General features: G+C 53.6%; 5 protein-coding genes across 18 annotated transcripts; 2 read left to right on the top strand and 3 right to left on the bottom strand.

Moving 5' to 3' along the window:
* The first annotated feature begins 10,239 nt into the window (after positions 1 to 10,239).
* On the top strand, positions 10,240 to 71,688 carry MED15 (mediator complex subunit 15). Of its 5 annotated transcripts, none has more exons than XM_060028531.1 (17): positions 10,240 to 10,389; positions 35,264 to 35,351; positions 50,235 to 50,286; positions 51,845 to 51,874; positions 53,293 to 53,505; positions 59,338 to 59,552; positions 60,650 to 60,988; positions 62,056 to 62,184; positions 67,231 to 67,367; positions 67,445 to 67,572; positions 67,674 to 67,808; positions 67,887 to 67,950; positions 68,782 to 68,848; positions 69,293 to 69,453; positions 69,536 to 69,702; positions 70,108 to 70,206; positions 70,728 to 71,688. In XM_060028531.1, exons 1-17 carry the CDS (start codon positions 10,322 to 10,324, stop codon positions 70,769 to 70,771), a joined length of 2,136 nt encoding a protein of 711 aa, XP_059884514.1. In that variant the 5' UTR covers positions 10,240 to 10,321; the 3' UTR covers positions 70,772 to 71,688. The 5 variants fall into 5 exon arrangements, with proteins under 5 accessions (XP_059884514.1, XP_059884512.1, XP_059884516.1 ...); XM_060028529.1 differs by having other exon boundaries at positions 70,708 to 71,688; XM_060028533.1 differs by lacking the exon at positions 53,293 to 53,505 and having other exon boundaries at positions 70,708 to 71,688.
* An 847-nt stretch (positions 71,689 to 72,535) lies between these two features.
* Positions 72,536 to 77,110, bottom strand: CCDC74B (coiled-coil domain containing 74B). Its single transcript, XM_060029476.1, is given in 8 exon segments — positions 72,536 to 72,674; positions 72,773 to 72,844; positions 72,922 to 73,001; positions 73,075 to 73,261; positions 74,084 to 74,246; positions 75,130 to 75,189; positions 76,165 to 76,209; positions 76,822 to 77,110. Coding segments are annotated over 8 exon segments (999 nt in total). The 5' UTR covers positions 77,075 to 77,110.
* Positions 77,111 to 83,984: 6,874 nt separating this feature from the next.
* Positions 83,985 to 104,777, bottom strand: SMPD4 (sphingomyelin phosphodiesterase 4). Of its 8 annotated transcripts, XR_009521709.1 has the most exons (22): positions 104,632 to 104,667; positions 101,656 to 101,876; positions 101,448 to 101,531; positions 99,705 to 99,791; positions 98,281 to 98,423; positions 98,074 to 98,149; positions 97,432 to 97,540; positions 97,276 to 97,328; positions 96,657 to 96,808; positions 94,757 to 94,889; positions 92,828 to 92,899; positions 90,183 to 90,269; positions 88,383 to 88,528; positions 87,821 to 87,911; positions 87,326 to 87,426; positions 86,790 to 86,953; positions 86,293 to 86,498; positions 85,839 to 86,072; positions 85,580 to 85,711; positions 85,360 to 85,488; positions 84,290 to 85,278; positions 83,985 to 84,202 (listed from the first exon to the last, which is right to left on the bottom strand). XR_009521709.1 is itself a non-coding variant. In XM_060028518.1 (21 exons), the coding sequence occupies exons 2-21, from the start codon at positions 101,779 to 101,781 to the stop codon at positions 84,949 to 84,951; spliced, it is 2,655 nt and encodes an 884-aa protein (XP_059884501.1). In that variant the 5' UTR covers positions 101,782 to 101,876; positions 104,632 to 104,667; the 3' UTR covers positions 83,985 to 84,948. The 8 variants fall into 8 exon arrangements, 7 of the variants coding, with proteins under 7 accessions (XP_059884501.1, XP_059884503.1, XP_059884504.1 ...); XM_060028518.1 differs by having other exon boundaries at positions 83,985 to 85,278; XM_060028520.1 differs by lacking the exon at positions 101,656 to 101,876 and having other exon boundaries at positions 83,985 to 85,278; positions 104,632 to 104,777.
* A 111-nt stretch (positions 104,778 to 104,888) lies between these two features.
* Positions 104,889 to 111,383, top strand: LOC132436081 (mitotic-spindle organizing protein 2). Of its 3 annotated transcripts, XM_060028528.1 has the most exons (4): positions 104,902 to 105,370; positions 105,472 to 105,620; positions 106,477 to 106,656; positions 111,022 to 111,269. In XM_060028528.1, exons 1-4 carry the CDS (start codon positions 105,207 to 105,209, stop codon positions 111,177 to 111,179), a joined length of 651 nt encoding a protein of 216 aa, XP_059884511.1. In that variant the 5' UTR covers positions 104,902 to 105,206; the 3' UTR covers positions 111,180 to 111,269. The 3 variants fall into 3 exon arrangements, with proteins under 3 accessions (XP_059884509.1, XP_059884511.1, XP_059884510.1); XM_060028527.1 differs by lacking the exon at positions 106,477 to 106,656 and having other exon boundaries at positions 104,934 to 105,370; XM_060028526.1 differs by lacking the exons at positions 105,472 to 105,620; positions 106,477 to 106,656 and having other exon boundaries at positions 104,889 to 105,370; positions 111,022 to 111,383.
* Positions 111,384 to 112,003: 620 nt separating this feature from the next.
* LOC132436079 (tubulin alpha-3 chain) lies at positions 112,004 to 115,760 on the bottom strand. Its single transcript, XM_060028525.1, has 4 exons — positions 115,538 to 115,760; positions 114,854 to 115,002; positions 113,878 to 114,558; positions 112,004 to 112,338 (listed from the first exon to the last, which is right to left on the bottom strand). Exons 1-4 carry the CDS (start codon positions 115,656 to 115,658, stop codon positions 112,042 to 112,044), a joined length of 1,248 nt encoding a protein of 415 aa, XP_059884508.1. The 5' UTR covers positions 115,659 to 115,760; the 3' UTR covers positions 112,004 to 112,041.
* Between the last annotated feature and the right edge of the window lie 5,452 nt (positions 115,761 to 121,212).

The raw sequence follows: 121,212 nt of genomic DNA, 5'->3' as shown, positions 1-121,212 counted from the left end.
CTTGGGGAGGGAGGCAGGTTCCCTAGTACTGGGGAGTGATGGGTGAAGAGGGGTGAGCCCAAGACATGGCGGTGGACAGTGGGGCTATCCTTGTCACAAGGAGCCTGGAGCAGGAGCAGGTTTAGGGAAAGAAAGACCCACCATGGCCCCAGGACAGTAAGGAGGCTGCAGATGTCCAGCTGAGGGCCTTTCTGGGGGAGTCATGCACTTCTGGAGGTGATACAGCAAGTCAGAACAGGTGTGGGGAAAAGGAGGGTGGGCTGAGTGCAGAGCACAGTGGTGTTCTGGGGCACCCAAAGGGGACAGGGGAGGAGTCATCTCAAAGGCCCAATGGGGCCAGGGGTAGGGGAGGCCTTTCCTCGGGGTGGCAGAAGCCAGCCTGCAGTGACTGAGGTGTGAAAGGAGGTGAGGACAGGAAGACAGGCTTCAGAGGCCCAACCTCTTAGAGGACAGATGGGACAACAGTGTGAGGGGAGAGACTGAAGGAGGACACCTCCAGGGTAGGAGAGAGGAGCTGGCAGGTGGGGAGCATGAGGATGAGTGAGGGGAAGAGGTCAGGAGCAAGGGGAGCCACTGGCCAGGACTCAGGGGAGACGACATGCCCCAGTTTTCTCTAAGCTGGAGGGACCATCATCTCAAAATCCACCTGGATCAAGTCTGTGGTTCCCCTACAGTAACGTTCACAAGGAGAGGAGTGGCAAGGTGGGGGAGGCCTCAGAAGTGGGGTGTCCTGCCAGGGATGTGTTTGCTTCCTAGCAAATCCTCCATTCCCTGAGGGTACAAGCTTTATCTGCTCCTTCATGTCTGTATTCCTGCACTGCACAGAGAACAGGGCTGGCCTGGTGCTCAGTAGGTGCTAAGTAAATACAAGTTGAGGGAATTGGAGTAGAGAGAAATCAGAAGCAGAGAGACTGGTTAAAGGGCTGATATAGGGACTTCCCTGGTGGCACAGTGGTTGAGAATCCGCCTGCCAATGCAGGGGACACGGGTTCAGTCCCTGGTCCAGGAAGATCCCACATGCCACAGAGCAACTAAGACCGTGCGCCACAACAACTGAGCCTGTGCTCTAGAGCCCGTGAGCCACAACTACTGAAGCCCGCACGCCTAGAGCCCGTGCTCCGCAACAAGAGAAGCCACCCCAGTGAGAAGCCCACCCACCGCAACAAAGAGTAGCCCCCACTCACCGCAACTTGAGATAGCCCAGGCACAGAAATGAAGACCCAATGCAGCCAAAAATAAATAAATAAATAATAAATTTATTTTTTTAAAAAAATTAAAAAAAAAAAAGAGTAGCCCCGCTCACTGCAACTAGAGAAAGCCTGGGTGCAGCAACAAAGACCCAACACAGCCAAAAATAAATTAATTAATTAATTTTAAAAAAAGTGGAACACTGTTGTTTAAAATAAATAAATAAATTTATTTTTAAAAATAAAAGGGCTGGTATAGATAAAGGAAGATTTGAAGTCTCAACACAACAGAAACATCTTAAAGGAAAGACCAATGCATTTGCCTGCACAACAGTTTGATCACAGCCATCCTAAACAAACAAAAAACAATTGAGGAAATTGGCAGCAAGTGGCAAATGGTATATAAAAAGTTCATACAGGGAACTCCCTGGCGGTCCAGTGGTTAGGACTTGGCGCTTTCACTGCCAGGGCCAGGGTTCAGTCCCTGGTTGTGGAACTAAGATCCTACAAGCTGCGTGGTGCAGCCAAAAAATAAAAGTTTTTTTTCATACAAAACAATAAACGATATTGATTCCATTAATTAAATGGAAATGAACATGAACAGTTAACACTCAAAACAGGACAAAAACAGGGACTTCCCTGGTGGTCCAGTGGTTAAGATTCGACACTTCCAATTCGGGGGTCACGGGCTCAGTTCCTGGTTGGGCAACTAAGATCCCACATGCTGTGTGGCACTGCCAAAAAATAAAAATAAAAGGAGGGACAAATACATAACTTAATACCTGAGAGAATCATGAGTATCAGTGAAAGTAAAAAAATGCAAATGACAACATATATCAATGAATGTATTTGCAACATAACCTACAAAAGATTATTATTCAAAATGTATAAGGGATTTTTTTTAATAAAAAACTTTTAAAAATCAATAATTAGAAAGGCAACCAACCAGAAAAATGGTAAAGGATCTTTACTGCAAACTCACAGAAGAGGAAGTCCCAGAGGGTGTAAACAAAGGAAATAGAGTTCAATCACATTAATACTCAGGAAATGCAAATGCTACACCACATTTTCCTACACTGTTAAAGAAAATATTATTCTGACTTTTGTTAAAACCGTAAGAAAGACTATTCAGGAAGACTATTGCAATCAGGGGTTGTCAGTAGGGGAGAGCTCAGGCTCAGCTCTGGATACAGCAAAGATAGCTGGGGATGTAAAGCAAAGGAGCAGGCTGAGGGGGTCGTTGGATGTAAACTTACTAACATGAGGGACTTCCCTGGCGGTCCAGTGGTTAAGACTCCGCGCTTCCACTGCAGGGGGCACAGGTTCGATCCGTGGTCCGGAAACTAAGATCCCGCATGCCGTGTGGTGGGGAGCCCCCCAAAAATTATTAACTTGAGACATCAAGGGTGGGGGATTCTTACTACACTGGCCCAATGGGGTTATCCAGAGTGGGGGACGAGGAACTTGATCAGATTTCAGGGGTGGGGGGGATTCTCCCTGAACTGATTGGGCAGAATGGTTTGCCTAGGCTGGGCTAGGCAGGCCAAGAACGGGACAGGTGCCACAGCGGAGGCCTAGTCAAGAGCACTCAAAGGAGCTGACTAAAGTTTGCTCAAGGAGAGTCTTTGTCAACATCAACATGGCGAAATATAAAGTAGGGGGAGATGAAGCAGCAGTTGGTGAGGGTGGGAAAGTACATACATTGCTGATGGAAATGTAAGTTAGAACAGCCAATTTGGAGCTTAGTAGTGGTTTAAAAACATGCCTGCAGGGCTTCCCTGGTGGCGCAGTGGTTGAGAGTCCGCCTGCCGATGATGCAGGGGACATGGGTTCGTGCCCCGGTCCGGGAAGATCCCACATGCCGCGGAGCGGCTGGGCGCATGAGCCATGGCCGCTGAGCCTGCGTGTCCGGAGCCTGTGCTCCACAACGGGAGAAGCCACAACAGTGAGAGGCCCACGTACCTCAAAAAAAAAAAAAAAAAAAAAAGATGCGTGCAAAATCTTTGACTCTCCTCCCTCCAAAAGGTAAAACCCAATCTTCCTTCCTCCCCTTGAATGCAGGCTGGACTTAGTGACTGGTTCTAAGGGACAGAATGAGACAGAAGGAAACGTGTGTGACTATAAAAGGCATTGCACCTGTGTCTTGCTCTGTCTGCGGGCCATGAGCCACCATGTCATGAAGACACTCAAGCAGCCCTGAGGAGAGGCCTGCATGGACCCGAGACCTCTGTCAAAATCAGCACCACCTTGCCAGCTAGGAGCAAGCTGCCTTGGGAGCAGATCCTCCACCCCAGCCAGGCCGTCAGAGGACTGTGGTCCTTGGAAGGAGTCCAACATCTGCCTGGAACCTCAAGAGAGACTGAGCCAGCACCCCGCTCAACCTCTCCTGAATTCCCCACAGAAAGGGTGGAAGATAATGAATGTTTATTATTGTTGTTTTTAGCTACTTGGCTGTGGTGTAATTTCTTATGCAGCCGCACTAGATAACTGATACCTAGAACAATTGGTAGTAGCTATTAACATTTAAATAAATGTACAGTGGCTCTCTGCAAGCCAACAATGCCACTTCTGGGTATCTACATTGGAGAAATACTCCAGATGGAAGTGAGACAGCGTAGTGGAGGATACCCACTGTGGCATATCTTCAATTGTGTAAAAGCAGAACCAAAGTGGATGTGAGACAGTAGGGAAGGGGGCAGGGCACAACCTTTAAAAGAATGACACAGCCATCGAGGATATAAACTGGTTAGAACCAACTAGGTCCAAAACAGTGGAAAGTGTGTCTTCCAGTGAACCTTGAGCCTCATTATATGCTCAATATAATACATTAGCTAACTGATACAGCCACCAGGGCCAGGACAGCTCCCAGGCCGACCATAAAAGGCCAAAAAGTGGGCAGTGGTCTAATTCCTGGAAATCCCCGCCCCTTCCCCCAAAGAATTGAAATAATCCTCCTGCTTAGCCTTTGAAATTACCCAGCCCTAAAAACTAACCACTCCCACAGCCCAGAGCCACTCTCACTTTCTGAGAGGGACGCATTCTGTCTATGGAATGTATACCTCTCTAAATAAACTCGCTTTCACTTTACTGTGGCTCACTCCTGAATTCTTTCCTTCACGAAGCCAAGCATCCTCACTTGGCGGCCAGTCCCAGGGACTTGCCCGATTCCTGGGACATGACCATCCTCTCACACCCCCTTCTCCTGCAACATCTGTCCATAAATAAACCGGGCTGCATCGGTCCTGTGGGATGACCTGCAGCAGGTAATCTAGGGGCTGTGATGTACCAATGACTCTTTTTTTTTTTTTTTTTTGGCCATGCAGCACAGCTTGTGAGATCTTAGTTCCCTGACCAGGGACCAGGGATCGAACCCTTGCCCCTGCAGTGGAAGAATGGAGCCTTAACCATTGGACCACCAGGGAAGTCTGGCGCCACCCCCCGCCCCGCCCCCAAGTCTTTTTTTTGGAAGCTCAGGTTCTTTATGTCTTATCACAGAAAGAATTCAGTGAGAGACAAAAAGTGATAGGTAAGAAGTGGATTTATTTAGAGCGATACACACTCCACAGGCAGAGTGTGGGCCATCTCAGAAGGTGAAAGGCCCTGAAATATGGGGTGGTTAGTTTTATTTTTTAATAAATTTATTTACCTTATTTTTGGCTGTGTTGGGGCTTTCTCTAGCTGTGGGGCTTCTCTAGCGGGGGCTACTCTTCGTTGCAGTGCGCGGGCTTCTCACTGTGGTGGCTTCTCATTGCGGAGCATGCACGGGCTCTAGGTGCGCGGACTTCAGTAGTTGTGGCATGTGGGCTCAGTAGTTGTCTCTAGGTGCGCGGACTTCAGTAGTTGTGGCATGTGGGCTCAGTAGTTGTGGCTCACAGGCTCTAGAGCACAGACTCAGTAGTTGTGGCACACGGGCTTAGTTGCTCCGCAACATGTGGGATCTTCCAGGACCAGGGCTTGAACCCGTGTCCCCTGCATTGGCAGGTGGATTCTCAACCACTGTGCCACCAGGGAAGCCCCTGGGTGGTTAGTTTTTATGGGCTGGGTAACTTCATAGACTAAGGAGTGGGAGGATTATACCAGCTATCTTGAAGAAGGGGCGGAGATTTCCAGGAAGTGGGCAACAGCCCACTTTGTGGCCTTTGAAGGTCCGCCTCAGAACTGTCAAGGTGCCTCTGGGTATGTCATTTAGATGCTAATGTATTACAATGAGAGTATAATTCGGCTCAAGGTCCACTGGAAGTCAAATCGTCCACCATCTTGGGCCTTGTTGGTTCCAACCAGTTTTTGTCCTGTCCTCAATGGCTATGTCATCCCCCCCACCCCTCCCACCCCCCCCGGACGCGCAGGCTCAGCGGTCATGGCTTACGGGCCCAGCTGCTCCACAGCATGCGGAATCCTGCTGGACCGGGGCACGAATCCACGTCCCCTGCATTGGCAGGCAGACTTTCAACCACTGCACCACCAGGGAAGCCCCCTATGTCATTCTTTTAAAGGCTGTGCCCTGCCCCCTTCCCTCCTATTTCAGATTGGCATATGATCTTTTTTCTTCTTTTTAATTTATTTATTTTATTTGTTTATTTTTGGCTGCTTTGGGTCTTCGTTGCTGCGCGTGGGCTTTCTCTAGTTGCAGTGAGCGGGGGCTACTCTTTGTTGCGGTGCGCGGGCTTCTCCTCGGGCTCCAGGTGCCCGGGCTTCAGCAGTTGTGGCTCGTGGGCTGTAGAGCACAGGCTCAGTAGCTGTGGCGCACAGGCTTAGTTGCTCCATGGCATGCGGGATCTTCCCGGACCAGGGTTCGAACCTGTGTCCCCTGCATTGACAGGTGGATTCTTAACAACTGTGCCACCAGGGAAGCCCTTGGCATATGATCTTGCAGTTAAAATTGTGTGTATTTTACACCCATTACAGTTGTCTGTATATAGATTTGCCCATGATGTAGTTCTATACTCTAAATTATAATTAAAATTCTGGTTAATAAAGAGTTGTTAATACTTGAGACAATGCTTCTGCTATGATGTAGGTTTAAATACAGGATCCAGATGGCATCCAGCTCATGACTTGTTTTATTTTTTAAACTAACGGTGGGGTAGGGGGGAAATTTACCTAAATATGAACATTGGCTGCTTCAGTGATGGGATTTATAATGTTTGGTTCTTTCTAAAGTTTCTACTGTGTGTTGCTTTTAGAAGCAATAACTGCCCCCCAACACCACACTCATAAATGATTGCAGGCTCCAGGCCAAACACAGAAGAGGGGTTACATCTAGCAGGTGCTGGGATGATAGTGAAACAGGAGGGAAGCGGGCAGGGCACAACCTTTAAAAAAAAAATGACATAGCCATTGAGGACAGGACAAAAACTGGTTAGAACCGATGAGGTCTAAGATGGTGGAAGATTCACTTCCAGGATCTTGAGCCTCATTATACGCTCATTGTAATACATTAGCATCTAAATGACACACCCACAGGCGCCATGACTGTTCCGAGGCTGACCATAAAAAGCCAACTTCCTGGAAACCTCTGCTCCTTCTTCAAGATAGTTGAAATAATCCTCCTACTCATTAGCCTTTGAAATTACCCAGCCCATAAAAGCTAACCACCGCATATTTTGGGGCTGCCCTCACCTTTTGAGATGGACCACATTCTGCCTATGGAATGTGTATCTCTCTAAATAAATCCACTTCTCACCTATCACTTTGCCTCTTGCTGAATTCCTTCTGCACTGAGACATAAGGAACCTGAGCTTTGATAAATCCTGAGACCAGGTGTGCGGTATCAATTAAAAGACAGTGGGTTTGAGTCCCAATCTGAGTTTTGGCTGGGTTCAAATCCCATCCAAGGTGTGCGGTTTCAAGAGGGGCAGGTCAGCACCTTCCAGGGACTGAGCACTAAATGAGGAGGGGTATCAGAGGGGTCCCTATGTGAGGCTGGAAGGAGAGAGCCAGAGCCTCTGAGAGGGTGTGCAAGGCTCTCTAGGGGGACTATTCCTCCACCTGCGAAGCTTCCAGCTCCTGCTTCCTGCAGGGCCCAGGATGGTGTCCACCAAATGTGTGGCCAGTGACAGGGTCCAGCTATGGCAAGGTAGCCTCAGGAACCAGCAGAACAGAGATTTAGCCCAGCCAGGAGCCCACCCCAAGTGGTGTGGGATACAGTCACACCTCTGGCCAGCTTCAGCTTCCTCCATCATTTCCTCCCCAGGGTCTAAACCATGCAGGTCCATTTCAGGATCGACCTTCTTGTGGCCTCCCTCTTTCCCCAAGGCCAAGAGGTCTGTAGCTGTCTCTACCTCTCTTTCCCTAGGGATGGTGATCCCTAGTCACCATCCAAACTCTAACCAAGGTATCACCACCTCTGGGTCCCAGAGGAAGGGATGAGTAGAAATAGAAGACTGGAGCAAACACCAAAGGGGGTAGCACTTAAGTTTATCCCGATGACAAATTCTTGACAACATTCTGGACCTGTTTGTCTCAGGGCCCAACAGTAAGGACAGGAAGGAATCACTGGATTGGAGACATACAATATCCATAGCCAATATTTAATTCATGAACCATTTAGTTTATTGCACACAATTAGCACACGACACAGGTTAGTTGAAGTAGGGAAAAGAGGGTCACAAACCACTCTGAGGAGAAGTCAGGAAGGAGGTGTCTCTGCACAAGCAGGGTCTCCAGTCCAGCAATGGGTCTCTGGATAAGCAGAGTGGGAAGTAGCTCTCTGGCAGCCTCCATCTGGAACACTCTGAGTTACTCAGCTTGGTGGTCTCTTTTTAAGGAGCAACAGTTATGCCCAGGGGAGGGGATCTCGCCTTTATCAGTTGCTCCTTCTGTTCCAGTGACATACGTTGCCCAACAGCTTTCTTATCTAAAGTAACACTCTCAGTTTATCACAGACACTCCCAGTTCTTTAGTGATGTTTCAAAACAACTAATATGGAAATTCACATTGGCCACTGTGACTCCATTTTGAACTACTAAACTTAGCTTAACATACCTTAAATCCTATAGGTTTCATACACGATGAGTAGGAATCATAACATAAAAGAAATCACATCCTAACAGGGCCTCTGTCTGTCAGTCTGTCTGTGAATCTATGTGCCATGCTCTCTCCACCTTCCTAGAACCAGAGTGCAGGGACTTCCCTGGTGGCGCAGTGGATAAGACTCCGTGCTCCCAATGCAGGGGACCCGGGTTCGATCCCTGGTCAGGGAACTAGGTCCCACATGCATGCTGCAACTAGGAGTTCGCATGTTACAAATGAAGAGCCCTGGAGCCACAACAAAGGAGCCTGCCTGCCACAACTAAGACCCCGCGCAACCAAAAAAAAAAAAAAAAAAGAAAGAAAGAAAAAGAACCAGCATGCAGAATAGGGAGAGATGTCCTGGGGTCCCCATTAACATAACAAGCTCACTTGAGTTGGATGTGATGTCCATCCTCTTCTTCCAAAAGCCCCAAGGGCCTAAGGATTTGACAGTGAGGACTGGCTTTGCCGATGGAGTTATAAGACCAAAGTTTTCCATAAATTGGTAAATGGAATCTGCAGGGTTGAGGATTTAAATAACAAAATGCATCTGAAGTCCAAATACAATATAGGACACACCGCAGTTACACCTTTCCAGTGATTCACAGAGAAACATTTATAGGTCAACTTAAAAAAGTTCATGACAGTGGAAGAATGTTCATGACAGTGGTGATGGTTGCACAACCTTATGAATATGTGAATATAGCAAAAAACACTGAATTGTACATTTTAAAAGGGTGAATTATATGGTATGTGCATTAGATCTCAGTTTTTTTAAATGTGCAAGAGGGATAGAGACAAGGTGATGAACCATTCTGGTCAGCCTGGGGGTCGTCAAGACATGGACTTTCGGAGCTAAACCCAGGATAGTCCTGGGCAAACCAGGACAAGTTGATTACCCTAGGGACAGATTTTTTTTTTTTTTTGGTGGCCACGTGGCTTGTGGGATTCTAGTTCCCCGACCAGGGATCGAACCCAGGCCCTGGCAGTGAAAGCACGTAGTCCCAACCACTGGATAGCCAGGGAATTCCCAGGACAGAATTTTTAAAAATTATTTTAGAAAGAATGAGAGCAAAAAAGTTTGAAGCTGTGAACAGCTCTCCTATCAATGCAAAACCTGAAACCTGAGGGCAAGACGGGCCCCTTTGGGGAACCTGCTCACTCCCTCCTCTCCCAATCCCTCCCCCCCACCCCCTACTCCTGCCTGGGGCTCAGGGACACGGGGTGGACACAGCCCCTCCTGGGCCAGGCACTTATTAGGCGTCAGTAGGTGCCAGTTCACTTTCTGTGAGGCCCATCTTGGTGACTGTCTATTTACCACTTGGGGACCTAAGTTGGGCTTAGGATTTTTGTCACCTGTCTTCCCTCCGCAGGGCCACAGAAAGGCCGCATAGGTTCAGTCTGGCAGAACTTTTATCCTCCTAAAAGTATCCTCAGGCTTCAACCCCTGTCCATTCCCGCCTGCCTCCAACTCCCCTGCCTCCTCCACTCAGCAAGTTTGTGCGCTGTCAGCGAGCATCTGGAAGGTGTTCTCCTGTTGGGCCAAACAGGAAAGCCTGTGTCTAAAAATTAACAGTGTGGTTTGGGTTCCTCACATCTCCAACCCCTACAAAATATAGCCATTGGTGGGATATGAGATTCCAAAAGTCTAACGGAGAGAAGCATCGTCTGGTCCCTCCTGGGATGCGGCGCTGGAAGGCAGCCTCAGGGAAGTAGGGCCCGGATCGTGCGGGCACAGCAGGGGCACAGCAGGTGTCTGATAAATCTCTGATAATCTCTCCACGGCATCCGCTCAGGTAGCGGGTGGCCGCGCGCGGTCTCCCCGAGGGGTGTGGATCCCCTGGACTTGCAGGGCCAGCCCACAGTAGGGCCACAGGCTAGGCACTCGACGAGGTGCAGCTGCCGTCAGCCTCGGGCGGCTGGGAGCGCGGTGCGGGTGGGGCTCCCGGGCGCCCGCGGACTCCATTTCCCACAGGCCCCCGCTCGCGCCCCAGTTCCCACAATCCCCGTTCCGCTTCCGGCGCGGCCAAGACGCAGCCGACGGCTTCCGGGTTTGGGCCTGGCGCTGCGGTTGAGGCGGCGGCTGCCGAGCGGGGCGCAGGCGGTGGGAGCGGGGCACCGGCATGGACGTTTCGGGGCAGGAGACCGACTGGCGGAGCGCCGCCTTCCGGCAGAAGCTGGTCAGCCAAATGTGAGTAGGGGCCGAGGCGGCGGCGGCGCGACCCCCGGCCTTCCCCTCAGCCTTCCCCTCCTCATCCTTCCTCTCAGCCCTCCTCGCGGAGGGGGAGGCGCGGCCGGACCGGGGGATTCCGGGCGCCGGATCGCGGGGTACCGGGGCGTGGCCCTCCCCTCTGTCCCCTCCGCTCTCGGCCGCCGCGGTCGCGGGTTAGCGTTCCTGGGCCGAACTCTGCCAGCCGGCGAGCCCCGGCTTCTGAGTCATCGTCCTGAGCTTTCTCATTCGTCATTTGTGTGCTTGGGAGGCAACCTTTCCCCAGCTCTGCGTCCCACTGCGGACGGAGGAGGCCGGGGCCGCCAGTGGCGGCTTCTGCAGGTCTGGGCGCTTTGCGATTCCTCCTCGGAGAAAGCGCCTCGGGGCGAGGGCGGAGGGGGTGGGCAGAAGGGGCGGTGGGGGCGAGAATCTACGGGTGACCCCCCTCCCCCCCGTGGACTTCGCCGGAGGGTGGCAGGAAGAGGCTGTCAGGAAGCGACCTTCGGTCGGGAGTGGGAGTGAAGAGCTGGGGTTGGTGCCTCCTCTTCAGTCTCAGCTGCTGAGACCATCGATGCAGGGGCTGCCGGGCGCCCTGGGCTTCGCGCGCGGAGCTTCCGCTCCTCCGCACCGGCTGCTTGTTGGGTTTACTGTCTTCTACCGGGCTTGCCGGACCGGCGGGCTGTGCTGGCGGGGATCAGCCCCTGACCTTGGGGGAGGCGCCGCCGCCGCCAAGGCGCAGTTACAGGGCAGGCTTTCTCCTACTGGAATTGATGGTTTGCTTGAGCAGTTGGGGAGTAGGCGGCGAATAAACTGAGTCCCAGAATGATAAGTAGGAGTGTGAAGGGCCATCACTGCAAGCTGAGGAGTGGGGAGCGTGAGTGCCCACCGCGTGGAGGACCTCGTGCTAGGCTGAGTTCTGGGGTTTGAGGAGATGATCGTGCAAGGAGGGCCAGCGGGGGCTGACCCGTTAGCTGTGGGAGTGCTGTGCTGGGGAGATGAGCCTCTATTTGTCATGGGGCCTGCTTTGAGGTGGTGAGATGCCAGAGTTGGGAAGATCCCCTGAGTCCCCGAAGATGGATCAAGAACAGAGGAGAGAGACCAGTGAGGCCCATTATGAGAGTTTTGAGCTGTTGGGGTCTGGGGACCTGTCGTTTTTCATGCCTGTATTCCCCCTGCTAGAGCACTGTGTGTCACATCGCTCCGTAAAATGGTTGTGGAATGACCTAGTCAGGCAAGAGATTCTAAAGGCCTGCATTAGGCAGTGGTAGAAACTGAAAGAAGATGATTCCAGAGAAAGCAGAGAGCGAGCGCAGATGGTCCTTGATGACTAACTGGATGGAGGGGGTGGGGTGCAGCAGTGTGCAAGGAAGGAAGTGGGGCGGAAGGCAGGGAAGCTCTCAGTCCAGGGCAGGCAGTGGGGACTGGAGAGCTAGGCTCCGGGCCCTGCGGTGGAATTGTCTGGGGACAGATGTGCCGATATTGCAGAATCAGTGAATGTTGGAGTTACCAATCGATGAAATCTTGAGGATTGACCTACTTAAGGGCTCTTGTAAGAAAGGCCCCCAGGGCAGAGAGTCCTCTTTGAGGGAGCCCGGAATTTAAGGACGGGAAGAATGAGTTGCCGCCAAAGGAAATGGGGCAGGTGGGGGAGTGTCAGAGGGCTGCGGGGGCCATTGAAGAGGACCAACTGAGTACTTCTTGATTCAGCTTCCTTCTGCTTCTAGAGAAACTGGGTTCTTTTTTTTTTTTTTTTTTTGCCAGATTGCTGCTATTACTCTTCTGTTGCTGCCAACAAACTGTGTTGCTTAAAAACAACACAGGTGTATTATCTGACAGGTTCTGTAGATCAGAGGTCTAAGTGGGCTCAGCTGAATCTTCTCCTCGGGCTCTTACAGGGCCGAAATCAAGATATTGGCAGGTGCATTTCTTCCTGGAGGCTCTGGGGTAGAATTTGCTTTCAAGCTAATTCAGGTTGTTGGCTAAGTTCAGTTCCATGGCGTTGGAAGACTGAGGCGAAATCGTTCCTAACTGGCTGTTAACCTTTCCAAGGTCAGTCTTTGTTCCCAGAGGCTGCCTTCATTCTCTGTCACACTTCCTATGTGGCCCCCTCCAGCAAGGGTGGGCTCTTCTGCCCCATTTCTCTGCCTTCAACCAGAGAAAATAATTCTCTACTAAAGGCTCAGATTAGATTGAGCCCACCTGGATAATCCAGGATGATGTCCCTACTTTCAAGTCTATAACCTTAATTACATCTGGAAAGGCTCTTCTGCATCTACTGTTGGCGTGTTCCCGGGGTTAAGGCCTGGGCACTTTAGGGAGCCCTTCCGCCTGCCGCCACTGGGATGAGGAGTTTCAGAGGCTTTCTGCCTGACATCATGTGGGTGTTCTCAGTTCTCAGATTTGTCTCTTTTCTCTCCAGGTTTCACTTTGAAAGCCGTGATTCTTGGTGCCTTGATTTATTGTGTTCACAGCATTAAAAAAGAAGGTCAGGATGCCTGACATGTTAATTCTGACTTTCTCCAGTGTTTATGCTGTTGTTTAAAGTTGGCCGACTTGGGAAATTTTTTTTTTTTTGGCCGCACCACACGGCATGTGGGGGATCTTAGTTCCCAGACCAGGGATCAAACCCGTGCCCCCCTGCATTGGAAGCACGGAGTCTTAACCACTGGACTTCCAGGGACATCCCTTGGGAAATGTTTTGAACCGAGGTAATTTACAGTTGAATGAGGGAAGCCAAGCGAAGACCTGGGAAGTTTCAGTGGGAGGGGGCTCCCTGTCCTCACCTCACTCTTGAGTAGCTCCTGAGAGAATAGGCTGAATAAACGGCTCCTGGCTTCCACTGAGGAAAAGCAGTTTGGAGTTGGGGCTGGTTAGGAGGGCCCTTGAAGGGACTCTAGTGCAGCCTCTTCTTAGCCCTGCACTGCCTCTGCCTCCTCCGGGCCTCCCCGGACTTCTGCCTCCACTCACTCATCACTGCCCTGCTGACAACCCATCAGTGACTGTCCTCAGAGTCCGAACAGAGCTCCAGATGTCCCCCCCACCCCCACCCCAGCCTGGCCTAGCCACCTGCTCTCATACCCCCACCCCGTTCCACCCTCTCTGGTCTTTCAGCTTCTTGAGCATTCCAAATTCTTTCTTTCTTCTCTCCCTTTAAACAATTTGTTATCGAGTATTTAAGATATTCCACAATGGGTAGACTGCCCCTCACTGTATTCATGACTAGTTCCTTTTCCTCATTGACATGTCTGCTTAAATATTAAATACTCAAGATCTTTTTCTGCCCACCCTGCCTAAAGTGGGTCACCCCCTGATATCTTGTATCTCAGCCCCTTTGAGTTTCCTGTAAGACTCCAATCCTATGAAGCATGGCACCTGGCGTATAAACCACTTGCTGAAGAGTGCAAGAGTAGATATTTTCCTGGGTGTTGTGTGTGCCACCTTCTCAATGACAGTGGCCTTCATTACCTGCGCCAGCAGCCATTGTGAAGCTTGGGAACACCCACTTTCTCCATGTGTGAGCTGAGTGACCTTGCATACGTCACCTTTCTGGGTCATCTCCCTCATCCATGCAAAGGCAGGAGTCCAGTCTGTCTCACAGGGGTGGTGGGAGGGAAAAGGAAGAGACCTCCACTCGCGCTCTAGCAGAGGGCTCGGGACTCAGTGATGCGTCCCCTGATGCCCCCTCCCCAGGCCCTGGCAGGAGAAGGAGCCTTGGGGAGTGAAGGTGGAACCTTTGAGTCTGGTTAGGGGATTGATGACACGGGAGCCTCTGGGGAGGGTAGTTGTGAAACTCTTGGTGGGTTCAGATGGGCTTTTTGTGGAACATCCACTTTCCCTGCAGGACCACAAGAGCAGCCCCCCTTAGAGCCCCCGAGCTGGTCATTGTGGGCCTTGGGCCTGCCTCCTGGGTTGTTGGGTTAGTGTTGAGCACGCGTGTCTGGTCTGTCAGCTCCTGGAGAACAAGTGTGTGTGAGAAGTGAGCAGCGCCTCGTATGCCATGGGGTTGGTGAACGGTGAATACATAAAAGGACCACCTTGATCATCTCTTCCCATCTTAGTCTTGAGACTTTTGTACCTCCCACCCCTCAGTACAGCAGATTGCATCTTAAGGCGTGGAGTAAATGTCTGCTGGGCTGAACAGATTGCAAGGGGAGGACACAGTTGGGGAGGGCAGCCCTGATCAGGGTTCCAGTCAGGGGCCACGAAGGGCTGAGGGAGTGTGGAGCAGAGTGAGGGCGGACCGGTCAGCTGCCTCTTCTGCCAAGGACCCCTAGGGAGGTGTGAGCTCCAGGTCAGGAACCTAGGAGGTGTGGAAATTTCAGCCTAGACCAGAAGGAGAAAGTCGAGTGCTATTTAGCCAGAAACAAAATAAAACAAAGCAAAAAAGCAGAAGAGAACAGACAACGAAACAGCAACTTCCAAGGGTCTGGAGAGGTCTTCAGAAGGACAGGGAGTGTCCTGAAACTTGCATGTCCGGATCCTGCCTGTGGCTTGTGGTCCCTCCCACGGGCAGAAGCCACTGAGTCTTGGCCGACCCTTTTCTGTGGCTTAGCCCACGCAGGCCTCCGAACAGCCCTGTGCCTCCCTGGTGTGACTCTGGCCCTTGTTCTCCAGCAGGGAAGCTGCTGAGCCCACCGCTTTCTTCATAGCCCAGTTGTCATCCACGTGACTGGGCTGATGTCCGTGTACAGCCCAGCTCCAGAATGTCTGTGCCCTGAGGCCAGGGGCCCTGTCTGGTCACCACAAGTCCCAGCGAAGACACTAGAAAGTGATTGGTGAGACACTGACTTCAGAGTCCTGACCCTTGTCTCTACTGCCCCAGGCCAGGAGTGACAGTGACATGAGGGGATGGGAGCCCTCCGTCATCCAGGGTTTTCTCAACAGCAGCGACAACAGCAGCTGAAACGTGGGGAGTGTGCTGTGCATCCTGCTGCAGGAGTTGTTGTGTTGGCTCACCCACCGTCTCTGTGCTGGCCCTGAGAGTGGGCGGGTGCACTTGTTACTCCCGTGTAGGGTGAGGAAACTGAGGCATGGATGCGTGTCACAGAGGAGTGCTTGCTGAACCGTAGCAGGACTGGCGAGGCAAACCACTTTTTCACCTGAAAGAGTGGTCACGCCTCTTTTGGGGAAGCGGGGAGATGGCCCTGGAAGTTAACCCAAGCCATGTGCACTGAGAGAGCCCATTGGAGGAGCTGCTGCCGGTAGGCATCCTGTTGGCAGTTCTAGCAACTCCCCATGGGTCACTGGGCCCCAAAGGGTGGCAGGCCCCTCTGCTGCAGTTGGCACAACACTGCTGGCACAGCACCGCAAGCCCCAGCTGATCTTTGGCCTCTGCACAGGCTGCAGCCAGTCCCCAGCCACACCAGCGTCCTTTCATAGGTGACCCTACCCCCCTACCAGCTGCATCCCTTACGTCCATTCCTGGTCAGAAGTCTTCCAGCTGTTACTGCCATTCCTGACCTGGTGGCTATGGCTGGTCCAGGACCCATGGTGGGCATTCTGGGGTGGGAAGGACCGTGACCACGTGATTATCTTCCTGCCCTGGTCATGAAGGGCAAGGGGTACCTGCCCCTGAAAAGCATTCCTCAGGGCAGTGATATTGGTTATGTACCTAGAGGGTTGATTTCTAAAGGAATTCTACTGGATTTTAAAAAATTCAATATGGATCATAGGACCGAGTAGTTTAAAGACCCCATGCCTGTGCGTTCACCACTCAGCTTCAAGTTGTCAACTCTTGCTTCATGGACTCCATCCTCTTTCTCCAGTCACTTTGATGCCCAGAATGTGTGCATGGCAGCCTGTGGATTCAGCTCTGAGCCAGGATCCCTCCTCCAGGGTCTGCACCTGCCTGCTGCCCTCACCGTGCCAGGCTGCCCCAGATCCTCACAGGAGCCCCGTTCTTGACCTGGTCGCCCTGCCTCCTGCTTGTTCCCCTGCCTGAGAGACCTGTCCTTCCCGTGGCTGAGCATTTGCAGTCCTATCCCACTCGCCCTCCCAGGACACCCAGCCACCCACCATGCCCCTCTCTTTACCCATGCTCTGTTACCGGTTTCCATCTGAATTGTTTGAACACTTGTTTCCCCCAGTCTGAACCCCTCGTGGCAGGGACACTACAAGAGTTTCTGAATCAGAGTTGATTCCTGCCTCTCCAAGAGTGACGGTGAGCCAACCTGATGGGCCTTCACCTCAGAGTTGGAGAAAGTCATAGCACTGCGCATGCAGGGATGCTGGCAAACTGGCATCCTCAGGAGCCGTGGAACATGGGGTACAGGCTGAGTTCGTTAAATAGACATCTTTGGCTGGTTATCTGAGTGATTTTAATTTTCTTTGTAATTTTTAGTATATATATGTATGTGTGTCGCTTGTTAACAGTAAACGTGTATTTCTTTCATAATCAGAAATCTTTTGAAGGAGAGGTAGACCCTGTCTACAGATGAGGAGGCGGTGAGCCGTGGTCACAGGCAGCTGCCATAAGGTGGGAAGTCGCCATGTGCTTTGTGTCACGGTGGGTGTCCTCCGTCGCCTGGGCCAGGTGCCAGCACAGCCGTTCTTTCCACCCCTGCTAAGAAGCATTCTGCTTTCCATCTGAAATTACCTTTCCAGCTGACCCTCCCTCTGTGCTGGTGGGAGAGCCCCAGCCAGACACTCCTGCTGCACGTCAGGCCCTCTGGCTGCAGACACGGCTGGCTTGCCCTCTGTCGTTCTTTCTCTGCCCTGTCAGAGGTCTGGTCTTGGCCTCATTCCCTCCTCATGACCCTGATGGCTCAGCCCACAGTGGTCCCTAATTCCTCTTGAGTTTGTAGAGCCCTTGTTGGATGCATCCTGGCATGAACTGAACAGATGAACTCTTTTTTGCTCTTTTTACACTCATTATTATTTTTTTGCCTTGCCAACAGTATTATAAATTTGTTGAGTGCAGGACCTGGTCGTACACTTCTGCATCCCAGTGAGCTCCTAGCATGGTGCCTTGTCTTAGGTGAGGGATGCAGGGTAATTGCAGGGAGCGTTGTGGAAAGCAGTGCTGAGCCTTTTTTTTTTTTGATTGAGACATTCATGTAAAGACAGGGGAGTTCAGGGTGTTACTAGATGGTTCTGTTTAACAGATAAGCGAATGAGTACCTGATCCCGGAGACAGAGGAGGATGCGTTAGGAGCCCAGGCATAATTATCTCGAAACCACAACCCCGTGAGGGAGGGATGTTCCCCTCCACTTTAATAAGGTATCTCTTGGGACTTCTCTGGCGGTCCAGTGGTTATGACTCTGAGCTTTCCCTGCTGAGGGCACAGGTTCAATCCTTGGTCTGGGAACTAAGATCCCTCAAGCTGCAGTGGCCAAAAAAAAAATATAAGGAGTCTCTTGCTAACCTAGGCGGGGCCTGTTAGTAACCGTTCCTGATTGAATGAGTTAAGTATCCAAGGAGGAGTAACTTATTTGGGACAGTGAGTCCTTGGAGGAGACATTTGACCTTACTTTGAGCTTTTTTTTCCGAGACCGTTTTTTCAGACATACAGAGTTGCAGGGACAGAGCAGAGCGCTCTGGCGTGCTCTCCCTCCATTCACCGGTTCTCTCACATGGCTCTGTGCTCAGGCTTGGCGAGTAGCAGCTGGGTGCTGTCTGGCTTCCTCCCCTGGACATGGTTTCCTCCAGCTCTGCCTGGGACTCAGGCGGTAGGGTGGGGGCGGGTAGGGACCAGGGCTGAGGTGTGGCCTGGCTGCAGGTCAGCCTTTGTGCCCAGCCACTTGGCATCCAGTCCGGGAGAGGGGTGGCAAGGCGGGGAGGGGCAGAAGGCCCTGCGTGGGGACTTCTGCTCTCTGAAGCCTGTGCACCCCTTGCTCCTTCCAGTGCAGGCTCCTGGGGGTGTGGGGGCAGTGCTTGTTGTTTCAGAAATGGCTCATTCCCATCCCCGCTGTCTCCTGTTCTCTCCCTCTTTCCAACTTCCTTTCCATCCTCATCAGAGATGCTGTGTGAGGAAGTGATCTGGCTGCTGGGTGTGGGCTGGAGCCCCTGATATAAAGTGGAGAGAATGCCAGCTTTGCCCTGCGAGGCCCTTTTGGGCCACCGCAGGCCCTTCACACCCATCGGGTTGCCGTGAGTCATGCCAGGGAGGATTCAGGCCTGAGACTGTGCAGCGGGAAATCCCTGCCAGGGGTTCAGTGTTGGAATTCAGACCCCAGACCATTGGAGTCCAAACCTGAGGGTGGGGCTGGGGCAGGTCCTGGGGCCAGGCTCAAGGGCCCTCACCAGGCTCCCATAGTGTTTCTTTGTATTGAAGTAAAGCCCACCCATGCAGTGAGCGGCCCGAGGACACGTGTCACCGTGAAAATGCCCACCAGCTGCCCAGACTACATCCTGAACAGGCCCAGCACCCTGTGCTTCAGCCGGTGCAGCCCCTGCCCCACTCTCCTGACTTCCGGGCCATGGAGACGTTTGTTCCAGAATTTCCTGTCACTGGAATCCCAAGCTCTGCAACCCTGGGTCTGGACTCTTCCGTTCAGAGTGACGTGTGTGACGTTTGTCCTCGTAGGCAGCAGGTTCTTATTTATGCCGATATTCCACTGCATGACCACGCCCCCCACCCCCACCCCCGGTACTGTCCTGTTGTGTGTTTGACAGACATTGGGGTTAGTTCCAGTTGTTGGCTGTGTGAAGACTGCACCAGGGCCGCTTTGGGTCCTGTCTCCTGTGAGTACAGTACTCGCTCTCTGGGCTCTGACCCCAGGGCTAGGTGCAGGGGTGGCCTTCAGCTTCAGCACCGTCTGGAAAATGATTTTCCCAGGTGATACCAGTTGACATTCCCACCAGCCACGTGGGGAGGTTGCCCTTGTTAGACATCTTTGCCAACACCCAATGTTGTCAAGGAAGCTGCCTTCATAACAATCACTTTGTTAATTGTTAATGCGCACTCAGATTGACCCACCAGGTGCAGAGACAGTAGGAATGGAAGGGATGGCTTAGGAGGGACAGATCTGTCAGGAAGGAAGCTGCAGAATTGGTGACGGTGTGAGGGAGGCGAGCCCTGATCCTGTGCTAATTTCTGAGAGGTGAGTGCAATGTGACGAAGTGCAGGGTGTGTGGAGTGTCAACCCTCTGGAGGAGAGAAGTCCAGCTGCCTGTGGGAGAAGCAGGGAGCAGACCTGGAAGAGCGTCAGCTGCAGGAGTGCCTCGCTGGGGCCCCAAGGGGCATGTGGGTGGAGCGGAGGGAGAGGATGTGGGTGCAGGGAAGCCAGTCCCGGCAGCGCCAGCACGTCTCCACCTCCTGTTTCAGTCAGTGTGTTCCGGGCTGGTGGGTGCGGTACTTCATTCTCTTCAGATAATGTTGCAGATGATTTCAAAACAGGAGGGTATTTTCTGTGATCTCTCTGCTCAGAGATGGCTGTTGCTGACATTTTGATCTCTTTCCTCCAGTCCTGTTTCTTTGGGCATATGACTTGATGTGTATGTATTTTAAATATGCCAACACACACACAGACCCATGTTTCTTAAGTGGAATTAGACTCTGAGTTCAGGTTTGAGTGGTGGCTTTCTCACCGCCAAGGTTCATCCCCTGGGGGGACTCTGGCTGGGACTTGTGTGCCCATGGCCCAGGTTCACATGAGACTGGACACAGCAAGTCTTCTGGCGGATAGGACTCTTCCACATAGTCTGGCTCTGTCTGGGTGGGGAGGGACTGGACCAACCTCTGGTTATGGGAACAGGTTTTGTGAGACTTATCAGTTCCCACTTTCTGAGGCCCAAGCTCTCTAGGCCGAGGGAGACTCGGAGTGCATGGTTGCTCCCCGTGTGATGGCCCAGAGGGCCCCACTGCAGGGCACTCTTGGGAGTGAGCCTCCTTCAGGCATCTCTGCACAGTCATCCTGTGTGCTTGAGATAACTCTTTTATTTCCTATCTTGTTAAAAGTTCTGTTATGGACTTTTCCTTCACAGAAGTAGGGATAATGGAAGTATGGTCTCCTAGCTACTTGGAGAGTTAGCATCATATGGCCAGTGTTTCACCCATCCCTTTCCACCCCGTCCTGCACTGTCTTCAGTCACTTCCCAGATACCGTATGATTTTCACTGCTGGGACTCGAGTGCAGACCTCTGGAAGATAGGGCTTTCCTCCCCCGAAATATTTTACAAAGTCACGTGAGATAAGCATTTTAATAAGCTCTTGGGTTGGTAGAGTCTGTCCTTAACCACGTGGTTGCCCAGTGGTGAGTGGGACACGCTCAGGGCTGGAACCTGGGGAGCCACAGTGGTCCAAGGCCTGGAGCCCAGAGGCCACTGCCTGGATGGATCAAGAGGTCTTTCCAGCATCCTGGTTCTGTTGTGGTCAAACCCGCAGAATGGAGAAAATGATGAAACTTGTGTAGCTTCTGTAGCTCAAATAATGACATATGCTTTAAGAGCAGCGGTAGCATCTTTAGGTGTTGTTCTTTCATTGATCTAATTTGTCGAGGGTTGAGAAATCTTGCAAGCAGAAATTGGGGAGCTTAAACCGATAAGAAAGTGAAGAGAAAGAGAACAGGAAGGGCTCATAGTCTGGGATGTAGTTTGGCAAACAGGCTTCCAGCTGCAGTGAGGTGAAGCAGGCTCCCTGAGTTAAGGACAGGTAGTTTGCTCTGGTTGCAGTTGGTGACTAAACCATCTGTGTCTCATCATTTCCTCACTCCGAGCTGAAGCCACCTGGGTGCTGGGGCAGGCTCGAGAGAAGACCCCCTGTCGGCTGTCTGAGCCCCGGGGAAGCTGCGTGTCCCGTGGGGGGCGGTGTGCGATGGCCCCTCTTGGGTCGGTGCCTCTGACCACACTCTGGCCAAGGGGTCCTGGGAGAACTGCAGAATGCTGGGGCAGGTGGGTGGGGGCACTGCTGATGGAGCGGAGCTTCCTGTCTCTGCGTGGACTGAGTTGGGAAGGCATAGAAAGGCGAAGGAGGCCTTTCTTCATAGCTGGCGTTCCTTGAATATTTCTTTATGGCAGAGTCAGTGGCACACTCTTTAGGTGCATTTTGTCATTTGATTTTTTTTTTAATTTATTTATTTTAATTTTATTTTTTTGGCTGTGTTGGGTCTTCATTGCTGTACGCAGGCTTTCTCTAGGGGCTACTTTTCTTTGAGGTGCGTGGGCTTCTCATTGCAGTGGCTTCTCTTGTTGCGGAGCATGGGCTTTAGGTGCGCAGGCTTCAGTAGCTGTGGCTTGCGGGCTTAGTTGCTCCGTGGCATGTGGGATCTTCCCAGACCAGGGCTCGAACCCGTGTCCCCTGCATTGGCAGGCAGATTCTTAACTACTGCGCCACCAGGGAAGTCCCTGTCATTTGATTTTTATCAAACTAATATTTGTGCATAAATTTTAAAAGTCAAGGACTGATAACAACTTACAGGAGAGTGCGGTGGTCCCGACTCACTGTGTCCTCCCCTTGACTCGGGGCTTTCTTTTCTGGCCGGGGCTTTCTTTTCTGGCCAGCGTCCGTGGTTCTAAGTCACATGCACGCATGGGTCATCACGGTGATGAGTTTCTGATTATCTGTTGACTTTCTCTGGGAACGCAGCTGTTATCTCTGCCTCTCCCTTGTCCACCAGTGTTTCAGCTTCTGGGTAAATGGGTAATGAGCGCTAGTGTTTAGGGCCACATGGACAGACGTTCACAGCCGAACACAGTGGCAGACTGTGATGGTTTTCACTCCCTGGGAAAAACGTGCCTTCTTAGAAATGTGCCTAGAGTTCTGTGTGCCTGAGGCTGAGTCTTCCTTTGTCTTCAGTCACCTCTCAGTGCAGTTATCACAAGCTTGGTACTGCTGGGCTGTCTGTCCTTCTGCACCTCCCTTCTGGAGGCCTCAAGGGTGAGGCCCTCTCAGGGCTTGTCTCCTGCAGGGCTCCAGTGTTGGAGTTCTTGCTTCCTGTATCCTGGGTTTTCTTCTTTTTGGTTCACTGCCTTGTTCTACCAGCTTCCAGGAAAGGGGCTCCAGGGAGGCCATGTCAGTTTGGATGCATGTGGACTTCTAGGGCGGAGGTGCTTCCTCAAGGATTGAGAAGCCTCTCCTGCTGCTTTCTTGCCTCCAGGGCTGGCCTGTTGCTTCTCCTCTCAGGTGAGCTTTAGGGCGACTTGCCTTACTCCCAAAACTCACTGGCAGTGCTTCAGGGGAAGTCCCTTCAGTCATTTCCCAGGGAGTCCCGTTTCCTCCATGCCCTGTATTCACTCTCCCCCCATGTCTTTAAAGCTGGCCCTTTGACCCTCTTTTTTTTTTTTTTTTGAATTTTATTTAATTTATTTTTTTATACGGCAGGTTCTTATTAGTTATCCATTTTATACGTATTAGCGTATATATGTCAATCCCAATCTCCCAATTCATCACACCACCACCACCACCCCCGCCACTTTCCCCCCTTGGTATCCATACGTTTGTTCTCTACATCTGTGTCTCTATTTCTGCCCTGTAAACCGGTTCATCTGTACCATTTTTCCAGGTTCCACGTATATGCATTAATATACGATATTTGTTTTTCTCTTTCTGACTTACTTCACTCTGTATGACAGTCTCTAGATCCATCCACGTCTCTACAAATGACCCAGTTTCGTTCCTTTTTATGGCTAATATTCCATTGTATATAAGTACCACATCTTTTTTATACATTCGTCTGTTGATGGGCATTTAGGTTGCTTCCATGACCTGGCTATTGTAAATAGTGCTGCAATGAACATTGGGGTGCATGTGTCTTTTTGAATTATGGTTTTCTCTGGGTATATGCCCAGTAGTGGGATTGCTGGGTCATATGGTAGTTCTATTTTTAGTTTTTTAAGGAACCTCCATACTGTTCTCCATAGTGGCTGTATCAACTTACATTCCCACCAACAGTGCAAGAGGTTTCCCTTTTCTCCACATCCTCTCCAGCATTTGTTGTTTGTAGATATTCTGATGATGCCCATTCTAACTGGTGTGAGGTGATCCCTCATTGTAGTTTTGATTTGCATTTCTCTAATAATTAGTGATTTTGAGCAGGTTTTCATGTGCTTCTTGGCCATCTGTATGTCTTTGGAGAAATGTCTGTTTAGGTCTTCTGCCCATTTTTTGATTGGGTTGTTTGTTTTTTTAATATTGAGCTGCATGAGCTGTTTATATATTTTAGAGATTAATCCGTTGTCCGTTGGTTCATTTGCAAATATTTTCTCCCATTCTGAGGGTTGTCTTTTCGTCTTGTTTATGTTTTCCTTTGCTGTGTAAAAGCTTTTAAGTTTCAGCAGGTCCCATTTGTTTATTTTTGTTTTTATTTCCATTACTCTAGGAGGTGGATCAAAAAAGGTCTTGCTGTGATTTATGTCAAAGGGTGTGCTTCCTATGTTTTCCTCTAAGAGTTTTATAGTGTCCGGTCTTACATTTAGGTCTTTAATCCATTTTGAGTTTATTTTTGTGTATGGTGTTAGGGCGTGTTCTAATTTCATTCTTTTACATGTAGCTCTCCAGTTTTCCCAGCACCACTTATTGAAGAGAATGTCTTTTCCCCATTGTATATCCTTGCCTCCTTTGTCATAGATTAGTTGACCATAGGTGCGTGGGTTTATCTCTGGGCTTTCTATCCTGTTCTATTGATCTATATTTCTGTTTCTGTGCCAGTACCATATTGTCTTGATTACTGTAGCTTTGTAGTATAGTCTGAAGTCAGGGAGTCTGATTCCTTCAGCTCCATTTTTTTTCCCTCAAGACTGCTTTGGATATTCGGGGTCTTTTGTGTCTCCATACAAATTTTAAGATTTTTTTGTTCTAGTTCTGTAAAAAAAATGCCATTGGTAATTTGATAGGGATAGGGATTGCATTGAATCTGTAGATTGCTTTGGGTAGTATAGTCAATATTGATTCTTCCAATCCAAGAACATGGTATATCTCTCCATCTGTTTGTATCATCCTTAATTTCATCAGTGTCTTATAGTTTTCTGCATACAGGTCTTTTGTCTCCTTAGGTAGGTTTATTCCTAGGTATTTTATTCTTTTTGTTGCAGTGGTAAATGGGAGTGTTTTCTTAATTTCTCCTTCAGATTTTTCATCGTTAGTGTATAGGAATGCAAGAGATTTCTGTGCATTAATTTTGTATCCTGCAGCTTTACCAAATTCATTGATTAGCTCTAGTAGTTTTCTGGTGGCATCTTTAGGATTCTATATAGTATCATGTCATCTGCAAAGAGTGACAGTTTTACTTCTTTTCCAATTTGTATTCCTTTTATTTCTTTTTCTTCTCTGATTGCTGTGGCTAGGACTTCCAAAACTATGTTGAATAATAGTGGTGAGAGTGGATGTCCTTGTCTTATTCCTGATCTTAGAGGAAATGCTTTCAGTTTTTCACCATTGAGAATGACGTTTGCTGTGGGTTTGTCATATATGGCCTTTATTATGTTGAGGTAGGTTCCCTTTATGCCCACTTTCTGGAGAGTTTTTTTTTTTTTTTTTTTTTTTTTTTTGGCGTTACGTGAGCCTCTCACTGTTGTGGCCTCTCCCGTTGCAGAGCACAGGCTCTGGACATGCAGGCTCAGCAGCCATGGCTCACGGGCCTAGCCGCTCCGCGGCATGTGGGATCTTCCCAGACCGGGCCCGAACCCATGTCTGCTGCATCAGCAGGTGGAGTCTCAACCACTGCGCCACCAGGGAAGCCCATTCTGGAGAGTTTTTATCATAAATCGGGGGTTGAATTTTGTCAAGAGCTTCTTCTGCATCTATTGAGATGATCATATGGTTTTTATTCTTCAGTTTGTTAATATGGTGTATCACATTGATTGATTTGCATATATTGAAGAATCCTTGCATCCCTGGGATGAATCCCACTTGATCATGGTGTCTGATCTTTTTAATGTGTTGTTGGACTCTGTTTGCTAGTCTTTTGTTGAGGATTTTTGCATTTATAGTCATCAGTGATATTGGTTGGTAATTTTCTTTATTTGTAGGATCTTTATCTGGTTTGGGTATTAAGGTGATGGTGACCTCATAGAATGAGTTTGGGAGTGTTCCTTCCTCTGCAATTTTTTGGAAGAGTTTGAGAAGGATGGGTGTTAGCTCTTCTCTAAATGTTTGATAGAATTCACCTGTGAAGCCATATGGTCCTGGACTTCTGTTTGTTGGAAGATTTTTAATCACAGTTTCAATTTCATTACTTGTGATTGGTCTGCTCATATTTTCTGTTTCTTCCTGGTTCAGTCTTGGAAGGTTATACCTTTCTAAGAATTTGTCCATTTCTTCCAGGTTGCCCGTTTTATTGGCATAGAGTTGCTTGTAGTCTCTTAGGATGCTTTGTATTTCTGCAGTGTCTGTTGTAACTCCTCCTTTTTCATTTCTAATTTTATTGATTTGAGTCCTCTCCCTCTTTCTCTTGATGAGTCTAGCTAATGGTTTATCAATTTTGTTTATCTTCTCAAAGAACCAGCTTTTAGTTTTATTGATCTTTGCTATTGTTTTCTTTGTTTCTATTTCATTTATTTCTGCTTTGATCTTTATGATTTCTTTCCTTCTACTAACTTTGGGTTTTGTTTGTTCTTCTTTCTCTAGTTCCTTTAGGTTAAGGTTAGATTGTTTGTTTGAGATTTTTCTTGTTTCTTGAGGTAGGCTTGTATTGCTATAAACTTCCCTTTTAGAACTGCTTTTGCTGCATCCCATAGGTTTCGGATCATTGTGTTTTCATTGTAATTTGTCTCTAGGTATTTATTTATTTCCTCTTTGATTTCTTCAGTGATCTCTTGGTTATTTAGTAACGTATTGTTTAACCTCCATATGTTTGTATTTTTTACATTTTCTTCCCTGTAATTGATTTCTAATCTCATAATGTTGTGGTTGGAAAAGATGCTTGATATTTCAATTTTCTTAAATTTACCGAGGCTTGATTTGTGGCCCAAGATGTGACCTATCCTGGAGAATGTTCCATGTGCACTTGAGAAGAAAGTATAATCTGCTGTTTTTGGATGGTATGTCCTATAAATATCAATTAAATCTATCTGGCCTATTGTGTCATTTAAAGCTTGTGTTTCCTTATTAATTTTCTGTATGGATGATCTGTCCATTGGTGTAAGTGAGGTGTTAAGAGGCCCCCACTATTATTGTGTTACTGTCGATTTCCTCTTTTATAGCTGTTAGTAGTTGCCTTATGTATTGAGGTGCTCCTGTGTTGGGTGCATATATATTTATAATTGTTATATCTTCTTCTTGGATTGATCCCTTGATCATTATGTAGTGTCCTTCCTTGTCTCTTATAACATTCTTTATTTTAAAGTCTGTTTTATCTGATATGAGTATTGCTACTCCAGCTTTCTTTTGATTTCCATTTGCATGGAATATCTTTTTCCATCCCCTCACTTTCAGTCTGTATCTGTCCCTAGGTCTGACGTGGTTCTCTTGTAGACAGCATATATATGGGTCTTGTTTTTGTGTCCATTCAGTGAACCTGTATCTTTTGATTGGAGCATTTAATCCATTCACATTTAAAGTAATTATTGATATATGTTCCTATTACCATTTTCTTAATTGTTATGGGTTTGTTTTTGTAGGTCCTTTTCTTCTCTTGTGTTTCCAACTTAGAGAAGTTTCTTTAGCATTTGTTGTAGAGCTGGTTTGGTGGTACTGAATTCTCTTAGCTTTTGCTTGTCTGTAAAGCTTTTGATTTCTCCATCGAATCTGAATGAGATCCTTGCCAGGTAGAGTAATCTTGGTTGTAGTTTCTTCCCTTTCATCACTTTAAATATATCATGCCACTCCCTTCTGGCTTGTAGAGTTTCTGCTGAGAAATTAGCTGTTAACCTTATGGGAGTTCCCTTGTATGTTATTTTTTGTTTTTCCCTTGTTGCTTTCAATAATTTTTCTTTGTCTTTAATTTTTGTCAGTTTGATTACTGTGTGTCTCGGCATGTTTTTCCTTGGATTTATCCTGCCTAGGACTCTGTGTACTTCCTGGACTTGGGTGGCTATTTCCTTTCCCATGTTAGGGAAGCTTTCAACTATAATCTCTTCAAATATTTTCTCAGGTCCTTTCTCTTTCTTTTCTCCTTCTGGGACCCCCTATATTGTGAATGTTGTTGTGTTTACTGTTTTCCCAGAGGTCTCTTAAGCTGTCTTCATTTCTTTTCATTCTTTTTTCTTTATTCTGTTCTGTGGCAGTGAATTCCACCATTCTGTCTTCCAGGTCACTTGTCTGTTCTTCTGCGTCAGTTATTCTGCTATTGATTCCTTCTAGTGTATTTTTGATTTCAGTTATTGTATTGTTCATCTCTGTTTGTTTGTTCTTTAATTCTTCTAGGTGTTCTTTAATTCTTCTAGGTCTCTGTTAAACATTTCTTGTATCTTCTTGATCTTTGCCTCCATTCTTTTTCTGAGGTCCTGGATCATCTTCACTATCATTACTCTGAATTCTTTTTCTGGAAGGTTGCCTATCTCCATTTAGTTGTTTTTCTGGGGTTTTATCTTGTTCCTTCATCTGGTACATAGCGCTCTGCCTTTTCATCTTGTCTATCTTTCTGTGAATGTGGTTTTTGTTGCACAGGCTGCAGGATTGTAGTTCTTCTTGCCTCTGCTGTCTGCCTTCTGGTGGATGAGGCTATCTAAGAGGCTTGTGCAAGTTTCTTGATGGGAGGGACTGGTGGTGAGTAGAGTTGGGTGTTGCTCTGGTGGGCAGAGCTCAGTAAAACTTTAATCCGCTTGTCTGCTGATGGGTGGGGCTGGTTTCCCTCCCTGTTGGTTGTTTGGCCTGAGGCGACCCAACACTGGAGCCTACCCAGCTCTCTGGTGGGACCAGTGGTGGGCTCTGGGAGGGCTCACGCCAAGGAGCACTTCCCAGAACTTCTGCTGCCAGTGTCCTTGTCCTCACAGTGAGCCACAGCCATCCCCCGCCTCTGCAGGAGACCCTCCAACACTAGCAGGTAGGTCTGGTTCAGTCTCCTATGGCGTCACTGCTCCTTCCCCTGGGTCCTGATGCGCACACTACTTTGTGTGTGTCCTCCAAGAGTGGAGTCTCTGTTTCCCCCAGTCCTGTTGAAGTCCTGCAATCAAATCCTGCTAGCCTTCAAAGTCTGATTCTCTAGGAATTCCTCCTCCCGTTGCCGGACCCCCAGGTTGGGAAGCCTGATGTGGGGCTCAGAACCTTCACTCCAGTGGGTGGGCTTTTGTGATATAAGTGTTCTCCAGTTTGTGAGTTACCCACCCAACAGTCATGGGATTTGATTTTATTGTGATTGCGCCCCTACTACCATCTCATTGTGGCTTCTCCTTTGTCTTTGGATGTGTGGTATCTTTTTTGGTGAGTTGCAGTGTCTTCCTGTCGATGATCGTTCAGCAGTTAGTTGTGATTCTGGTGCTCTTGCAAGAGGGAGTGAGCGCAAGTCCTTCTACTCCACCATCTTGAACCAATCTCCTACCTTCTTTTTATTTTATCTTTTATCTCCTGTTTTCCATCTCTTTGTCTTCTAGCTCTGCTCTGTGGGAGATTTCTTCAATTTTATCTCTGACCCTTTGCTGCTAACATCTAATAGGCTTTTATTTGTAAGAACTTTTTTGTTGTTGTTGTAATCTGACTTTTCTGGTTTTATAGCATCTTGTTCTTGTTAAATGGATGCTATGTCTTATCTACTTGGATATTGAGATAGTTTCTGTTTTCTTCCTGCTGAGTTTCTTGCAGGGTCTTTATCTGCCATGTTAGGTGTCTGGGAGCCCTTGGTTGGCTGCTCACTCTCATATCGGGGCACTGTGAAGGCAACTGGAAATTAGACACTCAGATTCAGTCCCCCTTTCCAACCTGGAGGTTCATATCTCATTTAATTTTATTTTTAAAATGAAATTATTGCAGGGAGCGTATTTGGATTATGACTTAAGCTAGCACCTCACCCATCATGTGTCTTCTGCAGATGGGTTTCCTCTTTTTGGAGAGCCAGACCTTACATTGGAACCTGTACTTTTTTTTTTATTAATTAATTTATTTTTGTGTTAAGTCTTCGTTGCTACATGCGGGCTTTCTCTAGTTGTGGCGAGTGGGGACTATTCTTCGTTGTAGTGCGTGGGCTTCTCATTGCGGTGGCTTCTCTTGTTGCGGAGTACGGGCTCTAGGCACGTGGGCTTCAGTAGTTGTGGCACGCGGGCTTAGTAGTTGTAGCTCGCGGGCTCTAGAGCACAGCCTCAGTAGTTATGGCACATGGGCTTCATTGCTCTGCGGCATGTGGGATCTTCCTGGATCTTCCTGGCGGATTCTTAACCACTGCGCCACCAGGGAAGTCCTGGAACCTGTATTCTTTTATTGTGACTGATCCTTTATCATCCTCCTCTCCAAATAAATTCCTGATTTTAAAAAAATTTGGTGCCTCAGAGTATAATATTTTGGGGGACCAACCAAAGGAAATATAGGTCCTTTCTCACTTGAAAATATGAAACCCATAGATGTAGTGAGAATTTGTCAGAGTTGTGTTTCCCTCTCAGGGCCATTGTGGTGATTTGTTTTCCTCTGGTCTGTCTTCCCCTCCTATCTCGTCTGGAGGCAGGCTCCCAGGATTCCTTGGTGCTGGGCAGGTACAGAAGCTTTGGGCTGGCCACATCTGTGGAATGCATGGGCCCAACTGGCATTTAGGGAGGGTGGGACAGTTTTCTCTCTTGTGCTGACCTGAGCTGTGCTTTACCAAACAAACATCACCTAGGGCTGTGCCACAAGTGTGGGGGGGGAGCTCAGACACACAGGCCCTGGCTGAGAGTGGGGTGGGGGCTGCCCTCAGCACCCCTCCTCAGATGTCAGGGCAGGGCTTGAGGTGCTGAGGTTCAGATACCTTTTTCTTATCTCTCTGGTTGGTGGCTGATAAAAATGTGTGAGGAATCTGTTTTCCATCTGGTAAAATCTTTTCCCCTTTTTGGCGTTTACTTTGGGCGATGTGCTTAGGAAAGCCTTCCTCCTCCTGATGCTGGGTATGTAACTGTCCTCCTGTTGTCTTCCAGTACTTTTGTGGTTTGGGATCTTACACTGGTTGAAGGGTTGCACACACCAGCTGCAGGCTCCTGTCCCAGTTTGGTGAACAGACTGCACACACAGGCGGTACTTCACCAGGAAGCTTCTCCTCGAGGGTGGAGCAGGGCTGGCAAAAACTTACATCCATGAGAGGTCAGTTGGTCGACGGGTGTCATGGTTTTCAAATCAGGGGAAGATGCCTCTGGGCAGAATGAAAGTCTTTGGGTGGGTGGAGGGCATCCCGTCTGCCTGAGGCCAGGAGTTTAGACACTGGCACAGAGCCAAGGAACTTGGGCTCCCAGGAACTCAGCTTCTGTTGGACCGGGGAGGCAGCATTGAGGAGGGTGGGGTAAGGAGAGAAGGGAACATAGGTGGGAGAGTCAGGCGAGACTGTTCTCTGACTGATTTCCTTAACACCCTGGTGCTTCCCGTGCCAGTGTGCCTGATGATGTTACTGCTGTAATCCTCAGGACAACCCCGTGAGGTGGCATTGTCACTGTCCTCCCTCTGTAGGAGAGGACACACAGGCACCTCAAGGTGGCGCCTCCCTCGGGGATCACTGGCAGGGGGGGTGTGGTGGGCAGTGAGGGCAGACGGAAGCCTGAGTGCACGTCAAGCTTACGTCCAGGCGCACCTGCCCAGGGACACACAGTGGGCTGGGTGTTTGCCTTTCCTCTGCAGATTCCAGTGTCGGGGATGAGGACTGGACTCCAGTCGACAAATTGAGTTTCCCACTTTGGAGACAGGGCGGAGGTGAGGAGGAGCAGGTGTGCTGAGGCTGGACCTGTCCTAGCGCCCTTCATCCTAGCCTCAGTCCCTTCTGAGCATCCTTTATGGAGAGGATGTGCCTGGGGGTGGAGTGCCTCCAGGACCCAGAGCTGGCCAGTGGTCAGGGTGGAACTTGATCCCCGGTCTGTGTGTTCTGTACAAGTGATCGGAGCCCAGGCCCTCCCTTCTCTGCTTCCTGCCAGGTCCATCTGCCCAGCACAGGCCTTTCCCCAAGCCCCCTGGCCTCTACCACTGGGACGTGCCTGTGCCAGGCTTGGTGTCCCCTGAGCCTGTCACAGCAGTTCTGGGTTCTGCATGTCGTGTCCGTCAAAGTACATGGTGTCGCCATCCCTCATGTTATAAAAAATTGACACAGATGACCGCCTGCAGCACGCAGAGGTGGATGCCATGGTCTGTTCTCCAGGTGTTCGTGGGACAGACAGGAAGCCAGCGATTTCCACAGGAGGTGCCGTGGGTGTGGTCAGAGTGACCACAGGGTTTCCGTGAGGCAGAGAATAGGGGTGCTGCGTAAGTACGAGGTCGGAGGGCCCAGCGGGCAGGGCTAGGGAGAGAGCCGCCCTGGGAGAACGAGCAGAGTGGGTGAGGGAGAGGAGGGGCCTCCTCGCTGGACGGGCTGCCTGCCTTGCTGCTGAGGAGGAAGGCCCTTGAGGCAGGCGGGACATGGACTTGGGCAGAGGCTTGGGGAGCTGACGAGGGGGTGGGGATGGGGTGGGGCCTGGAGACAGAGGCCACCACAGGGATGGCCACGGGTGCAGTGTGACATGCGGTGAGGATTGAACTGCAGGGAATGGCGTTCAGAATCCGGAAGCGAAGAGGAGGCTCCCGGGCATCCCGTCTGGACCATTGTGGGGCACAGAGCTCAGGCTGTTGGATGTTTTCTTTTTCTTTTTTTTTGCGGTATGCGGGCCTCTCACTGCTGTGGTGTCTCCCGTTGCGGAGCACAGGCTCCGGACGCGCAGGCTCAGCAGCCATGGCTCATGGGCCCAGCCGCTCTGCGGCATGTGGGATCTTCCCGGACCGGGGCACGAACCCGTGTCCCCTGCATCGGCAGGCGGACTCTCAACCACTGTGCCACCAGGGAAGCCCTGGGTGTTTTCTTGGTGTGTCACCACAGGTGGGGTCTGGGCTCCAGGTGGGGGACTCACGGGGCCCGGGTGGTGGGTCAGGTCTGGACCAGAGACCAGTGGAGCTCTGCCTGGCAGACGGGTGGCTGTGGAGCAGGGGCAGCCCCCCCAACCCTCTCCCACCCCCAGGTGCCTTGTGGAGCCTGGGTCTCAGTGAGGGCTGCGTGCTCTCAGCCCCCAATCATCTTGTCAGGGCTGGTCCGCCCAGGCCGTGGCCTGCAGACAGCCCTTCTGTCTCTCATGGTACTGATGCCTCCCTGACAGCCGCCAAGGTACTGGACCTGTGGCCGGGGTCTCGCCTGTGGGGCAGACCACGTGCTCACGTTCCTCCCTCCAGGCTTCTGAGGCTCTCCCTCTGCCCCAGTTGTGCTAGTTTGACTGTGTTTATTGACAGTCATTTATTGACAGTTGCCAGCAGAAGCCTGTTATCTGGGGGCGGAGGCCCAGGAGCCCATGGGTCCTGAGTGCGAAGGAGGGAGCCGGCACCTGTGCAGGCGCGTGAGATGCAGTACGTCGTGGTCAGAGCCCGGATGGATGGCGCCTCTGACAAAATGCTGAGGTGGCCGAAAATGACAGGACAGGCCCTTTCCTTGGGGGAAAGCGGAGGATTAGAACAGCAGAACTGCCTGCTTCCTTTTTTGTCTCATCTTCTATTTTATGGAGTATGATCTGCAGACTGAAAACAGGAGCAAGAACGTTTTTTGTTTTTTGTTTTTGTTTTGTTTTTAATTTTTGGCCGTGCCGCACGGTATGTGGGATCTTAGTTCCCTGACGGGGGATCAAACCCGTGCCCCCTGCAGTGGAAGTACAGAGTCTTAACCACTGGACTGCCAGGGAAGTCCCAAGAGCAAGAACATTTTTAACAGTATGGTTTGCAGAACTGAGAACAGTGTTCAGGGTGCCTGTCAGTTCTCCTGTTCGGGCGGCGCTGCGGGCGCAGTGGGGACGTGGCTGGTGCTCCTGGCAGAGCCTTCCCCCCGCCCCTGCCATGAGACCCCTTCCCTGAGCACAATGAGCACGAGCACGCTGAGACCACCAGGCAGAACTGGGTGGTTACCCAGGCCCCGCTGCCTGCTGCTTGTGTTCCATTCTTGTCCACAGACACCTGTTTCTGGCCTCCTGCGTAGTTGATGCCCTTCAGGCTCTTGAGTCACTAACAGCCGGTGCCCGTGCGTCCCCATCGTCTGTGGCGTTGCCCTGACCACGACAGGCCAGGGCTCCTGCTCCAGGAGATCCGGTGTCTTTGGGCCTGGAAAGGTCCCTCCACCACGAAGCACAGGTCTGTCTTGTCTCTGCGGACGTGCCAGGGTCTCTGCTGCAGGCAAGATGCAGTGTCCGCGGGGGGCCTGCAAGCCTGCCCCCTTCAGAGTTGTTGCCAGCAGCTCGGAGGACCATTTGTCACCAGCCAGGTGCCTGGCCAAGCCCCCAGGTCGTCTGCTCGTGACGCAGGGCTGTCTGCGCCCCTCTTGGCCACTCTGCGCTTCACCTGGCTCCTGGGGCCTCTTCTCAGCCAGCTGCCAGCCATCACGGCCCCCCCATGTGTCTACCGCTGTCCTTGGGGTTGCCCCAGTGGTCCGCGGCTCTGTGGCCCTCAGCTTCGGGCAAGCCTCTGTGGTAGGGTTAGCCTCATATGGCTGTTGGAGGAGGGATGGGGGTGCTGGGGAGACCCCCCCTTGAAGACAGGTCTGCTCAGTCACTTGTCGGAGCTGCTCGAGGGCTCAGAACCCACGTTCGCACGTGGGATGCCTGCTCCGCTGGCCTCAGCCCCTGAGCGCCAGGTCCCGCTGGCCTGTCAGGGTCTCGCCTTGTCCTCCTGCATCCTTCCTTTTGCCTCTCTTTGATCCTGGTCACACATCCCCTCGTGCGAGCATCTGCTCTACTCTGGATGCTTCTCCAGCGGGAACCCGTTGCTGCCTCCTGGCCCTGGTGCAGGCTCAGGGAAGCAGGCGGGAGGTGGGGACTCTGGCCTCACATGTGGAATCTGGCAGTGTGGTAGTCAGCAGCATTTTATCTTTCTTTATACGTTAGTACAGATTTATCCATCTCAGCATTTAGCCTCTTGTCTGGGGTTTCTCTCGGGATCACGAATGTGATCCTGCAGCCCATGTGCACGCTCTTTCAGTACCCAGGGTGTGTGTGTGTGTTTGGAGCCATCAGAAAGCCTTCCAGCACCGGCTGGACTAGGCTTGTTGGATTCCCTTGGGAGAGGGGGGTCTTTATCAGTGAGCCCAGCGCTGGGAAGACAGGTCGGGAGACCCATCCTGTGGAGAAGAAGGCGGGCTGTGAGCAGAGGGGCCAGGCTTGTGGACCTGAGCCTGATGTGCTCCTTCCTTTCTAACAAATGCGCACCTATCCTTACCTTCGTCTGGGGGCGGGGTGGGGGTGGGGGAATGTGTGCTACCATCCAGAGGAGGTCGGGCTTAGCCATGTGCAGCAGAGCATCATGTGATGAAAACCTGGGGTCACATTCCGTGTCTTGCCATGCATGTGTTGGCATTTGTGTGGTCTCCTGCCCCCAGCTGGAAGTTGTTGAGGTCGGGCTCATCTCCTTGGTCCCACTGGGAGGAGCTGCATGTCCGACACAGGGACCTTTGCCTTGGGAGGAACTGAGAGGTGACTGGCATGGCCCCTTTTTTCCAGCAGAGGAGGCTTCCAGAGCAAGGGTCCCACTGCTCTTGACGCCAGAGTTGGGTGGGGGCTCAGGTCACGTAGAGGGCAGGAAATGGAGGCCAGCTGGACGCCCTGTTGTTTAATGTGCTGGTTGTGAGGAGCCTCTGGGCCTGGCCCCTCTGCCCGCTCAAGCGGGGTGGCTGCTTTGTTTCATGGTGACCGCCTTTCCTGTTCCTTCCTTCTCGTGGCGCTGCCCGCCTTCTCCTTTGCTCAGCTGCCTTTCATCGCTGTGCTGAGAGCCCCCCCCTTCGTGCCTCTCCTGGGCCTCAACCAGGCTGGTGGGCCAGGCCACATCCGTGGGCCTGCTGGCCAGGGAGCCTGTGTCAACATCTCTCCTCCTTTGTGTTCCAGAGAGGATGCCATGAGGAAGGCTGGTGTGGCCCACAGTAAATCCAGCAAGGACATGGAGAGCCACGTGTTTCTGAAGGCCAAGACTCGGGTAAGGCCCTGGGGGGTGGCTCCCAGTGGGGACGCTGCTGGAGGGCAGGGTGCCAGGCCATGGGGACGGGGTGGCTGCTCACTGTTGGGTGGCATTCTGTGGGAAAATCCTGTGTTTGTGGTATAGGTGCGGGAGGGGATTGGGTGGGCATCCAGGATGCAGGCGCAGCCTCTGGCCCCAGACCTTGCTGTTGGCACCCCCATTCGTGGTCAGCTCCCGTGAATCCTGTAGGGCGCTCCCTCGGGCCCCGGTGGTTCCTGTGGACGGTGCTCTGAGTAAGAACCTCTCTGTCCTCAGGCTCAGCCCTCCTGTGGGTCAGGGCCCTGACAGGTGGGCCCAGAAGGGTTCCTGTCCCCTTTTGTTAAATGATGCAGGTGATGCTCGTGGAGGGCGAGGTTTTGGTGAGGACGATGCTTGGGAACTTCACAGGTGGAGTGGTTGGGGCGGGTTTCCTGTGTGAGCTCTCGCGTGAACTGGGCATCACCACGGGCTTCACGTGACCACCTCTTGTTACCTGCCTTGGGGTAGAGCTGCTCGTAGAAATGAAACAGAACAGGCACAAAGAAGCAAGCAGCTTGTCTGGGTTACCTGGCTCGTGCAGGGCGGGCTGTGTCTGCTGCACCAGCTCTGCTGAGCACCTGATGCCCGAGCGTGGTGCTGGAGCTCTAAGACCTACTGTGTGTCAAGAATCAGAAACAGGGACTTCCCTGGTGACGCAGTGGTTAAGAATCCGCCTGCAAATGCAGGGGACACGGGTTTGAACCCTGGTCCGGGAAGATCCCACATGCCGTGGAGCAACTAAGCCTGTGCGACACAACTACTGAGCCTGCGCTCTTGAGCCTGCACACCGCAACTACTGAGCCTGTGTGCTGCAACTACTGAAGCCCGTGCATCTAGAGGCTGTGCTCTGCAACAAGATAAGCCACCACAATGAGAAGCCCACGCATTGCAACAAAGAGTAGCCCCCACTCACTGCAACTAGAGAAAGCCCGCACGCAGCAACGAAAACCCAATGCAGCCAAAAAGAAATACATAAATAGATAAATTTTTTTTAAAAAAAGAAGAGAAAAGAAAGAATCAAAAGCAGATGCTATTTATGGTTGGATCCAGGTTTAGGTAAACCAACTGTCAAGACGTACAGAGGTCCGTTGGGGAAACTTAGCCTGGTTTGAGTGTTTAGATGAGGTAAACATTTTCTGAAATGGAAAGGTAGAGATGATTGGCCGGAGAGTGCAGCTTCCAAAACAGAAACCATGTGTACAGCCTGGGCTTGGAGGTCAGAGCACACCAGCATGTGTTTGTGAGCACAAGTAGGTGGAGGACGAGCAGCAGAAGCCCGTGCACTGAGGTGGGCAGGCTCGTGCTGTGGACATAGAAAATGGTAAGTGTTATATTCTTTTTTTATAGCAACTTTATTGAGCTCTAATTCATATACTGTACAATTCACCAATTTAAAGTGTACAGTTCAGTGGTTGGTCTTTTAGGATCTTCACAGAGTTGTGCAGCCATCACCACAATCCATTTTAGAGCATTTTCCTTTTTCTTTTTTTTTTTCCTTTGGCCACACCTTGCAGTTTATGGGATCTCAGTTCCCCGACCAGGGATTGAACATGGGCCATGACAGTGAAAGCCCGGAATCCTAACCACTTAGGCCCCCAGGGTACTCCCTAGAGCATTTTCTAAAGAATCTCTATATCCGTTAGCCAGCACTCGCCATTTTCCCTCAACCCTCAGTCCTAGGCAACCACTTACCTGCTTTCTGTTGCTATAGATTTGCTTGTTTTGTACTTTTCATATAAATGCATCATAAAATATATGTTTCTGTGACTGGCTTCTTTCACTTAGCATAATAGTTTTAATGTTCACCCATGAACCATGTTGTAGCATGTACTTTATTCCTTTTTATTGCCAAATAATATTCCATTGTATGGATGTACCATATTTTATTTATCCATCACCAGTTTATGGACATCTGGAGCGTTTCCACCTTTTGGCTGTTATAATAATGCTGCTATGAACATTTGTTTGCAAACTTTCCTGGGGACATATGTTTCCATTTCTCTTTCCTGTATACCTAGGGAAGGAACTGCTGAATCAGATGGTAACTCTGTATTTAACCTTTTGAGGAATTGCCAGACTGTTTTCAAAGCAGCTGCACCATTTTACATTCCCACTAGGAGTGTATGAGGTTCCAGTTTCTCCATTCCTCATCAATACTTGTTACTGTTTTTTTTTTTTTATTATAGCCATCATAATGAGTGTGAAGTGGTATCTAATTGTGGTTTTGATTTGCATTCCCAGATGACTTACTGTGTTTATTGGTCATTTGTATATTTTCTTTGGAGAAATGCTTATTCAAATCCTTTGCCCATTTTAAAATTGAGTTGTTGGTCTTTTTATTGCTAGATTGTAAGAACTCATTATTATTAGATACATTATTTGAAGATATTTGGGAGATAAGAACCTTGGTGAGGGCTTATTGAATTATTTCAACTTTCGAAATACACAACTTGTTGGTCCAGTATTATTTGTTGTCTATTGCTTTATAAGGAACTACCGCAAAATGTAGTGGCCTAGAGCAATAGTTGGTATCTGTCCTGATTCTGTGGGTCAGGATTGGGATGATTGGAACTGCCTGGCTGGCCATTCTTCTGGTCTCACTGGTGACCTCGGCGCAGCCACATTCAGCTGGCAGCCACCTGGTGTCTCCAGCAGCATAGCCCGGGCTTCGTTACGGCACAGTGGCTGGCTTCCAAGGCAGGGGACGTGGAAGCTGTCAGTCCCCTGAAGTCCTAGAACATCTCTGGGTCACAGCAAGTCCTAAGGCCAGTGTGGAGTCTGGGGAGGGAGTCGCCTCCACCTTCTCTGTGCGCTGTGGCCTGTGCATCCAAGGAGGCCAGCGGTTGTTAGCTGCCATCTTGGAGACTGGCCACCCCAGAGACCCTCCCAGCAGCTGGGGAATAAGTCTTCCATCCCGAGGGGGCGACTGGCAGCACAACAGCCCCCGTCACTGTCCTCGCCTCTCCTTACTGCAGCCCACACCACACCTTAGCAATTTCAGTTGCATTTCCTTTGGTCAGGCTGGTTCTAAATCCCTAACTTCAAGAGGAGGCCCTGACTGTTTGGAAGAGAGGTATTTATAGAGAGGTCTGGGAAGTTTCCTATGTCATTTTTAGAGACAGACTTTCTGCTTGGACACTGCTGTCCGATGTCCAGTTTATTAGTCCTGCTCAAGCCCCACATGGAGCCTTGGGCCCTGTCATGCGGTGAGACCTTTCCTCCAGGGTGGGGCTCCGGAGGGACTCTCCAGTCAGGTGGCAGCCGGCACGCTTGTTACTTGCCCCTCCTGCCTGAGACCCCATTAGAATGACTGTGAAAGAATGTAAAAGGTGGGACCCAGAGCGAAGAAAAGGATACAGAAGAGTGATTTCTGTTTTTAGACTCCAGGAGGGTCCGGGAGGCAGAGGAGGTCATGGAAAAGGGGCTAACCTTCTCTTGGAATCCTGGCAAGCAGGTGGGTCCAGAGGTGTCCACCCTAAAGGAAACCAGGTCATCCATGGGCACCTCAGGCTGCCTGGTATACAGCCCGGGCAAGGAAGACCTTGAGCACTCTTGTCTAAAAGACCACCAGCTCCAGATTGCCTGGTTGGTGCATGCTTCCAGTGTGGTGTTAGCACCCAGAGTTAAAGCTCTTCCCATTCTGTCAGGGGCTGGCCCTGGGTCTAACGGCCAGGCCCCATTGCTCCCTCTAAAGTGATGTGATGTCGCCTTGTAAGGCCCGTGAAGCAGGTACAGTGCTGCTCTCCCCAGGATGCAGATGAGGAGGCTCAGGCACACAGATGCCAGGTAACTTGCCCAGGAGGTCACACATCCTGGGGGTGTGGGGTAGGAGCCTACCCTCTTTGCTACTTGTGCTACTTCCCCCCATCTAGCAAAGCAAAAGACACCCAAACACCCACTTTAATTCTTAACATCTGAATTCCTGCAGGTGGGACTGCTCTCTGCCTCAAGGCAGAAACCACTTTCCCTGGGGGTGGTGGGTGGTATAATAATAGCAGCTCTAAGCACTCTGCAGATTCATGAAGGTATGGCATCTGCTGGATGAGAGCACAGCCAGGGATCCCAGGACCTCTGCGTCGGCACCCACAGCTGCAGTGCATAGAGAGGCTTATTACAGCTGGGTGCATTGCTGAACATGTACTTATCACTTGGTTGTTTTTAAATTAAGCTTATATGTTAAACACACATCAACTGTTTTGCACGTTGTATAGTATTATGCAGAAGTAGTGCATGTCTCTGGTTTACAGCTGTAAACGCTGAGTCCCCACATGGGGGCCAAGGTGAAACCCAGGGACCAGGAGGCCGAGAACATCAGAACTGGGAAGTGACCTGGAGGCTAATTAGAGGAGGGCTGAGGGGCACAAGCAGCTGCTGGAATAACAGGGCAAGAGCACAGCCTGGGGAGAGCGGGAAGAGGCCGTGCACGTCTGATGAAGGAGACACTCTCCAACCTTCAGCCCTTTTTACGGACCTCGCAAGCCCAGGGTTGGCCTTTTGAATGAAACCGAATACATCTTCTGCTATCTTTGTTTAATTAGGGACAGCTATTGGAGGAGAAAAGCACACTTGTGCCGCATGAAAAGACTAGTATTTTCTGAAAAACTGCTGGGACCTGCTAGATAGGCCTGGGTGTGGCCAGTTTTGACAGGTCCAGGGCTGTGCTCCTGCCCTCTGCTGTTTGCGGGGTGACAGCCAGGCCTCCTCCTCCACTACCCGGCGTCGGCGTGCTTGCTCGGAGGCCTCTTTGGAAATTCTACTTCTTTGGTTTTCAGTCGCTCCATTTTCACTAGCATGTACTGAGGAGCTGAGAGAGTACAGACACTCCGTGTAGTCCTCGTGACTTTCTCCAGTTCAGCTGTGAAGAACACAAGGTGTGGGGCAAATCAGCGGTAGCATGGGGAGCTAGCTTGCTTTCTTTCGATCTTATTTTTTAATTTAAACCGGGTAAGGAACCCACTGTCATTTGTTTTATTATTTAATTTTTGTATGTTTAAAATATTTTATAATGTATAAGGGTAAAATTTTAAAATACGTGAATCACAACACAATACTTACCAAAGGTCCCATGTTGCTGAGAACACTGGCTCTGGAGCACCTGCTCTGGGAATTGATACATTTTTCAAGTATGAGGAAAAGTTTCTAACAGACTTTGTAGAAACTGACAAAATGATTCTAAGGAAACTCAAGGGACCCAGCATAGCCAAAACAATCTTGGAAAAGAACAAATGGTGCTGGGACATCTGCTGGATTATCACATGTATGATATTGAGGTGGGACCCCAGTCTCATACCATATACCAGCATTAACTCAAAATGGATCAAAGACCTAAGAGCTAAAACTGTTAAACTTTTATTTTTTATTTATTTTTGGCTGCACTGGGTCTTCATTGCTGTGCACAGGCTTTCTCTAGTTGCGGTGAGCTGGGGCTCCTCTTCGTTGAGGTGCGCGGGCTTCTCATTGCAGAGGTTTCTCATTGCAGAGCATGGGCTCTAGGTGTGTAGGCTCGTAGTTGTGGCTCGCGGGCTCTAGAGCACAGGCTCAGTAGTTGTGGCGCACGGGCTTAGTTGCTCCGCGGCATGTGGGATCTTCCTGTGGGACCAGGGCTTGAAGCTGTGTCCCCTGCTTTTACAGGCGGATTCTTAACCACTGCACTACCAGGAAAGTTCTAAAACTAAAATTTTTAGAAGAAAATATAGGCATGAATCTTTGTGACCTCAGATTAGGCAATGGTTTCTTACATGTGACACCAAAAGCACAAGCAACAAAAGAAAACATAGATTAATTTGACTTCATCAAAATTAAACACTATTGTGCATCAAAGGATACCATCAAGAGAGTAAAATGACAGCCTATGGAATGGGAGAAAATATTTGCAAATCAAATATCTGATGATATCTGATGAGGGACTGGTATCAGATTATATAAAGAACTGCAACTCAAAAACAACAACAAAAGAAACCAAACAACCTAATTCAAAAATGGGCAAAGAACTTGAATAGACATTTCTCCAGAGAAGATATATTGGGTTGGCTAAAAAAGTTCATTCGTTTTTTTCCCGTAAGATGGCTCTAGTAGCGCTTAGTTGTCTTTAACTTCCTTCAAAACAATTTTGTTAGATTGTATTGTGACAGCTGTCATATCAGTGTGCATTTAAAAAAAAATTAACAAAATTGGAGAATTTTTGTGTAGCCATTTTAATATTGAAGATGGAAGAAAAACAACATTTTTAAAATTGTTTTATTATGCTTTATTACTTCAAGAAAGGTAAAAATGCAACTGAAATGCAAAAAAAGATTTGTGCAGTGTATGGAGAAGGTGCTGTGACTGATCAAACGTGTCAAAAGTGGTTTGTGAAGTTTCGTGCTGGGGATTTCCTGCTGGACGATGCTCCACGGTCGGGTAGACCAGTTGAAGTTGATAGCGATCAAACTGAGACATTAATTGAGAACAATCAATGTTATACCATGCAGGAGATAGCTGACATACTCAAAATATCCAAATCAAGCGTTGAAAATCATTTGCATCAGCTTGGTTATGTTAATCGCTTTGATGTTTCGGTTCCACGTAAGTTAAGCAAAAAAAACCTTCTTGACCATATTTCCACATGTGATTCTCCATTTAAACGTAGTGAAAACGTTTTTTTTGTTTTTTGGTGGTTTTTTTTGTTTTTGTTTTTGTTCTTTTTTTTTTGGTGGTACGCGTGCCTCTCACTGCTGTGGCCTCTCCCATTGCGGAGCACAGGCTCCGGATGCGCAGGCTCAGCGGCCATGGCTCACGGGCCCAGCCACTCCGCGGCACGTGGGATCTTCCCAGACCGGGGCACGAACCCGTGTCCCCTGCATCGGCAGGCGGACTCTCAACCACTGCGCCACCAGGGAAGCCCAAACATTTTGTTTTTAAAACAAATTGCTTCGGGATGAAAAGTGGATACTGTACAATAATGTAGAATGGAAGAGATCAGTGGGGCAAGCGAAATGAACCACCACCAACCACACCAAAGGCTGGTCTTCATCCAAAGAAGGTGATGTTGTGTATATGGTGGGATTGGAAGGGAGTTCTCTATTATGAGCTACTTCTGGAAAACCAAACGATTAATTCCAACAAGTACTGCTCCCGATTAGACCAACTGAAAGCAGCACTCAATGAAAAGCGTCCAGAATTAGTCAACAGAAAACTCATAATCTTCCATCACGATAACGCCAGACCTCATGTTTCTTTGATGACCAGGCAAAAACTGTTACACCTTGGCTGGGAAGTTCTGATTCATCCGCCGTATTCACCAGACATTTGCACCTTTGGATTTACATTTATTTCAGTCTTTACAAAATTCTCTTAATGGAAACAATGTCAATTCCCTGGAAGACTGTAAAAGACACCTAGAACAGTTCTTTGCTCAAAAAGTTAAAAAGTTTTGAGGTGGTGCAGTGGTTAAGAATCCTCCTGCCAATGCAGGGGACATGGGTTTGATCTCTGGTCTGGGAAGACCCCACATGCCACAGAGCAACTAAGTAAATGTGCCACAACTACTGAGCCTGCGCTCTAGAGCCCGCGTGCCAAACTGCTGAGTCTGCGTGCCACAACCACTGAAGCCTGCGCGCCCTAGAGCCTGCCTGCTGCAACTACTGAGCCCGCCTGCCGCAACTACTGAGGCCCATGTGCCTCGAGCCTGTGCTCCGCAACAAGAGAAGCCACCGCAATGAGAAGCCCGCTCAACAAAGAGTAACCCCCGCTTGCCGCAACTAGAGAAAACCCGTGTGCAGCAATGAAGACCCAATGCAGCCAAAAAAAATTTTTTTAAATAAATAAAAAGTTTTGGGAAGATGGAATTTTGAAGTTGCCTGAAAAATGGCAGAAGGTAGTGGGACAAAGTGGTGAATACATTGTTCAATAAAGTTCTTGGTGAAAGTAAAAAATGTGTCATTATTTTTACTTAAAAACCAAAGGGCTTCCCTGGTGGCGCAGTGGTTGAGAGTCCACCTGCCGATGCAGGGGACACGGGTTTGTGCCCCGGTCTGGGAAGATCCCACATGCCGCGGAGCGGCTAGGCCCGTGAGCCATGGCCGCTGAGCCTGCGCGTCCGGAGCCTGTGCTCCACAACGAGAGAGGCCACAACAGTGAGAAGCCCGCATACCGCAAAAAAAAAAAAAAAAAAAAAAAACCAAAGGAACTATTTTGGCCAGCCCAGTACAAATGGTCAAGAAGCACATGAAAGGATGCTCAATATCACTAGCCCTTAGGGAAAGGCGAATCCAAACCACAGTGAGATACAACGTCACACTCATGATGGCTATAATAAAAAAAGATGATAAGTATTGGTGAGATATTGGCACCTCATACGTTGCTGGAAGGAATGTATAGTGGAGCAGCCACTGTGGAAAACAGTGTGGTGATTCCTCAGAAATTAAACAGAGTTACCATATATGCACAGAACTTGTGCAGAAATACTCATAGCATCACTCATAATAGCCAGAAAGTTGGAACACCCAAATGTTTATCAGCTGATGAGTGGATAAAGAAAATGTGGTGTGTCTGTATAATGGACTGTTATCTGGCCGTATAATGGACTGAAGTATTGATACATGGTACAACACAGATGAACCTTGAAACCATCACGATAAGTGTAGTGAAATAGTCACAAGGGAGCACGTATTGTATGATGCATTTGTATAAAATGCCCAGAATAGGCCAATCTATAGAGGTAGTGTATTAGTTTCCTGTAGCTGCTGGACAAATTCCCACAGACTTGGAGGCTACAGTCTCTGGACTCATGGCTTTGGCCTCTTGGCCCAAGGCTCTCCCCGGTGGTCATGTTTGTAGCCAGTAGTTTTACCAGCCTGTTGCCTGCCTGTTGACTTTGGGAGTCTGACACCCTTTTAAAATTTCATCCAGTCTCTCCCTTTTAGTCTAAACTGGCAGTATTTCTGCTGGTATGACGCTCTAAACCGTGAATATGTGACATATTCATGCCATCAGACAGAAGGTTTCCCCACAGATGTTTCATCCCTGTAATTTCATCCCTATTCCTGGCATCTGTGAGACGACTGAGAGGATTCATCACACGCCTGATCTCTTTGGCACTAGCATAGTCTGTGCAACCACACCCTCAGCCTTCTCTCCAGAGCACACATTCCTACAGTGAATCTCCTAATTTTAGTGTTTCTTTGTAATCTGAATAGCCTGGGAATTTCCGAAACCAAGTCCAGGTTCCTTTATGCTTAACGGTTCTTCCCTCAGTTTCTTTCTTTACTCCCAATTTCACTGTAAGCAACAAGAAGAAAGCAGGCCAGGACTTCTCTGGTGGCGCAGTGGTTAAGAATCCACCTGCCAGTGCAGGGGACACAGGTTCGAGCCCTGGTCTGGGAAAATCCCACATGCCGCGGAGCAACTAAGCCCGTGCGCCACAACTACTGAGCTTGTGCACCACAACTGCTGAGCCCACATGCCACAGCTACTGAAGCCCGCGTGCTCTAGGGCCCGTGCTCTGCAAAAAAGAGAAGCCACTAGCCCCTGCTCGCCACAACTAGAGAAAGCTTGTGTGCAGCAACGAAGACCCAACGCAGCCAAAAATAAATAAATAAATAATTTTTTTAAAAAAAAGAAGAAAGCAGGCCAGACCTTCCACACTTTGTTTGGAAGTCTACTCAGCCAAATATCCAGGTTCATTGCTTACAAGGTCTGCCTTCCTCTCAACTAGGGTACGATTCAGCTAGACTTTTGGACACTGTATGACAGGGGTTCTCTGTGCTCTTGTTTCCAATCACACGTTCCTCTTTCCCCTGAGCCCTCACCAGAAACACTTTTAACATTCACCTTTTTCCCAGCATTCTGTTCCTGATGACATCTGTATTCTCTAAGATGACATGAACTTTCTGACCAGCTCCTTTTCTTCCTTTGAGTCCTCAGTAACAGAGTGTTTACCATGCGTGTTCCCACCAACAGTATTCCCTGTGGCCTGGCTCCCTCTTGCCTGCCCCTTATTTCTTGTGAACCCTCTTGCCTGCCCCTTATTTCTTGTGAACCAGGTGTTCGATCAAAAGAGCACAGTATGCAGGGGTCTTGTTAGCAAGAAGGCATTAGAGGTGGTGCCTTATATTTGTATATATTGTATATATTTCTGGGTGTCTTGATTTTCCCACAAGGCCACAGTTGATCAGGAGTTGGGAGAGTGACAGTCTGACTCTTTTATGAAGTTTCCCATCCACTTGTCAGCTGATGATTCCATCGTTTAACTGGGTGTTGCAAACTGGTACTTGTCCTGAATTCTGGCTTTTCTTCCACATTTATTAGATGGAATTGTCTTGCCAGGAAAGGTTTTCTTTCATCCACCAGTGCTACTTGGTTGCTTGAAACACAGCCTGTTCGGGACCGTCAGGAGTACTGACTGTCTTGTGGAATTGCTGCCCTTCGTACCCAGGGGCAAGTCCCGGGGCCTGGGGGTGGGGTGAGGCTGCTTCTCTTCCTGTGAGTGGTGTTGTGAGCATGGCTCTGCATCAAGCGAGTTTCAGGCCTTGCAGCCGTTCATTTTGATGTGTCCCCAGTGGCTGCTCACAGGCACATTCCTGACCCCTTGGGGCCCCTGTCACAACCCCTTAGTCTTTTGTAGCTTGCGTGCATCTTGGCCCAGAATCAGCTGTTGCTCTAAGGAGCCCTGTTCCTTTTCAAGGGTGAAATGGTACTTGGGGCTTGCAGTGTGGGCATGGGGCTGCTCACAGCTTCTGCGCTTTTTTGTGAACAGAGCTAGGGAGTCATATGTTTTTGAAACAACAACCTCAAAACCCCATAATTTCACATTGATATTTCCAATTACAGGGTTTTACTTTTATTTTAAACATGTATCTGCTCTCTTTTGTGAATATCTTGTCTTCTAATGTCATTGGCATAATTACTCTAAAATACTTTCAGAATAAACAGACCAATATTAGCACTAATATTAGTAGCAAATAACAAAATGTGGAATGAAGTTTAAGATTTCTTTACAGCTCTGTGTGTACTTAGAATGTACCGCTTCCCCTACGGACATGTTTTTTTTGTTTTGTTTGCTTTTTGTTTTTTAAAATGATCAATCAAAGGAACTCTTTTCCCTATGATTCTGACACCAACTTGATATCAGCTCATATGTTTGGTTGGTTTTGCATTTTTAGGAATTGTACTTTTTTTTTTTTAATTTTTGGCTGTGTTGGGTCTTTGTTGCTGCACGCGGGCTTTCTCTAGTTGTGGTGAGCCGGGGCTACTCTTCGTTGCAGCGCGCGGGCTTCTCATTGCGGTGGCTTCTCATTGCGGAGCATGGGCTCTAGGCACGCAGGCTTCAGTAGTTGAGGCTTGTGGGCTCTAGGCTCAGTTGTTGTGGCGCACGGGCTTAGTTGCTCCGCGGCATGTGGGATCTTCCCAGACCAGCGCTCGAACCCGTGTCCCCTGCATTGGCAGGCGGATTCTTAACCACTCTACCACCAGGGAAGTCCCTGGTGATTTTTTTTTCTTTTGATTTGGCTTTGTCTTCAATTTGGTAAAAGATTACATACTTCCAATGTGAAAGCTGTATAACAAGGTGGGAAGTTTCATTTCCAGGCCACTTCCTGATACCTCTGGGGATTTAATTGTTGATCTGCAGCATTTCTTTTTGCAGGTATAAAGCAAATATACATGTTCAGATTCCCCGAGTCTTATACAAAAGGTATAACAGTGTAGCGTCTAGTGTGTGGCCTGTGGCATCTTACCCGGAGCATGTGTGTCCTTCCTGTTGCTCCCTCCACATCCATGAGGGGATTCGTCCTCCACCTTTGCTGTCAGGCCCTCATACAAGACTTGTACAGGTTAGACAAAGTGTATAAACTGCAGGAAGCTTTTTTCCCACATTTCTGTCTTCTCACCTGCAAACCAGCCCGCTAGTAGTACCTGCCTCACTGGGCAGTTGGAAGAATTAAGTGTGTTAATTATTTGTAAAGCATTCAGAGCTGTGCCTGGCCCGGAGTCAGTGCAGCGTGTGAGCTGTCACTGCTGTGCTCTGGCCGTACCCAGCCTGGATGCTTGTATTTTTGCTGTCAGGAGGGGGAGATGATAAAGGTGGAGTGAAGATAAGGGAGGTACATGCTCCTCGGCCCATTTCTGGGACTGTCCTGGAGCGGGGGTGCCTTGGAGCAGAAGAGGGGTCATAACCTCTCTGTCTGCATGGAGGCTGGGAACTCTCACGCCCAGGGAAGCCAATCTAGACATAGAGTAAGGCAGGTGCCCTGGGGAGTCAGAGGAGGATCAAATCAGCAGGCCTGAAGCACTCTACCCTCAACGTGCTGGGTGATGTATTTACCCACAGGAGCGCCCCTTGGTGGCAGTGTGACTGACCACTCCCTGTGCCCGCTTCTCCTGTCAGGTGGTTGCTGCTCCCCTCTGTCCCCTTCAGGCCTCCTCATGCTGGTCTGGTCCCCAGAGCCTCTGCTGCACTGGGCTGTGGGCAGCCTCAGTGGGCGCAGACCCTGGGTGCCTTGTGCCCACCTGGCTCCAAGCACTCGGTCCTGGTTCTGTGCCAGGGGCTTCGGGGACATGCTCCTGAGCCCCATTTACTGTATCTTGTGTCGGAGTAAAATATCTGGTTGCTGGTTTTGTTTTGTTTTGTTTTATAACTGAAGTATAGTTGATTTACAATGTTGTGTTTTTTCCTTATGGCAAAGTGATTCAGTTATACATATGTATATTTTCTATTATGGTTTATCACAGGATATTGAATATAGATCCCTGTGCTATACCTTGTTGTTTATCCATTCTGTATATAATAGTTTGCATCTGCTAACCCCAAACTCCCGGTCCATCCCTCCCCTAGCACCCCCCACCCCCGGCAACCACAACTCTGTTCTCTATGTCCATGAGTCTGTTTCTGTTTCATAGATAAGTTCATTTATCATATTTTAGATTCCACATATAAGTAATACCATATGGTATTTGTCTGACTTACTTCGCTTAGTATAACAATCTCTGGGTCCATCCATGTTGCTACAAATGGCATTATTTCATTCTTTTTTATGACTGAGTAATATTCCATTGTATATATACATACTACATCCTCTTTATCCATTCATCTGTCAGTGGACACTTAGGTGCTTCCATGTCTTGGCTGTTGTAAATAGTGCTGATGTGAACATAGGGGTGCACGTATATTTTTGAATTAGAGTTTTCTCCGGATATATGCCCAAGAGTGGGATTGCAGGATCATATGGTAATTCTATTTTTAGTTTTTTGAGGAACCTCCATACTGTTTGCCATAGTGGCTGCATCAGTTTACATTCCCACTAACAGTGTTGGAGAGTTCCCTTTTCTCCAAACTCTCCAGCATTTGTTGTTTGTGGACTTTTTAATGATCTGGTTGCTTTTTAAACCTGCTTCCTCTTGCTTCACCTTTTATGGAAGTAGAAAAAGCTCAACAAATTCTTTTAAGATTTCTCCAACCCAAAAGATGGCCAAGGCCTTACTGAGATGTCAGCTCTTGACCTGGCAAGCTCCCCGTCCTTGGCCACCTCATTTCGGAGCTTCCTTTAGCCCCCACTTTCCTTGTGCCCCACTCACCACCCTGTTGTCCTTCAAGGACCAGCCTGGTCAGGTGATCAGTGGGATCTTTTCCTCCCAGAAATTTGTGGGGGGCATTGGGAGGGGGAGTGTTGAACACATCTCCCATGTGTCGTGTCCTTTGGTACCTGCCCTGTGGCCTCCCTGGGCCTTTCCCCCACGTTTTCCTCTGCTGATTCCATGGCTGAGAAAACAGTGGTGGGTGAAGTTTGAGATCAATGAGGGCTGATGGGGGTTACAAAGTGTGCTTATGTTGTTAACATTCGTCTGAGGCCCCCTTCATGTGTTTCCCTTGGAGGTGTTCTCATGACGGCAGGTTCACTGTCTGTCCCAGGCTCACGGGTTGTCCCCTGTGGTGGGTCCTGGGCTGCGGGAGTCGTCTCCTCTGGCTGCTGTTGAGTGGACTCAGTGTCATGGTGACTTAGGCGGGGGTCAAGTGAGCAGGCGGGGTGAAAGCTCTGCCCTTTCTGCCTGCCTTGCCAGAAAGATGGTCCAGCTTCTCTGAAATAAGATTTTAGTTACGAACATCCCTTCTTTGACCCCAAGACAAACTCACAGTAGTGATTTCCCTGGAACCCCTGGAGTGAGTGTCCTTGGTTACAAAGAGGACAAATGGTGGAAGGCAGGCCCTGCTGGGAGGTTCCAGAAACACAGCGAGAACCAAGAGGGCCCTGGGCAGTGGCCTTCACCTGCTTCCTTGAGCGGCACTGTGCCCTCTCCCTGGGCCGTGCAGTGAATTCAGATCAGTGGGAGCTGGGGAAAGCACAGCCAGGGCGCCCAGCCAGATTTGCATGCAAATATGACGTCAGCAGTGGAAAAGCAACAGGCTGGTGTGAAAAGCGAAAGTACTTTGGTACAAATGGAGCAAAGACAAAAGCGGCCCTCCTGTGTCTACTTCTGAGATGCCCTGTGACCCCGGGCCAGCCCCTCTGCAGAAAGACGGGTGCCTGAGCCCCGCCCCATGACCCTCGCCAGGGTTTACAGCAGGGCGGGGGAGCAGCGTCTTCTAGTGTCTTGGTACCTTTTTGGTTTTCTGTTTCTTTGTGCCTTTTGTTGTTCTGTGGTAGCCGAGCTCTGCCGGCCTTTCCCAGAGGGATGGATTCCAGAGGAGGCCGAGCCAAGCTGGCGAAGACAGACAGACAGGGACAGACAGACGGGGACGGCTGCCATCCCTGCCTTCAGGAGGAACGCAGCAGGGCCAGGGCGGGAAGGGGCGTCACTCGGCCTCACTTCTGCGTCTGGGATTAAACTGCTTCCTGTTTTTGCTTTTAGGATGAATACCTTTCTCTCGTGGCCAGGCTCATTATCCATTTTCGAGACATCCGTAAGTAAAACATCACATCTCTGGGTGGTTGTGGTCGCCGTGAGAGCCCGGCCAGTCGCGGCCCCAGTGCCTGAGGCAGGATGTCTGTGGACAGCGCCTGCTTTCTGGGAAGTTCTTCATGGCTTCGCATTTGATTCCATGTTTCCCATCCTCCCAGAGCCTCAGCCTGAAACGTGCTGATTGTGGCCTAATGGAGATGTTAGTGTCCAAGTGGTCTGGGCTGGACTGCTCTTTTTGCTTGTCTGCTTAATCTCCCTTTTTGAAGGACTGCTGCTTTGATCTCTAGGCAGTTCCTGAATAAGCAAAGTCCACCCTGGAATAGACACTTCCTTCCCTGATGCCTGGTTTTTTTGACCCATGGAGGCTGGACCTAACTGTGTTCCCGTCAGGCTGGAAGCTTCTGGGGCCAGCTTTCTCAGCGCCACCCTGCACTCCCTGCCCTGGTGAGGGCCCAGCCCCACAGCATCCCAGTTCCTCTTCTCCAGGGCCGCTGGCCGCTGCGCGGTGGGTGGGGGGCGGTGGGGGGTGGGGCGTGGTTACAGCCACAGCGCCTCCTGCCGGCCTGCAGTGGGGTGACCACAGGAGGCAGGTTCCTCCCACGTAGCCTGTCCATGGGGTGGCTGCTCCCTGTGGCTGTTGAGACAGCTGTGGCGTCAGCGTCACTCATCTCAGAGGGAGACATTGGGGACCCCAGAGTCCTTGCAGGGCCATTGCTTCTTTCCACACTAACTTTTTACCAGACTGGCTAGCCAGATGAACCTCACTTGATTTCACTTTCTTTGCTGTGTTTGGGAAGGGCCCATGGTGTTTGGAACAAGAGGAGCCGCCACTAGAAGCCTGGGGCATGAGCAGCCTGGCCAGGACCCCGTCTGTACTGGCAAGGGCTCGGCCTTTCGGGCTGGCTGGCCCATTTGGGAGCTGGCCCTGGCACGGCAGTGCACAAAGCCCTTTGGCGGGGGTGCCCACAACTGCCTCACCCCCGGCAGAGGGTGGAACTCTTGTGGCAGTTCCCTGCCCGTCCTGGGGCTGGCTGGATCCAGCTTCTAACCAGCCTTGGACAGACTCAGTTTCCTCATCCAGAAAATGGGGATGCTGCCTCCCTAACCAGAGTGGGCTGAAAATGGAGGTGTTGTGGGCCCAACGTAGATCCCTGAAGCGCTCTTGTTTGTGGCTTGGGGCCTGTGCTAAGAGCCCTGGCCTGGGAAGGAGGGAACTAGAGGAGACCCAGCACCAGCCTCCACCTGGGGGCTGTTCTCCAGGGCCCAGGTTGACCGTGGGGTGGTCCTGCACCCTCTCGCTCCTGGCCTCCTTGTGTGTCAGTGCTGCCAGGGGTGGGACACATACATGTATTCACACATGTTCACACACACACACACACACACACACACTCTCTGAAACTCTGAGGTATGTTTTGTCTAGTTTCTAGGCAGGGTCAGTTCAGTGTTAGCAAATGACCTCTGGGCGAATGCCTTCAGCACTGACTTAGCGTGGAAATATATGGTTACAGAAAAACTTTGTTTACTTTGGTTTCTTTTCTTTTTTTTTCTTTTATATATAGATAACAAGAAATCACAAGCTTCTGTCAGTGGTAAGAGTTTCTCCTTTTGGAATTAAAGTTTTTCCCAACCTTGGCTACAGAGTAGCAGGAATGGGATGGTGGGTGCTGCGTGTGCCTGGGGTTAAGCTGTTACCGGAGGAGGAAGTTCCTGGAGAGACAACCTCGGGTTCCGGAGAACTGCCAGCTCCTGGCCCACCAGGCACCCTCCTCCTGGTGACCGTGGAGTTGGACGATACCACCCCATCCCATTCCTCCCGCAAAAAAAAAATGATGAAAACTCACACGATTATTGAATATTATCTAAAATTTTGAGCTCTCTGGGAGAGAACTAGTATGGTATAATGCTGTGCTCAGCATAATAATCTGTAGTAGCATTTAGAGAATAACTATGAATTCACTTTCTTAAGTTACAAAGTTTCTTTGTAAGTTAAGAATTGTCATTCTTTTTTATTTTTTAATTTCAAGGTTTTATCTCATGGGAACCCTGTTGATTTAGCCTAGGTCTCGCTGAGTGAGCTGCCAGTGAAGGGGTTTAGCAGATCCCAGTGGCCAACTAAACTCCGACTGCCGGGCGGGGAGCCACCCTGGCGGGCTGTTTGTCTTACTGTCGGCGGCACATGCCGCATGCCCAGGCTTGCCTTGGCCGAACTGGCTGCACCTGCCTGGGGTCCCTTGGCTTGTGCAGCGATTGTTGGCCAGCCAGGGCTGGGGGGTGGTGGTGGGGGTGGGTATCAAGAGTGCTTGGCCAGGAGAATGTGTGTGTTTATTCGGTTCTGTGGCAGGGTGAGCCGGCCAGGACACACCTGCCTGCAGGTGGCTCTTTGCTGTTATAACAAGAGCCTCTGGCTCCTGCCCCAGGCCCTGGCCATTACTCACTCAGCTGGCGAGCATCTGCGGACCCCTCCCACACACCCTTGTTCTCAGGGGTCTTTCCTGAGAACTGCTCCTCAGTGGGGTCCTGCCCAGACTTAGCAAAGATGGGCTTCTGGTGCACAAGGGGACTTGTAACCTCCCTGGGACATCTACTCCTGCCCCCTTTTCTCTGGCCCCAGGCTCGGCTTACTGTGAAGAGCCCTTGACCCTTGTTTTCTCTGGATTCCCAGCTGTGTCTCACCGAGCAGGAGGGGCCTATGGCCAGGAGGGGTGGGGCCACCGCCTGCCACCGAGGGCTTGCTCGTCCCTTGGAGTCTGTCAGGACCTGGCATAGGCTAGGCTAGGGTGTGGGCTGTGCTCCCTGCCTAGGAAGTGTCCCAGCCCCTGGGGTGTGGTATGCAGCTGGGCCGGGGCTTGGGGGACTCCCGGGACTCCGGCCGCTCACCATTTGGGACACTGAGGGTGTCGAGCCTGGAGGTGGGAGGAAGCGTGTGCCCGGGAAGGCCTTATGGCCCACGGAGCCTGGCCCGGTTTGGCGGACACTGCCCTGAGACGCTGCACCCTGTGCCCCGCAGACCCTATGAATGCGCTGCAGAGCCTGACTGGCGGGCCCGCCGCGGGAGCAGCCGGCATTGGCCTACCTGCTCGGGGCCCCGGCCAGCCCCTGGGCGGGATGGGCGGCCTGGGGGCCATGGGGCAGCCGATGCCACTCTCGGGGCAGCCACCTCCTGGCACCTCGGGGATGGCCCCCCATGGCATGGCCGTCGTGTCCACGGCCGCTCCGCAGAGTGAGTACCACGCTTCTCAGAGAACCTGCCGCGCTCTCCACAGGCGGCGCGTTCTCTTCCCAGCCGGGGGTGGGGGTGGTGAGGGGGCGAGAGGAGCTGGGGAAGCTCCAGCCTGCTTTGCCTCCCGGAGGGCGAGGGACACCGAGGCCCTCTTGCCCAGGCTGAGGGAGGACTTGGAGGAGGATGGGGTGGCCTGGGACTCCATCCAAGGGGCTGTGCTTTGTAGTCAAGATAGAAACAGCTCCGTCTCAGGGTGTCCTCAGCCGCGAAGCCCCATCTGTCCCTTCCAGCGTTGCCCTGGCCCCAGGCCGCCCAGGCTGTGGCTCGCATCCTGATTCCCCTCCCGAAGGAGGTGCCTGATCCTCCGCACAACTGCTTGGGCCAGGAGCAGGGTTGCAGCGCCAGCTGCCTCTGTCCCAGGACCCTCTTTTTTTTAAAAAAATATTTATTTATTTTTGGGTGTGTTGAGTCTTCATTGCTGTGCACAGGCTTTCTCTAGTTGCGACGAGCGGGGGCTACTCTTTGTTGCGGTGTACGGGCTTCTCACTGCGGTGGCTTCTCTTGTTGTGGAGCACGGGCTCTAGGCGCGTGGGCTTCAGTAGTTGTGGCACGCGGGCTCAGCGGTTGTGGCTCGCGGGCTCTAGATCGCAGGCTCAGTAGTTGTGGCGCACAGGCCTAGTTGCTCCGTGGCATGTGGGATCTTCCCAGACCAGGGCTCAAACCCATGTCCCCTGCATTGGCAGGTGGATTCGTAACTACTGCATCACCAGGGAAGTCCCCCAGGACCCTCTTGATGGACATTTATGCTTGTAGACTTTTATCTAATACTGCTAAGTGCTTCAGTACTTTTTTCCCCTTATGTAACTTTTTATTTTTGAAATAGTTGAAGAGTCACAGGAAGTTGCAGAATAGCACAGAGCTCCCATGTGCCCTTCCCCCAGCTTCCCCAACGAAAACATCCTAGTACATCACCAAAACCACGACAGTGCTGTCAACTCAGGCAGACTTTATTCACATGTGACCAGTCTTTGCATGCACTCTTGCGCATGGGCGTGCATGTGTGTGGTTCTGTGAGGTCTTATCACATATGGAATGGAGTTAGCACGTGGAACCGTCACCACCAACAGGCTGTCCTGGTGCCTCCTAATAATCACACCCTCCCTCCAACCCAAAGCCCGGCAGCTGCTGATCTGTTCTCCGCCTTGGTAATTGTGTCATTTTGCGAATGTTACATAAATAGAATCATGCAATATTTGACTTGTTGAGACTGGCTTTTTTTCACTCGGCCTGACGCCCTTGGGAGCCTCCAGGTGGTGTTGGTAATTCCCTCCTGTTCGCTGCTGAGTAATATTCCCTGGACTGCTGGGCCACGCACAATTCACTTATCCGCTCACCCTTGAAGGACATATGGGTTGTTTCAGTTTGGGCTGTTAAACTAAAGCTGCTGTGAATGCTTGTGTGCATATTGTGGTGTTCCCATGTATTCTGTCTCGCGTCCCTCTCAGGAACCCTGTGATGAGGGCAGCCGCGGCCTTGAGCACCCTGTTCTTTGTTGGGTTCCCTGTGTCCGGGTCACCTTGCCCTTCTCAGAGGCCACATGCATCCTCTGTCCCACCCACTCCTGCACTGGCACCTTCTGCCCCCAGACACCCCCTTCCTCCCAGAGCTTCATTTCTCTTCCTTATTGACGTCTTGCCGTCTGACGCTTGGCTCAGTGGTTGGTTCTTCATCTCGAGCTCCCAGGTCCCCTCTTGTCAGCACACCTGTCTTTCTCTCTCTCTCTCTCTCTCTCTCTCCCTCTCTCTCTCTCTCTCTCTCTCTCTCTCTCTCTCACACACACACACACACACACACACACACACAGGCAGGGCGGCTTTCAGAAGGATGCTCCTTTTCATGTTATACTCGGGTGCGCTGGTTGAATTTCTTTTTTATCACAAACTTAGATTTTATAATAAAAAATAGTTTTAAGCTGTATGAGTTTAGAATGTTTTGCAGTCTGACTCCTGAGACTGTCAGTTCAGCAGTGACGCTTTGGTGGGCTGTCTTGCACCCTCCCTAGTCCAACCTTGGCCCACATCCTGTCTTCAGCTTCCGAGGGGCTTGGTCTCCTGTGTGGCACCAGTGGAAGTTAAAGTGGTCTCTACTCTCATGTGCTGCTGCTGCCTCTACAGAGACCCACCCTCCCTGCCTGTGACCTCTGGTGGCCTGGTCTACCTGAAATAAGTGTAGTGCTTGATGGGTAGTTGCTGCCCTTTTCTGACACCTCCAAACGCCACTGTGTGATGAAGCCTGCTTCGGACCTTAGTTCCACGCCCCCAGAGTGTAGGTCCTGGGTCAGAGGACTCGCAAAGGGCAGCCCAGAGCCTGCTGTGCATCTCCAGGTGACCTGGGTTAGTCACAGGAAACACACACTGCTGACTGTGGATAAGGCTGGGGCTGAGGTACAGGATACTTTTAAACTATACTTTTTTGTTTCCTTGATGAATTTTATATCCTGTGCTTGTAGAACCTACTTTAAAAATAAGCCGTATTTCTGGCTGTTGCTGAGGAGCCCTCTCTCCTTCTGTGTAGACTGTGTTTTGGATTGTTGGGCTGGCAGAAGGTAGGGGCAGCTCTTTGCCCTGCTGTGCCTTGGCACGCTGCAAGGTGGGGGAAAGCAATCCTGGGATCCCTCCGTCCAGGATGTGCCAGGGCCCTTGGCAACCCCCAGCTCCGCCAGAACCCGGGGCAGATTGGAGGAGGGTGCTCCCAGTTTAGGCCTGTGAGAATTGCAGATCAGGGTCAGTCATTGAGCACACAAAATCAGCAGGCATGGAAGGAAGCAGACACACCTCAAGGAGGAGCAGAAACAATCACCAGATGTGGAGACGCCCCGGGACATAGCCATTGTTAGATATGGCCTTGGGGTGCTTAAAAAAATAAAGGTTGGACTTCCAAATGAACGGACACTGTGATACTGTATCAGGAGTGACCAAATAGATTTGAAAAGTAACCAAGTAGAACTTGTAGAGACGAGAAGTAAAGTCATCGAAAGAGGAAAGTGTGGATGAATAAACAGATTAGATACAGCTGAAGAAAGAGTTTGAACTAGAAGCTACATTTGAAGACGTTACCTAGAACGTAGCCTAGAGAAGAGGCCTCAGGAACAGGAGGGTGAGAAACGTGGAGCATGAAATCAGGAAGTCTGACGGGCATCTAAGTGCAGATGGAAGCACAGAGGGTGTGAGGAGACGATGGCCGATGAAAGCCCAGTGGACCACACAGGTTAAATAAGGCATCCATGCCCCAACCTGTTGTGAAACAGCAGGACACCAAAGGCCAGAAGACTGTCTCAGAAACAGCCATTTCTGTCAAGGAGCGAGAAGCAGACTCAGCAGACTCGGTGATGGAGTCAAGAAGACAGTAGAGGTTGTTAGAGCCCTGAGCACAGAGCTGCCAACAAAGCTGAGGAGACCTTCACTAAAAGTTTTTAAGGGCATACTTCTTTTTCCCCTCACCATTTCCTCTTACCTCTCAGACCATCCTTCCCAAGATGCCAGGTGTAAATGGGAGAAGAAACATTTTCCATATAAGGGCATAAACACGCACAAATCTAAGGTAGTGATTCTAAGCGATTTTGCACCCTGGTGAGTGTTTGGCAATATGTGGAGACAGTTTGGCTGTTACAGCTGGTGGCGGGGGGGGGGGATGCTGCTGCTGGCATCCAGTGGGCAGAGGCCAGAGATGCTGCTGAGCATCTTCCGTGTACAGGGCAGCCCCCACAGCACGGTGTTGTCTGGCCCAAGGTGTCAGGAGGGGCAAGGCTGGGAATCCTTGGTGTAAACAAAAATTACCTCTGTAAAATAATCCTTAGAGCTACCCTCTACAGGTTCTGAGCACTGTTTTGGGTCTGTAGTAGATTATTTAATTCTGAGTCCAATGTAGGGGTATGTAGTATAGCTGAGGAAACTGAGACACAGAGCAGTGACAGAGTTGGGATTTGAGTCCAGGTGTCTGGGTCCGAGGCTGTACCCCTGGCCTTTATTCTATCCTGCCTCTTAATATAAGTCTGCTGTGTGGGCATAAGAAGATAAACAGGGACCATACCAAATGGAGTCAGGAAGGGCAAATATCAAGGATATCAGGTCTATTGTGTGCATGTAAAACCTACTTTAAAAAAATGTTTAGAGAGGATTCTAAGGTCCTCATATTTGGGAAAGAGGTTTAAATGTGGATAAACTTTATACTTTGTTAAATTAAATATGCATGATAAAATTGTAAAAGTCGTTGCTAAAACAGTAGAAATAGTTTGTAAATTCCAAATCCATAGGAAAAAATGGAATGAGACAGAAACAACAAACAAAAATCCAAACGAACAAAAATCAACCCAGTCCTCCAACAAAACAGAATTCAGAAGAGGAGAAAAAAATGTCCATTATACCTCAGTAAAGCTCAAAAAAAAGAGGAAACTTAGAAGGGGAAAGACAGATACAAATAAGTTGAAAACCATAAGTAATCACAGTAAAAGTGAAGGGATAGGCTTTCCTGCTGAGACTGAATGGAAACGTAAGGAGAGGGTACAGCTCTTTAATCCTTACAGGAAACACACCTGAAATAGAAGATGCAAAAAGACTTGAAAATAAAAGGTGTGTTGGGCAATTTCCCCTCCCAGTTACTGAGTTAACCAGACAAAAATAATGAATTTAGAGAGGAGTTGAAGGATGTAGTGAGCAGCTTCGTCTAAGCCTGTGGGTGGGAAATGTGCTCACAATGGGTCCTGCATGGATGTACTCCCCACCCTGACGCTCTTCAGAAATTGTGCTGAAGGAGAGAGCCAGTCCTTCTGTGTGGTTTAAAAATGGCAGAGTCATTAGAAATGGAGGTCACCTTAGTAGCTGGTGAGGCGTGGCACCACAAGGGCTCCTGTGGTGTTGGAACTGTGCCAGGTCTTGACCTCCATGGTGGTTGAATCTTGCCAGGTGAGAAAATTGTATAGAATTTAAACTACACACTCAGGCAAATGGGCACACATTCTGATTGTGTTATGGCGTTATACAAAGTGCTACTATTGGGGAAAACTGGGCATAGTGTCTCTGTGTTCCTCCTTTTCATCTTTATTGAAATATAGTTCATGTACTCATATTCACCCACTTGAAGTGTACTGTGCAGGGGTGGTCAGTGCACTCACGGCATCAATTTTAAAACATTTTCATCACCCAAAGAGACCGGATCACTGAAAATCTTGTGAATGATTGTTTTTTTTATTGATTTGTTTTTAATTTTTTGGCCGCGCTGCGTGGCTGGTGGCATCTTATTTCCCTGAGCCCGGATTGAACCCATGCCCCCTGCAGTGGAAGCATGGAGTCTTAACCACTGGACCACCAGGGAAGTTCCTGAATGATTGTTTGTATCAGCATTATTTATAACTACCAAAAAGTGGAAACAACCCAGATGTCCATCAGCTGATGGACAACACAAAATGTGGGAAATCCATATAGTGGAGTATTATTCGGCAACAAAAAGAAAGGGAATACTGATCCGTGCCACAGTGTGGGTGAACCTTGTAAACGGGATGCTGAGGGGAAGGAGCCAGTCACAAAAGATCCCAGTTGTGAGATTCTGTTGATACGAAGTGTCCAGAGCAGGTGGTTCCATTGAGACGGGAAGCAGATCACTAGTTGCTGGGTCCCAGGCCTCTTGGCTGGCCTGTTCTTTCCTGTTCATTACTACTGTGATTCACTCTATAGTAAGTTCCGTCCTGTCATCGTCACCCCTGTCCCTCCCGCACTGGCGGGGGCGGCGCCTTCCCCGCTGCACCCAGTGCGAGTTCCCCGACCCGTCTGTCTCCAGCCCAGCTGCAGCTCCAGCAGGTGGCGCTGCAGCAGCAGCAGCAGCAGTTCCAGGCACAGCAGCAGGCGGCGCTGCAGCAGCAGCAGCAGCAGCAGTTCCAGGTGCAGCAGAGTGCCATGCAGCAGCAGTTTCAGGCTGTGGTGCAGCAGCAGCAGCTCCAGCAGCAGCAGCAGCAGCAGCATCTGATCAAGTTGCATCATCAGAACCAGCAGCAGGTACTAGACGCCATCGTTCTGGACCCTGGCCTTCTCCAGGGCCCCCGAGCCTGGGACGAGAATGAGTGGGCCTACTGTGTGCCGGGGGATGGATCAGGTGGCTCCTGGTGCAGGCAGTTCATGTGAGAGTCTGCCCAGGCCAGAGTGAAGCTACCCTCCACTCGTAGCACGGCCTGGACCACCCCGTGGGTGTGTGTCCTCTGAGCACACGCAGGCCTCCTGACCTGTCCCTGAGTGTTACAGTGTCTGGACGCGGCACTAATCGAGCCCTGCCTAGTGTCCCGCAGGGGTGGCCATGTCACATTAGGAGCCCTGCTTACAAGAAAACCTTTTCTCACGCACATGCTCTGCAGTCAACGCCCTGATGGGTTAAGCGTCTTTTGTCAGGCCTGTTGTGGGTTAAGGGAGGTAAGCCCTGAAGGACCCCCTGCTCTTTCCCACCTGCTCCAGGCCTTGGCTTATGCCTGCTTTTCCCGAGGCCCCTCCTGGATCTTGGCAGCTCCTCTCCCAGGGCTGACAGTGAATCTTCAGTCCCGCTCTTTTTTTTTTTTTTTTTTTTTGCGGTACGCGGGCCTCTCACTGTTGTGGCCTCTCCTGTTGCGGAGCACAGGCTCCGGACACGCAGGCTCAGCGGCCATGGCTCACGGGCCCAGCTGCTCCGCGGCATGTGGGATCTTCCCGGACCGGGGCACAAACCCGTGTCCCCTGCTTTGGCAGGCGGACTCTCAACCGCTGCGCCACCAGGAAAGCCCCAGCCCCACTTTTCCTCCTCATCCTGAGCCTGGTCCTGTGACCACTCTAGGGACCAAACAGGCATCCCTGGAGAGGCTTTGGAGATCTGCGGTCAGCTGAACCTTGCCCGGCTTCTCTGGGTCTGCGCCTATATGTGACCCCTTACCAAGCCCTCCAGACCCTTCCCTGGACCCTTCCTTTGTCCTCTCAGGCCTAGAGATGGGCCAGCATCTGGTGACCAGGGCACAGGTGCACGCTTGGTGCCCTCGGTGTCCCTCTGTCTCCCGGGAGAGCATCCTGGGCAGACTTCCCAACACAGGATTCCAAGGCCGGAGAGGTGATGGGTGCTGCTTGTTCCACCCCAGATGCAGCAGCAGCAGCAGCAACAACTACAACGGATGGCACAGCTGCAGCTGCAGCAACAGCAACAGCAGCAGCAGCAGCAGCAGCAGGCTTTGCAGGCCCAGCCGCCAATACAGCAGCCCCCAATGCAGCAGCCACAGCCTCCCCCCTCACAGGCCCTGCCCCAGCAGCTGCAGCAGCTGCATCACCCGCAGCACCACCAGCCACCACCACAGCCCCAGCCGCCAGTGGCCCAGAACCAGCCATCGCAGCTCCCGCCTCAGTCACAGACACAGCCTTTGGTGTCGCAGGCTCCGGCCCTCCCCGGACAGATGCTGTATGCCCAGCCGCAGCTGAAACTCGTGAGTACCCAGGGCTCGCACAGCCGGGGCTCTTCTGGCGTCTCCTGTGCTGTAGGCGGTCTCTGGGGCGCCCTGGCTGTAGATGGAAGGTCCTCTTCTTCCAGCACCAGGACTCAGGTGGCCCTGACCCCTGCCGGCCCGCACATCCAGATCAGCAAGGGTGCGTGCATTCCGCCAGCTGCTGCATCCAGTGTGCGACACCCCTGCTCCCGTGTGGCACCTTGTCTTCCGAGCAGCATGGCTGATTCGGTGGTAGCCACAGGCATTGTAAGATTGTGGATGATTAGATGGATGGCAACATCCATCTTCTCACTGTTGGGGGGGGGGGCAGTGTACCACCTCCCCGGGCGTCCACGGTGGTCTGCTGACCACTCAGTTCTGTTCTGAGCAGAGATCATGACCGTATTTTTGAGGGGTGTATTGATGTAAAATACGGTTATTTTCAGTCTTATGCATCTGTGTAAAAGCAGAACCAATCAGTGACATTTACATGAAAGACAAAATATTGTACTGAGTCAAGGGTAGCTGTGTCAAGGGGCCATTTAAATGTTTTTTCAACTCACTTCCTTGGTTTTTGTGGCCTTTTCTATTTGCTGTTCATTGGGTGAAGTGGGGATATGGGCCACACCTGAATCGAGTAGTGGCTGAATAGTAAGCCCCACAGGTGCAGGCTGGAGATCTGGGGAGGGTCTTGAGGAGGGTCACACCTGTCACCTGGTTTCCTTTGAGGAGTCAGGGCTCAGAGTGGGGTTCTCGTAGACCATCAGCGTGCTCTGCTTGCTGCGGTAGCTGGTGGTGACGGCTGTGTGGTGGTGTCCCATTGGGGCAGGCGTCTCGCCAGGAGAGACAGGGCTCAGTTGTGCTGACTCAGAGCCAGGCTGGCGTGGACACTTTTGATGAGCCGTGGGATAAGGGACAGCCAGTAGCGGGATATCAGCCAGGGAAGTGGTGGCAAGCCCACTCCCCTTCTCAAGGAGAGCTTAGAGACTCCGGCTCCCACAGACAGACGTGGAGGTGCTCTGCCCTGTGCCCTGGTGGCTCCAGATTGCTGCTCCCTTCCTCCTCAGGTCCGGGCTCCGATGGTGGTGCAGCAGCCGCAGGTGCAGCCCCAGGTGCCGCAGGTGCAGCCCCAGGTGCCACCGCAGACAGCAGTGCCGACGGCTCAGGCCTCCCAGATAGTGGGTCCCGGAGTCCAGGTGAGGGCCCAGAGCCAAGGCTCTGGAGGCGCCGGCCAGTGCATGTCCCCCGCGCTATGGTGAGGGTCCTGGTTGGATCAGGGCCTGTCCCTGGGGACCTTGGGTGGAAGCCCCGCCCGGCCGTGTCTGGGCCCCCGGCTTCACAGGGCACAGGCTGTTCCCACCTCCCGTGATGCCCCACATCTTCCCTCTTCCCTTCTCCTCCAAGAGGGCATTGGTGAGAGCATCACGATCTCTTCTTACCTCAGCCCTGAGCATGGGGCTGGGGGGATAGTAGCTCTCTAGAAACTGGGAAGAGCACGAGGACGGTGGCATGTGGCTCTGGTGGTCAGCACAGACTTGTGCCATGGCCCCTTGCCCTGCTGACTTGCAGGGCTCACCCCTGTGTGGCACGTGTGGCACATGTGGCCCAGGTCCACCATGCCCACCCTCCGCAAATCAGATGTCGATGGGATGGAGGAGACCTTCCGGCCTTGCCTAGTAGAGGCCACAGCCTCCTTGGTGTCTGGGGTGGGAGGCTGGGCCTCATGACTTCTCCATAGACGCCCCCCTCACCTATGTCCAGTCCCCAGCCTTGGTTCCTCCTGTCTCCACCCAGCAGTGGCAACACTGATAGTCTGGCTCAGAAGAGCGTTGGCTTTAGACAGAGCCGATGTGGTGAGACCCCAGGGGCGACCCGGCCACCCCGGTGCTGTGCGGCACTGGGCTGCCGTGCTGAGTGTCCCTGCCAGCTCCTGCCCTGCTCACTCCCCGAGTCCGTTGAGCTCCCTGTCTGGGGCACTGGACCGTGTGGTAAGCACTGCTGGGATGCCGTGTGTTCCCTTAGCATTGGCGGGAGGCTCAGAAATGGTCCTTCCTGGTCCCCGCCACATGGCTGGAGTCCGTGGGAAACACACCGCTGAGGGGAACTGTGGCGTTTGGAGGTAGCTCTTGGTCACTGCGCCACATCACCAGCTTGCCCACCTGTGGTATTATGTGCAACAAACCACGGACATCATGTCTGTAGCTGGGGCAGGGCTGGAGGCCTTGTATGACAATGTTGGCGTCCTCTGCCACCACCCTGTGTGTCCCAGCCTTGTCCCCAGGCCTCCTGGGGCTCTCTGCTCTCGGTGTCCTGTGCAGAGTGTGGTCAGAGTTGGGATGGCAGCAGCGGCATGGAGTGACCGCCCAGCCGGTGGAAGCCGCTGCCCTTGCTGCCTCTCAGGTCTGGTAGGAGAGTGGGAGGCTTGGCCCTCTGACCTGGCAGCTTCCATCCTGAAGCAGAACTTCCCTTTTCACCCCAGTTCTTGGTGTTTGGGAAGCGAGCAGCCGAAGAGTTGCCGTCTTCCAATGGTCCAGGCCCCACCTGCTGGTTCGTAGGCTTCTCGCTTGGGTAGGTGGACTCCCTGCAGCTTCCTGGGCGCCCATCACTCTCCTGCAGTGGCCGAGGGGGATGCGCTCCATTCCCCATGCCAACCCCTTGGCTGTGCTTCCCTTCCTGGTAGTCACATGCCTTTGCTTCTGCTGGAGGTCCCAGTCCAGCCCGCGTGGGGCTTGGCCGTGGGCTTGATCACCTTGAGGGTAACCTTGATTTGTAACCTTCTGCCCCCTCGTGGAGCACGGAGGGCTGACAGCCGGCAGGGCTGAGGCAGGCGTGGGCTCTTCTCCCCAGGTGGGGACTCGGGTAGCTGGGTGGACAGGAGGCGCCACCACTCATACCTGCGAGCGGGTTTGGTTTTCTGAGGATGTACCTTCAGGGTTTATGGGAGGGGTGTCCACCCCATCCTGAGTGAGAGGCCAGCCTTGGGCAGAGTGGAAATGAGGCCTCACCCTGCCTGCGGGGCCGCACTGTGGGTTCCCAGGTCTGGCGCAGGTATGTGTGGGGTGCTCGTGCAGGTCCCTGGGGGCCAGTTGGCTGCCTTACTGTGTGGATCTAGCAGCAGTGGGGTTCCCAGGGTGCAAGGAGACCCCTGAGGGAGAATCTCTGGATTCACAGCCTTTTTTTTGCAACCTCAGTGGCAACAGTGGACAAGACAAGGCTACAGATATTCTGACCCTAAAACTAGAAAACAGGTGGTGGCTGTAGAAGGTGGGAGAGGTTGAGGGGAGTATAAGCAAGGGAAGCATTTCAAGCGGGAGAGCCTGCTTGGCTTCTTTTCTTTCCGGTTCTCTAGGATTTTGTGTGTGGCTTCTTTCTTTTTCACGTTACAATAGAAGTAAAAGGTTGTCCTGTAATTAGAGTCCCTTGGTCAGTGTTGCCTTCCGTGGCTGTGTGCTGTTCCTCTTATGAACGTATCCTGCTGTCCTTAATTATTGTCTTGTTCTCGGATCCTGAGGTTACTTCTGGTTTTTTGCTGTTAGCCGTGGTGCATGGCAGGTCCTGGACCGTTTGCTGACATTTCCCAGAGTGACTCACGGGGGCATTTTGAGGCTCTCGATCGTACCAGCTGGTCACCTACCAGGAGGTCGACACATACGTGCGGGGCCCACGCATTTGACCTCAGAACACGGGGTCCAGTGTGTGTGTGAAAGAGGTGCTGGGATGGGGGCCCAGGTGGCGGCCCCCAGGCCTGGTCTCTCAAGTCTGCCCTCTCAGAGCAGAGGAGGGGGGCCTCATTGTGCGCTTGGTGGTGCTGGGACCTGATGGGTGGTGGGGCTCACAGCCCAGGCTGGAGTTTGGGATTTGGGTGTTTCAGGAAAATCAGTGAACACTGTTCTGTATGCCTGACTCTGACATTAACTTGTGTAGATGAGAGAGATGTCCCCGTCACATCCCTGTCCAGCGGGGCGCTGGACTAGGACTCAGCGCGAGAGCCACACCCCATGATGGCAGGTGAAAACCAGGACAGGATGCGTCTCCATTTCCCAGCAGCCCCTGTGCTTTGGTCTTCCTGCTTCCTGTTCTTCCAGCATTCGGAAGCTTAGCTGTCATTCTTACGTTACAGACCCGCTTCCCTGATGTGTGTGTGTGGAACAGTGTGGGGAATGGGCTGAGCACACCCTGCGCCCCCTCCTCTCCCACTGGGCCCTCCACCATGGCCGCTCGGGGCCTCCCTGGGCGGGTGTGTGTTGGGAGGAGGAGTCGTGGCCTGGCTCGTCCAATACTGTAGACGTCTGGTGTGTCTCGTTAGGATCTGTGGTCAAGAGAAAACCAGCTTTCCACCTCGGGAGCTCTGTGACCAGAAAAACAGTCCGCAGAGATCAGAGTCAAGCTTTTCATTCCTGATGACTTTGTTTCTTCTGGGAAGAAATAGCGTCTCTTTCACACCACCTGAGTGCTTCTGGGCCTCTCTTGCTCTGGAAGGAGCACTGTTGAGCTGCCACGGGGCTCACAGCTGGGCACTCCAAAGTACAGGGTGGTGCCGGCCAGCCGTGGCCTTTGGGTGCTATCAGCCACACCCCGGGTGCAGGCAGGGGAGCCCAGCACAAAGCGTGCTCCACGCACTGACATCCCACTTAGCATCTGGTAGGGTGGGTGGTGGGCTCTTCAGGCAGCGCTCAAGTTTCGACAGACAACAGGAGAACGGCTTCCTGGCCCACACCCTGGAAGTTCTTTTGTTGGTGTGGCTGCAGGACTGTCCACTCCCAGCTCTGCATGAGGGCTGCCTCGCACCCACAGCTATTGCTGGGGTCATGTTGGCATCTGCTACTGTCTGGGTCACCCCTGGCTTGCAGTGTCTGCTGCATGCGACCTGTTGGTGAGTGTGGGACATACCTGTGATGCCAGGGGTCTCCCCGCAGACCTTTCTCCTGCCTTGGAGCCCTGCCCTGGCAGACTGCGTGGACGTCAGCACTGCCCTAGCCTCACAGATCAGCTCATCCTCCTGGGGTAGATGTTTTGTTTCCCATGGATCACCCTGCCTCCTTTCAGAACCTGGCTGGGTGGTTTTCATTTAGTTTCATCATCACATTGTGAACACATGCAGGCCCTGCTCCAGTGCCATGTCCAGCCTCGGTGTGCAGAGTGAGGGGGGCAGGCTAGAGTCAGTCTGCAGAATTGGGCAGGCTGGGAATGGAGGGTGGGGTGTGAGCTGGGCTCCAGGAAGCAGGCTCCGGAGGTGATGCTCAGTGCACAGGAGGTTGCTGGGGTGTGGGGGAAGCTCTGAGTGAAGCTGACAGGGCCTTTGGGGTGGCCCCCTGTGGCAAGCGGCTGGGCCTTTGTGCACTGTCCGCAGGCTCTGGGCAAGGCTGCTCTGCAGGGCTCATTCCGGGGCTGCTGGGCACAGGGCTGGCGGGCAGCTGTCTCCCCGAGCCGTCCGCGCTGCCAGAACTGGCATCTTGTGCCTCTCGGGTGGAAAGTAGTTACTTCCACACACCGTCGATCTTAGTCCTGGGTGTGTGATTTCCTCCCTCTGCGTTCTCGGATGAATATGGCATTGTCCTAGTGATGACAGCGGGATGCGGACCCCGCTGTGTCCGCCCTGACGAGGACTGCAGGGAGAGCCTGCTGTGCAGAGAAGGGAGCACGATGCCAAGCCGCTCCCCTCTCCCCTCTCCCAGTGGGGTCTGCTGGTCCCACAGGGGCTGCTCGGCTGCCAGACCACAGAACCCCAGGCCAGGTGTGCTGGCAGGGGTGACAAGGGGAGGCTTTGCTCCCGTCAGGCAGGCACAGGTGGGACACAGAACAAGATGGAGGCGTCCCCACTGCCCTGCAGCTGGGCTTGACCTTGGTGCTGTCAGAGCTGGGGCTGCCTGTGGCCTGAGGGGTCTTGTTGAGGTTTGTGGGACGGTCCTGCCTGTCATAGAGCGCAGGCCTCACTGCCCTCCCATGCCCACAGGCTCCCACACTCACGAGGCAGGGACCTGAGGGTGTCCCATCGCAGCCCAGAAGCCCCCGCCAGGAGCAGAGGGCCACCCAGCCCGGCCCTTCTGCCAGCGTCTTGGTCACTGTGTGTTTGCGTGGGCACCCACAGGTGGGGGCGTGTGCCCGTGTTTGTATTTGAGAGGCGGGGCATCAGAGAAAGACCAGGGTGTATGGCGAGGCTGCGAGAGAGAAGGGGCTTGTGAGTGGGGAGTGGGGGGGGGGGGCGTGGGGCGGGTGAGCAGGCTGAGCCCCTCCCCCTCCAGGTCAGCCAGAGTGGCCTCACCATGCTGTCGTCACCGTCGCCGGGCCAGCAGGTGCAGACCCCGCAGTCGATGCCCCCTCCCCCCCAGCCGTCCCCGCAGCCCGGCCCACCCAGCTCACAGCCCAACTCCAACGTCAGGTAGGCCTGGCCCGTGCCCCTCCCCACTTGGCTTGCAGGCCCAGGCTCATGGCCGCGCTCCCTTTCGCTCTGCACAGCTCCGGCCCTGCCCCGTCCCCCAGCAGCTTCCTGCCCAGCCCTTCGCCGCAGCCCTCCCAGAGTCCGGTGACGGCGCGCACCCCGCAGAACTTCAGCGTCCCCTCCCCAGGACCTTTGAACACGCCTGGTAAGTCGGACCCAAGGCGGGCACAGTCCGGGGCCCTGCGAGGTGAGGGGCTGACGACCCTTCGTGGGCTGGGGCCGTGCTCACTGGGCCGTGTCCCGCAGTGAACCCCAGCTCCGTCATGAGCCCCGCGGGCTCGAGCCAGGCCGAGGAGCAGCAGTACCTGGACAAGCTGAAGCAGCTGTCCAAGTACATCGAGCCCCTGCGCCGTATGATCAACAAGATCGACAAGAACGAAGGTGGGGGCCGGGCGGGCGGGCCGGGGGCAGGGCCTGCAGACGCCCAGGCCCTTGTCTGAGTGCCTCCTTCTGCCCCAGACAGAAAAAAGGACCTGAGTAAGATGAAGAGCCTTCTGGACATACTGACAGACCCCTCCAAGCGGTGAGCTTTGCCCCTAGGCCCATGGGGGGAGGTGGTGCTGCGCCCACACCTCACAGAGGGTCCCCAGCTGCTTGGCTGGCCTACCCTGTGGCCCTCAGAGCCCTGCCTCACTGGGCTACTGGCCTTGATGGGCTTCAGTCTGACCTGCAGCCCTGCCCCTGATTTGCTGGTGGCCTTGGGCAAGTGACTGTTTCTTAGTTACCCCATCTGCAAAAGGGGCAGCTGAGCTCGAAAGCGCTGGCTGTGGGAGGGAACTGGGACGGCGTCTGAGAAGCACTTGGAAGGCAGAGGACACGCACTCATGTCCTTTCCCTTGCCCACTGGCCGTGGGGCTGCTGAGCACCAGAGCTCAGCCAGCGCCACCTCCTGTGCATGGACTGGCCTTGGGATTCCTGCCCTCTCCCCAGGCCTTGGCTCAGGCCAGGCTCCCCTTCCAGAACGTCCTCCCTGTTCTGCTCATCTGGGCAGAATGCTGGGCACTGAGGAGTGGGCCTGTTGGCGGTGGACGGCCCTCCAGGCCCTCATTGGGGTCATCGGGATGGGGGGCAGGGGCCTGGCCTCTGTCTTTCCCCTTGATCCATCACGTGCGTGCCTTGTTCTGCCAGCCAGGACCAGCAGCTCCTGGGTGCGGGGCCATCTTGCCTTAGACTCTGGGTCTGGGAACAGCGGGTGGGCTGGCTGGGGTTCCTGGGGAGGGTTCTGGTGGCCCAGGCCTCAGGTCTCGCTCCATCCAGAGGAGGCCAGACGGTGAGTGGTTGAGATGAGAACATGAGAGCTGCCGGCTCCCCTGTCCTCCCACGTGGAGAGTCAGCCACATCTTCTCCCCTATAGGTGCCCTCTGAAAACGCTGCAGAAGTGTGAGATTGCCCTGGAGAAACTCAAGAATGACATGGCAGTGGTGCGTGGGGTGCTGCGGCCTGGTGGTGTTGGTAGGGTCGCAGGCATCTCTGGGGAGGTCAGGGCTCACCCCACAGTGACTCGGAACCACGAGCTAGAAGGAGCCTGCAGTCAGAGGTGGGCAGGGGACCGTGCTGCTCAGTCTGGGGAGCCTGCTCAGGAGTCCTCTTCCAGGTCAGGTCTGCAGTGTGGGTGGGGTGAGAACATGGGAGAAATCAGCCTCTGGGTGCGGGCCCATGGGTGCTTCCTTCCCCCACAGGTGTGAGGGTTCTCATGCCCAAGGCCAGGCCCAGGGGGAGTAGAGTGTGTCCAGGATCAGCCATCCTTGTCTGCAGGGGTGGAGGTGGTGGGGGAGCCAGGAGGTCTGGCTGTGAGTGAGGATGAGGACCTGGGGTCTGGAAAGCCGCCCCAAGAGTGGGCTGCTGACCCTGCTGTCCTGTCCCAGCCCACGCCCCCACCTCCCCCGGTGCCGCCAACCAAGCAGCAGTACCTGTGCCAGCCACTCCTGGATGCCGTCCTGGCCAATATTCGCTCACCTGTCTTCAACCATTCCCTGTACCGCACGTTCGTGCCTGCCATGACGGCCATACATGGCCCCCCCATCACGTGCGTACTGCCCAGGGCTTGGTGGGCGGTGGGTCCTGGGCCATGGCCTGGCCAGCATGGTCAACACGGCTGCCTCCCCCAGGGCCCCGGTGGTTTGCACCCGGAAGCGTAGGTTTGAAGAGGACGAACGGCAGAGCATCCCCAATGTGCTCCAGGGGGAGGTGGCCCGGCTAGACCCCAAGTTCCTGGTGAACTTGGACCCTTCTCACTGCAGTAACAACGGCACCGTCCACCTGATATGCAAGCTGGGTGAGTGCCGGGGGTGGGGTGGATCAAGAATGAACCGTGACTGGCAGCCTCAGGCTCTGCCACTGCCCAGGACCACCTGCTCATCCCCAAGCCCCGGGCCCTCTCTGGAGCCTGCCCGCTGTCCTCCTTGGTCCCCACACGCTCCTGGCCCAGAACTCGCACTGGGGGCTGGGCCCTGAGCCTGCACACTCTCACCTCTCTCCCACGTGCAGGGAAGCCCCCTCCCTCCTGTCCAGCTGCGACTCTGCTCACCTGAGGCCCTGGGGAGACGGAGAAGCTCGGGAGTCAGGGGCCTCGGCTCTGCAGCAGCCTCACCAGAACCTCTGGGGCCTGGAGGGTGCTGTTGGGGAGCAGGGCTATGAGGAGGGGCAAGCCTGGTCACAGGTGCGGCCTTGTGTGTTGCAGATGACAAGGACCTCCCCAGCGTGCCACCGCTGGAGCTCAGCGTGCCTGCCGACTACCCTGCCCAGAGCCCACTGTGGATCGACCGGCAGTGGCAGTACGGTGGGTGACTGAGAGGACGGGCCACAAGGCTTTCCTCCACGTGCCCCTGCCCTGCTGAGGCCCCCTCTTCCCCTTCCTCCTTGGTGGGCAGGAGCAGATTGCCCCTCAGTCACATGGAAAGAGAAGTGTCTCTGACCCCATGGTGTCCCTGCAGCTCTGGGGCAGCCATGTTCCGGGGATGAGGGGTGAGCAGGCCCAGTGGCTCCTGTGGGCCTTCTCAAGGCTGACCGGGGGGCACACATGGGAGCTTGGGCTCATGGGAACCCATCTGGGTGACAGGCCCAGAGAGAACCTTGGTGATGGGAGACAGTCCCCCCGAGGCTCAGAGCTGGCATGTAGAGGACCAGGACAAGGGCCCTGAGGCCGCCCTGAGGCTCCAGACCATTTTGTTCCAGCTCTCCACTGGCACGCGGAGCTGGCACCCCTGGTCCCTGGGCTGGGTGGGGCGGGCCAGGGTCCTGGCAGAGAACACAGCGCTCATGGCCGGCCGCTCTGCTGCAGACGCCAACCCTTTCCTGCAGTCGGTGCACCGGTGCATGACCTCGCGGCTGCTGCAGCTCCCTGACAAGCACTCGGTCACGGCCCTGCTCAACACCTGGGCCCAGAGCATCCACCAGGCCTGCCTCTCAGCCGCCTAGCCGCCACCGCCACTGCATCTCCGGCTGCCTGCCCTCCAGGGACCGTGGGGCAGCCGGCAGCCTCGTCGGGGCCCCGTGTCGGACATTTCTAGATGCTGGCTTCCTTAGAGAGCTTGGGCTTAGGTTAACTTTCCTGCTTTTATCTTCTGCCTTGGGGACCTGCCAAACATTTCCCACACTTGGACAGGACTGGGACAGGCAGCTGGCTGCTTCCTCCAGGAGCCAGGCATGCCCCCGGCCCTGTGCTCCTCAGGCTACTATCCCCGCAGCCTCTGCAGGGCCCGTGTCCTTCCTCGGGAACTCAGGGTCCTGTGTGAGCCTCTTGCGTGTGCGCCAGAAAGCTCTTCTACCGTTTCCACAGGGGAACGTGCAGGACATAGGAAACCCTTAAAACATGCAGAATTCCTTGATCACGGTTTTGGGTTGAGATCGTGCCACCGTTGGCATGTGGGGCACGCCACAGGGAAGCTCCAGGATCCGGGGGCGCTGACTGCAGCTCGAGGGAAGGTCTGTTTGTGGCTGTGGGTCCCCGGCCACCGGCCGGGCCTCATACCTCATGATCCTTCTCATTCTAGCCCTGGGAGTCCGCTCAGCACTGTGGAGGCACCCGGGAGCAGGGGTGTCTGGGTGGATCTTGTTCCTGGCGCCGTGCCCACTGGTTAGGCACTTAGGCCCACTCGGGTTAGGATGTTGTCCTTGGGACCCAGCGTCTTAAGAACCCTCCAGACAGTTGAGGGCTCCTGACGGGGTGCCAGCCGGCCCTCTGGCGATGAGAGGTTCCCCCCTTTTGTATGTGCATTACCGTGTCTTCTGTGGTTCTTATAATAAATTTATTATTCCTGTGTTTGTCATGAATTTGTCACTGTGTCCCCCCTCTCTGCAAGTCAGGGGCCCTCCATCCAGTGAAGGGCACTGTCAGGGCTGAGCCAGGTCCCCCACCTCGGGGATGGCCACCGATGCCCAGACGTGCCTGTCCTGGTTCACCCCCAGGTTCCCTGCTGCCCAAAGCAGAAGCGGCAGAGATCGGCACTGAGGACATGGCCGGTTGGGCCAGGAGGACTGTCCTGCCAGGCAAGGGTCTGCGCTGAAGCTGCTGTTCTGGCGATTGAGGGGGTGGTGTGAGGCCATTGCAGGGTGGGGCCCAGTGTACAGGAGAGGACCTTCTCCCGTGGCCATGGCTCTAGCCGTCCATGGAGGAAGGCAGGCTGGGTGGGGCCGCTCACTAGCTGTGTTCGTCAGTGGACACAGGACAGTGTCTTGCCTACATGCCGGGAAGGCAGCCCCCTGCACTCCAGGAAGAGTGTGCAGGCTGTCCCGGAGCTTGTTTTCTTACAGGGCAGCCGCAAGGCCCTAGCAAGCAGGGTGACTGCCCAGCAGGCCCTGCCCATGGCAGGGAGCAGAGCTAGGGGCGCTCAGGGCAGCAGTGCCTGATGGCCAGTGAGGAACAAGACTCACAACAGGGAGAAACGAGCTTTATTTCCAGTCTTCGACAGGTAGGCTCATGCTTATTTCATAATGCACACGTGTGTGTAAGTGCAGAAATACCAAGCAAAGAAATAAACAGTTCTTCAGCCCTGAAACCACGTACTTTATCTGCCGTGGGTTTGGCTGGTCTGGAAGTTAGGCTGGCGTAAATGTACTGGGATTCTTTGGAAGTGCTACCTGAGGGTGAGTGGTCATGGGTCTGGCACTCAGAGCACCGAGTAGTGCAGCCACCGGCTCTGCACTGCCTGCAGCCGTCTCTGCCGCTCGGCAAAGTTGCTCTTGAGGCTCCGCTTCAGTGCGGGCAGGATGGCTCACTCCGCCATGGGCGCCCGGCTCAGGATCAGGCTGGGGGACGGGGGTGGGGGGGTCACTGCGGACGCCCTCCCCGGCCCTGTGACCCCTGGGCTCAGAGGCTGCCTACCTCCTGTGCCAGTAAGACTCACCATTTCTTAGAGACGCCCCTGGTGGCGACCTTGGGGAGCAGCATGGCCCCCGGGTGCAGAGCCTCCTGGTCCCTGGGGAGGGACAGTCAGCCGTGAGCCCCAGACAAGCAGGCCCCGTTGTGACCCAGTGGGCCGCATGGGGCACTTACTTGGGAGAACCGGGCCTGGCCTCCTCGAGGGCAGCCCTGTGTCTCTGGCTCCTTTCTAGGAGGGACTTGAGGTGTTGCAGCTGGAAGGCAGGGAGAAGAGGCACGGTGGGTGGGGCTGCGGGGGCCCCGGGGCACCCTGCAGCCGAGCCTCACCTCTTGGGCCTGCAGGAGGTTGGCATTCCACAGCTGGCGGATGACCACTTCGCACTGCTGGAGTGTGGCGGGCTTGCACAGGTGCAGGGGCAGTCTCATCGCGGGGGGCACCCCTGGCACCTGCTTGCCCTTGTGCAGGCTGCCGGCCACCGAGGTGGCTGCTGGATTAGAGCTCTCCACTTTGTCTCTGAAACAGCCATTAGAGCAGACCAGAGGCGGCCTACCGGAGGTGATCTCTCACACCCCCTCTCGGGGCAGCACCTGCTCCAGCGTGAGTAAGAGGGTCATCTCCACGGCCTCCTGGGGCCCTGGCTCCCTTCCGCCTACCAGGGTGCTCCAGGCACCAGGTGGCGGGGGTGGGTCTCTGGGGCTGGCTATGACCCGGGCGCATCACTTCCTCCCCCCTCAAGGTACACTGAAGAGTCAGATGTGGTTTGAGCTGCCTGGCTGCCCTCAGTCCTGACCACAAACCCAGGGTGCTGGTGGAGGGGGGAGCCTAAAGACTGCAGAGAAGCAGGAGCCTGGCCTGCTGGTGGCACTACCCAGGGGACAACAGGGTCCCTTCTTCGGATGCAAAGTCCAGGCTCACTGCTGCTTCCCAGGAAGTCCCAGGAACTCGGGTGTCACCAGGGACTGGTCCTGCTCTGGTCTGCTGGCCCTGTGCCTTCCAGAGGCCAGCACAGCTCCCAGGGTGGAGCCCAAACCTGACTCAGGGTTCTCTTGGCAAAAAGCAAGCTAATGTGGAGGCCAAGTTACTTTGTTTCTGTGCTTTGAGAGAATGCTTTAGGGGCTGCTGCTGGCCCCTCTTGCGGGCTCAGGTCAGCACAGGGACCGTGCAGGACCCCCAGGGGAGAGGAGAAGGCAGGGTCCACCAGATGGGCAAGCCCGGCTTTCACGAGCTTGCTTCCCTCTGAAGACCTGCCCGTTTGGAAGGGCAAAGCAATTGGCTGGTTCCAGGCTGTGAACCTGCTGAATGCAACCCTGTCCCGTGGGGCTCACGGAGCCTTACTTGGCCAGCCCCTGTGCCCCGAGGGCTTTGTCCACCCTGCTGCTGTGAAGCAGGGCAGCAACCAATGGCTCCTCCTCCAGGTCCAACTTCTGGGGAACGTCAGCTTTCGAGTCTTGCTTCTTAGAGGAGGTGCGCTGGGACCTGGCCTTGCCTTGCGAGTTGGCTGAGGGTCAGACTCAGACAGGGCCAGTCACTGGGCATCAGTCAGCTGTATGCACCCAAGGGGCCCCACCCTGCATCAGTTTCCTCTTTGTAAAGGGGAGATGGTAATGGCCTCCCTCTGAGGGCCGCTGGGAGGCACAGATGCGGGAGTAGGGTGAAGCGTGTGGGTGCCTGAATGCTCTGAAGCGGACGCAGTGGTGGAGGTGGCTCCCCGAGCAGCTGAAGTGCGGAGAGCCCCACACACCCCGTGGGGCAGTCTCCTCACGGGCCTCGGTAAAGGCCGGGGTGGGGTAGCCAGCAGCTGTTCCCTGACTTTGAACCCCATTTCGGGCAAAATGAAACGGAAGGAAAGGTCTGGGTGGCCCAGCCTGTGCAGGTCTGCTCTCCCGGGATGAGGCCCCTCACTCAGCAAAAATGCCACAAATCCAGCCTCTGTAGGAGGGCCAGCCCACCCACGTCCTGTCTGCTCTGAGGGACACAGTGAGCAGCAATGAAGACCACTCGGGGCTCCTCTGTCACACGCTCTGCCTGACTCATGCCCCACACTGACCATCTTGCCTTGGCAGCCAAGCCTGTCCTGCTTTTGTGGCCTGTCCTCAGGCCTCCCTCCAGCCGACCCACTAACCTGTCCCCTGGCCTCAGCTCCCTCCTGGAGGTTTCAGCTCACAGGGCACCTGGGGACCCTCCTTGGTCCCTCAGCTACCCCTTAACCCCCAAGCCCATGGGGACTGGCAGAGGCGCTCCCCCGAGGTCTGCCCCACGGAGGACCACCGTGGGCTTTCAGCATTCGGCTCAGCACCCCACTTGCCGTTTCAGGCCCGGGGGCCCTGAGGTCTGTACCTGCTCTTCCCCCACCCTGAGCACAGAGGTGCTGGTGTGCTCACCTGACACCACTGTATTCGAGATGGACTTGTTGGACTGAAAGCTGGAACTGGAGATGCTGCCTGTGGGGGCTGCTTGGGGTCAGCAGAAGGTGGCAGCAACGAGGCTCCCATCCCTGCAGGTCTCAGCGCTTCTGCACGGCTGCTGTGGCTGAAGGGCCAGGCCCACCTGTGCCCGCCTCCTGGCTCTGCAGGTCCCAGCCCTCCCCCACACTCTGGTGAGGCAGCCCCAGACACCGCCAGTGCCAGAGGGAGCCAGGGCCATGGGGCTGGGGACGGAAGAAGCAGTGGGACCTGAATGGGAGCACGCCCTCTCTCGAGGTCCCATCAGGGGACCCCTGACACTACGTGCCCACATCAGCTGGCTGGAGCTGTGCCACCCCACTGGAGAAGGGCCCTCACCACCCCATCCTCTGCGTATCTCCCAGGAAGAGAGCCCTGGGCACACCCCAGACTGGGGCATTCCAGGCGGGCACCACTCACCACTCAGACCACCTCCCGATGTCAGACCTGGTCCCAAAAGTAAGAGGGGAGGGGAGCCCAAGACTCGACCTGGTTGTTCCCAGGCTGGGCTAGGGGACAGGCAAGGTGAGTGGGCCACAGGTGATGACATGCCCCCATGGTTGCTGTGGAGATGATAGGGAGGACCCTGGAAGGAGTGTGCCCAGAGCTTCCTGCCCCAAGGCCAAAGGGACCAGGGGTTGGGGCTGGGGCTGTGCTGGGGAAGCCTGGGGCAGCAGTCCAAGTGAAAGCTCACCAGGATAGTGAGGCCAGGGCTGGGGAGGGGTGAACCTGGGCAGCCCCCTGCCCCCCAGCTGCTCTGTCCACTGCCCCTGCTGCACAGAACTCAGGCTTTGGGGTCCCCAAGAGTGGCACTTGCTGTGCTTGGGTGCATGAAGTCACCCAGACCATGGCTGGGAGCGGTCTGGCTGCCCACGCCCCCTCCCCACTGGGATAATTCGCGTGGGCATAGGCCGTCTGGGGGGCCTGCTCTTGAGGGCAGTAGCTTCCCATCAGGCACCTGTGGGCCTGTCTTACCTTTCCTCTGCGGCTTCTGATTCATGATTAGCTTGTAGTGAAGATCTGAAGACAAGCACGGGCCCTCCTCATGGCTACTCTGAGAAAAGAAGCTTTGCTTTCCCTGCCCACTTCTCCTTGCTGAGCCCCTGAGAGACCCTGCTCCATGGACCAAGCCTTTGCCTTGGCACCCTCGGGTCGGTGATGCCTCTGGCTGCTCCCTGAGCCAGAGCCCCTGTGTGAGAGTCTCTCCAGGAACCCATTCCTCCATCGGTGACGTCTACAGAGCAGTCTCTGCCATGCGGGGCCTGGGCTCCAGGGCGACAGAGGCGAGTCAGGATGACCCAGGTGTCAGGGATCGTTCTGGGGCCCCGGATCTGGGTGTGCTTAGTTTGTGAAAATTCATTAAGCTAGATACGCGTAATGTGGGGGTGTGTTTCACTTCTACAAAAGTTTTTCAAAGGAGGCCGCCTGACCCTGCCTGGAGAGGAGAGGCGGGCCGGGTTACCTTCGGGAATGGCGCGGCCAGACCCGCCCCCCGCAGTTGGCTTTGGTGCTGGGGCGGGGAGCCGAGCCCCGAGTGGCCGGGGTGGGACTTGCGGCCCTGCGTCCTCCCTCAGCCTTCGTGCGCCGTCTGGGCGCCGTCTGAGGCAACGCCCGCGGCGCCGCCCGCCTCACCCTTGTTTTCCCGCTTCAGGTGCTCGATCTCCTCGTGGAGCTTGACCAGCGTCTCCGAGTGCTGCTGCTGCAGGAACTGCAGCCTCTTCTCCAGGTCCAGCGCCCGCTTCTGCGCCTCGCTGAGCCCGACCGGCGCGCCGTGCTGCCCGGGGTACGGAGGGACCGCGGGCAGGCGCGGGCGCGACGCGCCCCGGGAGCCCGGGATCCCCGAGCTGGGGGGCCGCAGCCCGGCCGCCACCCCCGCCGCGCTCATGTAGCCGCCTCCGCTGCGGACGCACGGCCACTCGGTGGCCCGTCTACCGATGCTCAGCTCGGCGTCGCCATGGAAACGGGCGCGCCCCGCAGGGGGCTTTGCGTGCTACGGGGCGGGGCCGGGGCAGGGCTTGGGCGCCGGGGCAGGGCGGGGCGCCTGAGGGGCGGGGCTTGGGTACCCGGGACAAGGTGTGCGGCGGGGCGGGGCCTGGGTGATACGCCTGACTTAATTGGATGGCATCCTCTGACTTAAACCACAGAGAATCGTCTGCCTTTACAGGTCTTAATATTTAGTTTTGTTCACTGCTTGTGGGGTTTTTTGGCTTTTTATAATATTTTTTGATGTGGACCATTTATTTTTAAAGTCTTTGTTGAATTTGTTACAATATTGTCTCTGTTTTTTGTTTTTTGGCTCCGAGGCATGTGGGCTTTTAGCTCCCTAACCAGGGATTGAACCCGCACCCCCCGCATTGGAAGGAGAAGTCTTAACCGCTAGACTGCCAGGAAAGTCCCACTGGTTGTGTTTTAATAGTTCACTTTTTGAATAGATGATACAATTACAAGATGATACGACTTTAGATGGTAAGATTTTGATTCAAAAATCAGGTAGAATTTCCACTTCCAATAATCGCAGAACCCTCGTGTTTTATGAAATGTGGACAAAATACATGAAACAGCTGTCTGAAAGCACTGGAAAAGAGCAAAAAGCAGGCAGAAACTGGAGGAAGGCAGCTCTTGAAAGATGGCTCTTTTCTCCTGAGGGCTCCTGATCAGCCAGACCCGAACACAAAGCCACAGCCTTATCGGCTGGAGAGGGCGAAGGATGCAAACTGAGGGGCGCTGGGAAGTTTGGGGCCATAAAACCCCCTTCAAGTACATGGCTGGCCTGAAATGCACATGTAGGGGTAAGATTCCAAAGGTCCCAGGGCAAGACAGAGCTGGAGGCCGAAATGGCCTAACTCCAGGGGAGACCGAGTTTGGAAACTGATAGAGAAGCTTGGTAAACGCCTCAGTTTTCCATTTTGGCCCAAAAGGGCCACATTTTGGGGATAAAGACTGTGTTTTAGAAATAAGGGATTTGCACTAAGACTAAGGAAAAAATCAAAATACGTTTGCCGTAATAAAACTTAAAGCCCAGTCTCCACAAGTCCATGGCGATCTTCCCATAATTCAACTGTCTAGAGAACAGAATTCAACACTCTTCAGAGAATGATAACAGAACCCAGAGTCTCAATGACACATCATCTGCAAGGTCTGAATTACACTAGTAAATACCAGACATGCAGAGAAACAGACAAATGTGATGGAGTCAAGGACAGAAGTATATCCTCCTCGGTAGAAATGATTCGAACAATGCAGATAAATCCAAGTCCACCCTGCTCCCTGTCACGAGCGAGGCATGGCCACTGCCTGAGCCTTCTCTGTGTTTACATACTTACACTCGTACACTTATGGGTAGGACTCATTTGTCTGCAGTGGCCTTCAACTGTTTCTGTGTAATGGGATCATAACAAACATATTGCTTTGCAACTTGGTTTATGTTTTTGGTTTTTTTAAATTTATTTTTGGCTGCTTTGGGTCTTTGTTGCTGTGTGCAAGCTTTCTCTAGTTGCGGCGAGCAGGGGCTACTCTTCTTTGCGGTGCGCGGGTTTCTCATTGCAGTGGCTTCTCTTGTTGCAGACCCCGGGCTCTAGGCGCGCGGGCTTCAGTAGTTGTGGCACACAGACTCAGTAGTTGTGGCTCGCGGGCTCTAGAGTCCAGGCTCAGTAGTTGTGGCACACGGGCTTAGTTGTTCCGCGGCATGTGGGATCTTCCCAGATCAGGGATTGAACCCGTGTCCCCTGCATTGGCAGGCGGATTCTTAACCACTGAGTCACCAGGGAAGTCCCTGGTTTATGTTTTAACAGCAGGTCTTAGAGAACATTCCAGGGAGTTCATGAGTTCCTGCCTTTGTTTTTTATTTTTTTTTTTTAGCATTTTATTTTTATTTTTTTGAATTTTATTTATTTTTTTATACAGCAGGTTCTTATTAGTCATCAATTTTATACACATCAGTGTATACATGTCAGTCCCAATCGCCCAATTCATCACACCCCCCACCCCCACCCCCACCCCCCTGCCACTTTCCCCACTTGGTGTCCATACATTTGTTCTCTACATCTGTGTCTCAGTTTCTGCCCTGCAAACCAGTTCGTCTGTACCGTTTTTCTAGGTTCCACATATATGCGTTAATATACGATATTTGTTTTTCTCTTTCTGACTTACTTCATTCTGTATGACAGTCTGTAGATCCATCCACGTCTCAACAAATGACCCAATTTCGTTCCTTTTTATGGCTGAGTAATATTCCACTGTATATATGTACCACATCTTCTCTTTCTTTTTTTTTAGATGTTGGGGGTAGGAGTTTATTAAATTATTTATTTATTTTTGCTGTGTTGGGTCTTCGTTTCTGTGCGAGGGCTTTCCCTAGTTGTGGCAAGCAGGGGCCACTCTTAATCGCGGTGCACGGGCCTCTCACTATTGCGGCCTCTCGTTGCAGAGCACAGGCTCCAGACACACAGGCTCAGTAGTTGTGGCTCATGGGCCTAGTTGCTCCATGGCATGTGGGATCCTCCCAGACCAGGGCTCGAACCCGTGTCCCCTGCATTAGCAGGCAGACTCTCAACCACTGTGCCACCAGGGAAGCCCCGTACCACGTCTTCTTTATCCATTCATCTGTCGATGGGCATTTAGGTTGCTTCCATGACCTGCCTGCCTTTGTTTTTTATTGCTACACAGTATTTTCTGGGCTCATCCTATTTTTGCTCTCCTGGGCCATCCTAACCCTCCAGGGCAAAGTCAAGGACAGGCTGACTGTTCCGGTGACAGTAAGGGCCAGGTGTGCAGTCCGAGAGGAGGCTCCTGCTGCTGCACCAATTGTCAGCACCGAAAGATGTGCTTCAATTAACAGGGAGAAAACGTTTTCACCTGCTGACTCTCTATTTTTAGAATTGGAATTACCTGCTGATTTAAGTAAACAAGTGTCACATGGGAAATGATGACTATCTTTTCAGCCACAGCTAAGGGCTGTGATGTGGCACCCTCCACTCCTTTGCAGTCACATAAGAGCCTAGAGTTCCTGTGCATTATCTCATTTCATCCTTGAAATAAATTTGTCAAGGCAAGTGTTATTACATTTCCAATTTATGAACAGGGAAAGCAATGTGCAGAAAAGGGTTTAAAAAAAAATAAGTAATATGGGGCTTCCCTGGTGGCGCAGTGGTTGAGAGTCTGCCTGCCAATGCAGGGGACACGGGTTCATGCCCCAGTCCAGGAGGATCCCACATGCCTCGGAGCGGCTGGGTCTGTGGGCCATGGCCGCTGGGCCTGTGTGTCCGGAGCATGTGCTCTGCAACAGGAGGGGCCGTGGCAGTGAGAGGCCCGCGTACCGCAAAAAAAAAAAAAAAGTAATATGATGGGAAAACATGTATATTGTTGTACATATTTTCATTTCTCTGAATTTTTGTCACTTGCGCTTTTGGTGTCATATCTGAAAAACCATTAGTACTTCACAGTTATGAATATTTACTCCTGTGTTTTCTCTTGACAGTTCTAGTTTTAGCCCTTTCTTTTACATCCGTCTATGATCTGAATGTTGGACAGGTCCCTTCAACACAGTGACCACACGTTTCCTCGTTGGTTTTTGTTCAACGTTAGACTGAAGAGCCCCTTTTCCTATCCTAATCCTTTTCTGCTCATGTACAAATTAATTTATCCAATAGTTCATATTTTGATTCCTGAGATGTGAGGAGCTGGATGTGTATATAATAGGTAAAATAAGTTATTTATTGAGCAGCTACTATGTGCTTGCTCAGTGCTGGAGAGAAAAAGTACAATAATTGTCCACAAGGAGCAAACATACACATCGGAGAATCAGTCACAAGTATTTATTCAGCATCTTGAAGTGCCCAGCGTCACACAAGTGACAAGAAGTATCTCTTTGCTTTTATTTGTGGACCAGGGCGGGTGAGTACAGAGGGGGCTCTTAGTCCAGCCTGGGAGGTGGAGAGAAGGGGAGGCTTGGGGGGGGCGGGGGTCCCCTGGTGGGGAGGGAGGGGGTGCAGACCCTCAGAGACCACCTGAGAGCCCAGCAGAAACCCCTGGCCTCCTGGAAGGGGAGGTCAGAGGCCACTTCCGGGTGGTGGGGCCAGCTGAGTCAGCAGCTCCCTCCCCTCTTGACTGGCTGCCCCAAGCTCGGGTCTTGTTGGAGATTTCAGATACACAAACCCCAAGCTTTCCGGAGGACGTTCTGTAGGACACAGACGCTTGGATGTTACTGGATGCCTCATGGGAAACAGGTCATGAAGGACAGTGAGTCCAGCGTGGGCTGCAGGGCTGGGAGATGCCGCCAGGAGGCCAGAGCCGGGGGCTCTGAGAGGCAACCAGGTTTGATCCTTTGGCAGCGGTTGGGGTGGTGGCCAGAGGGTGAAAGTCGGGGTGTTGGGGGAGTTGAGGGGTTGGGCAGTTGGCATAAATCACCAGAGGCTTCGGTGAGGTGAGGGGAAACACGGAGAGAACCCCCTTCTTCAGCCTGACCTCCGGGAGTGGGGCCAGCAGCCTCTCCTCAGGTGTGTCCCCCCAGATGTGCCCCATCCCCCAGTACCATCCCTGCAGCTGAGAGCACCCCCCCGCCCCCACCGCCTTTCCACTGCTGCAGCTCTGAAACCAAGGGCCCTGAGGATTGGCATCAGCTAGATCCAATCCACCTATGATCTGCCTTCCCCGACCAAGTTCACTTCAATTTTTTAACAACAGCTGCTTTTTTAAAATTTTATTTAATTAATTTATTTTTTTGGCTGCGTTGGGTCTTCGTTGCTGTGTGCGGGCTTTCTCTAGTTGCAGCATCGCTTGAATTGTTTTTATGAAAATTTGCGTATCCTCTGAGTGGCACGGAGCCTAAATGGTAAGACTTTTGCCTGAGTTGTTGCTTCAGGAACTTGGTATCAGCTGTGTCCAGTTCGAGCTGAGCTGGTGAGTGGTTAGGACCACCAACCCTCCAACTGAAACCGAGCACTGGGCTCATGTGCCTGCGGGCAGCAAGTCAACCTCTGACGGCGGGCTTTGCAGCAAACTAAGAATGTTGTTTGCAGGGTGCCGAGCAAGGGAGTGGGGGGCAGGCCTCAGACCCGCTGCAACGTGGCCTCTGAGTTAGTGGTTTTTAAAGGGGAAGTATAGAGGGGCTGGGGTTCATCACCTTAATCGTCTGTGACCTGGGAGTCTCTGTCTCTGTAACCTGTACAGGCCATCTTGCCCCGGAAGATGACTCAGAGTGGCACGTGAATGTGATGCTTATTGGGAAGCTGAGGCTCCAGGCACCTGACCTGCATTGCTCTTTATTGATGAGGCAAACGTGACCACGTAGGTGCAGCCGGGAAGGAAGGGAACCAGAATTTAATTGTAAACTAGTCACGGGACTTAGTTTCCACCTATGCCGTCAGGCCAGGCACTGCCCCTCAGAACCTGTGTCCCTCACAGAACGGCTGCCTCACCATTTTCTTATTTCCAATCACCTTTCCCCACCTCCTGTGCCTCAGCCTCATCCTGTAAATACCCGTCCTCGGCCCTTGGATAGGCAGCCTCTTTTCTCTGCTGTGAACCTCGGCGTCTCAGCATCTGGCTCAGTGACACTTCTGCCTCTGCTCCATCCATGCCTTTCTCTACTCTGCAGCTAGAGCCCCGCAAACTAACTCGGGGTCATCGTGAAGGTAGGGTCCCCATCGCCCTCATCCGCTCAGCTCCCTGGGCGCAAGCCACTGAGCACCATGGGCCCCAAACCACCCTCCCCAAAACCAGGCCCCAGGCCCAACCACTGGCACCCTGGCCCCCTTTTTTTTTTTTTTTTTGGCTGCTTTGGGTCTTCGTTGCTGCGTGCGGGCTTTCTGTAGTTGCAGCGAGTGGGGGCTACTCTTCATCGCAGTGTGCGGGCTTCTCATTGCGGTGGCTTCTCTTGTTGCAAAGTACGGGTTCTAGGCGCACTGGTTTCAGTATCTGTGGCTTGCGAGCTCTAGAGCATAGGCTCAGTAGTTGGGGCACATGGGCTTAGTTGCTCCACGGCAAATGGGATCTTCCCGGACCAGGGCTCGAACCTGTGTCCCCTGCATTGGCAGGCGGATTCTTAACCAGTGCGCCACCAGGTAAGTCTGCTGGCCCCTCCTTGACCTTAGTGTTTGCTTCGATCTTTGACTTCTGGACTGCACCATGAGGTCCCCCACGTGTCCCAGCACAGTTGAGGGTGGCACGCAGTAGGTGGCTGTTCTATGGTTAATGGGTGTGTAGGTGAAGTGAGGCTTGGGGGCGAGCAGAACCCTGGAGAGATTGTTGGGGGGCAGGTCCTACCCTCACAGGCAGGCGGATGTCCATCAGGGGAGGCCAAGAAGAGGCGTCATCAGGGACCGGTGCCACGGATGGCAGACCCCAGACCATCATCTCACAAAGTTTGTTAACAAAAGCCCGTAATCTATCAATGTGAACTTGTAGAAACTGTCTTACTTCCTATTTCCATAGAATTTGACCAAAGCAGTTGCCTGGCCCAGGGAAAGGGGGACATTTAACACTCGGGCTAGGCCATGTGGGTTGGTGAGTGCATTTCGGTTCCCCGGTCACACGCACCCCTGCAGAAGCCACAGAAATTGCAACACAGGTCCCAGGATCCTAGCTCTTAGTATGAAGACCGTGTCTGCCCCACTGAGTTGTAGGCAGTGTTCTCGCATCTCAGACCTGCCAGTGGCTGCCCTGTCCCATCACAGCCACGTCCGTGTTTGCATCTGCCCAAGGGAATCCCATGGTGAGGGACGCTGGGTGCCCAGTGGCATCTCCGCAGCCCCTGAATGTGCAGAGGACCCCATGTAGGAGGCCACCCTGGGGGCGGGGCCAGGCACCACAAGACTCAGGACCAAGAACAGGTTTATTCAGATCCATGGTCGGCTACAAGTTTGGTTTGGTTACTGGTCACAGGCCCCAAATGCCACTACTCCGAGTTTACATCAAACTACAAAGCCCAATACTTACAGTTTGAAAACTTAAAAAAATACACCAAAGACTAAGGCTTTTAAAAATCTCAGCTGAAAAGTTCTCCCTGGTGCGTCATCTGTAGAATGAAACGCGTGTGAGATGCTGTGAGGATTTCTGACAGTGAACTCACATTTGTCATATACTTTGGATATTTAAATCTTACCAAAAAATCAGTGTCTTTGAGCGCTTGATTTGACTGAAGATACAAATGATGCTTTTGACCATCTTTGGTTGTAGACCACCCACAGGGAACAAGGTGGTGACAGCCCTGATGACCTGCTGTGTGGCCTGGGGGCATCTGTGTTCTCGGAGGGTCTCTCCTCAAAAGCAGGCATATGGCCCAGACTTGGAACTACTGGGAAAATACAGTGGCCCTAACTTTGCCAAACACGGCAGCAAAATCAGGTTTAAAATCATGAAACAGAGAACCATTGTCTAATTTTCTTAGGGCTCTCTTTTAGGGCCTGATTCTTCTCTGGAGCCAGAGGCTGGGTTCCCATGTTGGGGTCTCACTGCCCACCTCCAGGGCGGCAAAGGCAGAGGCCGCAGGCCATCCGGGGAGGCCCAACTCCTGAGCTTCACACGCTGAGGAAGAGAAAGGCATCGCCCTGCAGGCCCTCTGGCTGAGGAAACGGGGAGGCCCAGGGCCGGCAGGCTGCCCGCCCCTTGTGGCTACCTCTCTGCCTGGCCCTGCCCTCGCTTTTCAGGTTCTCTTCAGATGGTTCCAGGGCTGCAAGAAAACGCCCCCTGGAAGCACGAAGGTGACAGGTGTTGGGTGCAGAGTGGCCTCCCTGGTGCCTGGGGGTGGTGGCCGGCCTGCAGTCAGAGCTGGTGCAGCTTGCCCTGCTCGGTTAGCAGTGTCATGGCCACGGCGTAGAGGACATAGCCCAGCACGAGGAGCAGGGCACAGAGCAGAGGCCCGATGCAGAACAGAGAGGCCACGAAGAAGGCCAGCAGCAGGGCCAGCAGCGTCCGGTAGCTGCCCAGGAAGCGCAGGCTGAGCCGGGGGCCCCGGGCAAGGCTGGCCGCATGCCCCCGCCCCACGGGGCTCAGCAGGCGCCTGTCCGACAACCCAGGCTCCAGGAGGTGGTAGCGACAGAAGCTGCCGAGGAAGTCGGCCCGTGAACACAGGGCCGCCATCTGACCTGCGAACTAGAGCACAGACAGGCCCCACTCTCACCTGCCGCTCGCGGGCTGGCGGGGCGGGGGGGTGGCCCTCCCTCCCACACTCACCCTGCGGTTGATGGCGGAGGACAGTCGGAAGAGCACTCGGACCAGGCTGGCAATCTCGTAGCTCCGGATGGGCTGCAGCTCCGAGTCTCCTTGGTACTCGATGTCAAAGCGCCGAAGCCCGTTGATGATCTGGAAGCAGCAGGAGGTGAGCCCCCGGGAGCCATGGCCACACTGCCCAGAGGGCCCTGGAGAGCCCGACCCCTCGGGATGTGGGCCTCACCTGATACCGGCCCAGGGGTGTGAGGATGAGTCCGTCCTCCCCCACGATGCAGTCTGGGAGCTGCTTCTTCCCGTTCTCATCCTGCGTGGTCCCCAGGGCGAGTGTGAGCTGGGCGAGCTGGGCCTCGCTGAGCTGTCGGGGAGATGCCTGCCGTCACTTCCAAGGTGGAGGGAGGCCTTCCCCCCCGCTGGGCCTCAAACGGCAATGAGGGGCCCAGGCACGTGACACCTGGGGGAGGTGAGCAGGGCCAAGGGCGTACCCGGAACACTTGGCACAGGTACTCCAGGGCCTTCTCCAGGTACTCGTCCGTCTTGCGGACGCTGTCCTGCCCCATCTCATCCAGGTCATTGCCCGGGTACGAGCCATTGGTGTCCGCGGGGTAGAAGCCCAGCCACGACAGGAAGGGACGGGCGGCCGTGCTCTCCCCATACTGGTCAGAGAGGGACTTGGCCGTCTGCTTGGCCTGTGTGATAAGCTGAGCCAGACGCAAGACCTGTGGGTGGGTGGGTGGGTGGTTAGCTGGCTCGGGGCCGCCTCATGGCACCGACAGCCCAGGGGTGGCTTCCACACGATGGAAAACTTAAAATGAGTTTTAAGGACTAAGGTGCACTTTCCAAGAGGGTTCATCTATCATCAGAAAGAAACTAGACTCCACTGAACAAGACAGGGAAGGGGTGTGAAATGCCAGAGCCCAGAGGGCCCCGACTACTCACCAGTGCCCGGATCTCGGGCCCGAACATTGGGGTGTACTTGCAGTCCTGGCCCTCCAGGCTGTACACGTGGCTCTTCACCTTGAAGGAGGCGTCGGTGATGGCTGGTGGCCATGACGACAGGAAGCTGCCAGTGAACGTGGGCACCGTGAAGAGCCTGTGCTGGCGGTGGGGGATGACCAGCTCGGGCTCCAGAAACAGCTGCTCGCCTGGAAGGCAGGATGTGAGCCTGGCTGCAGCTCCAAGAGCACGGACATCGGGTCCCACCATAGGTCCCCGAGGGCAGTGACCGCACAGCGCAGGCCCAGCTCCCGGAAGTCCCTCCACCCCCACCCATCTCCACAAGGGAGTAGCTATGAGGAGAGCCCAACAGTAGCCCACAGCCTCCCAAAGCCACTACGAGCCACCAGGGGATGCGGCTCAGAGCTCCGTTCCCCTCCTGTGGGGCACACACGCAACCCCTGCGAGCGCACGGGTGACAGGGCTGGCAGGGGCCTCACCCCGCTGGATCATCTCAGCCAGGTTTGGCTGCGCGAAGACCTTGGCCACGCGGAACACCATGAGTGCGTTCTTGGGGCTGACAAGGTCCGTGCGCAGTGCGCGGCTCAGGAAGCCGAGGAAGAGCTTGGTGTACACAAGCAGGTTCTCTTGCACGAAGGGCGCCCTGCGGGCAGACGCACGTCAGGGCTTCTCTTCAGCTTCCGGTCTCCCCCAGGTATCACGAATGGTGGCAGAGGGGCCGGGGGTGACACGAGGGGGCAGGACAAGTGGGCAAAGGTGAGGCCCCAAGGACAGAATCCTCCACGGACGAGGCCCATTCCCAGGAACAAGGCCACTGGGGGCGGGGCAGCCACACTGCAGGGCTGGCTAGGAAGGGCTATGGGGAGGTTTATGTGAGTCGATGTGGGAAAGGGACAGAAGGACAGAGGCCGCCCGTTGTCCCCAAGAGAGCAATCCTGGAACCTGGACAAGTCCCAGCAGGGGACAAGGGGGTGGCCCGGGCCCCCTGCCTGCAGGACCTCGGGTCTGGGCTCACCATCTCTCTGACACACTCCGGGCCTGGCAGTCGCTGCTTGGGGCCTGCTTCTCAGGCGCGTACCTCCAGGGCTGCAGGTAGCTCAGCCACATCTCCAGGACCTGGGGAAACACGTGCAGCTGGGGCAGGTGGCTGGCACTCAGGTGAGCAGGGGCGCAGGGGGAGCCCGTGCCCCCTCAAGATGCCTGGCCCCTCAGAACAGGTCACCCAGCAGGCTTTCCCCCGAGTGCAGCGGAGGGCAGCTGCGTGAAGCTGGGAACCCACCCTGCGTGGACAGCTGGGTTCAAGCCCCCTCAAGATGCCTGGCCCCTCAGAACAGGTCACCCAGCAGGCTTTCCCCCGAGTGCAGCGGAGGGCAGCTGCGTGAAGCTGGGAACCCACCCTGCGTGGACAGCTGGGTTCAAGGTCGCGGCTGGCGGAACAGCACAGGAGGCCCCCAAGGCCTCCCTTCCCTCATGCGCACACGCAGGGCAAAGGCCGTAGGACAACACTCACAGCTCTGAACGACGCGTCCAGGGGCCAGTGGCCAAAGCAGTGCTGCAGAAAGAGGTAGAGCTTCTGCTGGACAAACCTCGGGACGGCGGCCCTGTGGGGGAGGGGGCATCACCTCACAGGGGAGCCTGGCACCCCCTGGGGGCAAGGCCTCCTATTTTTAGCCCCATTCCTCAGAGGAAATTCGAAAGTTCAGAGAAGTTAGAGAACATTCCAGGGACACACAACACACGTGGCCGATCCAGTGTGGCTCCTGTGTGCACCTCAGCTCAGCACGGCCCACGCATCGCCAGCTCTGCTGGCCCTGTTGGCCTGGGAGTCAGGCCACGGCCCTTGCCCTGCTGGGGTGGGGTGGCGTGGGGGTGAGGTGCAGGACCGAGCAGCCTGCTGCTCTCCTGCCACAGGGGAAGAAGGGGGAAGAGGGGGCAGCAAGATGGGGCCTCTCCTAGGCCAGCCTGAGAAGCAGCCAGGCGGCCCCCACCCACCTCTGGGCCAGGGTGGCAGTGAGGAGACAGTCCCAGGAGGGCTTGAGGTGACTGCCCCCCTGCCCACAGCCCATACCCACCGTTTGAACTCCTCCAGGGGGCTGGCGGCGTGGGAGTGCGCAGAGGGCGAGGCCTGCTCGGGCCGCAGGCTGTTGGCGAAGGCGTGCAGGTGCTTCAGCAGCAGCCGCACCACCAGCACATGCTCCTCGGTGGGCATGAAGGACTCCTGGGGGGAGGGCCCTCGTCAGTACCTCGTGCTGGGCTGTGCCTCTCCCCCCATGGATGCACCTCACATGGCACCCTGGGACAGCCACTGGGGCAGAAGCTCTGCCATGTGCTTCCCTGCACTTCAACCCCCTTCATGGAGCCTCTGAGACAAACGCCCTCAGTCCTGCGAGCTCAGCTTTTGGTTCACAAAGGCCAGGAGGGTCTCTGAGACCACCCCACACACGGGGGAAGACTGGGGGCCGGCCGCCTGCTCCCCACGCCCACCCTTCGGGCCTTGACAGACTTGTTGGAAGTGCTCTTAGCAGCTTCACCCCAAGGTGAGCAACGCCAAGTGGGGTGAAGGCGGCTCCCGGCCCTACGTGCAGGAAGCCGGGCACTGACCGGCAGCCCTCCCCACCCCCCGCTGCCCAGGGCACGGTCTGCACAGGCCTCCCTGGCACGGAAATGCCTCCACAGGCCCATGCAACACACCCTAAGGCCGCTATGCCTGGGGTGGGAGGCGGGGGTAATGTCCTTCTGCATGTGTCTATCTTTAGATCATTATATGGTAGATTTGCAGCGTTTTGAAAAAAAAAAAAAAAGGGATACTTTAACAGTAATAAAAAACCACAGAGCATCCTCTGTGCCAGGCCGTGACTCTGCCTAGGGAGCTATCCCCTTTATCGTTCCCAGGAACTGAAACCCCCACCGCATCTCACCCCCGCCCTCCACGTTTGCAGGGGCAACTCCCTGCCCCATGCCCAGCAACCACACTGGACACCACTGGGCTACTTTCTCTCTACATTTGTCAGTCAAAGTGCTTTCTTCCAGTGCCTCCCCCTTCCCTGAGCCAAATGCCCACAGGAGCCCCTGGTCACAGCTGCATGTGGACACTTACGGGGCCAGGCCTCCCGCTGTGGAGGTGAAGGCAGGGGCCCTGCTCTTTGCCAGGTGAGGCCCTCCCCAGCCCAGGCCTGAGTGGCACCCACTTCTGCATGTGGCCCGCCCTCAGCACCCCTTCTGGAACATTCTCTCCCTCCTCAGTGCAGCTGCTGCATCTGCTCAAATTCAAGTTCAGTGGTGTGTGGCCCCACCTAGGGCGAGGGGGACAGATCCCTGGCCGTGAGCACAGCTCCAGACACATGTCTCTGCCCAGACTTCCCAGCGGTCGTGTCATGGAGCAACAAACTTCACAATGCCATTGGCCCCAAACACCCAGCTCACTGACCACAGTCCATCCCTGGTCACTCCTGCCTAAGCAGACGGCAGTCCCCACAAGGTCACTGCCCATGAGCCCCAGGGCCTCCACATCCTTGGTCAGTCCCCAGCACCAGGCCTGTACTGCAAAGGCCACACTACTTTGCCCCCACGAACCGGGGCTAAGCACGGAGCCCTAAGACACCCGAGGACTCGACACCTTGGTTGGCCTGGGGCTTGGCCAGGTGGGTTCGGTGACCTCCCCCACAGCCAGTGGGATCTTGTGCATCACTCCCAGCCATGTGGCCGCACACCCTGAACCCAGGTCCAGGCCGAAGGGCCTGGCTGTGCTTGGAACTGGTCTCTGGTCACCCCAGCCGGCCCCCAGCCAGACCCTGGCTACTGCGCAGGACATGAGCTCTGGGGTTAAACCATGGGGCGGGGGTGAAAGGGAACAAAACGAAAGCGGCCAGTACTTGGTGGGCGTGGAGGGCCTGGAGGCTGGGTTGGGCAGGGCTGTGGAGGGCGCTGCAGACACTGAGACGGTAGTGCAGGACCTCCAGCTGAGAGACAACAGCAGAGAAGCCGAGAGGAGAGGGCGGGGGGAGGAGGAGGGGAGAGAAAGAAATAGTGAGAAAGAGCCCAGAAATAAGGACAAGAAAAACAAAAAACAAAAGCACAAGTCAGTGACAATCCAAACAATCACAGCCCAGCAGCATCAGGCCAATGAGACGCCAACCACCCCCTCCAGGCGTGATCCTCCAGCTGCCAGGCAGAGGGAGGACAGAACCGCAAGGTCACCTGGGAGGCCCCTCCAGCCCCTGAGGTCAGCCCGACCCCATTGCACTGGGTGCAGCACATGTCAGCAGCCCATCCACCTCCCTGGGACACGCTGCTGGTCACCAAGGCCCGAAGACCCAGGCTCAGTAAAGAAACTTGAGAAGCCAGTTCTAGATGGAGGCCTCTGCCCAGAAGAGAAAAATATGTAATTTATTGGACTTCCTGGGTTGTCCGGAAAAGAAATTTATCAGCACATGATGGAATCAATTCCTAGGTGTTAAAGACCCAATCAGAGTCCCATCCTGAAAGGTTTTGTGCACGGGGCTGGTTCCCAGCCCACCAGGCCCCACATCCTGGAAATGGTTAACGTGGTGCTAACACTTACTGGTTCTAATTCTGGGAAGACCAACCTCTACCTCCCTCTACCTCACCAGGAGCCCCCAGACACTAAGCCACACACACCCAGAGGCAGCTAGAACCCTGAGGCCAGGGGTAACAGCTGAGCTGGCACACCGTCCGCCCCCAACACCAGAACCTCCACCCTATCTCCCTGCAGCTAAGCACAGCCAGAGCCGGCCCAGCACACGTCCTGCCCCATGAGGGCCCGCCTCCTGCCCCAGCGCCATGCTTCACACAGAAGAGGCCTGGAGGAACGTGCCAGACGCTGGGGAGACGGGCACAGCCAGAGACACGCAGGGCTGGGGCAGGAAGGGGCACGGCCGCACTCAGCAAGGAAATGGGGAGCCCACGGTCCCACTTCAGGCCCCAGCCCGGGCCCAGAGCACCCTGCAGGGAGCGTGCATGCGCCTGCACCCAGCCCGGCCACAGCCACACCAAGGGAGCTCCAGGAGCTGCACTTCCTGCACCCAGAAAACCCGGCAAACTGACCCCAGGGTTACGTGGGGCCAGCAAGGACTTCCACGTGGTGTGGGGCAGGCCTGGACAGACGGCAGGGGCCTTGGTTTCCCACACACCCCACCTCCTCAGGTTTTGTTTTTCGGCCTCAACAGGTGGCAAAGGGCAGAAGGTTTCTTGGCGCCTGGTGGGGCCTTCATGGTGCCCTCCCCCGCACCGACCCAAGTCAACCTGAGCAGCTCTCACCCTCCTGTGACCATGGGGAGGAGCGGGAAGACCCCTCCCCATATGGACTTGGTGTTCCCCCAGGTGACCAGCAGCTCGGAAGGGCCCTCTGGCCGGCAGAGCTACAGCTAAGACCTGAAGCGGGTGGGCTACCCTGGGCTCCCGACACAGACGTGCAGACAGGAAGGTAACACCGCGAAGCAGCCTCTGCGAGACCAAGCCCCGCGTGCCCTGCAGGGGAGCCAGCCCTGCCCGCCGGGCAGCGGCAGGAACGTGCAGCAGCAAGTGCACTCTGGAAGCAGACGGGGGCATGGTGGGCACTTTGCGACGTGAGAAGCCCAGGATGGATTCCCGGCCCCACCCCCGTTCTCCTCCTCCTCCTCCTGTGCGGGGCCAAGGACGGAGGCTGGGACACCCTGCGCTCTAAGAGGAGTATTGGGTCTGCGTCCCAGTCCTCCGTGCGGCAGAACCCTGGGCTGGGGAGCAGGACCACCGAGGGAAGGGCACAGGCCACTGTTCCAATGTGACCCACAGATTCTTAATTCCTAAGGAAGCCCTTGAGGAGTCTGACTGGCAGCGGCAAAAGCAAAGTCTAAGGAGCAAACTGCTGCATGGAAGCGGTACACTGCAGTCCTGCGCGCAGGCTGTGGACCTGAGCACCTCTCCCTAACTCAACAGAACTGTTCTACCCCGACCAGCCCTGTGGCCACAACCCCGGGAGGGGGCCAGGGACTCCAGGCCTCTGCACACACGTGAGCTGCCCAGCAAGGGAAGGAGGAAAAGGAGAGGAGGAGGAGGAGACAGCCCAGGCCACATGCAGGAGGGCGTCAGACCCCACCCACCACCAGGAGGGCTGCTGCCGCTGCTCTGGAGGATGTGGAGGGCAGCAGGGCCACCAAGGTGGGCAGAGTCTGCTGGGTGCCACCGCAGCAGGACAGCAGGAGGCGCTGTGACTCCCAAAGGCACCCACGGCCCCCACACCCCAGAACACGAGCACCACAACTACATCTGTTCCTGCTGCCACGGAGAGGGCTCTGCAAGTAGCATGGGGAGGCCCAGAGAGGATGGGCCTCAGCTGCCAGGGTGCAAGCCCAGCACAGAAGACAACCTGCCTGCTGCTCAGCACTTGAGGGAGGTGAGATGGCAGGTTGCTGGGTCCCACTAGCCAGTCCTTGAAACTAACTGAAATCAAGGACAAGCAGCAGCAGGCCGACCAGGGCCAGCGCGGGAGGTGGGAAGAGAAACCGTGGCAGCAACATACCTTGGCGTGAGGGGACTGCATTTTTTGGTACATCTCCAAAGAATAATGATGAAGCCACATTTCAACAAAAACCTGCAAAAAAGCATAGCTGGTCAAAAGGTCTTTGACAAGGCCGTCAAGACCATTCAATGAGGGAAAGAACAGCCTCTTCAACATGTGCTGCTGAGAAAACAGGGTGCTCACATGCAAATGAGCACAGTCAGACCCTCACTCTACATCGTAAACAAGAAACAACTCAAAATGCATCAAAGACCTAGAATATAAGAGCTAAAACTGTAGAACCTTAAAAGAAAGCATGGGGGAATGCTTCACAACAATGGATTTGACAGTAATTTCTTAGATGTAAGTCCAAAAACATGGGCAACAAAGGAAAAAACTGGACTTCATGAAAATTAAAAGCTTTAGTGCATCAAAAGACACAACATACGTAGTAAAAAAGTAGCCCACAGAATGGGGGAAAATATTTGCAAATCATGTATCTGAAAAAGGATTAACATCCAGACTATATAGAGAATGCCTAGAAGTCAACAACAAAGTAGATCCCAATTCAGAAATGGGCAAAGGACTTGAATAGACGTTTCTCCAAATAAGATACACACATGGCCAACAAGGCCGTGAAACGCTGCTTAGCAACACGTCACCAGGGCAGAGCAGACCAGTCACGACGATTAGGGTGGCCACAGTCAGAAACCCAGAAAACAACAAGTGTTCCGAGGGTGTGGGGAGACTGGACCCCTTGTGCACTGCTGGTGGGGATGAAAAATGGTGCAGCCACCATGGAAAACAGCATGGCAGGTCCTCAAAAAACTAAACAGAATTACCGTACAGCCCAGTAATCCCACTTCAGAACAGATAATCAAGAGGACGGAAAGCAGGGTCTTAAAGAGAGAACTGCACACTCATGTTCACCACAGCCAAGAGATGGAAGCAGCCCAAGTGTCCATCAGATGGACAGATAAACAAAACATAGTTACACACACACAGCAGAATTTAACTCAGCTTTAAAAAGGAAATTCTGACACATACTACAACGTGGATGAGCCTTGAAGACATTATGCTGAGTGAAGCCAGTGAGTCATTAAAAAGAAAAATACTATGTGATTCCACTGACAGAGGCAACGAGAAGAGTCAGATTCACAGAAACAAAGCAGGATGGGGGGTGTGGGAGCTGGTGGGAGGGGGACTGAGGAGCTGCTGTTTGACAGGTATAGACTTTCAGTCTTACAGGATAGGAAGGTTCTGGAAACCCATTACAACAATGTAAACATACTTAGCGCTACTCAACTATATGCTTTAAAATGGTTAAGACTTAGATTTTACATTATGTGTATTTTACCTCAGTTCCCAAATAAAATCAGAACCCCATCTCATCCACACTCCAGGCTCTCAACAAGCCAGGCTTGTGGTGACCCACTCAGCCCTGGAATCCAGCATCAGAACAGCAGAATATCTCCAAGGTGGCGAGACAGGCCTGGGGTCTGCTGGAGCCGCATAAGGTCACACACAGGACTGCCGTCCCCACTGGGGCCCCCTGGCATGGAGGGGATGGGGTCCTGCTGAGCAAGGGGAGGCCCCCCCATTCAGTGCCCTAAACACCTGCTGCAGCAGGGCTTACTATCCACCCCTCCCAAACCACAGTAGCGGTCAGAGAGGGTGACCCAAGCCACTGGAAACTGAAAGGCTGGGCAGCCATCGTGTCACCACAATAAACTAGGACTCTGTGGACAGGGGGTCCCGGGGTGAAAACACTGCCAGTAACACAGAGGTGAGACAGGTGGGCAAATTCTTTCTCATCAGTCACAGCAGAGACACTAACAATTGACAGCCACCCCCAGACCAAGGGGCAGTCTTTAGGCCCTTGCACCCTGGGGTGGGTGGTGCTGAGCAGTTTATCTGAAACAGAAGCAGAGAAGGCACCCAGGCTCTCACCTGGAGTAGCGTCTCTGACCTCCAGATCTCGTGGGAGGTGGGGTCTGCATTCACAGACGTCTGATGAGAGATGTGTCGCTTCAGGAGGCTGGTGTGGTGCAGGCCGTAGGATGCAAAAGGCACGGCTGGCGTCCTGAGGGAGACACAGAAGCAGATCTCTGTCGGCAGGCTCCCACGGGTGTGGCCACAGCAATCTGGGCCTCAAACCCAGGACAGCAGCGACAAGTACAACCCGTGGAAGTGTCCAACGACCCTCAAGTCCATGTTGCTATGTGTGAATAAACAAACAGAAGAGTGAATTTTCCATCCACATCTGCCCACTGCAGATCTCACCGCAGGACGGGTGAGATCAGAAAAGCGTTGTTTGCCAACCACCCTGTTCACAATGGATCTGGCTGAAATGAAGACCATGAGAGATGCCGACACTGCTGACAAGAGCGGGGGCTCAGTGGATCTTCCCACTAAGTCCCCCGTTCACTAACTGAGGCCCAAAGACCTTCGTTAACTTTACAGGAGGAAAACCTGGCATCACCCTCAGCCCAGCAAGCGGGCTCATGGGCACCACGGCTGCCACTGCGGTGCCCCCGCCAACGATGCCCAACCTGGGCCTAATCATGGGAAACACCTGAGAACCCACTGTGCACACACCAGCTGTCAAGGTCAGGAAAGGCTGTGAGACCTTCTGGACAACAGAGACACAGCCGCGTGCGGGAAATGACCCTGCACGGAACCCAGCTGCGTGACAGCCATGAGTGGGGCAGCTGGTGAAACCCAAGTGGGGTCTGGGGATGAGATGGTGGCCTGGCAGCAACACTGCCTCCTGATTTGAATGGAATGGCCGCGGTTACAGAGATGCACACACTTTCAGAAAACACACCCTGAAATGTTAAGAGGTAACGGCGTCGTGTCTATAACTTACTCAAACGGCCCACGAAAAAACACACACAGATTAAACAGAATAAAACAACTCGGAAATCAACAGGCATGAAGGGCCTGTGAAAGTTCTTTGTTATATGTAGCAATGTGTAAAATCTGAAATTATTTTGTGAAAACAAATCAAATCCAGCCCAGAAAACTGCCTAGCAGCTGAAGTCTGCCTTTGAGGGGGTGTGAATCCAGGCCACACTTGGGTCCTCCCCCGACCCCAGATCCCTGGCCCCCACTCCCCAGGCCGCAGCATCAGCAACACCTGTGCAGCCCCTCGCCCGCACTCCTCCTCGCCATCCCCTTTCCTTGGGAGCTTCTGTCCACACGAGTTTGGGGTAACGGCACAGCACGTGCCAGCAGATGTGGGGGGACAGCACCTACAGGAAAGAGCTGCAGCCTCCAGGGAAGGAGTGGGGGATAGTGAAGCAAGGGCCAGAGGAGCACAGGCTCCTCACCCCTGGACAGGCTGGCCTCACGCTCCCCTCCTGCTCTGCCTGTGCCAGCGGCTCTTTACCACAGGCCCCGGCTCAACAAAGGCCTGGTCCCCGAGTCCACAGGTCCCTGCTAGTCTCACTTGGCCACAGCTCAGCGCTGCCCACAAGCCCCTCCTCTCCAGGACCAATCGCCCAGCGCTGCCAATCAGCTCTCGGCTTTGAGTCCCTCACCACCCTGCTCACCGCTGGGCATGGGGCTTGGGTGCCGCGTGTGGAGAGGGCGGCCACAAGCAGAACACGGCCCGTTCCCATACCAGAGCCAGGCCCCGTCCACAGGGCCACAGAACCTGCCTGCTTCAGAGACATCCCCATCACCCCGACCTCCAGCCTGTGCTCAGCTGGGGCTGCAGAATCTCAGGCCTAAAAAAAGCAAGTGCTCCAGACAAGGAGTGGCACCACTGTCCCCATGAGCAATGCCCTCCAACCAGGAAGGGCCAGGCCTTACCTAGTGGTGGGCTCAGGCCATCTCAGCCACTCACCTGGGAGCCGGTGAGGGGCTGGGCCCCCCCGGGCTGGAGGAGAGAGGGGGGAGCACGCTGCCTTCTGTGGGCAGGAACCACGCCAGGTACCTGTCCACCAGGATGAAGTAGGCGCAGTCTGAAGTGCGGATGTGGAGGGCCCCGGGGGGCGGCTGGAAAGCAAAGCTCCTGTGAGCGCATGGCTGTGGGCACCGCCCCAGGCTGCTGACCCAGCAATCACAGGGCGGTGCCAGGAGAAAAGCCCCCACCAAAGGGCCTGACTAGACCCCTCAGTCCTGACCAGCCCACACACACCCCCATCCCCCCACCCTGCCCACACCAGTAGCCACCTCCTACAGGAAGCCTCCCTGACCACCACTCAGGGCACCAGCCCACCCCACATGGCCCATCAAGCCTGCCCCCAGCCTGTCATCCTCACTAAGTGAGGGTGGCCTGAGGGGCAAAGGCTGAAGAGAGGGGGACCCGGGGAAAGGAGGTAGGAAAGGGAGGAGAAATGGAGGAAGGCAGGCCGACGGCTGGCCCAGCCCTTCTTTGTGTGGACACAAGCCCTGGGCCTCAGCCCCTCCCTGCACGGGGGCTTCAGTAAAGCAAACCCAGCTCAGAGGCACCCCTTCTGTACCTTTTGAGTGATGAGGCTCAAGGCAAAGAAGAACATGTAATACTCGAATGGATCTGAGGGCCATGTCAGGGGGCAAATGACAGGGCTGTCGGGGCCCCCCACCCAGCTCTGTGTTGGCCGCCCGGCCTCCCCCACTGCGGGGCCGACAAAGGATACTGAGGGCCAGGTGCAGGCCAAGGCCCCCGGCTGCGGGGAGCTGGACCTTGTTGTGGTACAGAGGGCTGTCGGGGAGCACACGCTCCTGGATGGACGCCTTCACAGGGTCCTGTGGACAGACAGAGGTGGCTCTTGGGAAGGCTGCAGAGGAGCCCAACACACAGAGCTCCCTGGGGAACAGTGCTGTCCTCTGCGCGGTGCTTGTGCAAAAAAGCTTCACGCAGACTCTGTCCCTTCGTCCTCACACAGACCCACCACAGCGGGGCTGCAGCTGTGTGCATCTCTGACCCAGCCAGGCGCTCGATGGATCCTGTCTGCTTTGTTTCTCATACCCATGAGTGTGCCACCCCTTAATTCGCCCCCACAGGACTGGAAACTCAGAAAGACAAAGCTACCAGTCACGTGGCCCTGCCACTCAGCCAGGAGCCAACCAGGCCCTCCCACTGGCAGAGTTCAGATGACCTTTGAAAAAAAAAAAACCATTGAAGTTCCAATCTGTGATGGCTCCTGGGCCCTGAACAGATACCATGACGTTCTGGCCACTGTCACAGCCCTGCAGGCCCCTGCCCACCCACCAGCACTGCAGCCACTGCGTGGGGCACCTGGCCCCAAGCCTGGCTCTCACCACCATAGCTTACTTACAGGCAGGTAAGAGACAGGAAAGTCAAATTTATAGTCTTCAGCTTGAAGTTTATAAACCAACTTCATCATTGGGCCCCTGAATATGAACAACAAAAACAGGGCAAATGAACCATGAACCATCTTGCTTTGACTGTTCCTTAACAGTGACTGCAAACAAGATCACTGTGAGAGAAAGTCCAATCCCTCTGGGGTAACAGACCAACCTACCCGGGGTCTAGGAATTCCATGGCGATACTGTACTCCACAGGGCTCACGCGGCCCTGCAAGCAGCGGAGGTTCCACCCAGCCAGGACGCCGTCCAAGCTGCCAAAAATGCTCTCAACCAGCCACGGGAAGATGGCGTGCAGCTCCTGCAACAGCACAGGGAGATTTTGGGCAAGCTCCTGGGGACCACTGCCTGCCTCCCTTGCTGGCCCTGGGCCAAGGACGTCACTCCCTGGCCCGGAGACCAGCAGGACCAGTGGCGCCCACAGGAGCAGCTGTGGATCCTTTTGTTGTGCTTGCGTGGCCGCTTCATGTCTGACCCCGTTACATAAGCCAGCGTATGATTAAAAGGTTTATTTAAAAATTCTGGGGGTGGGGGGGGGCAGTTCAAATTTCCAGATCCACTAGGTTCAAAATGCTCTGGGTGATTCTTGCCACTTGCCTCCAGGCCTCCACCCGCCCTCACCCCCCACTACCGCAGGGAGCAAGCAGAAGGGTCGGGCAGGGAAAGAGGAGGATAAGACCCCACAGTGGGGATGTCCCTGGTGGCGCAGTGGTTAAGAATCCGCCTGCCAATGCAGGGGACACAGGTTCGAGCCCTGGTCCGAGAAGATCCCACATGCCGCGGAGCAACTAAGCCCATGCGCCACAACTACTGAGCCTGCACTCTAGAGTCTGCGAGCCACAACTAGTGAAGCCCGCACGCCTAGAGCCTGTGCTCCACAACAAGAGAAGCTACCGCAATGAGAAGCCTGCGCACCAAAAGAAAGAGTAGCCCCCGCTCACCGCAACCAGAGAAAGCCCAGGCGCAAAACGAAAACCCAACGCAGCCAATAAATCAATCAATATATTAAATAAATAAAAATAAAAATGCCAGAAACTTCTGACCCGAAGAGAGCTTTACTAAAAAGGGTGGAACCATCCGTTCTTCCTCAGGGCAAGCCCTTCCTGTCATCTGGTGGCAACTCCTGGTCCAGGCGGGCCTCCTGAACTGACCCGCACTTACTCTGCCAATTCAGGGTGTGGTGTAAACACATACTTTCAGTACTTACAGCAGGGCTCAACCTTGGCACTGCTGACATTTGGGGGTGGACGCGTCTTTGTCCTGGAGGCTGTGCTGTGCCCTGGGGGACGGATGCCAGCACGCCTGGCCTCCACTCACTCGGGGCCAGCAGCACCACCCCACGTGGCAACTAAAAATGCCTCCAGACACTGCTAAGTGTCCCATGTGGGACAGAAGGCCCACGGCTGAGAAAGTCTGGTCTACGTGGTCGTGGTCACATGTTTACATGTGTCACAAACGTGAGAGTCACAATACAGGGTCAGGCCTCCGCAGAGCAGCGCTCAGAGGTGGGAGGCAGGGGCTGCGAGAATGCTTTTCCAGGAGTGTGTGAGACACGCCCCCAAGAGACGCTGCAGAACTGTACCTTTGCTGGAAAGTCCTCGATGACTTTAACCAAGTCTTGGCACCGCTGTGCAAAGGGTTTACTTATAGAGTCGGCTTTCAGGCTAGCCTAGGAGACACAAAAAACCAAAATAAAGCGAGCACATTTGCTTTGCAGCTTTTGCTGATATTCTGGTGCGAGTCAAAACAGAAATCCAGGGACTTCCCTGGTGGTCCAGTGGTAAAGAATCTGCCATACAATGCAGGGGACGCGGGTTCAATCCCTAGTCAGGGAATTAAGATCCCACATGCTGTGGGGCAACTAAGCCGGCGCTCCACAACTACTGAGCTTGTGCGCCTCAACTAGAGAGACCACGCGCCCTGGAGCCTGTGCGCCACAACTAAAGAGAAAACCTGCAAGCCACAATTAGAGAGAAGCCCGCACACTGCAACAAAAGATCCCGCATGCCTCAACGAAGATCCTGCACGCTGCAACTAAGACCTGACACAGCCAAAAATAAATTAAATAAATAAATGATAAATAAATCTTTAAAAACAAATAAACAAACAGTAATCCAAGTGACGGGCAGGAATGAGACACAGCACTGGCCTGACTGCCCAGCACCTCACACATCAGGTCGTGCGTGTGTCCAGGGCCTACAGGACACCCCTAGGCGAGGCCAGGTCCCGTGCTCTCTAGGCCAGGACTTTCCAGGCTGGCTCCCAGCTCCCTCTGTCAGGCACCCCAGCTACCTCAGAGAGCTGCACATCATGAGAACAAAATCCACCCGGATCCAATCCACAAGCAGGGGGTTGGCTCCTGGGTCAGCCCCGCAGCCAGGGGGGGACCCCACACAGATCAGAGCACTCACCGAGTGTGTGCACGTGAATGGGAAGTTTCCCCGGGGGCTAACCACCCACCATTTATAGCCCTGTGATTGTGAGCTACCATTTGTTGTCACTGGCCCTCTGACCCAAGACGTCCTTTATCTGTTACCTTCAGAGACGCAGCAGGCCAAAAACCACAGACAGCTTCAGCCAAATGCCAACACTCTGGCGACAGAGAAGCCAGAAAACATTCAGGACAAGAAGGAAATGTACCCCAGATCAGGGGTGAAGGAAAGCTCTCGTCTTTTCTGACCACAAAGGGAAGAAGGCCCTGTGCACATGGATGAACATCAGGAGGAAAGGCCAGGTTTCTAACCACAAAGGCTTTGCCCAGGGTATCCAAGGCCCTGGCCACCTCCACACGAGGATGGAGTCCACAGGGTCTCGGTCAGAGGCAGACACCCGGCTGTGCAGGCCTGGGTCGGATCTGCTGGCTCTAGAGGGGCACTGAAGAAGAACATCCTTCCAAATACAGGTTTATAAAAAGTGCAGGCCTAGTGCCCCAGCACAGCAGCCTCCTTCCGTTTTTCACCAATGACAGTTACGGTCATTAAAACACCTCGCTTTCGTGTAAGGATTTACAAGACGTGAAAATGTGGGTGTACATCCTTCTCCCTTGCTCCTCCCCACACCCCAGGAGACTGAGGAAACGGCATTTCAATCAACTCCTCTTGTAAATGAGAAAACCAGGGCTCAGCAGCTGCATAAACCCAAGGTCCTGCACCAACAGAGGGCAGAGTCGAGCCTGAGGGTTCTCACCCGAGTCCAGTGTTATTTCCAGCACATCCCCCCAAAACATCACCACTGGACAGTTCTTCAAGTCAGTGGCAAAACCCTCAAGTCACTCCGCTGCAGAGCGACCACCACCCTGGCACGCGGGCGGGCAGCTGACACTTACCAGTAGGAAGCTGGGCTGCTGCAGGTGGGGGAATGCCATGGCAGCCTCCTGGGCAGGGTCCAGACGGGCCGTCTTAGAGGACCACTGCAGACAGACAAAGACAAAACCTCAACCTCTGCCACACAAGACACACAAGGCCAGGAGAATATCTGCACAGCTCAGCACCACTGCACTGCCAAGGCCCACGCTTTACAGAAATGCTGCTTACGTGCCTGCTGTCCACAGTGTCCAGCCCCGGAGCCAGGTCTGTGGCAGGGAGCCCTTGGGAACACTTGGTTAAGCTTGTGTGGCACTTGCCACATGCCAGGCCTGGTTCTGAGGGTTCTCCATACATTTCTCATTTAATCCTCGGTGGCAGGCAGGCAGGATTCTAAAGACAGCCATCCAAGATTCCTGTCTCTGGTCATTCAAACACTCTTCTAGGTGCTGCTGTGAAGGGGTTTTGCAGATACAATTAAAGCCTCAAGTGTGAGAACCGTAAGATACAGGGCAGTCCTGACTCATAGCCAGCAACGAAATGGGGACCTTAGTTCTACCACTGAAAAGAGCTGGATCCTGCCAGCAACCTGAATAAGCTTGAAAGCAGATTCTTCCCAAGAGCCTCCAGATAAGAGCAAAGCTGGCCAACAGGTCGATCTCAGCTTTGAGAGACCCTGAGCAGAGAACCCAGCTGAGTCTGCATTTCTGACACATAACCATGAGACAACCAACAGATGAAGCTTTAAGCTGCAAAGTTTGTTAAGCAAGAGTAGAAAATGCATCCTCATAACAACGCTACGAGGTCAGTACAGATAAGGAAATGGAGGCAGAGAGAAAAATCACTTGCCCTCCGCCAGCTGGGGAATGGCAGAGCCAAGACTCAAACCCACAGACCTCCTCACTACTCTCCCATAGAGACAGGTGGACACATCTCCTCTGTCTTACTTGTGCTCTCTGAGAAGGAAGGGAGGGGACGAGCCAGCTTTGCCAATGGAGGCTTTGAACAGCCACCAGAAAATCAGGGGTAGCTCTCCAGAATCCTACCTCTCTGTGCCCCCAATCAGAAACTGAAAATATCCAGACTCGGACTGAGCAGAGAGGGAGTATGCAAGTCCCACTGATGAGCTGCTGATGGCTTTCCTGGCACAGCTCTGCCCATGGCCTGAGGAACGGTGCTGATGCGGCAACTGGCAGTGTATGTGGATGGAGATGCTGGGTGGGCAGCTGAGGCATTCTGAACACCTTCCCATGAAACCGAGCAGAAACCTGCACACTCCCCACCCCTGTACAAAGGCCCCTCCATGTCCCCTGCCTCTTGTTTGTAGAAAAGCTGAAGCTTCCCAGGTCTCCCTGAGTCACAAAAGAGCAGGCTCAAGCAGCTAACGATTAGGACAAGAGAGTCACAGAATCTTTCAGTGTCTGATGTACACTCCTGAGTTGTTTTACAGATACTATAACTGCCACCAGAGAGAAAAAGCCAAATGCATGATGACCAGACAGTAGCCATGACATAAGCTGCTCCATCTGTGGCTAGCACGATTCCAAAAACTGGCCTCAAGACAATGAGATTAACGTTATTGCTCATAATAATCTATATCTTTGTGGGCATCAAAATAATTGTAGCTTGCTCTGCCCAATTTTTAGTAAGCAGGCAACTAAAATTGTCAGCAAAGAGATGCCACAGACTCATGTTGACATCTTCCACTCTAAGAATACTGCGCGCTATGTCAGCATGAAGAAGTTACAGAAGATGAGCCTTTGCCCCTAATCCCACAGAAATGGAATGATGTCAGACAGTGGGGATCTGTAAGCAGCTCCTTTGCCCCGTTCCTGTTTGCCCATTTCTGTTCACCTCAAACCTTATAGAAATGAGGTCACCAGGCAACACTTAACCTAACTCCTGACATATGCTCTACTGAATGCACACAATACCTTGCTTAACCTATTGATTCCTTCCCTAGATTAAAAGAAGTAGGAATGAAAAATTAAGTAGTTAAAGAATGACTAGCTCTCTACCCCCAGCTTCTCCCTGTGCAATCCGGCAGGAGATCACGCAGGCAAGATAACATCTGAAGAAAGCTCATGAGGAGTCAGCCAGTCCACACCCAATGGAAAATGACGCAGAGCTTGACCTTCTGCCTCGATTCTGAGATTCTTTCCCCTTCTTCCCTTTAAAAACTGTCACGGCTGAGCAGAATCTTTGGAGTGCGTTCTGGGACACCAGTCCACCTTCTACCCGGTTGCTGGCCTTCTGAGTAAAGCAACCTTTCCTTTGTACCAACACTTGTCTCTGGAGTATTGGCTTTTGAGCTGGGAGGAGCCGAGTCTGAGTTCAGTAACACTGAGACTGTTCAACTCCTAATTAAACTAGCTATGGGTTTCAGTTTTAAGGATGACTTAAATAAAACGTTTCAGTCCTTAACCAAGTGGTCCAGGGAACACTGCACTACTCCAAAACGATCAAAGCGACATAAAACCCTGAACTGTTTGCTAAGGGCAAAGCTTTAGAAATGATGAATTAAATGCTGCTCCTTGCTTAGAGCAAGTTTGCAGAGGTAGCGGCTGAAGGAATGAGCCCGAGGCGCCCAAGCGCCTCTCCTTGGGGAGAGGGCAGCGTCTCCCCGCCACGCCGCCTGCGGTGTGTGCCCAGCCTCCGCTTCATCCCGCCACCTCCACACCCGCTGCCTTCAGGAACGGCTTCCGATCCGCTTTCGGGGTCCCTCTCGTGAGCTGCAGCCCCGTCAACGCCAATCTCGCCAGGGCCTCCCTCTGGCCGCGCTGCGAGCGGGGCGTGCTTCCGCCTGCCGCTCACTACTGCCCCGTGAAGGGAGCACCGGGGCCCCCGTGTCACAGACGCGGAAACTGAGGCTCCGCAAAGACGGCCCACACCGGGGGAGGCGAGGAAGGATCGGGTCGGGCCGGGGCCGAGACCCACCCCGCTCCCTCCACACCGCTCGCTGAGTCCCAGACTCTCCCTCCTCCACCGCGCGCAGCGAACGTTAACCGCGGGCCCACCGAGGTGGGGCGTGCGAGGTGCGCGGGAAGGCGACAGGAGGTCGCAGTCCGGCCCTCGGCGCCCTGCTGGCCCGGCCCGAGGCCCGGGGCTCGCGTGGGAACAGAGCTGGTTTCGGCGGAAGTTCGGGGTGGCCGCCGGGACGCGAGACCGGGACGCGAGGCCGGACCGCGCGCGATTCCCACCATTCACCTGAAGGAACCACAGCGCCTCCGGCTTTAAGGACCGAGGCCGCCATTCAGCGACCCGGCGCCGAAATGTCGTCATCAAGCTGCGCGTGGCGTCACGTTCCCCCGGCCTAGCAGGAAATGTGCCGCCACCTCCTCTGGCTGACACAGTAAAAGGCGCGTGCGCAAAGCGAAGGCCCGCCTCGGAACGCGCGTGCGCAGCGGGGAAATCCGCCGTAAGGAGCGCGCGTGCGCGAAGACGTGTCGGTGCGTTAGGGCTTCGAGGTGCGCCCCCTACCGGGGAGTCGGCGCGGAACAGTTACGCTCTGGCCCCGATGGGCATTTATTGAGCGCCCACAGAATGCCCGCGCTGTACTGGGTGCCGCCACCTCGGCTAGCGCGCGGGGAAGCTCCGTCTCCAAGGGCCCGGTCTTACGCACGCCTGCAGCCGCCCGGGCCCGGGTCTGAGCGCCGGATGGCGTGGGCGCTGCGGGGAGAGGGGCGCGCGGCGGGCCGGTAGGGGGCGCGGCGGGCCGGACCGGGCGGGGCCGGGCGGAGCGGGAACCGGACCCAGCGGCGCACACCCTCTGCGGTCCGCAGATGGCGGCGCCGGGCGCGGGGCCCGGGCCGGGGCCGCCACCGGGGCTGGAGGCGGCCCTGCAGAAGCTGGCGCTGCGGCGGAAGAAGGTGCTGAGCGCCGAGGAGATGGAGCTGTTCGAGCTGGCGCAGGCGGCGGGCGGCGCCATGGACCCCGACGTGTTCAAGTGAGCGCCCGGCGGAGGCGGGGTCCCGGGGGAGTCGGGGTCCCCGGGGACGGCCGGACCGGGCGAGTAGGGCTCACTGCCGCAGCGTGTGTTCTCGCCAGGATCCTGGTGGACTTGCTGAAGCTAAATGTGGCGCCCCTCGCAGTCTTCCAGATGCTCAAGTCCATGTGCGCCGGGCAGAGGCTGGCGAGCGAGCCCCAGGACCCCGCGGCGGCGCCCCTGCCCACGCCCAGCGTGCCTGAGACCCGAGGTCAGAGCCGGGCCTGGGCGGCGGGGAGGGGGACGGGGGCGGAAGGGGAGCAGCACCTGGCACCGAGCGGGCTTGGCCGTGAGTGCAGGCCTTTCTGTTCCTCTTGTCCCAGGACAGGCTGGGCCCATCCAAGGTCTGGCCCCTTGGGCTCCCGTCCCTAGCTTCGACTTTGCTGCCACTTTTGAGGGTGCACTTCCAGATCGGGAGGACACAGGGTGGGAGACCCAGGCAGGCTAGACCTCGTCTGGGACTTTTGCGACCCCAGTTCCTCCCCATCTCTACTCTGAACGTTTTTATCCAGCAAACATGGGAACAAGGCAGCTTTGGTTCCTGTCCTCATGACCTGTATAGCCTCTGCGGAAGTCCTCAGGGAGCAGGGCGGGCAGAGGCTTTCCTGCGTGCCCTTGTTGGCACCCCACCCGGCCCAGGTCCTACCCAGGAATCTGGACAGCGAAGCTTCCATCTTTGGGCTGTGAGTGGGCGCAGCCTGGAAGCCATGGCTGGCAGGGTACAGAGGCCCGAGGGGCCTCCTCAGTTTGGAGGGTCATGGCTGGGGGATGAGCAGGTGCTGGTGACCAGGGTGTCATGATGGAGCTCTAATCCGCTTCGGGTGTTACTTCTGCTCCCCATCCCAGAAACCCTCTGAAATGCAGCAGAACCTCCAGGCTGGCTCCTTAGCCAGAAACATCCTGAGAAGGGGCTGACGTTGGGGCGGAGGGCAGCTGGGCCCTGTGGGTGGGTGTGCCTGGGCCCTGGGCGCCCGTGACCCCGTCCTGAGAGGCCCTGGGCACTGGAGTGCAGGCCTCCTCACTGATGCACGCTGTCTGCTCTCTTTGTGTCTCTCTCTGACCTCCAGCAGCCTCCTTTCTCTCTGCCGAGAACTGTACCCCCCCCGCAAGGCCCTCCTTTTCCTCGGCCCTGCAGCCTGCGGCCTCTCCAGTTCTGCTCCACGGCCCAGCTGCCTCGCACTCGCCTCTTTCTCCGGGGCCCCCCGGTTCCCTCCGGTTCTCTTGCTGCCTGTTCTCTCCTTTTGCAGGTTGCGTTTATTGGTTTATCTCTGGGGGTTGGTACTCTCTCCTGTTTCCGTGGAAACTGCTGTGGCCCCCAGAAAGCCAGAGCAGCTTTGAGCTGCAAGGGCAGGACCCAGTGAGCCATCCCTGCCCCGCAGCTTAGGGACTGAGGGCGTGATTTCACAGCTCCGCTCACTAGAGACAAGTGCAGCGCTCACAGGACAGGCCCACACCCCGTCCCCAAAGGCTAACTCTGCTGGTGAGACTTGCGCTCTGTAGAGCTGCCCCCAGCCCAGAGGAGGACACCCAAGGGGCGGGGAAGGGAGAGCGTGGTATGCTGTGGAGAGCAAAGCCTGAGGTGTGACAGGCACCTGGGCCTCTTAGATGCCATCACCCACCTGGACTGGTTGCCTGGAGGATCAGACCATGGGTCCCCTCAACTGCCTGGTTTCTGAGCTGGGGGTGCCTTCCAGGCACTGCCAGGCACGATGAGGCTGGTGTGTTAGAGTGTGAAATGCCATGGGAGCTCTAGCTGCACCCTCCCACGTGCCCCTCCCTGCATCACCCACCTTGCTGTTCCAGGAGTGCCTGGAGCTTGGACAGGGGGCCTGAGGAGCGTGGGGACTAAAGGAGAGAGATCCCCTCACTGGGGGGTTTTGCCACTCCCTCCCTTGCTCAGTGCCAGGCCTGCTCTCAGTGCTGAGGGCACAGTGGGGCTGCAGGGTGGACACGCTGTCTGTCCAGTGCCTAGACATACCGACAGTGACGGGCGTCCAGTCTCGAAGGACAGCACCGGCCTTGCTGGAGTAGCAGGAGTTAAACAAGCTGGGGGCAGGGCCCTCGCACCAGCTGCAGAGTCCTGTGCGCTGCTGCATCCCCTGGGAGGGGGCTGAGCTAGGGTGTGGGGGGAGGGAGGGAGAGGGTGCAGTCAAGGGTGTGTTGGGGTGCGGGGCTGGGAGCACTGCATAGAGGGATGGGAGGTGGGGAGGAAGCCCCGGGCCAGGGACTGGAGAGGCATGGGCACTGGGCCCCACAGGGTCGTTTCCCCTTGAGTGCTCAGGCCATAGGTCCTGCTGGGCTGGGCGGCCACCAGCCAGGGTACAAGGGCACTGAGGCCCTGGGGAGATGCCCAGTGGAGGTAGAGGGCAGATAAGGGGCCGTGCCAGGAGTACACTGAGGCCGAGGCCACCAATGAGACAGATCTCTGAGGCTGCATGTCAAAGCATCTCTCCACACAGATCTCTGGTCACCTGGTTAATGGCAGGATCTGGGTAGAGAAAATAAGGAGCATTGTCACAGAGTAAGCAATGGGGGACCTTGGTGGTCTAGGCTGGTGGTGGGGGTTTGGGAACGTTGGAGCCAGCTGGCCTTAGGTTTCCCTCAGAATCGGAGTGAGATTGATCCAGACCAAGGGCTGGAGCCCCACTCAAGGGCTTCGCTCTCTGGGTTCCTGGCCATCCAGGTGCCCTGTGGGACCTGTCAGGCTCACCATTTCTGTCCTGAGAGCTCAGGGGGATTAGGCTTGTCTTCGTAAGGACGTGGAGTTAGGTTCAGTTGTGTGCTGTTGAAGTTTAGGGAAACCACACATTCTATAAAAAGATGTCCCCCCCAGAAAGCATAAGGTGGAGTCTGGTGTGTGGAGCCATGAGGACAGGTACCCGAGCGTTGGCACCAGAAAGGAATGGACACCTCACGGATAACTTTTATACTGATTACCCGCTAAAATGACATACTGGATGTTTGGGTTAATTGAAACATTTAAGTCAATTTCCTGTTTCTTTTACTTTTTAACATGGCTCTTAAAAAAGCTAAAGACCACGCAGGTGGCTCGCAGCCCATCTCTGGGGGCAGCACAGCTGCAGAGCACTCACGCCGAGCTTCTCCCCAACACGGCATCGGGCCGTGTGCCTGGAGGAGTCACAGGCATGTCCATGTAGGGATCACCTCCCCAGAAGTGTGGGCTGAGTTAAGGGTTAAAGCGCACACGTGCAGTCCGTGTTGTGCATTGTTCTGTCTGTATCTGTTCTGGAAGCACCGATCAAGCCCCTGCTGTGTGCTCTGCACACCCCTGGCCGCCCGCTCATCCTGGCCACCAGACCCTGCCAGCTGGCCTTGCAGATAGCAGGGCTGTGGTGTATTCTTTCCCTCTTATTTCTAACCCACCCGTCCCCCCACCCCTCCGCACACAACATGCCTTCAGTGTTGGCTCACAGCCGGTCACTGACATTTGGCCTCAGCAGCCATCTGGTCTGTGACTCCATAAGGGGGTGCGCCCACCACCCAGGAGAAAGCGCTCTGGGGCTTTCTATAATTCTCGTTCCTGCCCAGCTCTGCGGCAGAGCTCTAAGAGTGGGTGATCAGGGATCCCGGGGGCCACTCCAAAGGTCAATGGCAGAGTGGGTCCTACCGGGTCTGGGTGGTTCTCCAACTTCAGGGCCCCCCCCTGAGTCAAGGGTAGCAATGGGCTGGTGAATTTGGGGCATTTGCTTCATTAGGGGGCATCCAACACTGAGTGGCCACAGCTGGTTTCAGGGGTAGGAGGGTAAACCGGACTGTTTTTAACAGACACCCTTATCTGTCTTTGACCCTTAAGAGGGCCCCACAGGAACCAGGCCTGGGAGCATGTCCCCACCACCCCCACCGCAGCTTGTGGTCACCCTTGGCTCAGCCCCAGTCCTCACTGCATTCCATCGGACCCTAATAACCCTGTCAGGAGGGAGCTGGAGCAGGCCTGACGAGCTCCCAGATGCCCCTTGCTGGGTCCACTGGGCTCTGCAAACCTTCTTGACCTCCACAGCCGCGTGTAAAATGAGGCCTGAGTGGGTCTCCCCACGAATGCCCAAAGCATGTGATTCCTTTAGGGTTCTAAGAATCACACTGAGCTGGATAAATGGGCTATTTTCATCCTTAAAATAGTTTTCTTTGACACCTTCTATGACTCAAAGTTACATTGGTTTCTTACTTCCAGGGTTTATCGGCCTCGTCAGATTTAAAGATGAACATTACTTGCTCTTTTCTAGTTTTCTCTCATCCTTGAGTGTCCAGAGGGGCCCTGGTCATTACACTGAGGGGGAGAGGAAACTCACACATGTGCAAGCAAAAGCAAAGCTGGCTTCAAAGTGAGGCCTGCAGCTGGGACCCGCCCTGCTGCTTGCGGTGGAGCTGCGCCTGAGCTGTGCTTTGGGAGCACCCGGCACCGGGGGCTAAGCCACGGGCTCCACGGACCTGATTTGGCCTGGCTCAGCCTTGGTGGGGAGGGGGAAGCATGGCCTGAGCAGGGCACTGGCACATTGGGAAACCCTGCAGAGTGGTGGGGCCCATGTACTCACAGGGTCAGTCAGTGGGGACCAGAAGATTAGCATTTGTACCAGAGATGAGGGGTGATGTTTTTGCTTCTGTCTCCGGGAGTCACTGGGACAGAGTTGGCCCAGCTTCACCCTACCACATGTTCCTGTCTACTCCATCCGGCACTGGGGAACCCGTTACTACTACACTTCTGTCAAATCGAGTACACATGGGCTCTCGGGGAGAAGCAACGCCAGGAAAACCCAAGCTTTCAGGGTTCCAAGCTGATGCCACTGCAACCCACCCCCCGTGCCAGGCAGCACAGACCTCCTGCTCTCTGAGGAAGAACTTTCCCAGGAAGTGTCTTGAGAAGGGCCATCCTATCCCTGCAGGAGTCCTGGGGAGAAGCTAGGTGTGAGGATTAGAGCACGGACTTGAGTCTCAAATGCAGGTCCCTCTCCTTGCCCAAGTGACAGCCGGTGAGCAGAAACAACTTAACAAGCCCCTAGGAAACTGTCATGTCTTCTGTCCAAGAGCCCCCGGTTCCCCACTGCAGGCTGTTGGACTAAACCGGGATGGAGGCTGGGGGTCAGAGCTGCGGGCCGAAGGAGAGCCCAGGTTGAGGCAGGCCCAGCGGGGAGGGACTGTGACCCAAGCACGCTTGTCCCCCGGGGTCCTCTCTGTTGCTGATGCCACAGGCACTGGCCCAGGCATGACTGCAGACCTTCCTGGCTGTGGGCAGAAGACAGGCTAAATCTGGCAGGTTACCAGTGGGGGAGCGGCCAGAGCTGTGCTCTGCACCTGAGCGTGACCGCCCCATGGACAGGGCGCGTCCTCAGCAGGAGCCCAGTCATAGGACCCAGTGAACCTGAATATTTGTAGAACACTGAGGGGAGAGGGAGGAAAATGTATGAGGAAGAGCTTCCAAGATCCAAATCCAGAAGCCTGACTAACACGCTTTCTGCGTCACCATGTCTGGCGGGGAGGGCAGTTGCTGGGGGTCGACACGCCGAGCTGCCCCTGGCACTGCTTTCGGGACACAGACAATAGGTGTTGCGAGGTGGCCTCTGCCAGGTTGCTAACACCTGTGTTCTGTGTCTGCTCAGGGAGAAACAAAGGCAGCGGTGCCCTTGGCGGAGGCCCGACGCTGCCAGAACGCGGTGTCCGGGAAGGATCCAGCCAGAGGATGCCCCGCCAGCCCAGCGCCACCAGGCTGCCCAAGGTGGGCGGGCCGGGGAAGAGCCCCACGCGGAGCAACACCTGAGCAAGACGATTTGCACGGGCCCACCGCAGGCCGCCAGCCTCTCAGACAGGCTGCTCCTCCTGTTGGTAATAAACCTCTTTGAAAACCTGAGGGTCTGTTCAAGATGTCTTCTGTTACCTTTTGAATATATTAAGGCACAGAGATTTAGAATTAGTTCTGTGTGCTGGTCCTCGTCATGCTTCAGCTGAACCAACCAAGTGACTTCAACCAGTGACCCCACCTCCCAGACCTCATTTTTGAGCCTGTGAGAAAATGTGCATATTACCAGGTCTTCTGCCTTTTCACTGAGGCCCTCCCAGGGCGCTCAGGTGCAGCAGGGGTTTGAGCACAGAAGGGCTGTGACCTAGAGCTTTTAACCCTCTGTGGGTCATGCATGCCACAGAGAATCCAGTAAAACCCTTTCCCCCAAAATGCCTTGACCTTCCACATTTGCCCCAGTTTTACAGGTTTACATGGACCTCAGGTTTTCAAACTCCAATTCTAAGCTTTTATACCTTAGTCCACTTGTCCCGTCAATAAAGAAGCCTGAAAAATGGCAAATTCAATTGAAAAACCTAACTCAGTTTTCCTAGAACTATTTGTTTTAAAACCTTGGATTGGAAACACTGACTTTTTGCCCTTGGGTCACGTCACACAAGCAGAGGCTCCTTACAGATGTAGGTCCACCCACCCCAGCAGCGCAGCCCAAGCAGCTGGACAGCCGTCCACATGGCCCAGCAGAGGGGTCCTCCCTGCTCCTGTGGACAGATGAGCGTGTTCCAGGTGAGCACAAGAGACAGAGGTTTAATTCAGAAACTGTAGGTAAATATCTGTAACATGACAGTTGGCGGGGTACAGGGGGCCACTAGCCGCTCCCTCCCGTTCAGTACTCTTCCCCTTCCTCGGCCTCCGCTTCCACCGAGTCCACGCCCACCTCTTCGTAATCTTTCTCCAGCGCTGCCAGGTCCTCCCGGGCCTCCGAGAACTCGCCCTCCTCCATGCCCTCCCCCACATACCAGTGCACAAAGGCGCGCTTGGCATACATGAGGTCGAACTTGTGGTCCAGGCGGGCCCAGGCCTCGGCGATGGCCGTGGTGTTGCTCAGCATGCACACGGCCCGCTGCACCTTGGCCAGGTCTCCCCCTGGGACCACCGTGGGGGGCTGGTAATTGATGCCCACCTGCCAAAGAAGGGGAGAAGGCACTGCGTGAAGCTTCCGTCAATCCAGGAATGGTGGCTGCGTTTGTGGAAACAGAAGGCATGGAGGTGCCCACTGGTGACCCGGGGAGGCTGGGGCCACCCTGTACTCTGGGCCCAGCTGTGTGCCAGGCAAGGTGCCAGGAAAGGAAAGAGGAGCCCCAGAGCCTGCCACCCTGGCTCACACCCAAGCTGCTGGAGGGGCTGTGTCCCAGCAACTGTGACATGTGATAGGTACCCAGGTGATAGGACTATCTTCCCTCTAAGAAGGGACACTGCTTGGGATTCTTCATATGTTATTTTCTCCAGAGGGTTCAACAAGATAGGGATTAATGTCTGTAGCTGAGCCTTTTCCACCCAGGCAGATTCAGAGAACACAACTGTGGCAGAATCACGAGGGCAGGTCACACCCCTGCTTTCCCAACAAACAGTGTACACATAGCAGAGTGACAAGCACACCGTCAGAGGTCCCTGACGCTGTGTGACCACTGCCATGGACGCGGCCCACATGAACGCTTAGTAAGAGGGAGAGAACGAGATCCCAGCACTGGGACCAAGGGAGAGGCAGTCCAAGCTTCAGACCAGGGATCACATGACCAGAGGTTTTGGCAGGAGATACAGGGTCTGTCAAGGGGGCTACAGCACACGTTCTAGGCTGCTGAGCCACAGGGGCTCTGTCACAGATACTCAACCCTGTCTTTGCAGCACAAGAGCTGCCACAACAATAAGCCAATGAGCGGGGATGGCTGTGCTCACATGAAACCATTAACAAAACCAGGTGATGGGTCGGCCAGCTGTGCTGAGCCCTGGACCAGAGGAAGAAACCCAGACTCCTAGGTAAGAACCCACCGCAGCAGCGAGGGTCTGAGCCAGCGGAGGCCCTAAGAGCAGGGCTCAGGGAAGTACAGTTCCATTCCCAGAGGGAAGGTTGGGAATCAAGTAAGGAGCAAGGTTTCTGTCCTGTGTCCAGTGGAAGGTCGGAGCAAGATGGGTCTAAGGACAACCCAGGACACACTGTATAGGCTCCCCAATCTCCACTTCTCCACAGAAGGATTCATGACAGTGCTGTAAATCAAACGTTCCATACGACACTTAAATTGGATGTTAATTTTTACATGCCGATGGAATCAAGTGGAATTCAGAGACAACAGTCAGTTTACAGTAGTGCCCCAAGTTCAAATATCCCCATAAATTACCAAAATGCCCAGAAAATTCCTACATTTATATTCTAAGAAAAATTACTATAAGAAAAAACACCTTATTTCTAAATCAATCTATGTTTTCCACCCAAGAACTCCTCCAGATAATTTCTGTAAAAAATACACTCACAGAGCTGTATCACGTGATGACTCAGGAAGGAAGTTCTAGAGACACCAGTGAAGGAATGAGAACTGTCTCCCAACTTACTAATCCATGACCAAGCCTGGCTTCCCTGTATCAGGGTACCCTCCACAAAGGGGCAGCACCCCGTCCCAGGATCTGCCGCAGGCGGAAGATAAACACGCGCTACCGCCCAGCCTACCTTGAACCCAGTCGGGCACCAGTCCACAAACTGGATGGTGCGCTTGGTCTTGATGGTGGCGATGGCCGCATTGACGTCTTTGGGGACCACGTCCCCCCTGTACAGCATGCAGCAGGCCATGTACTTGCCGTGGCGAGGGTCACACTTGACCATCTGGTTGGCTGGCTCGAAGCAGGCGTTGGTGATCTCGGCCACGGACAGCTGCTCATGGTAGGCCTTCTCGGCCGAGATGACTGGGGCGTACGTGGCCAGGGGGAAGTGGATGCGGGGGTAGGGCACCAGGTTGGTCTGGAACTCCGTCAGGTCCACGTTGAGGGCGCCGTCGAAGCGCAGGGAGGCCGTGATGGAGGACACGATCTGCCCGATCAGACGGTTAAGGTTGGTGTACGTGGGCCGCTCGATGTCCAGGTTGCGCCGGCAGATGTCATAGATGGCCTCGTTGTCCACCATGAAGGCACAGTCCGAGTGCTCCAGGGTCGTGTGCGTGGTCAGGATGGAGTTGTAGGGCTCCACCACAGCTGTAGACACCTGGGGGGCCGGGTAGATGGCGAACTCCAGCTTGGACTTCTTGCCGTAGTCCACCGAGAGCCGCTCCATGAGCAGAGACGCAAAGCCCGAGCCGGTGCCGCCCCCGAAGCTGTGGAAGATGAGGAAGCCCTGCAGGCCCGTGCACAGGTCCGCCTGCGGGAGAGCAGAGGCCGTGAGGCCACGCCCGCATGAGCCGTGCCACCACCCCCACGGGCCCCCACAGGCCCCGGTCACGGCACACTCTTCCTCTGCAGGTTCACTATACGGGTTCAACCCATCCACAGGGAACACGCATCACACTTAGCAGTTACAGACGTGGACGCACTGCGGCCACACCGGAAAGGAAGACCCTGCACTCATGGTTCTGCTGGGTTTTGCCAAAGTGATGTCCCGGGGAGATCCCGGGCCTCCCCTCCTGTCCAGGAGGCCTTCCCAGGGCCCTTCTCACCAGTTTGCGGATCCGGTCCAGGACCAGATCGACGATCTCCTTGCCGATGGTGTAATGGCCTCTGGCGTAGTTATTGGCCGCGTCCTCCTTCCCGGTGATCAGCTGCTCCGGGTGGAAGAGCTGCCTGTAGGTCCCCGTGCGCACTTCATCTGCAGAGAGGACAGCGTGCCCGAGACTCTAAGGACGGTCGCTGACTCACCGGGATGGCCAGGTCCGGGGAAACCTTCACTTCTACAGGCACGTGCTGTGCCTTGCAGGCCAGCAGCGTCAGCGTCTCACAGAAAAGGTCTCCGTGTGATACACATGCCTCATCTGCTGTTTATGGCTCCGGGAAGGTCCAGTCAACCCGAGGAACAAATGCCAGTGTGGCCAGTTCCCAAAGGCGAGGGAATGCTCACACCGCACAGGCGGTTCTGCGCGTGCATGTTTTGTTCACACCCACAGCTACACCCGGGGTGTTGCTGAAATGGCCCTGACATACTAGACATCAGCGTGACTTTTGCCGGGCGCCCTCTGTGGCCTGGGTCTCACGGGCTCCAAGGTGACGTTCTGTTCTCTCCTGGGTGGCCGCCACTGAAAGGTGCTCTCTCCTGGCAGCTCCCCTTGGAAACTACCTCGGGCTTCTGATCTGGAGGAACCCAGCAAAGGTTCTGTGCTTCCCCTTCTAAGTCTAAGGGTACCTACCGACCACGGTGGGCTCCAGGTCCACGAACACGGCTCTGGGCACATGCTTGCCAGCCCCAGTCTCACTGAAGAACGTGTTGAACGAGTCATCCCCACCGCCGATGGTTTTGTCGCTTGGCATCTGGCCGTCGGGCTGAATTCCATGTTCAAGGCAGTAGAGCTCCCAGCAGGCATTGCCGATCTGGACCCCCGCCTGCCCCACGTGGATAGAGATGCACTCACGCTGGGAACGAGAATATACACGTGAGGCCCCTCAGCTTCAAGGCAGTTGTCACTATGTGGCACGCAAATGAGACCCAACGTCTTAAATTAATATCTCTAAAATCTTTTGGCTTCTTAACGTCTTATCAGACATTATTGTCCCATGAGCTTCCAATGGTCATTTTATGTCTGAGCATGGATGGAGACACACTTGAACTGTGAAAAGGCATACAGCCATTATAAACATCTTCCCAGCGAGACTTCCCTGGTGGCACAGCAGTTAAGACTCCACACTCCCAATGCAGGGGGCCCGGGTTTGATCCCTGGCCAGAGAACTAGAACCCACATGCATGCCACAACTAAGAGTTCGCATACCACACCTAAGGAGCCCGCCTGCCACAACTAAGGAGCCGGCGAGCCGCCACTAAGGAGCCTGCCTGCCACAACTAAGACCCAGCATAACCAAATAAATAAATAAACAAACAAGTAAATAAAACATCTTCCCAGCAATCAATAAAAAACGTTAAAAATTTTTACAAGGCCTTCCCTGGTGGCGCAGTGGTTAAGAATCCGCCTGCCAATGCAGGGGACACGGGTTCAAGCCCTGGTCTGGGAAGGTCCCACATGCCGCGGAGCAACTAAGCCCGTGCGCCACAACTACTGAGCCTGTGCTCTAGAGCCCGTGAGCCACAACTACTGAGCCCGTGTGCCACAACTACTGAAGCCCGTGCACCTAGAGCCCGTGCTCCGCAACAAGAGAGGCCACCGCAATGAGAAGCCCACACACCGCAACAAAGAGCAGCCCCCGCTCGCCACAACTAGAGAAAAGCCTGCATGCAGCAACAAAGACCCAATGCAGCCAAAAATAAAATAAATAAATTAAAAAAAATTTATACAAATAAGCAGTCAAGCCATTTTATTTCCACCTAAGGCTGTATTTACCAACCTGATATTAGCAATGGCTTAGAAAAAAAACATGAAGTAACACTTTTCAGTCATTAGACAATAGGCAGCAGAAGACAGCAAGTGATTCCTTAGAGCACGGAAACAAGGCAAGCCCTACAGATGCCCCAGAAGGCTGCTGGGGACCGTCCAGGCTGCAGCTGAGAGAGGAGAAACCCAGGGATCTCCCTGAGGTGAGCAGAGAGAATCCTGTGTTGAGAGAGGTCAAGGCAGCTAGAAAGCCTGGTGCTGGCTTTCTATCTGGAGGAGAGACAGCTGCATGGAGAGAGCTCAGGGAGATCAGCAGGGGGGTCCCGAGTCCCCACTGTGGGCTGCTCAGCACAGGTGGGGAGGGACCCCTGAGCTCACACCTGCCATGGCAGAAAGACATCCTAACTCACAGAGCACTGGGTGGAGTCCTCAGTAGTGGGGCCAAGTGAGGCCAACCCTAAAGGCTGGTCTGAATCCACTTAAGAAAGCTGAAAAGCAAGCCTCAAAAGGATCAAATTGTTCCCAGGTATACTAATAGCAACCTCCCAAAAGCCTAGAAACAGTTGAAAGAACAGCCAAAAAAATCTAACACCCAATAATGTAAAATTCATGTCTGGTATCCAATCTAAACTTACCATATACACCAGAAAATTAAAAAATAAAACCTAGAAAAGTCGGACAATATTACCATATGAAGAGAAAAAGCAATCAATAAAAACAGACCCAGAAATGACAGATGATAGAATTAGTAAACAAGGACATTAAAATAACTATTATATATCTACATGCTCAGGAAAGTACAGGAAAAAATGAGCATGATAAGGAGAGACATGTTTGATATAAAAAAGACCTAACTCAAATTGCTAATGATAAAAAAAGACAATGTCTGAAATGAAAAACACACTGGATGAGATTAACAACTGATTATAAATAGTTTGTAGTAACTATAAATGAAAAGTGTACTTTAAAAATTGTATAAAAGGGCTTTCCCTGGTGGCACAGTGGTTAAGAATCTGCCTGCCAATGCAGGGGACATGGGTACAAGCCCTGGTCTGGGAAGATCCCACATGCCGCGGAACAACTCAGCCCAGTGCACTACAACCACTGAGCCTGCGCTCTAGAGCCCGCGAGCCACAACTACTGAGCCCATGTGCCTAGAGCCCATGCTCCGCAACAAGAGAAGCCACGACAATGAGAAGCCCGCGCACCTCAACGAAGAGTAGCCCCGGCTCACCCCAATGACAGAAAGCCCGTGCACAGCAACGAAGAGCCAACACAGCCATAAGTAAATCAATAAATAAATTTATTTAAAAAAACTGTATAAAAACTAAAAAACAAAAACTCCCCAGCAGATTATATACTAAGAACATTTGAGAATGATGAAAAAGTTCTGGAAATAGTGCTGATGGTTATACAGCATGTAAATGTACTTAATGCTACTGAATTATACACTTAAAAATGGTTAAAATGGTAACTTTTGTCATGTGTAGTTTACCACACACAAAAAAGGAGATACTCAGCAATAAAAATGAACTGTGTTGCAACAACATGGGTGAATCTCAAAATAATTATAGTGAGTGAAAGAATCCAAACAACAACAAATTAACTCAATGATCCCATTCATATAAAAACCTAGAAAATACAGAAATGTGGATTAGTGGGGGAGGGAAAGGGGGTGAGGCAGAAGGGAGGATTTACAAAGGGGTACCAGGTAATTGTGGGGGGTGATGCATATGTTCATTATCTTGATTGAGGTGATGATTTCATGGATAATCAAGATGTTAATAAATATTAAACCTTGTCAAATTATACACTTTCAGTGAATACTTTGTCAATTATACCTCAACAGAACTAAAATAAAAGGCAAAATGAAGCCGTTTTCAGGCATTCAAAAGCTGAGAGAATTAATCATTAGCTGAGAGTAGTAGTCACCACTACAAAAAAAAAAAATGGTAAAGGAATTTCTCCAGGAAGAAGGAAAATCATACTAGATGGAAAATTGTAACTGCAAAATTGGACTGAAGAATGACAAAACTGCTAAATATGTGGGCAAATATAAAAGACTTTATACCATATTTTAAAAATATAATTGAGCCCAGCACTTACTTCTGGATGACCACTTCTGCAAATTGGTGCACACAGACTTTTTACCTGATCTGATGACCAAATAAATGGAAAATGATGCATGATCTAGAGAATGATATAGGGAATTTTTACATTGCAAATAAACAAAGATATTCTTACTGGAAACACGAAAGTCTCATGAGACTCTTGGTGACTAACACTATATTTTATCTGCACACTGAAACAACACACTAATCAAAGAGAAGGAGAAAAATTACTAGAGATTTGATCTCCTTTATAGCTTCTAATAATAAAATACACTGTATGATTAATGAAACTGTCCGTTGTAATGGGAAGAATATGTAGCAAGTAACTGTGTCACTCATTTGTGATTTTTTTTTTTCTTTTTGTGGTACGTGGGCCTCTTACTGTTGTGGCCTCTCCTGTTGCGGAGCACAGGCTCCGGATGCGCAGGCTCAGCGGCCATGGTTCACGGGGCCCAGACGCTCCGCGGCATGTGGGATCTTCCCGGGCTGGGGCACGAACCCGTGTCCCCTGCATCGGCAGGCGGACTCTCAACCACTGCGCCACCAGGGAAGCCCTCATTTGTGATTTTTATCTTTAATAAATTCAGCCATGTGTAGTGTGATAAGATTAACTCTTTACACGTTTAAGGTAATGCTATAAAGTTAAAAACTGAAAAAAAAATAATTGAACAATAAAGCAAAAATAAAGATTTATTATTGTGGGGTTTACAACTCATATAGAAGTAACATACAACAAACAATAGCATAGGACTTCCCTGGTGGCGCAGTGGTTGAGAGTCCGCTAGCCGATGCAGGGGACACAGGTTTGTGCCCCGGTCCAGGAAGATCCCACATGCCGCGGAGCGGCTGGGCCCATGGGCCATGGCCACTGAGCCTGTGCGTCCGGAGCCTGTGCTCCGCAACGGGAGAGGCCACAACAGTGAGAGGCCCGCGTACCGCAAAAAAAAAAAAAAAAAAGAATCCACCTGCCACTGCAGGGGACACGGGTTCAAGCCCTGGTCCAAGAGGATCCCACACGCCACAGAGCAACTAAGCCCGTGCGCCACAACTACCGAGCCTGCACTCTAGAGCCCGCAAGCCACAACTACTGAGCCCGCATGCCACAACTACTGAAGCCCACGCCCCTAGAGCCCGAGCCCCGAAACAAGAGAAGCTACCGCAATGAGAAGGCCACGCACCACAACGAAGAGAAGCCCCCACTCGTCACAACTAGAGAAAGCCTGCGCGCAGCAACGAAGACCCAACACAGCCAAAAATAAATAAATAAATAAGTATATTTAAAAAAAAACAACTCAATAGCATAAAGGCCAAGAAGGGGGAAATGGAGGTATTGATATATCGTTGTGAAGTGGTGTAGCAGCACTTGAAGGCAGACTGGGATAAACTGAGTGAGCAGGGTGGGCTGGGTAAAAGCCCATTAACCATCTCTACCGACATCTGGTTTAGTCATCCAACAAGAATGAACATGAAATTGCAGCAATAAGAAATGAAACGGGACTTCCCTGGTGGCGCTGTGGTTAAGAATCCGCCTGCCAATGAAGGGGACACGGGTTCGATCCCTGATCCAGGAAGATCCCACATGCTGCGGAGCAACTAAGCTCATGTGCCAAAACTACTAAGCCTGCGCTCTAGAGCCCGCGAGCCACAACTGCTGAAGCCCACATGCCACAACTACTGAAGCTTGCATGCCTAGAGCCTGTGCTCCACAAGAGAAGACACCGCAATGAGAAGCCTGCACACCTCAATGAAGAGCAGCCGCCGCTCGCCACAACTAGAGAAAGTCCACGCGGAGCAACCAAGACCCAACACAGCCATAAATAAATAAATAAATAAATAAATAAAAAGAAATGAACAAAAGATGGAAGCTGAAGACCTTAAGTGCTTGGCCAGATCACTAGCACCATCTGCATTATCTATGCAGCATGGGCTTTTACTTAAAGACATCTCTTTTGGATAATGACAAACCTGGTTTTTCTTAAAGCCTGGCTTTTCTCAATATATATTTAAAGGTTCTTAAATTGTTTCATATCTGGGCAACTTGAGTTTTTAGGAACCTCATTTTTAATTTGTATTAAAAGTTTACAACTTGCTATTTTCGAAAACTCAACAAACTGCAAACACTTTTTTTTTTTTTTTTTGGCCATGCTACTCGGCACGCAGAATCTTAGTTTCCTGACCAGGGATCAAACCTGTGCCTCTGCAGTGGAAGTGTGGAGTACTAATCACTGGACTGCCAGAGAATTCCCCACGCACTTTTTTTTCTTCTTTTCCCCCAAGCACTTCTTAATAAAGGTCTTGATTAACACAACATATTCAAATAATACAAAATATGTTTTCTAAATATTTGAACTAAATTACAAATCCAGTAACACAAAGGTATCTGAAAAATCCCCAAATATTTGGAAACGAATAACAAGGGAAATTAGAAAG

Source organism: Delphinus delphis, chromosome 13 (genome assembly GCF_949987515.2).
Source record: "Delphinus delphis chromosome 13, mDelDel1.2, whole genome shotgun sequence".
NCBI lineage: Eukaryota > Metazoa > Chordata > Mammalia > Artiodactyla > Delphinidae > Delphinus > Delphinus delphis.
This window is presented reverse-complemented; position numbering and strand designations above follow the sequence as displayed.

What these genes read in the sequence shown, in the direction of transcription:
- MED15 (XM_060028529.1), top strand. Translation starts at nt 10,322, where the DNA reads ATGGACGTTTCGGGGCAGGAGACCGACTGGCGGAGCGCCGCCTTCCGG. An exon ending in CTGACAGACCCCTCCAAGCG is followed by an intron (nt 67,951 to 68,781) that starts GTGAGCTTTGCC and finishes TCTCCCCTATAG; the next exon opens with GTGCCCTCTGAAAACGCTGC. An exon ending in ATACATGGCCCCCCCATCAC is followed by an intron (nt 69,454 to 69,535) that starts GTGCGTACTGCC and finishes TGCCTCCCCCAG; the next exon opens with GGCCCCGGTGGTTTGCACCC.
- LOC132436081 (XM_060028528.1), top strand. Translation starts at nt 105,207, where the DNA reads ATGGCGGCGCCGGGCGCGGGGCCCGGGCCGGGGCCGCCACCGGGGCTG. An exon ending in CAGCGTGCCTGAGACCCGAG is followed by an intron (nt 105,621 to 106,476) that starts GTCAGAGCCGGG and finishes TCTGACCTCCAG; the next exon opens with CAGCCTCCTTTCTCTCTGCC. An exon ending in CCTGTTCTCTCCTTTTGCAG is followed by an intron (nt 106,657 to 111,021) that starts GTTGCGTTTATT and finishes GTGTCTGCTCAG; the next exon opens with GGAGAAACAAAGGCAGCGGT.
- SMPD4 (XM_060028518.1), bottom strand. Translation starts at nt 101,781, where the DNA reads ATGTATGGAGAACCCTCAGAACCAGGCCTGGCATGTGGCAAGTGCCAC. An exon ending in TGGCCTGCACCTGGCCCTCA is followed by an intron (nt 97,329 to 97,431) that starts GTATCCTTTGTC and finishes CATGGCCCTCAG; the next exon opens with ATCCATTCGAGTATTACATG. An exon ending in AGGCCCTCCACGCCCACCAA is followed by an intron (nt 88,529 to 90,182) that starts GTACTGGCCGCT and finishes CCCTCCCCCCAG; the next exon opens with GAGTCCTTCATGCCCACCGA.
- LOC132436079 (XM_060028525.1), bottom strand. Translation starts at nt 115,658, where the DNA reads ATGCCAAGCGACAAAACCATCGGCGGTGGGGATGACTCGTTCAACACG. An exon ending in CCTGGAGCCCACCGTGGTCG is followed by an intron (nt 115,003 to 115,537) that starts GTAGGTACCCTT and finishes TCCTCTCTGCAG; the next exon opens with ATGAAGTGCGCACGGGGACC. An exon ending in TGGACCGGATCCGCAAACTG is followed by an intron (nt 114,559 to 114,853) that starts GTGAGAAGGGCC and finishes GCTCTCCCGCAG; the next exon opens with GCGGACCTGTGCACGGGCCT.